General features: G+C 35.4%; 1 protein-coding gene across 1 annotated transcript; it reads left to right on the forward strand.

Annotated features, from left to right (window-relative positions):
* Window positions 1–3,673: 3,673 nt before the first annotated feature.
* LOC142975577 (uncharacterized) lies at window positions 3,674–113,130 on the forward strand. Its single transcript, XM_076118512.1, has 6 exons — window positions 3,674–3,978; window positions 36,613–36,760; window positions 102,988–103,202; window positions 105,282–105,417; window positions 107,592–107,851; window positions 108,609–113,130. The coding sequence occupies exons 2-6, from the start codon at window positions 36,700–36,702 to the stop codon at window positions 108,834–108,836; spliced, it is 900 nt and encodes a 299-aa protein (XP_075974627.1). The 5' UTR covers window positions 3,674–3,978; window positions 36,613–36,699; the 3' UTR covers window positions 108,837–113,130.
* Window positions 113,131–123,129: the final 9,999 nt, after the last annotated feature.

The raw sequence follows: 123,129 nt of genomic DNA on the forward strand, positions 1-123,129 counted from the left end.
GTGTTCTCTGACATATACAAAGGTTATAGATGAGCGTATAAATAATGTATATTTAAGGATAATTTGGTTATGTAAATACCATAACAAATATCAATTTTTCGCTTGGCTAGGCTCAGATAATGTCGGGGGCGTCGCACGTGACGACTTGACGATCGGCCGCGGACTGATATTGCCACAGATTGCCACTAAACTTTAAGGGTGCGACCATACATACTCCGAATATGTACGTGCTTCGGTAGAAACCAGACCTCGGACACTATATCAAAGACGTCCCGAATACTTATATACATACTTGAAGACGTGTGTCATGAATATTGATGTAATTCGTTTTGTATGATACTGAGATACGTTCTTTCTGATTTAAACTTGTCTCATGAAGGACTCATGCCTAAGTTAAAGGGCAATTGCTGTGTTTAATATTTTTGCATAGGACCAAAATGTTTCAAATAAACTTGACATAAATTGAATATTTATTCCTAAATGTAGGCTTTAAATTGAGTACATGTTTAATTTTATAATTAATTACGTGTATTGGTCTCTTGTTGCTTTTGTCATTACACGTTTTTGAACCCTCTGTCACAAAAGAGCACCTGTATCCTCATCAGAAACCTTACAAAATTGACCAACTGGCCTAACCTTAAACGATTTACGTTTCCAATTTTCGGTGGTCAGACAGCAGTCACTCTTTTTAAATTATAGACAGCCACATCTGTTTAGATTGGAAGTCGACCCAACATACTGGGAAAAAGTTCACGGCCACGGACACCGCGGTTCCCAAAACAAGAGGGGAGCGAATCAAAAAGTAAAAAAGTGACGTTACACACAATATTGTTAAGCAAAATAGATAGTAAAATGGTTCTGGGTGTTACAAGGGCGATGTATTAGTTATCCCGAGAGGCATGAGCTAGACTTATTCGCAAATGTACAACATAAAATCCAAACGGTGCGCCTTGAACTGATCTTGCAAAATAGATTGAAAGTTTTCAAAGTACGTACTTATCAAGAATTAATATTGCATAAAAGATAATGTGACGCTGATGCCTTATAAGTAATATCTAAGTAATAATATACTTCAATATGTGTTTTAAGTAAATATACTTTTTAGAGAAAATTACAAACTTTCGCAATAGGCACATTTTTTATTTGACTTTCTTTGCTTATTTCAAAATAGTTAGAATTCAAAGTAATATAAATCGAAGTTTATTTTTTGAACCGTATGGCTTGTTATTTGAGTTAGATCTTTTCATAAAAGAGGTTTGACGTAATTGTTTGTATCGTGATGTTGTTTGCATTGAGCTGAGACAGAGGTATGTGGTCGATGTTGTCCATCCCTCGGATCATCCATTAGGAGTCTTATACTACACCCACGGGAAAGAATGGGACCGTTCTATTCTTAGTACAGACCACGGCTTAACGGATCCAACGATACATTTTATGGAGGCAATTTACAGAGTGCCTGGAAAGAAGGGCCCGCTAAACAACTTGCGTGTTACATTCGTGGAAAACAGAGCCTTTTAAATTCTGATGATCAGAGTTCTTTTATATTAATGGTATTATTATTCAACCGTAAAAATATATGCATGAATAAAAATGTACCGATTTGAGTATGAAACTTGAAGCTGAAGCGTTTACTGATCTGTGAAGTCATCATTTTTAAAAGTCGTTCTATGAATAGTCTCGGAGCAAGTAGAATGGCACTTCACACTGCTCCAGATACCCTTAATAGATGGCAGCCGTCTTGCCACGTTAGATATGTTCGGAGCTAACTTCTGTGACGTCACCAGCCACGGAACACTTACATGTACATGTTTAATCGCACGCTAATGCACGACTAAGATATAATTAACGACAATGTTCTCAAAACTTTTGAAAGTAAATCCGATACATTATCACGAAGGTCACAAACATATTCAAATATTAACACTAAATGCGAAATAATCCGTAAACTCGTTAGTATTTGAGCGTAACCTGCATTATAAATACAAATAAGCTTTCAATAAAGTTTTCGTCCCCCGTAGTGAAACTGTCAGTCGACCCCGACGACCTGAAAGCTTTGACTGCGAACAATGTTAATAGTTATGTTAACATCGCGACGACGTGGGGTTACGAGTACCTGTCTTTTGTCAACTTCATTTAACGGACTATTATTTCCTTCGTCATCTAAAATTGATGGATTACACGTGTGCATAATACATCGCGGTATACGTTACGTTGGAAATATACGGTTATTAAACGCACGCTGCGATGATCCCTCTCGAAATGCTCAAAACCACTAAAACGCATCGGGCTCGGAATACACACATAAGTAGTGGCAGTTAGCGAGCGTATAGCAATATTCACTTCTATCAATTGACTTTAAGTATTTATAGTATGATTCATAAAGATTAAATATAAATGTAATCTTGTTTTTACAGCTGTTTACAGTAATGGGATGGCAAAGTTTAACAGTAAATATCGCGGCCAGGCGCGGGAGGATGGTTGTTTATATATTACGTAACCGGTTAAAGTCCTCTAAGGAGTGATTAGTAATTAGAGAGAGCTAATTAGTGTCTGGAGTGAAATTGAAAACGTGGAGCGCCCCAACAGACAGCCACCATATTTAAGAGATAAGTGCCAAAATATGTGGCGCTCCACGCATTATTACAACATTATTTGGTTCGTTGTTGTACACTTGAATTATTTATTAGGGAATAATTGCAAATACAATGGATCTGCGTAGCATGTAATGTAATCGTTTGTCGCATTTATCATAGTTGTTTCGTTCTGTTAGACAGTATACGAAAAATATAAAAATCGCTTCCAGTAAGAAGTGCTGTTTTATTTTGGTATTAATTTCCATTACTTGCAGTTACAGTTGGAGTTCTCTATTTACCGACTCTTGAGCTATTAAAAACGGCTTTGGTTTAGTCACCAAATGCCAATTTTAGGCGGTTTAACATGTAAATATAATTTTGAAGGTAGCACAACACGAGTAACATTCATGAAACCAAGCGATGTTGATGGTGTTAAAATTGTTGAAATGTTTCACGAGAGATGGATGGAATTCAGCCGCACAGTGAGCGAACGCCGTCAGCCCGCAGCCGATATACGTATACACAACACATCAACGACAGTTGGTGGCTCTTGATTCGGCACGAAGCCAATTATGTCTGACTAATATTTCAAACTTCACTGAGTATAACTGAAGGGCAAAAAATGCAATATTCCCTGCACAAGTTTGTTCAAATTACTCTCACATTGTACGGCGTACACTCAAGATTCTCCGCTAGCTCCACGTCTGAATGCTATCTCATCTACATAACCATGCATAAAATCTTATTTCGTGAACAATAATAATTTGTTACAGTACCGCGTTTAAGTCCGACTTCATGCAGATTCTACGAGTGCTACAATAATGATATTAACCTGTCTGCGCAACGAGACTTGTTATCTGAAAATTCTGAGCGAAGTATAAAATGTACGGATGCGTTAATTACGAAAAATATTAAACAAGTGGATTGTCGGATATTTTTTAATAACAGATCATTGAATTCAGTAGTGAGTACGCGAGTGAAATATGAACAAGCTGGTAGAGGCAACAGGAGGGTGGAACTGAGGCGTATGGGCGGTAACGGATGAGCGAGCGGTGGCTAGTGAGTAGAGCTGGCGCGCGGCGGCTCTACGCTCTCCGCTCTACGCTCGGCGCTCGGCGCTCGGCTCACTCGCGCGCTGTCGGCCGCTGCCTCCGCACGGTGTCACCCGCTCACGCTCTACTACTTACGTCTACGACTCTACGTAAACTTTGCCGAACTTACGAACTGTGAGGAAAAGTGCGCAGTGCTCCGGACCAAATTGGATGCAATTTGTGCAATTTATTTCATACAGTGTGCTGTGACGTAGAATAATCTTGTGATTTTTAAAAGTTTAAGGAAACTGTTCAATTCTATATTGGATATTCACTGTTCATAAAGTAATGGATGACTTTTAAATGATTAATGGGTAAGTAAAAAAGGAAAATTTTACTTTAGAAATTTAGTTAAATAAGCAGAAAAAAGCATATTAAATTTTTTATACTAGAAAATATATTATTACAAAAATATCTGCATGCAGGTGCATTAAATAATAAAATTATGCATAAGGCTAGCTCAGAATTCTATTTGAGGCGGCACTATGTTTTGAATAAAACTATAATACTTGGTTAATTATAAAACGTAGGTCAAACGTAAAACAAAATTATGCACCATGCATGCATGCACATGCATTATATTTTAGTGATGAATGTATTGTTATTATATTTTATTACCTTGCTTTGTTATATAAAATATTAACGGTGCCTTTTTTAATTATTCTGAATAATAAATTGATATGCAGTGGACACGGAACGACGATTTTGAATACAATTATTATATTTATATTTAGTGTCACCTCATTCACAATGAGGTGACAGCAGAAAGTATAATAGTCAAGACATATAACACTTGCGCGCCAGATATACGGGCGCATGACTAAGACTTCTCTGCATTTTTATGAACTAACGCTCCATGTCAAAATTGTTGGAATAGTCCTCAATCATGCGTGAACTCTACATACCAACATTTACTCTAAGAACCTAGGGCGAAAGCGTAAGTAGCTGGATAGGGAGTATACATAAAGACATTTAAAAAAAAACAGAAATTCGGAATTTTAGCTTTTTTTAAAAATGTCTATTATTGCTGAACTAAGCGATATGGATTTCTTTTTCCCAGAACTGGTATAACTTGGCCTTTCATCCAGTCTCAGATTATCGTTGAGTTTTGGGACACCCTGTATATAATAATAATGTTTTGTGTCTATAACTTAAATATTTTTTATTGAGAACCCCCGAATCCCCTTTGAGGTGCTATTATAAAACGATATCCTAAAAAAGCACAGGCATGGGGCAAAATTTTATAGGTCGTAAATTTTTTCCGTGCTTTGGGAATCCAACCCACGAATGCGCGAACACAAATTACTCGCCCTTTCGTTCATCAAAGTTCCATGTGCTCTTGTTTTAGACTTGCGACCGCCTGGACACTGTCAACTATCAAATGGTTGTTTTCGCAATAGCCAGAAGACGATCTGTAGGCTACTATAATTGAACGAAATCGAAACTTCATACGAAATCTCCGATATTTCTTACGACAATTTCATTTATTGACGAGCTATTTTCGAATTTGTTTGGCATTTTAATAGTCTACGATTCGCTACTACCGCAAATTCAGGAATTTAAGGACATATAATTAATTGGGCCAAAAATAACGTTCAAACATAATAAGAAAATTAAAAAATAAAACAATCAATAATAAAAAGACATAAGTGTAATAGTTATCGAACATCGAAATTGCAATATTAGCCTTCTCCATTCTCTACGACTCGACCAATCCGACAACCAGGTAGCTATCGAGAAGTGTTGTACGGAAATCTGATCAGCGCCACTAGCGGGCGTCGTAGGAATTATTTTGGCAGTACATCTTAAATGTCAAACTTTCGATACTCGACAGTACCGACTGTATAACACGCTACTGAATTCGTGTGACTACAGTACTTCTTAAAGTCATGCGCATTGTTAAATTACAGTTGACTGAGTTTGCAAATTATTTATAGGTATCGGTCAATCAAGCGTATTGATAAAAATACTTCAAGTAGATTTTACATTAGGTTTTTAAGTAGTTTGTTATATTGTCCAGTTGATGGAATTATTTATTTATGTTACTTCATATACAAAAGTCGTATAAAGAAAATGTGGGGTAAGCAAACTTCTAACATTAATCATAGTTGTATTGTATCATACATTAAAACGTATGCAGTTATGCAAGTAAATTTTATTATAATAGTAGGTAACAGGGCGTGATTTTATGTATGCTCGTAACAATATATGAAATCACTTATTTATTATTTTGTTATATGTTCGCTTGTTTTGTTGCAAATAAACTCTCTTTAGTCATCGGTCATCACACGTCAACGGACCATCTGCACTTTTAGCCATCTACTGAATTGAAAAAGTAAAGCAGTTATAGAGAATACATTTATGTACTTAGATTAGTTATTATTAGCAACAATTTATAAAGTTAGAAGTATAACTTTTATCATAAATTTTAGAAGAAGAAATAATGTCCCTCCTCTTCGAATTTACCGAGTAAAGTGAGTTCAATTCCCAGTCCACGCAAAATAGTTGTGTGCTACAAAATATAGATAAACATTTCCGAACATTTCATGACTGCAAACGTTGAGCAGTTTTTGATTAAAAATATCTAACCATTTTATTGACATACAGTTACGAAAATAAAATGCAACATAAATAAAAAAATGACTATATTTCAAATTGTCTATCGGTTGCTGGTCCGCATCGATATTTGATTTCTAGTTTTAATTATTGTTTTTGTTCTTCATCGATACAAAATCTGTCGGCAGCGCGATTCTCTGCAGTCAGTAGCAAATTTTTGACTTTCAATACTCAATATTACATCGAGTATTGAAAGTCAAAAATTTAAAATGTACTGCATAAATAGTTTTAACAGCGCCCGCTAGAGACGCTGATCAGTACCGCGATTCTCTATCACTACCGACAACCGGCTAGCTATCGAAAAAAATTGTACGACTATTGGTACAGCGCCTCTAGCGGGCGTCGTAGAAACTATTTTTGCAGTACATTTTAAATGTCAAGCTTTCGATACTCAAAAGTATTGACTATTCAGAATCGCGCTGCAGATATTCATACATTTTTTTTGGATAGCTAGCTGGTTGTCGATAGTAGTACAGAATCGGGTTACATTTCACCACTTTAGCGGTAAAAACGAATCAGGGAAATAGAATAACTATTTTTTATTAATTTATACACGCAAAAATTTTGTTTTCACTATATTATTGTTGTGTAAATCTCATAACAAGATACGTGACAGTCAATTTGGCTTAAAAAAGATTGATAAACATATTTTTATATCAATTTATATTTAAAAAATAACACATAGATTTTTTTTCCAGCACAAATTGTATTGGTAACGATACTAAATTATGTTCACTATCTTTGTGGGATGAACAGCATTAGCTCTCACGATAATCCGGTTAACTCTTCCAGCTAAGCTTAAAAGCGTGACTATGTTAGGTATGGACTCATGACAGTAGTTCACTACCTCGTATTTCGGACTACCTTCATTGTTTCGTTTAAATTAACAAAGATATAATAATGCCTTCCTAGCCGATTTTCGGCTACGGCGGCCGGTTTCATTGAAATCAACCAACTGTGCTGGACTTTGTTTATAGTGTCCAAGTGTGTGCACAATACACAGTCACACTGTCACTACTCTCATAGCCCGGTGGGACGGTTAAACGGACACGACCAGTGAGAGGTCAGGCGCAGAACCGTCGGCTATACGTACTCTCCTAGACATCTACGACCTCAACTTAACACCGGGCAATTTCCGGGAAATTCTTAATAAAAAACTCATACAATACTTTTTCACTTGACCCGGGATTCGAACTCGAGAGCATTTACGCGGCAGTACACGGCATATACTACCGACCGCAGAGGCAGTGACAAAGATATATAAATATAAAGGACTCACCGTGCACCTCAGTTTTACTTGCAATTCATTCACAATTTATAGTGCTACCTCCGCCTTTGTTGGCCGTAGCGTGATTTAGATTATCCTGCCCCATGAATGTGGCTATCGTAAACAAAAATATTCTTTAAATCCTACTGGTAGTTTCAGAAATAGCGGGTTCAAATAAAACTTTAGAACTTATTAGTATAGATAAAGGCAAATAAGTCCAAACTTACCATGTTCTCTCATAATCAGTGCCTAACGTCGTAAGCAAAGTACAGCGCTGCGATAATTCCACGCCGACGTATGATGAAGTTGTTCCTCAAGTTTAGCTGACTGAGTTGTAGTGATGCTCCAACATATAACAAATGTAATCAGTCCCTTGTGTCTTACATCACTACACACGCACAATTTCCCCAAAAGAACGGCTCAAGTAAACAAACCTTAAGTTAAGGATCTAATGAAACCGTATGTTCCTTGTAAGACAGCCTTTTCTTTGTCCACCCACTTCACCTAAGCTCCTTAATTAATTTAGGTGCTCATATATTTTTCCAATCGCTAAGTCTTTTGGTAGTGCAGGGAATCGATTAACGATTTGTTATCTAGTTTTCTTGGTATTATGTTTCTACGTTTATATTTTATTAAATAAATTGAATATTGATTTAATTGAAGGCAATTAATAAAACCGATATAGAGTTTCCGTGCCCAGAAATATAATAGAACCTCAATCGAATCGAATTGTGATTAAGAACGAATATAGGACAAAGGCAACCGCTATAAATAAATTGGGAAACCCACGCGGGTGACACCGTGCACTGTTACTAGTGCTTTATTATGAAACGCGAGGTTCATTGTATGAATCAGAAGAATTCAGAACCCCAAAATAATGCAAAGAAATTTAAGCGATGCGGTTTTATGCAGTCGTAAGGTGATTAATAAAAAATCAGGGTCGTATGCTAGTATTTTAACCATTATAATTATGAAGAGTGGAGACAAGAAATATTTAATAATGGACTTAATAGGAAAAGGGGACGGTAAAAAACATATCACGGAACTGGCATCACTTTATAGACCACAAAAATTATAACCACATTTCCTCAATCACCGTTTTCATGAATCTTACGCGACTTTAGCAACATCTATGATTCTGACAATATTAAATTATTACACCGTTAAACTATCCGCAGCACTTAAAGTCAAAATTAAGTGCTAAGCCGGACTGTCAGATGCACATTCCAGCTTGAATATCGTCTAATTCATCGAGCACTAATTCTATTCTCGAAATGACGCAGTTTCGGTGCCAATCGCGACATGTGTGCAGTCAGATTACACGCCTGCTAGCTAATATTTACCGTTGTATTAAATGAGCCTCTATTTGTCGTAAAGTGGTCGTTGATTAACTGTCTTCCAATAATACACTGAGTGCTATATTTAGGCCTCTTTAGGAATTAATAAATTAAACATTGATGCTTGATTTATTAACACTGTGAGATGTATTGCCTGGTTGAGCTTTGGAATGTTAATTGAGATTTATACGTACATTAATGTATCTCGATTCTTTACAACTATCGAAAATCGTCAACTATCGAAAAAAAAAATATGACAATCGCGTCAGTGCCTCTAGCGGGCATCGTAAAAACTATTTTGCCAGTACATTTTATTTTATTTCAAACTCTCGATAATCGATGCTTCCAATTGTAGAGAGTCGAACTATATTGACAACGGAGTCTTTATAGTTTTCTCAAAACTAGCAAGTTTGGATAGAGTTCTAGAAATTTCGGAAGTGTTGATTTTATTCCTTACTATCAATATTGTAGGAGAATTCCTTGGAATATACTTAAACTGGTAGCTTAAGTCTGATAGTCTTAGTAGAAATGGAAGTTATACTTTCTGCTATTATATTGTGTAGATCTGTTACAAATGAAGGAATTTGTGGGGTTCAACCAAAAGTAGAAACCGTTTAAGTATAAGAGATCAAAGCTCTCGGGATTATCTTGACATCGATTTAAGGAAATTTTCATGAAGCTAGATGCTCACAAATTGTCAGTGATAGTAATCTATGAAATAACGATGACCACACAAAAGTGTTAAACATCTACTTTGCCTTCTGAGAAAAACTACAATTTTCCCGCAACTTTACGCATAAAAATCTTACAGCTTCTCGAGATATAGTTGCCTATATTCATTAAAGATACACATTTTAGAAACGCGGGGAGAATGTCTAGGATTGTGTTTGCAAATAGATCAACAGACTTAGTTTAAATATCAAGCGGTCACCCATCTGTTGACCAACCGTGACCGCGCGCTAATCGTTCACGGAAACAAGGAAGTGACTGAATATCTTTATATATATAATTCTTCTGTAAGTGTGTATGTCACTGAACTTCTCTTAAACGATTGGACCGATTTTGATGAAATTTTTTGTGTGTGTTCAAGGATCTGAGAATGGTTTAGATTATTAAAAAAAGTTAAAAATTTTCAAATTAAATACGTGTGGACAGGACAACGTCTGTCGGGTCCGCTAGTTAAGTATATAAACACAAAGAATAGGAAATGTAGTGGTTTTATCTTTAATGTTCTCCATTGAAATGTGTGAGAACATACATTTGTACGCATTTACAACATAAATGAGCTTTAGGTACGCTACGTATTTTTTCTGGTACTCGCTTAGAACAGAAACAATGTGTTTTTAGGTCTGCTCTTGTATTACGTAATTTGTACGTAACAGTCATTTTGTAAGCCTTTAATACCATTACGGCTTACAATAAGAATTTAGTAACATTCATTTGACTTGGCATGTTATAACAAATTAGCGATTAGAAATAGGAAAGCAAATTTTACACGTTACAATTTCGCTCGGTTTCCCTTTTCCCTAATGACAGATGAATCATAATAAAAATGATGACAGAAAAAAAGATGCAGACAGAAAACAAAATGTCGTTTATTTATCTATTTGTCATTATTAAGAACCAGTATTCCGTCTTTTCTAAACTATTTTTAAAATCGAGTGATTTATCAAGTCTTTTAGTAAAAGACTTAAAAAACGTCTTATAAATAAATTGTCCCTCTCAAACTATGGCGTTCGGTATTCTTAGACAAGTTGAATTGAATTGGAATTCGTTTGGACTTTACTTAATTAGAAGGGTTGGCGAGAAAGTACATTGCCACTTTGCCGAATAGCTGAATGGGCTTGCAGTTTGTAACTTTCAATGTAAAAACGCTTATGCAGACATTTTAAACGACAATTGAAACTAGTTTGCCAAAAATTGTCATACGTTTGACTGAGCTTGGTTACAGTAGACGCATTTTAAAGCTTTCAAGTTCGTAATTAATAGAGCTCTCTTTGTTAATGTTGACCGCAGAGATTATAATAATTTAAACCAGAATGAGTAAAACAGAATGAAGATGGTTTAGATTTGGGATATCGAAAGTTTTTTTTTAATTTGAATACAAAATGTATGAGTGAAAATATTTTACTACTTAATAATACTGGAAAGTTTGTATTCCTGCGATAAAAATAAACTTAATAAAATCATGTTTTAGATCGAATTATTATGTAATGCATAGATGGTTATTTTATTAGCTTAGTTATTATAGATATGTATTATTTGATTTCATAATTCACAAACGTAAATACAGTTTCAATAAAGTAATGGAATTTTGATGTTGTCAGTGCTTTAATTTTTAATTAACATCTAGTCGTAGTCTAGAATTTTATTTCTGATATCACAAAAACTAATAACATTATGCCTTTAATTATGTGTCATCGAATGACTTTTCAATGTTTCAACAACTTTTATTATATTACGAATAATTAGGATTCAAATAATAAACATGAATAATATTTTGTCAAATATTCGTGAAAACAGGTTTAAAATATGCATAAAGTTGAATTAATAAAATGTATAAAACTAAATATTATAGCGAAAGCTTTTCGACTAAACTCTATCTAAATTTAAATTCAAAAACCGTAGTAAGTTATGTAGACTTTCGAGTTCTGTGGTATTATTTTACGTGGTTAGAAGCGAATAAACTTTTCATTCTGTAAATGCGGTTTATTTGATTTAAACAGCTCTGGGTTCAAGAGAGGAGTACGTACGGACTCACCTAATTGAAATCAGTACGCAACTAAAATGTTGAGTGAAATTGCGGCATATCGACTCCCGGCTTATTTGGTTTTGTGCATTCAGCCACTAAGCATGATAATTTGTAGTGAATTTAGGCTCTAGAGGTAATAGTTAATCAATTTGATGATTGAAGCGTGGTTATGTTATGGTAATTGCAGGTAATAGCTGAAAGTTGCCACACGTTTTAATCACATATTATTATCTTAATCGGGTTTATAAGTAAATCATTCAAATTTTATATAAATATGTCATCAATAAGTAGACACTACTAAAGTACACAATAAATATAGAAAATAAATAAGTATTATTTAATTAAAACCGATTCAATAAATCCAATGATAAGGCTTAACTTTCCACGCGGGTTAGTATTTAATTACTCGTGCTGTACAAGCCGAGGTAAGGTTTTAAAGAAGTGTTTCAATAATAATTTTATCCCGTTCATTCATTTGGAATGGACAACTTAAAGTCATTCTTCGTTGGCTGCGAAGACTAAATTATAAGACTCGCTCCTATTATAATAAGTCCAAGTCTCGCGTTGCCGTCTGTCCTAGTAGACTAGTGCTGGGAAAGTTTCGTTGTTTGCGCCACCTGCATTTCTCTTCCTACCCTAACCAACAGACACTAATAACCTACTTTAGCATTATTACTTCTAAGAACCGCTCCAGTGTCTGTCACAAGAGAACCTTTTGTATTAAAATTAGTGCGATCCTATTAAAAAAGCAAATGTTTTAATGAACAACGTCGCTCTAAATGCTTGATAAAATATTTCTAGACGAATATCTATCTCATAAAAAGCGCAGTAAAGCGTTTTTTCATTGAAATTACTTTAACGTTATTCTGCACGATTGTTGACTGAATTCTGAATCTGGCTTGTGAATAAACACTAAGTAGTAAATGGTTTTTATTCTTCGAAACCCCGACATCGGATGGCAATTGGTTCGTGGAAAAACTGATATTCATCCGTTCCTATTTATAAGAGCCGGCAATCCATTTACTTGTGAATGATAAGGCATTTAAGTTTAAGTTCACAGGTACAAAACAAAACGAAACCCACGCAGGCAAACCTACGCGGCTCACTTATCTAATTATAATAGAACATCAATTTACACTATGTAATTGGAGTCATATTATAATTATAAGCTTATAGAAGATTAGCGTCGGCAGGTAGATTCGGTTTCGTATAACTAACAACAAGTGTAAGTAAACGTTAATTAATAGCACCCTTACGAGGTGTAATGAACTCGATCAACAGTCCCGGCACGAGGAACTATTACTACACGACACAATGTATTCGTTGCTGCGAGCTGACGAGTTACGTGCTGTTTAAACATTCAATTGTGACCAAATTTACGAACGACCTTTGTAGATTTTCAGCAATTTTTTATAGTAACTGGATCTCATATAGGTACACCTATTAAACTGTAATTTTGCTTGTAACCGCAACCTTAATACTGCTGCTATTAGCTGTGAATAAAATAAAATAATATTTACATGCAAAGAAAACCGAATAATTCACTTATCGTTTCCGTAAAAAATAAATGAAATGTTGCCAGCTGTTGCTCTGAATATTAGTGACATTTCGTTAGCGTGAAATAATTGGTTGTTCGTTCATCACTATTGACGACAATTAAAGTAATTTCATGTACCATTTCTTAGAGGATGTACTGTTAGTATCTTGGATTAACAAAGACTCCAGAAATAGTTGAATCAATTGATGAGAGAATGTGTCGGAGCTTGATATCGATCTGGTAAACATCGGCGAGCAACCATTATAAATAGTGTCGGCGACGGTTTAATTGTAACATACGGGTGCAAGTAAATTGCATACGAAACGACTTTGTACGCAGCCTTTTCTTAACGATTAAAGGGGAGACATGCACGCACTCTTCTCATTAAAACTATTTTTTTTTCGGAAAGTGAAGCGTTCGATTTTTGGCATTCTTATAAAAAAAATGTGTTAATTTACACAACCACTGACTTACCCCCGGTTTCTGAGGTACATTAGTACGTAGTTTATCTATTTAAAAGCGTATTTTTATATGAGTTTAAACGCTATTGAAAAGATAAACTACCGCTAAATGTACTCAGAAACCGGGCATAACTGATTAAAATATAATTGTATTCCATTTGTAGAAAAAATACTATACAGGTTAAGAAGAAGTTTTTTCCCACGCGGACGAAGTCTCGAGGAAAAGCTAGTTAATGAACCAATTCTGAAAACATTGGTATATGGATATGTGGTATTATATGGTTTAGAATTTCCAAATGCATGGCTTTGTTTTCTATTTAGTTTGATTTCCGTCATATGAGAGATATTTAAGCTTTATTATATTATATGTGGTGTGGTATCAAAAACTATTCAGAGGCTTCATTGTTACATTCGTATGTTTCGGTATTCATAATTCTGGGAATTTTGCCAGCAGTTTGATATTAAAATAATGCCTTTGGTAATCGTATTACCTTTTTGCAATTGTGTTTTGATACGCAATTGTGATCTCGTGTCGGAATCTAAACCTTTGCTTTTTAAATTGTATTTTGTCTATTTTCGGATAGTGTCGTTTTTTTAATACACGTTGCATGTAAGATATGTATAATTTTAGTTTTAAATAACTATTTTTATTTATTTACTAGCTGACCCGTGCAACTTCGCTTGCGTAACATAGTAGAGAATGTGTCAAAATGTTCCCCGTTTTTTTAACCTTTTTTACTGGTACTCTGCTCCTATTGGTCGAATCGTGATGATATATAGCCTATAACCTTCCTCGATAAATAAGCTATTAAACACTGAATTTTTTTCAAATCGGACCATTAGTTCCTGAGATTAGCGCGTTCAAACAAACAAACAAACAAATAAACTCTTCAGCTTTATAATATTAGTATAGAAGTATAGATAATCACGAAGATTAAATTTAACTACCTCCAAAACAACCGTCGTTGATTTACACAAGAACTAGTATTTAGAAGTCCGATTACAATTTAAGACACCCGTCAAGCGCTAGCATGTAAAGCATCTTAAAGCAATGCACTACACTACCTCCAAGAACATACAAGCAGTGAAATCTAACTAGCGTATTCTATACAAAGCGGTAACGTATTCTCTTTCGTAGCGACTGTAATTTTGCTCTCATAATACCCCTTCCGTAAGGCTTTGTTATTCAAGGAAATTCATCGACTGATACCGTTATGGTAGTTATAACATGTTTCAAGTTGTTCTAACAAACTTTTTATCTCCTTGTTACGTGTTGATGAGCGAGTTCGTGAAATAGCTTATTTTGTTTTATACTTTTACAACATTATTATAGAAACCGTCGGGTAAGAATAGAACGGGCTGTTAACATTTATCGGTCTTATGCGGAAGAGCTTTTTTAAATTCGCCGATACGATATCGTCACGATCAAAAAAGGGAAGACGGTAAACATTAATTTATTATAATGAAGAAGATGAAAAAATAAGTGAGAAAACTTTTAATACGGCTTGTTTAGAAATAAGTCATAATTACCAAGTACACTAAAATTAACAACTAACCATCTATCAACTGAACAAAAGAAAAACTAGCTAACGGTATTCTTGAGTTTTTTAGAGCTTAATCAAATGCTACAATTTGCTAACCTATTGTGACACAAACACCTTAAGCCGTACCTAATTCATACTAAAGTCGGCCATTGTAAAAAGAACATTAAACCGTAATGTACTCCGCATGATTAATATGTTAATGTTATAAAGCTTTAACTCCAACTTGGCCACTGCCTTCATAGACTACTTCTATTCTATTTTTGGCCTTTGACTCGGCATAAAGGGATTAGCAACCGCACCACTCGATTCTAAATACGTTCATAGCGAATCAATACGATACTAATACAGTACAAACATCGCAAGCATTCCTCAAACAACAATTTTCACACAATAGAAATTACTATTCCAAATGTTAGCCTTCACAGTTGTTCTACGAGAATCAATTGAACGCTAAGGTAAAATATTAGCTGTAGCACTAACTAGTTTTACTGTATGGATTACTAGACTAGACTTGGATAATTAATGAAAGTTTCGCCCAAGTTCAGCCAACCGTTGGCCAGTGAAAGCTTGGAACAACAGAAATGCAATCAGGAGCGAAGCAAATATTTTGAATAGCACGCTTTACTCATAGACTGACGCCTTTTATTTTACTTTTCAACTTTATTACTTACAGTATTGGCTTAATTAATTATTGTATGCACAGTGGTTATGTACTTTTTCTAGAGATCTTTGTCTAGAGTGCTTCAGGTTTTTAAGAGTGCTCCTCAAAAGTCACTTAGGGTCGCTCCCAAATATTTTTTTCGTAATTGGTGTTTATTAATGGCACTTCTTGAGTTTGTTTGCGGTCCAAATTTTTTATAGGTTTTTAAGTATTTAAGCGTAACGTAGCATCAGTTGAGTTAATAATTTTAAAGTTGATTTTCAGTCGCATTCGATTTACTGCATACACACAGGTATAAAACAAACAAAAATTTTTGGATAGCTCACTCACAATAGGGATCCTTTATATCCGTTTTATTAGTTTTTCTTTATATAATCACATAGGTGGCTATCAGTAGTAGGCGTCTAGGTATATACACGTACAGACAACAATGGCTTGTGTATTCTTAGCCACAAGACAGATAGCGAGATTCTGAGGTGGACGTTGACTGAGGGTTGATTGATTTGTACCTACACCACACAGGAACCACACACTTAGTCCTCCCACATTTCCCCACCACTCATTATGTACTCCGGACATTGCTAATGAGGAAGTTGATTGACGGATAGCTGAATTATCTATCGCAAAGAAAACTCAAGAAAAAGAAAACACACGTGTACTCATCGCTCGAGTTGATAGAAGCAATCCAAGGGCGACCATTTACTATTCCGACTAGTCAAAAATTCCTTTGTACAAATTGTATTAGAATTTAATAGCAGTGGGTGGATGTCAACGGATAGGTTAATAAAAGCGTCGTTTAACCAGTGGATTTATTGAGCCGAGCAGTTTACTAATAACCGAGTAGCGTCCCCAGGGCGGGAGTGCGTTTCTCAAGCGGTCAATTGATTAAACGAAGCAATTAAGCAATCAGGCCTCAATGGCAGCGGCGATTGTCGCAAATGAGTGCGGGTTCGACATCTGCGCGCTTCACTACCGTCGTTATCGTCCGCCGCACCGCCACCGACACACGATAAACATTCTATTTATACACACGTACTACACAATTTATATCTAAGCCACTGAAAAATATTGGAGCACACCAACTTTTTGTCGCTAATTAATGATACAGTCAAAGTTAAATTTAACGATCCAAATAATTGGTGTAGGCATCCATTGGATTCCTCGAATTTCTACTACGTTTAATTGAATTTGACGTTGTATTCGTACTGTACACTTTTTATTCGGATATTCGATGCTTAAATTCTTTCTAGATTAAAACTCTACATTATTACGTCTTCAAAGTGGTTTTTATTTTGTTTGTTTCTACGTTACGTATAATATTGTTTATTACAGGGATACGTCGTTCCTCGTTTATAAATACAAAATATTTACCTTCTGTTGTATAAAGAAATTATCAAACTAGGATCGTTATTGCTCGGTATCACGTTATGACATAGTTTCGCGTAGTTCCTCGATGTATAACGTCTCATTTTATTCAGGAGCCCTTTTCCGGGCGTGTGACACGTTACATTTGTTTTGCAATAAACAAGTCGAGGGATAACTTTATAGCGCTATGAATCGTGGGTCCCGTGGAGCGAATTATTCTAAAATTAAGCTGTATTTATTGGTGGAGTGTTTGGCGAAACAGTTGGAAACGACTGTGACATCCGGGCCGATCAAAGTGATCGAGAACGTGCGTCGGTGGACGTTTTATTGCGCGCACCCGACGCGCCGCGGCGTATGGCAGCCATGCTGTATAATTGACTCGCCCAGCCATCCATATGAATGGTAATGCCAAATTTAGGTGCAATCCTCTCGATCGCGTGCCGTTCTACGTAAATTGAACACACAAAGTTGACTGCCGTAATATAAATTAGAAGTTTATGCAAGAAACTTGCACAGTTTCAAATGTAGAAGTATTATAACTGGCTATAAGCAATGACGGGTGGGCTGTTTAGCATCGTTACGCTACTAATTGACAAGGTATGCACATAGCGGCTCTATCTGTTAAAGTTTATACATAGTTTCACGTCCCGATAAACCACGAACAATTCTATATTAGCGGTGTTTTGTATATTAATATAAATTCACTATGACAATACGCCTAACGATATGTTATCTCATTTATCTTCACAATATAAATGGAGACACTAAATAGTAATTTAGTAAACAAATAAGCGTTCCTTTTTTTTAATTTACGACTGAATTCATGAAATTAATTCCTTATAAATATTTAAAAATTCAAATTGGGGCGAAACTCCTTAAGGGATTTTATGTCGGAAAGTTTTTTGTTAGTTAATTATAATGATCATAAATTAGAATTGTTGTGTCTGATGTCAGCGGAATGACGAGCATGTCTGCGATGATGTGTGTGTGCGTGAATGTGTGTGTATCAATTACAGTGGTCACGTGACGTCGCTACAAGTTTTCCATATGTTGGGGCTGGACTGATGTTATAACAGTTAATCCCTCGGCCCTGCCGCCGCCCCGCTCGCCGCCACATGTCGGCGGCCCATTAAACAGAATACCCTAACAAAAAATAATTACTTCACCAAATACAACTCCACGGTCACAACTCGTTCAATTTGTGTTTAATCTGCTTAAAGCGCGACGGATGTAATGAAATTAAAAAGTCATGAATTAACTAAACAACCCCTATGTAGCGATGGGTCAGTTTATTTATTGTGGGTACTAGATGTGAGATAACAACAATGTTTTTTGTGCAATCATGCGTGAGAGTACGACAATTACAATAATGTTCCCGGGGACCGGTTGAAGAAATGTTTCTGTATTATTCTTCTCCAAGTACAAAGCTTTGATAAACGTACAACCTTTACCGTTTTACTTTGCCTACATACATTTGTGTATTAAACATGAAATTTGCGTGGATGTACGTTAATAACGGGGAGGCTTATACGTAAATTAAAGCGTTCGCGGGTGGCAGGAATGCAATTAACAAATTAAATATTAAAGCAAGGTTGACGCGACTATGCATTTGGACATGTTTACTTCTATGTTAGCAAATAGTTTATGACTGGAGTAGTACGTAGTTCATTGTTGCGTGAGTGGTTGTCAACTAAAGGAAACGGCCGATCTATCTAGAATTCCGGTTACCGTTTGCCGAATTGAGGCAATGAATTGTGCCTACGTTACAGATTGCTAAATTACCTAACAAACTATAAGTCTGGTTAGTCAATACGTGCGAGTTGGACGGTATGTGTCCAGCGTTAGTGAAGTACCTATCCGAAATCGCATCCATACCGTCTAACCGAGACCAGTCAGGTATTTGTCACGTTCACGAATTTCGACTGATCAGTTCGAAGTTCGTAAAACACGGTCGTATTCGGATTAGTCGGTATAAATAAATGTTGGTCTCAGAAAGAGTTAGTTTTGTACAAAAATTGTTGATAGAGACAAGTAGTTCGTGACCACCCCTCTGTATGTTCTGTTATAGATGCACTTAATTTGCTGCTTTTTTTTGCAAGACAACTCTTGCCCTAATAATTGCTCTTGTGTCGCGGAGGTTTTTACAAACATACCAACAACAGACACAAAGCACAACCAGACCCGAAACAATTACTTTTAGATCGCACAAATAATTGTTCCGTGTGGGAATCGAACCACGACCTCCCGACACAATGATATCGGCGTGGCAACCTAAGCCATCTCCCCATACTACTTTTGTTTCGTTGTCCTTATATACCTGACGGTCCCGTGTACTATTTGTATGTAAGGTATGTAGTAAAATTTCAGACTACTTAAAATGCACGACGTAGAGTGCTCCTAGCCTTATGCTCTTTAGAAATGAACCGAGACCAAATGTGGAATATCAAATGAAGATAACATTTTAGTTTTCTAATTTCCTTCCCGAAACTTTTGTTGTTCGTCTTCACTCGCAGTTCTGAATGTATGTATTTTCTGGTAACAATACGCTTTGTTGGAAATAAGGTACACTTGCTGCTTCTACTAAAGTTAACAATGTTATTTTAATCTTGGCGAATTTATCAACAGTTCAAATAAGGTAGAGCTTATAAATAGGTCTTGTTGAACTACTAAAAAGACCTGGTAAGGAACGTTACACAAATAAGTTCTTATTGCTGTTTTCATGGTGTATAGTTAGCAGGTAGGTCCCGATGTTATCGATGAATATAACTGCTGTTAGTTCTTGTGAAAGGCCTGGATAACTTAGATAATAGGTCTACCAAAAAGTGCCCACATAGAACGAATGAGGTAGGCTCATATGACAATAGTTCATATCCTGTTTGATTTTTATATTTTCATACTTATAGCGCTTCCGCACATCTTCGTTAAAATACCCAAAAGAAGCACCAGTTATTAAGGATCTCAACTTATACGTAGAGCAAAAAATGCGATATACGTATCTACAATGAGTATCATAGTTTGTAAGTGTATAGAAAAAGTATTAGGTTTTATTAGAACGTTAGCGCTGAACGTAGTGCCAGTGACGCTAGCCAGAAAGGCTTAACGATCTCTTAGCATGTGTAAGGAGGCCGAGTATCACCCGTATCACATGTTAACGGCTACTCATCCTGTAATTGGTTGTTGCGAGTGTGTAAGTGCGATATTACCAACACTAACATGATTTTTGTATGGATCAATTTAAGCTCCATCTTTTATAAAGACGAATCGTAAGGCTTATATCCTCTATTTAGGACTAGCTGACCAGCGCAACTTCGCTTGCGTCACATATGCGAGATTGGGTCAAAATATTCCCCGTTTTTTAAACATTTTTCGTTGCTATTCCGCTCCTAATATTTGTAGCGTGATGTTATATAGCTTATAGCTTTCCTCAATAAACAGACTATCCAATAGCAAAATATTTTTTCAATTCGCACCAGCAGTTCCTGAGATTAGCGCGTTCTAACAAACAAACAAACACAATTTTATAATATTAGTATAGATGAGATACATAATGTATACTCTTGCCCAACAGTGTGACAGTAAAGAGTTAAAGTAATACCTCAAAAAGAAACCAGTCTTTTGTTTGAGGGACTTTAAAAATAAACCAACATCGGACATAAAAATTAAAATGAAATTACTATCCAGAAATAATATGAATTATTTGTTCCATGTAGCGATTAATTTTACATCGTCGTTTTTGATTCATGTTCATTAAATATAATATATAATAAAATATAAATATTAAAACATGAGTGAAATTAAATTTGTAACAGTAAACTATTATGCCACCAAAAACATTCTGTAAAAACCTCAAGTCTCGCCGTAAAAAGTTGTGAGATCAATATAATACCAAGTCGATTAATCTATTTAGTCTCTACTTAAAGGACCTTCTGTCTTAAGTTATTACGTATGTTATTATCATGCCAATTTAAAAAAAAATACCTCTAAAACAAATAGACCGACCTGGTCATCGCATGATTTGATTAGTTAATGCTTCTGAAATGTTATTGGCGAATTTGTGTTTTCTCGCGATGACCAAGTCGATCTATTTGTTTTATAGATATTTTTTTTTTAATTGGCATGATAATAACATACGTAATAACTTAAGACAGAAGGTCCTTTAAGTAGAGACTAAATAGATTAATCGACTTGGTATTATATTGATCTCACAACTTTTTACGGCGAGACTTGAGGTTTTTACAGAATGTTTTTGGTGGCATCTCACTTCTTTTTGTAGAGCGAACATAAGTCCAATTTGTATGGAAAGACGTTATTTTTTCATAATTCAACATATTTTCCTATGGGAATGTTGTTCAGTTTCATGGGCTAAACACCCTTACCCACCCTATACCCCCTCCCGTTATGCCTCATATAGTAGGTACCTATTTACACCTATTTATTTTATTTTCTACAGTAATAATAATTCATTCATTCATCAGCACTTGACCTAAATGAATAAATGATTTGATTTTGATTTTGATTTCATTAACTGCAAATGTAACCTTGTAATCTTTTACATTTATATGGGATTACAAAGTTATTGTTGCAGTTGGTGTATTTAGAAAACTGGACCGAAATTAGAAAATATAGAATTTTTCCCATGATTAAAACACTAAACCCTATTTGTATTCTAAATTTTAAGCTTCTAAGTCTGCTAGAAGTACCTTAGACTTTTGATGATCGGTGAGTCAGTGAGTCAGTGAATCAGTGAGTGACAAAATTCAAAATTTTAACAAGTTGTCATTCTTAAACTACTGGTTCAAATTGACTGAAATTTTAAATATACCGTGTTTATACAATGACTGATTATTTGCTGAAAATCCAGGCTTCTTGTTTTATCCACAACGAAATTATAGGGGTGTCAAAAATAGCCCGAATTGCTTCGAGAAAAGGATGTTACGGCCGTGCCACTTTTTTTTTGCTCGACTTGCGGGGGCACTTCCGTGCCCCCAGATAATTGTTTTTATTTTGTACTGTACATCAATTTTAGTGATACATGTCTATCTGAATGCAATTAAGTACAGTAATTTCGTAAAAAGTGATTTTTAATGCTTGTTACAGTAGCTCAATTCTCTACTACTATCGACTATCGAAAATCAGTTAGCTGTCGAAAAATGTTGTATGACAATTGGTTCAGTGCCTCTAGCGGACGTCGTAGAAACTATTTTTGCAGTACATTTTAAATGTATTTACGGTACTCGAAAGTACCGACTGTACTGAATCGTGCAACAGATAAATATCGGCTTCCTGATTAGATGGAAGTTCAACAGTTGTTTTTATACATATGCTGTCACTTTATCTTACAGATAGTTTAAAACTGACTCTTAGTCTTCTGAAATGTATACATTTGTATAAAGTGTGGTGCGAATCTTAAAAATTAGAAAAGATTTCCTGCACAAAAAGACGTTTAAATTGGAGCAAGATGGATATTTTTATCACGATAAAATATATTATTATATTATGTGCTACAAAATGTTAGAGGCAAAGGCAAATTCCGAAATAAACACAATAGCGTTAAACATAACTGCATACTTAGATATAGTTTAGTAAGGATCAGGTATCCTGTTGCAAGATCTTAGACACATGATAGACACTCCATTACTGTACTAGTTGTGAGACCGTTGGGTCTCTCACGCAAATAGCATGCAATGCGAACCGAGCCTTAGACTGTACAGCGATATCTAAGTATATAGTTGCTTAAATTCCTTATTAATTTAACGTTTTTGTGTTTTTTTTGTACACACACATACCCGATAGTGTAGGCAAAGGCGTATGAAATATGTATACGTACATTTCGTCATTAACCATAGGGGCGAGTTTATTGCCTTTTTTTTTATTCGTATTGTTCAAATTAACTTTGTGATGACAATAATTTTGCGTGTATTCGACATTTTATACACCCTACAGAATTTTATTCTATGGCTTGGTGTCTCCACTTCTAAATATCTAGCAGTTAGCTCATAAAATGGAATTTTAAGGGTTATATTCACACATAGGGTTGTTTGTCTCTACATTGACCCTTCGTTTAATCGAATTTTTGACAGCTTTTTAAATTGTAGTAGATTTTTTATCTGTTTTACAAAACTGGCTCTAGGTTTCCTTGCAAGGATAAGTGTTGATAAACGTCAACTAATTGATTTGCTTTTGCAATTTCATTTCTAAGCGTAATCTTATCCATTTTCTACAGCAATATTTCTAAATATAACGCGTATTTCGTCATAGCACAATGATTAAAACATACGCTTCTGTGAACGTATTAAGTGAAAACTGAACAGCAGATACGATCGCTCGTACCTATTGTCGATTATACCCACATCCCTCTTGGGGAACGTTATGAAAGTTTAATAGACTCAGCATTGAGTTTATGTCCTTTGCACAACTCGTCTTTATACCTATGTTAGCTTACAGAACTCGATCACGTGACGCTTAGTTCATATTTCAAGACAATCGCGCATCAAATAAGTAACAACATAGATATGTACCTCGATTCTGTACCACTTTCGACTACCGACAACCGGCTAGCTATCGAAATTTTGACATTTAGAATGTACTGCCAAAAGTTTTCCTACGACACCCGCCAGAGGCGCTGATCAGATTTTCATACAAAATTTCTCGATGACAGGTCGGTTGTCGGTAGTCGATAGTAGTAGAGAATCGAGGCAATGATCAATATCTATGTTATATTACCCCACATGATATCTCATGTGGGTAATCCAGCATGCATGGAGCGTGGCCGCAAGGAGTATTCCTTCAGCACTATTGGTTAAGCACCTTATTTCCTAGCTGAAGGTGTTAAAACTGCAAGTGCTGAAGGAGAAATACTTCGTAACCAAGATGCCCCATTTCGAAAATGTATACAGTGTTTAATTTCTGCGACACAGTGTTTTGCAGTATTAGTCAGAAAATATAAATAATTGTAAAAGAAATGGAAGTTTTCATGATGTTTTTTTAGTCTTTATGTATAAATTCTCTTTAATATTCCTTGATAATGGACCACATTTTCTGTATCATCAAGAGAAAGTTCTTTAGAGATAAAGATATAAAAAGTGTAGTTTATTCGAATTCGCGTAATTGTGAGGGGTGCAAATGTCCTTAAGATTCGACATTCAGAACTTTGAGGTGAAACCTGGGAAAAAGAATAAGGCCTATGTACGTATAAAGTCGTATTCAAATACGTACCTAAGTAGAATAGGTAAATAATATTGGCCCTTGTTGTTACGTAACGCATTTGTTTTTAATGTTTTGCTAAGGTCAAGAATTCCCGAGCCATTGATTATGTCTTTGTTGTAATTTAATAGTGAGTAGCTAAACTACTGAACCGCTTTGAGTAAAATTTATGCGTGTTGTGTGAAATTGTGAGAAAAAGTAAGTTCTGATAACCGTAATATCCTTTATATTTTCCACGAGGCATCATTCAAGGAATAATTATAAATAACTATTTTGTATTAAACTAGTAGTTGTAGTTGCGCTATGTTATGGAAGGAGGATTATTAATAATATCATAACATCTGGCCAGTGGTTCTCGGTAGTTGAGGCGGCCGCGCGCCGGCAGGGTAGTTGAATATCAAGTAAGCAAGGTAAACACACCTATACTCGGTACCGTTATTAACACGTAGTTTATAAATAAAATTATTAGTCTCTTTTTATACCAAGAAATATCTAAATATGAAGCCTCATATAGGCCTTTATTAGTGTGTAAAAATAGGTTGTCGTTGTCGATAAAAATACTAACCCGATAGATTCCTCTATACATGTGATAGTAGCCTATTTTTCCTATGACTGTACAAGACTGACTTTACTACTTTTTTTAATCCGTAACTGTCCCATTACTGGGCAAGGGTTTTCTCCCAAACGGGGGGACTGTAGTATGGGAAAATTAAAGTTTATCAAAAAAAATATATGTTATATTTTTTAAAGCATAGCCACATTTATATCATTAGTTAACTATCTTAACTGGAGTATATATAGCCAAATACAAGTTATTTTATTTACTTGCTAAGAAAAATGTATTTTCTCCTACTCGTATTGCTAGCAATTGTATCAGTATGTTGGAAGGTGTTCGTGATTTGAACATTGATACGAAGACTATAATATCGAAATAAGAATACGAAAGAACTTATCTAAGATGTGCGATTGTTCAGGCATTTCCTTGGGGTTTAATAAAATTAACATTTTTAAATCGAAACTTACTGTCGAGATTTAAACAACAGCTTCGAATACAAGATTTTAAATTTCGTTTCATTCACTTTTGGATTTAATGAGAGATATTTAAAAAATCTTTTGAAATTGCAAATACTTAATTTTGCTAAATATTCCACAGAAACATAAAGGAAGATAAGTTACTAGTTGAACTGTTGAAGCTAAGCTGATGTCAACTTGTTATTTCTCCACTTAGAGCACAAAATTAAAAATCACAATGTGTAACACGAAGTTATTCTTGCCATTAAGTTACCAGTTATTCTAAACTAAGTATAAGTCGTTCGTCTTTTTAAGACAAATAACCGTCATTTGTTGGGTCAGCTTTGCCTCTGTCTTTGTATCAGTGTACATTGATACCAGTCGTTCTTTGAGTGTTTATAATTAGTGCGGAGTGCGCTGGGGGTGGCGCCGGTACACAGGGTACAGGGTTATTCCGGTTGCAGCCGTGGTGGCGCGGTGGTGCGGTGGCGAGCAGCGCCGCGCCAACTGTCGCCACCGCCGCGCCGCGCCGCTGCGGTCGCCCTGCGCCTGCCCGCCTTGAATTCCTAACTCGGGGGAACGAACAAAAATAACATAACGAGTCGAGCTTGTAATAACATTTGTCCTAATATATTACTATTGTGACGGCTCACAGCGTGCCGGATTTATATACTACCGTGCGAACCGTCACCTTATTATTTATTAATATTAATGCCGGCTGTCTGCACCCAAATTATTTTTCATTAGATATGCGCGCTCCGGGACTTTCTTCCCCCGTGTTTAACACGTTAATATTGTGTGTAAGCAAATCTTTTGATGCGCGGATTTTTCTTCGTTAATTTTGTTGATGTTGTGTGTCCTGATTTGTGTAGAGTTTTCCCCGTTGCGACGCACCGCATACGTATTAATATAAGAAAACAAAAATGTACGCAAACAACGTTATTGTTGAAGTATACAAGTGTGTAAGATTAAGTGGTTAATAAAAAGGACAATTTTATGGCAATGTTTACCTGAGCGTTCGGTCCACAAATTACGTAATTTAGTTATCGTGTCATGTGTGGATGTAGAGGATTGTTAGTAGAGAAGCTAGGCGTGTTGTTCGGTTGAAATATGCGCCGGGATTACTCGCGACGTATTAGCTGGTTTATTATGCGAACACTCCGAGTAACAAGAATTTCAAGAGAATATACTATTGCTTGAGCTAAGAAATAATTTCATGCTACAATGGATAGAATCTCACATTTAGATACGATATTACCTACATGAGAAGTAAATGATGTTTATTTGCTGTAACTAACTGGAAGTACTTGTACTGTTATGTTCTTGTAGGGCACTTACAGTCTTGCTAACTAGTACTCTATTAGATTAAATTACAATTTTACTATCGTCGTAGGCCTTTTATTAGATTTATTATAGTCAGAACCCCGTGGGATTAAATGCTGGCCATTATGTCATGTAGTCATTACAGTCTTTAATTAAGAATAATTTAATGTTTTTGAGGACTTGCTGGAACTGACTTTACTTATGAACAAACATAATATGTACCGTTGTTTATTCAATCTCCGGGGATCATGTTTTTAAAATATTTTACTTAAAAATACTGCTAAAAACTTATCTACGAACATTTCCAGTCCCAGCGGGCAGGCTGAAGCAGCGTATATCAGAACTAAAACAATCAGAAGGAACCAAGTATAGGACAAATATTAGCTACACACATATAATATTGCAATCTGCATTTATCAAAGGATTATACAAGTGAACTCCCGTCTTATAGCGGTTTAAATCACAAAGCTAATGAGTTACCGAGAAATTGAAATCGTATGTCTATCTGACTACTTAATTCAATGAAATGAATACGATGTTTGCATAGCTATTAAAGCAAGGGAAAAAGATAGTAACCGCAAAATACTGAGAAGTAAATTAAGTAGTTCATCAGCTAGCTTAATAAAACAATAGTTAGTAAAAGATGGGTATGAAATTATTGCAATAAATATTTTGTTTTATTGGTTATCGTTCCTCTTAACATTTGTGTGCAAATTGTATGCTGATCAGAGTTCATTGACATCGCCATTTGATAAAAATGTTAAATTTACTTATCGCGAGACTTCATGAAGATAATAACTTGTTGAGGTCAAAAATCTTTTTATATTATTAAAAATAACAATTGTCTTTTGAATCTCATGAAACATGCTTAATCTCTCAGATTGTATTTTCCATTTTATACCTCTGGTTATATTACACGTGGTCGTTCACAAGATCTGTGAGAGTAAAAAATAATATCTTCCAAAACAAAAAGATATAAAAGGCACAGTTTAATTAAATACCAGAGTACATTTAACAACGTGACACGTTTCTTTACGCACAATAAATATGAGCGCGAGGTTAATCTAGGTTTAACATTTTGCGGTTACGGCTGGCAGATTCATTCGCTACTTTACCTACGTAATGTGTACAGTAACGTTTAATAGGTAGTATCGGCGACAAAATGAATGATCACTTTGAAATTTCCGGGAGCTATAATTAACAGGCTGTTTTATCTGATGTTGTTAACCTGAGGGGCTGTTCCTGTAATGAAAAACGTAAACAATACCATTGTGATTTAGTGCCGATCTCGTATTTATATAAAATATATCAATAAAATGACAAAAATGCATATTATAAATGTTGTGTTTAAGTGAAATATTATGAGCGACCTCCGACCATCGAAATATTTAGTATGAAAATCTAACCGGCGCCCCTAGCGGGCTCCATAGAAACTATTTTCGCAGTACATTTCAAATGTCCATCTCTCGATAGTCGATAGCACCGGCTAAACAGAATCACGATACTGTTTGAAAGGGTCAGAGCCCATTCGTCCCCTAAGATTCGCACCCTGTGCCCACTCGTCCCCTGGAACTTTTGAGGGGCCCATTCGTCCCCTGAAGAACATTTATTTTTATTCATTCTTCTAATATAAGTACATGTATATGTGTATACTGCAGCTTGGTAGTCCTGGTACAGTCGCGCAGAAAAGGCTATGATAAAAAATATAGTATTTCGGTAGATATCATGTTTATTTCAAATAAGATTAACACATACAAAATCACAATATCCTAGAAACTAACAAAATACAACTCTTTTACAAAAATCAGTCTTGATTGACCATCATATAAATCAACATTAAATATAAAAAATATGCAGAAAAAAATAGAACACATATCAACAGTAAATAATTACTTCTTATTTTTTTGTATATTTACCAACTACATACATGCAAAATCATAATAGCTTAAATTTAAAAAAATATAACAGTACAAAAAAAAAAACTAAAATCACAGTAATTATTGAAGACAAGATAAATCAACATATATTATTTTTGTATATTTACCAACTACGTGCAAAATCATAATAACTTAAATCTAACAAACTATAACTACAATAACAAAAAAATTACTAAAATCACAGTAATTATTGAAGATTAAACAAATCAACATTATTTTAGTACAAAACTAATATTATATTTGTTTTTTCATTTTAAATTAATAATATATGCTTTTCCATGCAGTGGCCTAGTGAAATGATTTTCAAAAAATTGGCTAATTACGCGATTTATTCTCGCTTCATTTTCAATCGATTCAGGAGTCCGATTATTTGTTTGGACACCCCTTTGCACCTGATCCATTTTATTTTTTGATAAATTCGCTTCTTTATGTAGAGTGTCTTAACATAGCAAAATATTTGGTTTATGTCTACCATTAATTTTACGAATTAAATTAATTCCGTTAAAAAACTGTTCACAAGTGTATTATGTTAACCGTTTCTTATGTAAAATATAGCTAATTTTATCTCAGGGGACCAATAGGCAGCAATATATATTGTATATATATTAGAGGGGACGAATGGGTACCTTAAAAATAATATTTTTTATTAAAATATTAATTGGTCCCCTACCAGGAGACCAATGGGCACCTATGTAGGGGCCGAATCTACAACTTTTATACTAGGGGACGAATTTTAGGGGACGAATGGGCTCTGACCCGTTTGAAAGAATATCATAACATTATTAACGTTATAATACGTTAACTGACGTGTGACTGAGTGAATTTGTAACTACTTTAATGGGTCAAGTTTAATTCGGCAAGTTACCTAATTCTGAACTTTTAAATGTAGATAAAGTTATTTTATAAGTGCGGACTCAGCCTGCACTAGGTCAGCTAGGTCTGTATAGTGCACTTCTTATAGTAGTCGGAGTACCGTGTGATGTGTAAATATTTTATCCAGTATGATTTTTTTGTATAATTTAAAAACATACATAAATTAAAACGAAGTTACTCAACAATTTGTGCACAATTTTTGCGGAACCTTTAAATAAATTTGTAATTACCTGGCAATTTAAAAATTCTCTTTCACAGTGAAGTGAACGATATTATGGAGTGAGTAAATGAATCAATGTGGAAATACAGGGGCACGAAAATACATTTTTGGCTCATACATGGTATGGTAGGTAGCTTTTATTTACGAACTTGGCTGTCATACGGTAGTGAAGTTTTTATCATAGATCGATGCTAGTTTAACTTTATTACAAATTCAAAGTGAGGTGTTTTTCCACCAGGTCAAGTCAGTTTGACCTGTGCTTGTAACGATTTAACTCCAAATAAGTATCGAGTTCGTCGCAATTTAATTGGTTCAATTTATTTGCAACAGTTATTTATCATCACAACATAATTTAACCTAAAACCTTCACAATAATGTTATTATTTATCTATTATTGACCACAAAACAATGATTGTCGAATATCATTAATTATGCTGTCACTGTAACAGCTGTTTTGTTATAGATGAATATTTCGATAGCAAATTTTGATAAATTCGATTTGTAGCGTCCGTAAATAAAAGGCTTATTTGCATAAAATCTGGGGCGGCGATGCTTTAAAAATGTAAAACATTGAACGAATGAATGAACAATCAACGTTAGCGCCGCGCATAATAATAGCGGTTTTTCGTCAACACGGATAGTCGTGTAAATATCAGTATTCAGAGTGGTGTTTGGAACTGTATTGTATCGGGATATTTTATCGGTGTTCATTTCAGGAAATGATCGAATTGAATTTGCTTCCAGTGCTTTATTCTCGTAGTTCTTTAAAAACTACAAATTTTATTGTTCGACACGAAGGCTTTTTAAACCAACTGATTGCACCTAAAACTCATCACGAAAATAGACTAGAACCCTAGCATATTTCATCCACTTCCATATTTTTCAAACATCTCGAAACCGCGAGACAGATTGATGATAAATTTAAGGTCTCTGAACGATGAATAATGGTCTTTGTTGAATATCATTTTGTATTGTCGTTACGTATTTGAGCAGTGTACTAATTTTGACAAGGAGTACCGCCATTTACAAGATTGCCGTCAATTAATTAATAATTAATGCGATCTTCACTGTGTTACATGTTGTATAATAAGCTTTATTGCGGTGAGATATATTTCCCACAGTTATGTAAGGTTGTATATGACTAATAATGACTGCCTTTGTGGCGAATTCGATAGTGTTTACGACTGCTGTGCAGTGTTTTCAGGTTCGAATCCTAAGTCGTGCCAAAAATGCCTGACCTCTCATTGGTCGAGTCCGTGTAGCCGTTCCACAGGGTTAAAAGACTAGGGACACTACAAACAAAATCCTGCACAGTTGGCTGGTTTCAATGAAACCGGCCGCCCTAGCCGAATATCGGCCAGGAGGACATTATCTAATATTGTTGTTACAATAAAATAATAATTATATACAGTACGATTATCAAACAATGATGTTGGCTAATAAAGCCTTTTATGGAAAGTGTTCTATGAAATCTTTTATGGTCGGGCATCTTTTATATTATTAAGCGGAAGAACGAATACGAATTAAATAGTCTATAATACTTATTTTCTTACTACAATAGGTTTACAGGAACGTCTGGCGTAAGAAGAATTTATTACTTGTATACAAATAAACGATTATATTAACTATTTATACTTTGATTTATTTTAACAGGAATTATTGTATAGCGGGTGTTTCAGTTTACAAACTTGCATTACAACGTACTTCAAAATAATGGTTAGAATGTCGTATCAGGATATCGCGCTTTTACTAAATCAAAGATCTGTAATGTGAAGCGCGATTACATGGCAGTAGGCGAGGAAGCGAACGATCTAAGGGAAGGTTCATATCTAAGAAAACATGCGTCGCGTATTATCGGTCGCGTAACGCGTATAGAAAAACACTTGACCGTTCACACTCAACCGATGATGCGTAGCCGTCGTCGTTGTGAATTCCATACTATTTAGGCTAAGCCCGACGCATCTTCCGTCAGATGTGAACCGTCCCTAAGGAAGTGAGAAGTATTCGGTCAGCGCGACACTTGTAACACAAATAGGTTGTTGTATCTGATATGGTAGGAAGTCGCGCGGAAGTCATGTTTACCGTGGCGACCGCAGCGCGCTCGTTACAGCACGCGCCATGCACACACGGTTATTACTTATTTATACTCGTACATACGTCTGCCCACGCGCAGTTTTTAGACCACCCGAAAGTTTTCAGAATTATTGTTTCATTTTGATAATGAGATCTGTGTTTCATTGGTATTTTTTTGGCTTTTTGTATGTCTGTGTACCAGGGTGTACCAGGGTGCTATGCTTCCAGGAGGTTAAGTCAATGAATCAATTTGGATTAAGTAACGTATGGCGATGCAGTAGTCCATTTCTGATTCCAGGATCTCAACATATCCTAGAAACAAAATGGACTACTTTTTTAAAAAGTATACCCCGTTAAAATGGCGATGAAAGTTTGTACGTAAGCAGAGCTGCGTGAATCTGCTAGCAATTCTTATTACTAATGGTTTCTACAAGTGAAATCGAAACATTTCAAAATATTAACATTACAAATATCAAAGATGAAAGTCACAGTTTTTATGTTCTACACAAGCCACGAGGTAATTAACCTAATTTTTTGAGTTTTGTACAGACCTGCGGTTGTTTTGGCACTGATGTAACTAGCTAGATGCTCTTGGCAATATTGCAGTTAACTTTGTCTATCTATTTGGAGGTATCTAAATTATGTTTGAGGAGATATTTAACTTCCGTTGCTGATAAACGTGATTTTTGAATCAAACATTAATATAGATAATTTACAGGGGTTCTTATTATAAAAGCAACGGACAAAAAGTACAAAACATAAACAACTTCCTGAGAATTTTAAAAAATAATTCGTCCCAGGAACTACACTTTGGGCGAACCTATATGTAGCGCAATTCTTTACAATCGGAACCATCGAGTATCGAGAGTTTGACATTAAAAATGTATTGCAAAACTAATTTCTGCAACGTCCGCTAGAGGCGCTGCAGCTGATCAGATTTTCATACATTTTTTTTCGATAGGTTGTCGATACTTGATAGTAGTATATAATCGGGCTATTGTTCTTTTTCGTTAAGTTTCGAATTTACAGGAACAGTGACAGCTTTAACCAATGCGTTATCGACGTCATTGTGAATACAAAACTTCAACAATCGATCATATCACGATCTATTTAATGATTTTCTCGTCTTGAGCTTTATTTCACAAAACACCTGTTTCCTTATACTTAACGAGTGACAATAAATTGGGGTGGCATTTATAAATCTCTTATATATTGTGTTTTTTTCCTTGAATTGATTCTGCTTACCCGTTCCTCAAGTACCTTACAATGGGATTGTGAGAGAAAAAAATAAGAAAATAAAGATTTTCTCCACAATAATTGGTGGTGGTGTTAACGGTTACTTAATGGTTTCTGTGACAATACTAGGACTTATGTGCCTGCTTATTACTTCGTAGTATTTATACGTCTTCCCGCCGGTTCTAACATTCCTATGTACCTATTACTTAACTAGTTAGATGTTGCTTCTAATTTGATTAAGTGCTCAACTAGATTCAGTTGACTTCCAAAGCTATCTTTATAAAAATAATTTTCAAATGAACTAAGTAAATAAAAATCTTTTTACGGATCATGAACTAGTTACTAGTTGTTAATCTTCCCTTTAAAGAGTAAGCATAATATAAAATTAAGAAATAAATCTAGCGCATTTTAAAACTTTTTCAGGTCAATCCAATTCACTTTTTCTTTACTAATATCAAAGCGATAATAACTTGTTCTCTGTCATCATAAAACAAAGTCGTAAAACAGAAGAGGCTGTTAATTAGACCACTACTAATGTCATATTCCAAGTTGAAGTAACGACGTACTTAATACAACATTATGAGGCACAGAGTGACAGCATATTCACTAACAAAGCTAAACATCTTCAAAAATGCCTCCATAAAAAAAGATTCAAAGTAAAATACTTTCTGGCACATTGACTCAACAGTAATTAAATAGAGAACAAGCAAGTCGTGCTGTAGATTGAAAAACTGAGGAAAAATTTTGTCACTTTGAAAGATTGTTCGTTCGCATTGAGTTGGTAAAAGTTCAGCGATAGAGCACCGTGAACTTTTTTGTCGACTCAGTATGGACTTTCTTGAACACTCTTGAATAACTTCAATAAGAGAGATATTATCGGCCAAACTATTAATATTACCTACGTACAGATATAATACCTAATGCGACTGAAAGTATCAAAAGAAAGTAGTGATGTAACACTTTTTCGCTTCTTTATCGATGTGTTTTTTGCGTGGGTTGTGAAAAGAATTCACCGGCGTCCTGACTTGAGCGCTATCTTTAGATTGTATTATCATTTATTAATATGTTTTATAAGGTTAAAATAAATGAAAGAACAACAATAGGCGCAAACAGTGCTAAAATGTCACATCGTTACGTTGAACTCTCAAAGTGATTTCTGAATCGGAAACGTCACAAATAAAGTCCACAAATATACTTTCTGAGAAAAACATAAGTAATTTGTGATTTATGAAGAAGGTAAGTAGTAAGTCGGCAAGTTTGAAGGTGGGCAAATCCTGGTGTGATGAATGCAACCCGTGGCGCGACCCGACGGCGGCCCGTCATCCGTCACGCGGCTATCGCCCGTCTCGGCCGACATAAAAATTCTCCCCCCGACGTAACACTTGATTAATGTTTGAAAAAAGCCCAATTAAGCGCACACCCGAACATTTCATTTAACTTTACCCGTATAGTAACAGCTGCTTAGACGAGGGATCCTTTCGATTTTTACCCCATTATCGCAGGTTAAGCCCATTATTGAAGTCTTCGTTATTGCGTGTTGCTTCACTCACATTATGATATTTTTAAAGGTTATGAACATCTGTTATTTAGTACCAAAAACTAAAAATAAAGTGGTTATGCAGAAGAATCTTTTTCTAAACCTTTTCATAACAATGTCTGAAGCGAAATTTGTTTTCAAATGTTACCTACATTTGGACAAACACCAGTTCAAATAGACGTCTGAACCAAATCGCCTCGGAATCAATACATATTTGACGATCAGCATTTGACCTGTAACTTGTGTACAATGTACATAATACGTATTATATTAGTATTTATTACTATTATATTTCTTACCGCATTACAATTCCTCACATTTTCTTTTAATTGCGTCAATAAAAGCGTCCAGATGTTTTTATGATCACCAGAACTAAAATTTTCGAGGAAATTGTGAAATTCTCGCAAAATAATTAAACCACGAGGTCGAGAGGTTGATTAAGCATCTAAGTCTCATTAAACTGAAGCACTCGGAAAATCAAACGTGAGTATTTTATTGTCGGAATAAGTTTCAGCCGTACCGAAACGAATATAATTTTGGTATAAAATATTTAGTATCTCGTACACAAATTTGTTAAAACTGTTACAACGCAAATGAGATTATTTAGAGGCTTAAGGTTAGGGTAAAATGGATATCCATCTAATCACGGTAAGCGTAACTAAACACGGTGGGATTTTTTGATCCTCCGCCGAGAATATTGTACAAGATAAAGCCTTGTTTCGGAGTATTAAATTAACTTCATCACCATACATCAGCCGAGCGACGATTTTGTTAATTTATTAACTTGATTAATTTACAAAATAAACATGAACAGAAAAAAATACACTGATTAGTCTGAGAACTTGGTTGCTTTCATAAAAGCTAATGAATACAGACTTGATACTTATTGTACGCGTAATAACCTAACAATTGTAACCATTCAAGGTGAAAGTCACTGCTATCACGACCTTTGCTTAGACTACTAGTTTCTAAGAAATTGTGTACATACGGTGGAAATAACTTACATCGCCGTAGACAAGTAAGGAAATTGCAGCAAATGATATGAATGAGAACGTCGGCCCCAATGATGGAGAAATCTTAGTTTCGAATAAGTCTAGACTTTACGAGATCAAATGAATTGAGAAAATGTTGAACATAACTGCACATAACGGAAATCGATGGTTTCAGCTCGTTACACAAACCAAGAATAAGTTTATGAGAACACAAAATGTTACTTTATCACCAAGAAAAATGGTAGTTTATGAAAGATTGTAAAGGGAATATTCATTGAAATAAGCTAAATGTCCACGGAAGCATAGCAGTTATAAATATATCATGATAACTTTTAAATTTTTTCATAATAACACATCCAAAAAAGATCCATCGATAAAAAAACTATTATTTTAGTATGCCTTTGTAGCTGCAGACACCTTTAAACTTGCAACCAATTTATCAAATGCAAAATAGGAGTGCCACATTGTTAAGTATTCTACAGGGCAATTAAATTAACCACGTAGGGTCGACAGACAGTCGGTATTGCCAGTAGCTTGTCAATACACTACACTTTGTCAACGGGTGTTAAACCTTCGCATATTTTATCCTAGTGGGACGCAAGCGGCTTAAATGGAGTCACTTTAAAATGATATGATGTGAAGTTACTATGTTCTAAAGTATATATTATTTGAAATTTGAAATTAGTCGCTTTTAACACTTAAAGTAAAGATGGGATTTTAAGAGGTGTCTTTATAGTATCCATAGTACAACAAGTTTGTTCTACTACTGCTACCGCAGTGTACCACAGCTGTATTGTATACATAATCAGATTGTTTATTATTACAGCTAGCTTAAAGGTTTAAAAAAAAGTTTTTTGTCTTTTATGTTAGTGACCTGTGTACATTTTTACCTTTTTTTTTAACCCATTACTGTCCCACTGCTAGTTTCCTCCCGAATGAGGGAGGGATTTGGCCTTTTTATCTTAGTGTACTGTATTCTTATCATCTTATTTTTTGTTAACAGGGTTTGTATGATGCGTGTGAGGGGGCGGGGTGGGTCGGGGTGCGCTCGCTCGTGTTCGCTGCAGTGAGTGACGTCACGGGCCGCAGCATGGCGCCGGCGCTCGCGCACGCTCGACTGCTCATCACTGTCGCTATGCTTCTCACTAGAGGTGAGTATCAGTGTGAATTATCGCATTTTTCTTCCAAAAAACATTTATCACGTTATATACAAAGCTGTAACTACAGGTAAATATGAATAAGTCCTTACTATTTGTGAAACAAGTTACCTATTTGCAGTTGTATTATAAAACACGTTCGTTGAAAGCTAAAAAGGGTGCCACCGCACTAATATTCAACATCTTTTTATCATATTACTTCAGCGAAAATAATATAAAACATTATTCTAGCTGGAAATAGAGTCACATTAAAATTCGAGTGGTAGTGGAAAAGTTTCTGCATGTTAAAAATCTGACATAACCGCGGATGATAGGCAGGCGGACATTTGTAATCTCTTTGAATATTCATACAGCAAGTTGAGTTTTAGTTCAGGATCTGCACTACTTAATTAAATAGGTATTCAGTAGTATGCACGTACAAGGAAACAGAAGTCACGCTACCGAGTAACAGTATGTAAATATAAACAAATTACCTTACCTAATAGCGCGCACTGATCGCTTTCTACCAGCTACCAGCGCGGTGCGGCGCGGCGCCCCGTCCGACTAGCTTCAGCTAATTTTCTAAGTAAGTTTCTTGGAAAACTCGATTCAAACAAATACAAACGGATGCACTTGTAATACACAGTACGATTTTCTTAAAGAGAATTACATGTAACAACATTGAAAAAGCTTCACAGTAAACGCCACACTTTCATCGTTCGTAAATCGATCACGTAAATAATAAAAATGGACGTTTAAAGTAGAGTTATTTTGACACATTTTAATTTGGGAATTGGCAATCGGTTCAGGTAAATTTGCTTGGTTTAATTAAGGACTATTTCCGTAATAACGCTGGTTGGCTGCTATTGATCGTTCATAATGTAATTAACGCGACAGGAAGGACGACACAGAAGTGCACTTTACGCCGTAACTTCCACAACAAAATAAGAAATCACGCCGCTATATTTTTTCTCATTTTTTCCGTCCCACAGACAAAATATCTACTGACTTTGCTTTTATTGAAATTACCCTCTTCGTCGCGGGAAGAACGAATTAAAATCGCATTAGGAAATCCCGTTTCCGCCTAACTTTTCCAGTCTGTGCACAGAGTCCCGGTGTATCGGAATAAATGGCCCAAACTTCGTTTATTTATATAGTCTTGCTGAATATTTATGTTTTCGTTCCTAATTTTGCATTCCCGTCACTTCAAATACAAGTTTACGAAGCCGAGAAAAACTCAGCTTTGTAATTCCACAAAAATATACTAAGTTTATTTGAATTTTGTTTGTGTTCGCATAAATTGACTTTATGACAAGATGAAACTTTTAAACATTTTAAAATGGGTAAACACCGACAAAACGTTTATTGAATGTTTATTTATCTGCGTCATTAGACCACGGCGATCAATGCTTTGAGAAGATCGCACACTCAAGGATATTTATACGTTAGGGTTATTTTACAGGTTCCAGGCCGTGATGCGCAAAAGGTTGTGTTTTAGTGGCAATAGCAGTGGATAAGAATCCCACATAATCCAGCCGCGCTCATAAGGAAGACGCTATCCATTGGATTTTTGTCAGTAAAAAATAAGTTTCTTTTTATATTCACTCAGCAGTCAAACAAATAATATGCTCACTGCTCATAAAACACGTACGCAAGGTGATCAATAAATGCCAAATACCAACATGAACCGTCGTCGTTCGTCGCAAGTTCTGCCTCGTAAAAACTGTTTACGCTCCAAGTCTCGTTAAATTACTAGTAAACCTACTTGTAAGAACAAGAATTTAGTGCGAGCCTAATGTGTCCCAAGTTGGTTAATATGAAAAATGCGAGCGGAGTCACGCCTGTTCGCTGTTGCGCCCAAATAGGATAATCGCGTAGTTATTGCCCATGTCGGAATAGACACTAGCCACGCCAACCGCTCGTTTATTTACATGCCATAATCCATGGCATAATTCTGTTATGTGGAAATGTCTTACTGCGACGCGGCGCCAGAGCGCGGTGATCGATGCCCGCGGCTATATTCAATGATGCCATTTCATAAACGACAGCCAACGACATTATTTACCTTTACTCGGTGAAGCCACCGACGAATTTATGTGATTTACATTTAATTTTGGTCGATATTATTTCTAGCAACGGTTTATTATTTAATATACAGTCTTCGAAAGGTCAAAGCGGGGTGGCTAATGTTCGTCGCTGGCTGTACGTTGTTACGGAATACTCGACGGTATTATTCAAATAAACGTAGAGCTTGTTGTTCTAAACATAGCCATTACCACAGATGTATGATAACAGCTGCAATCACGGCGACCTACAAGTTATTACGAGCCATACAACCGTACGGAACACCTAAATCTTGTTTTTCGTTTAGCCGCCAGTGGGAGCTTCGGGCCTTTTTCTGACATTATTGTGTTATTTACATTTTATATTTTATAAAATCTAATAGCGTTGCTCGTAAAAGGCGACATTTGAGCCAGGAGCAGCAGATGGTGTCAAGGTCTAATATTTCACGGTGAATGCCGCGTTATGTTAACTCACTGCCGGCTGGCAATGATGCCGACTCAGCGAAAGCGTAAATAACATGATCTAAATATAAATATTCGATGTAAAATCACGCGTGACAGTGTTCAATAACTCTTAGTTGTGAAGTAATGGCAAGTTGAGGCGCAGCACTTGGTGCAGCTGTGAGTGACTGACATGATAACTTCCGCAATGAAGTTTTAACAACTTTAAACTGCGCCACTTTTGCCATATTTCAACTAAAGTTATTAGATAGTTTAAGGTGTCCTTTCCATAAACGCATCTTACTTTGATACGCTGCAGTATTTAACCCAGTCGCACACGATTACAAATATACGATACATACCCAAAATTAAGTTTTAGAAATCAACAATATATTCTTGTGTTTTTTCCAAAAACACTCGTGACAGACATAAAAAATAGGAAGGAATATTAATAATCAGCCAATAATTAAGAAACTTTCACTTTAGACGAACTATTTATGTATGTCCCGAACTTGCCTTACTAACTCACTTATCAACTATTAGTTCAACAACTTATATTTTCAAAGGCGGGAAAGCAGTTACAAATCTTCCACATAGATCATCTAAACATGTATATCACACGGTACATCTATCTATCTCCGAGGCAGGCAAATTTCATTCCATGTCTTGATCTAACTACATATTGGAGATTGCTGAGCAAATTAATCAATATAAATGCATGAACTATAACTGAATAGAATACTGTGTTTAGAAACTTTTTATAATATCTGCTATTTGTTATCTACTATCAAACAATTATTGAATTAGTGACAAGTTTTATGGCGGAACTTTCCTGACTAAAGGTATATAGGAGAATTTCTCGAGGGCCTTCATGGCGCAGTGGTTAAGGTGGTCGGTTCAATTACCACACGAAGCTAATATTTGCGCAATTGTACAAGTAGTTTTTCGGGTTTGGTTATACTTTGTGTCCTTTGTTAAAATGTTTGTTAAAGTCCCCGCGACAAACGAGCAATTCTTAGTGCGGGAATGATCTATATGTTTAAAAAAAATAAACTTCCCCTATATAACAAAATGTAACAGACAATTACCTGTTTCTAGGAGAAAAATAAATTCTAATCAAATAAAGAAACTTGTTTTTCATGTGAGTAATGAGAGAAATCAAGTTAGACTACCTAATGTGCTTCCTTCCCGGTTCTTAGTAATCTTATTTTTAGAATACCTTGTTAATGATGTTAATTAATCGGAGCTGTGGTAAAGCTTGAAGTGAGTAACAATAAAATGACTTTTACTAAGTAAATAAGAGAGAATATGCTACATAACAGCTTAACAAAGTATATTCACCAATATAAAAAGTCTAAATTATCATATCATAACTTATTAACTCATTAAACACCGAAGAAAACAACGTAAACCTTCCTTTGTGATACAATTTATATATTGAATAAACTGTACATAATTTCATCGAAGAAATGAAACGAAAGCTCATCCATACATTTTATTTACATTCATAAAATAAATAACAATTAAGAGCTAATACCATTGTTGTATTTATATTTCTCGCTCATTAAGTTGTAGATAATTATTATGGATATAAAGTGTGGCTAATTTATTGTGTTCATTGTTCAACGGAGTGGCGTATCGGAAATACTCGTAAGTCGGCGACGACACCGCTCTGTTTCATTTGCTCGCCTCTTTAACTAAATCACTTTGCTTTGTAACGATACTCGCTATTGTTTTGTCGTTCAACAGATTGGTCTATATTACACTTTGTTCTACTAGATATTTCTAGACCCTATCAGCTGGTTACCAGACTTGTTTTATTTATAACTTCCAATTTTCCATACCTTATTATTGTTTGAGCTAACATTTTCGTAGTAACAGGGTTAGGTTAGTATTTTTATCCTTCATCGAATTTTAAGCCCAATTGATTTGTTTGCATTTTCAGTAAAATTGGTTATTTGTATTTGGTAAATCATTGTAATTTTACCAGAACTGATAATGAAATGTTAGTTTAATTAATTTAGAACTCATTAGTATGTTTAGTTATTTCGACATACAAATAGTGGGAAAATTATGTGAAATACATTATTTATTACTAAAATTATTTTTTGGACTATTCGGAATTTACGTTTACACAACAACGTTACACACAGTTAAATATTAGTTTTAGTATAATCATGTGTAATCTTGAAAGAAAAACTTATTCGTAGAGGAGTAATTGCCGCTATATCTTTTAATGAATACTTGAGTGTCAGAATCGCAATAAAATACATTGAATACGGCAAATATTTTAGGCGAAGCGGCACACACTACGTAGATTACACGGTGGCGCACTCGGTACTAAGAACAAATAACTGAAGTCGTTACCATAAAAATATACAACGATATTTTAGAAGAGCGTGTATTCCGCATTGGAGCGGTATCTCCATACTTTTCACATTACTTATGCATAGACTACAGATTGAAACGAGTCGCGTAGTTGCGCCGTCATCGGTATTCAAAGCCAACCTCGTCCGGCTTAACCGCAACCTGTCTTCTACCCTGATTGTCTACAAACAAAGAATAACAAAAATATATTGTGTGACGTCCGTGTTAAAACATAGTTTTAATAAATTGCGTTTGCCCGACCGCTGAATTGTTTGCACCGTTCAAAACATTCAATATAGGGTTTGTCATTCGTTGGAAAATTGCTGTTTTCATTAGCGTAAATAGAAAATGACAATCGTGAAATTGACGCAATAGTATTAGTAAAAATATATAGCTAGAATTAAACGCTGCTGTCGCTGTTGATTTGCATTTACATGTGATATGTAAATAGTAAATTATAATAATGTTGTAGCGTCGACTCGAGGGAACATATTTACAGTGCCGACGTATTATTCGCTGTATTTTCTGTATCAGATGAAGGTTTATCTGCGACGTTTGGTTCCCGGGACGTGGGCGTCGACACGAATCCTCTTTTCTTGATCGTACTGTGAAAAACGATTTATTATTTCGTGATCCCTAAAGCAAATGGCTGTTAGATTATCTACATTATATTTTGAGTCAAATTCATTGCTGCCAGTGAATGGAATTCGTTGCATATTTTAGGTTTGAATAACTTAAACGTCGTGGATTTTGGTATTAATCTGTGCAGTTAAGAAATATTTTCATGAACCTTCGCCATGTAGATTTACATTTTATTAACGAGATATAGTGATTTTCTTTTGTCTTTCAACGTTGTTCAGGGAAAATGTAATGTTTTTTAATAAATTCTTGAAATTGAGTTAAATTCTCCAAGAGATTTTTAAGCTTTTTTGGAATGTATATTTATAATTAATTATGTTTAACTTTTTTATCGTATCTTTATTACGGAATGTAAGTACCAAATAGCGTGGGTATTAAATGTTGGAAAATAAAATATAACGAAAAACTTTTTAAAAGGTCTCAAGTAACATTTTCTTTATCACAAGTAGGTATCCTATAGTTTTAAAAGTAACCAAGAAATAGTCTACTTTTATTCAGGTTCAGACTATTCGCAGAAACTCTAAGACCTAACTCTAGGTATAAGACAAGCGGTGAGATGGTAATGTAAATATATACTGTACAGATGTAGAAAACGAATACATATATTATTATTTACAAAGGTTCTTATAATACACTCAATAATCTACGTTATTTATAGAGGTTTATAAAGAAAATCTTTGTATAAAGACGAAATTGGTTTATTTGTATACAATTTGATTATAAAGGAGCTCTTGTGTAAAATCTCGCCTCGGACGTGACTGCTTTATGCTTAAGTTCAGTTTATACGAGGAAGGATTATGTGTAACACAGGTATGCGAGACGAAATTCATTTTATATTTTCGAAAACTTTCTTCTTTCTAACTGATTTCTTTAAAGAATGCCTTGAAACTATTTTTTGTTCTGTTCATGCGACTGTGTCTTTAGACTTTACGATTTCATTATTATTGTATATACACTTAGAAAATACTACCTCTAAATTCAGTAAAATAAAAAGTTTAAATTAGTAAAGTTGTAGGTAAAGCGCAGAGCACACTGAAGCAATACACTGCAGCCAAACATTCCACTGCATTCTGTCAGTGTTCGTGTCGAATGAAAATAACAGCAATTTAACGTTTTTGATTTGCAGTCAATTTTAAGTTGGAAACGAACGATAATATAGTGGATGTTGGAACTAATAACCCAAGTTATAAATAGATATAGTCGGTGAACCCCCGACAGTCGCAAGTGCGAGCCCCTTGTTATCTCGCCCTTGTTGCCGGGGTAATCGCTGCCTCAAATAATTTATGAAATATGACATAATAACCTTTGTAATAAAGGCTAGAGTGGTGCCTCCATGCGGATAAAACACTTGACGTTTATATTGTTATCGATGAAAATCTTAAATACGACGCCAATCGGGTCTACGTTTCGCCCAATGATTTTACGAAGAGCGGCCGGTTCAAAGGCATAAAGGGTCCTCTTATTAATTAGTATAATACATATTTTCAAGGTGTTCTACTGTTGTTAAACATTATCGTAATTAGATGTTATCTTACAATCGTAATTACAAGGGTTAGGCGCTCAGAATTAGATTCTAGCGGATAAATATCTACATGTCCCTTTGTACTTATGGACATTGGATTAACCTAGAATAAAAACGTAGCTATTATTTTTTTCAAATGACTAAGTTTTATTCAGGCTAAAAACGGCACGTGAACACTCTACATAAACTCAGTACATTTCATGTACTTAGCTACTTTGTAATTAGTACGACATGTTAATGGCATTAGGACTCGTAATAGATTAATTATTAAATAGGTTTGTTGCGTACTTACCTGTATGTCTGTACAGCGAGTGTAATGCGAGGGCGGCGTCGAGCTAAATTAACTGTAAGCCGTTAGATCAGAGGTTGATTTTTAAATTGAAGAAGCAATTGAATATCGCTCGGTGCGGGTGTTGCGGCGTGGTGTGGTGTAGAGTCGTGTGGAGCCGTGTGGTGCGGGTGCGTACAGATGTATGTGTCGGAGTGTGGCGCGCTCGTGATAATCATTGTCGCTCGTTACCAGCAGGTAATGCGGCCCAAATTCCTAATGCTCGGCAATAATTCGATATTTTTGCTCGAGTGCGCCCGGCAGCCACCCGGCAGCCGCCCGGCCTACCTGGCTCCGAGCGCCACCGCCGCGCGCTCGCTACGAGCTCTCGCACCCGCCGAATATGTGAAACAATTTTCTCCTTATGAATAAAATTTTAAGGTGCGTATGCAAATTTCCATTACGGAGGGCTGTCTCCTGTAATGGTGTCATATGGGATGTTATTTTCTTTTCATATAGAGTACGTAAAAGCGACGTTTAATACGGCAACTTCGTAACTCTTGTTTTCCATCTTCTGTAATCGTGACTTTCTTAAGTGTATCGTTCTCTTGATGGCTTGCATTTCATATCGAACGAGATATTTATAGCAACTCTTTTTCGTATTTACGAACAAAATGTACCTCTTCTTAGAAGTTCTGCCACTCTACCTGAGAATTCTTAGTACTCATTAATTAATAATTTATCCTTAAAGAGTACTTTCACAGCAAGTTGTTTTAAGAAATCAGATCTTGTAAAGAAATCTTATTCTGTAGTTGCGGGCGCTGAACTCTCATATATTTACCAACTAAATATGTAATAGAAAGAGTTGTGATGTCACTCGTATATGAATACAAAATGGTAGCCAATAGTTGTCCCAAGTCGTAACTTATTTGTCAATATCAAACAGTACATTGGCAAGGTTGGCCGATATATTTCAATAACTCCCACATTACACGGAAACATTTCCAACCCTATGGAAATGTACATAATATAAATAGTAATAAAATATCAAGTTTTCCCTTCCATATAACAGATTCAGTGTTCAGCCTACACGGTAACTTTTAGTCAGATTTTCCAAATATATTTATTGTGGGGATCTACAGTTTGGTTCGTACGATGTTTTGATTTCCGTAGAATACGTGCCGTGGAGCTTTGGTTTTGGTGTGAAACGTGTTTCTAAATAAACAATGGAACGTCGAACAATATGAATGGATGGATAGGGAATGGTTTGATATTTTGCCCTCTGACCGATTCAATTTTCTAATTTCTATTTTTTGCAACATTTTCAAATGAACCTTTGATTTTTTTACATTTGATAACTTTATAGATATTTGTCATAAATAAAGTTAAATAGTAAGCTTGTTCTTTATTGTACAGTTAAAAAGATATTACTTTAAAATTTTACACATTTTCAGTATTCTTGAATTGCTGACATATGATTGATATGAATCGGAACGGTAGAAGGTAATATAGTTAATAATAAAGTAGTCAATATTGCAGGAAATTCTCTCGATTCTAGGCATATGATAATTAAACCAAAATTCAGTACATATTGTAGGAATCGGAAAGAACAATAAGCGAAAAGCGAAATTTTTTATTTCATATTTTATGCTGTCATTGAAATAACCAGTATTTTTAATTCTCCGAATTCGGTCAAAAGCTTTGCCGGCTGGATGCAGGCTTACTATGCATTCGCACAGAACAAACAAATTATTTCTCCTTTTTAACTCCAGCGAAACCTTTCGGAGGCCTCGCAATTACGAGCTGAAATGTTCATACAATATTATCTTAGGACCATATTAATTAAACTTTTAAATGGGTTAACCACCTAATAGAGCTAAGTGCTTACATGTCTACAACTGTTTTTATTAATACACTAAAACTTTTTAATTAACATATGAAATTTTAATTGTCCGTAGTAATTGCTGTTTCAATTAAAACGTTGTAAACAAATCACTATTATTATATTAACAAAACTTTGTTTTTTAAAAGGTTTTTTTGTATTAATATAAGGAACATTAATCTTAACGTCTTCGTTTGTTTTGCTAAAGCAACAAGTAGTTCAGTAAGAACGATTCTACATTAATTTTTATACTATACGAAAAAGATTCGGGAATCTTCGTGTATACCTACGTACATATATGTATATCGCCGGCTATAAATGTCTACCGTCTGCTCCGGCTTATCATAAACTTTGCCGACCACATCAAAGTTACTGTAATTGTGCCGAAGAAAAACAGTGGAGGCAAACGATTTCTTTTATGTGTTCAAGGTAACTAAAATTATTTATAAAATACCTCGTTACTTGAGCACTCCGTTTGTGAGGTCCTGAGGACAAAAAACTTGTAATTGAGAAATCATTTGTGTTGTTAGGGCTAAAATGTCTGCCTTACAATTATTAAGATTGCACAATGTGGTGTATTTAGGAAGCAGTCGTCATATACGGTGTTTGAGTATCGTTCAAGACACGATTCTTTGATGAGCAAATTAAGTCATAGTAAATAGGGTTCAATTAAAGATAAGTTTAATTAAATCATTTGTATCTCCATGTCAAAGGCCTTCGGACGGCTTGAACAACTTTGACACTAGGTTGACCACTAACCATACGATAACAAGAAGATCTCCTATAAAATATATATTGTATTCGGTCGGATGCGCTTTTTGCACAAATATAGTTAAAACAAATAGTGTTTTGCTAACTGAATTAGTTTCAACTAACATATTGGAAGAATAAATTTTACGTGCACATTGTACAAAGCGACGCAGTACTTTATCTCTCAATACATCAAACGTATCAAGTAAAACACCTTCACTGTTTTGCTGTGAACATAGCATAATTGGAAGGAATTGTGTGAGAGCACGGCTGGTACAGGCGCCAATTGCTCGAGGGATTACCGCCAAGTGGCTTGATGGTTCACGGCCACACTTGTGACTGCCAATAACGATGCTCATACTTGTTAATATGACTGCTGAGACCGACGGGTTAATGCGCTTTAGATATACTATAGACAAGTTACAGTTAACTCGTATAATGTTTCTATCTGCATACTTAGAAAGTAGCTAAGGAATCGACCTTATGTACTTTATTTTTAATGCCAGCTTGGAGTTCAATTATATTTCTTTAAAGGAGTAATTTTTTTATTGATAGTACCTACATCTTCTGTGATTTAGAGACGGGATTATAAATTTCTTTACGGTGATTCTTGTTTCAAGGATTCTACGGCAGCAATAATGATTAAATAAAATGTTGATTCTGTAATAATTTCGGTTTTAATCGCTTATATTCCTTGATGTTATTTACAAAAAATCTGTTCCATACATGTTACATAAACAGTTTTTGCATTTCATACGTTTAGTGTAAACTGTTTTCCATTATAACTCTTCAAATATTTTCACAAAATATCCATCGTATGCAAGTTATTACTTTTGCAATAATAAAGCTATACATTCTGTTCGATCTGATATTGAGCTCACGATGTTAACGTTTATTGACGTTTTGTTAACATTATTCTCAACAGTTTATTTCGTTCGATGTTCGGAAAGTATCCTATTATCTTTATTTGTCGGTGTCTCCTCGTTGAAACAAAACGGGAGGCATTCGCGCTAATTGATACTGTCACAGCATTAAATGACGACGAATAAAAACGTCGCCGATTTAACTCAATGGCACTTTGTTGTGAAAATATCGTTTTTAATCGAATATATCTTTTAATGGACTTCGATTACGAGAATGAAGTAGCCAATTAAGTATGGCGCGATTGTTTTGATTATTTTAAATGATGTGACGATTTTCAGATCCTTAATGTTTGAAATTGTACACTCAAGGTTTAATTTAAGTAGAAATGTTTTATTTTGAGTAAGTCAAGTAGTAACATCGTAAAATTATTGAGAGCGAAAAAGTGACCGACCGATATTTCCTTTCTCTGGCCATAAATGTCAGGTATTTCAGAAATACAGCCTGGGGATAACTCTAAAACAAAAAGTATTCTATACCAACGCTAGACCGAAACCGTTTCAAAAAGAACTTCGTATGAAATATAGAATAATTGTAGCAAAAATGCTTCCAGTAGAATTTTAGAAACTTCTCTCTTACAAAGACGTATACAAAAACTGCTTATCTGTTCGTAAGAAACTTTTAGCTATACCATGTACAGATTGTTTGTAACATACTCAACAAAGAATTCTCTGAGGACTTTAAGTAGGTTATATAATTTCCAAGCAGTCTGTTCGGGGGTTTAAATACTGGTACCTAATACACGCTACACGCTTACAGAATGTCAGGATATCGGCCCCCCAGAGACATTACTTAAGGGGTTAATAAACTAAGTTACGGACTGTACCAAACTATATCATTTGCCGCAAATATTACCATTACAAATAGATTATTTGCGTTCTGTTCTCATATTACAAGTCTAACTTACTTTAGACTGGATTTTCATTAGACTATTCAGTTACCTAAATAACTACTATTTTCGCAATCAGCTTATTATTTGCTTTTTATCTAAGTCAATATTCACCGCAGTCAGTTATTTTAGTAGCAAAATATACTTGCCCTTTTATTTGATATACGTCTTCCTATGACCTGATATCTTACGCTTAATAACTTTGATCTTAGCTAGCTTACAACTTAGAACAAACGTGAGCTAAAGGCCTTTATTCACTACATCTTGCAGTCGCAGAGTGTTGCACACTGAATGACGTCACTGTCAGATTTCATTACTGCAGCCGGAACAAAAGCACGATGCACACAGATAACAACATTTCATGCATACAATATTCAACGTACTTGCTACAAACTTTATTAGTATATGCACATACTGATATTCCCATTCAATATTTTGTTTGCTACAATATTTTCATCTAAAAATCTGGTTAAATTGCCTTGTCAGTAGCAATGTGTTTCTGTGTATTCCTTTAGCGAAATCGAAATGGATTCATGTAATGGACTCGTGATTCGAATGCATTCGGCACCTTCGCCTGACGTTTTGATTACAAGTTTAGATTAAACATTTTGTAACTACCATTTAGTTCTTTTGTTTGATGTATTATTGTTCCAGTTGGTACTTTGTGCTTCTTGTAGGAATAAACATATTTATATTGTAGTAGTCTCATGGTATCTTAACATCTTCAAAATAATTAATTTACTTTAGAAGTCTGAAACTCTGCTACCTACCTGGAAAATATAGATTTTTGAAGTATGCAGCCCGCTTCGCTTTTCCTTTATAATTCTTTTGTACTAGGTACATACTTAGAGGCTGGGTATAAATGATGTAGGTGGTTCCACGTTCCACTGTTACTCCGTAGCCATCGGTTAGCAGAACGGGTGAGCAGGCCACGACGTAATAAATGTACCCACGCTTATTAATATTTCAACGTCCAATTTACGTTTTAAGAATATTCCACGTCGTTTCTTAGAACTCAACTATATTGTGTTGACTTATGTGTGTCGTTAGTTTGTGTACTCAACAATACATTCGTTCGGCAATAGGTTCTGTGAACGACGTTTGATGTTAATATTTATCGTTCACTTGACTCTAGACTCCATATTTTCTTCATTACTTATGCATAGAACACAGATTGGCTAGAGTGAAGCACTGTCATCAATATTCAGTCAGCGAGTGCAACTAGGCCGCTGTTACATCAACCTTTTGATATCTTTATAATTGCTTCGCCAACTTTGTGGGCTGTGAATTGCAAATTGCGATTGCCCTTTGTACCATATGAAACATCTACGAGAAAGTTAATTTGTTCTCTTTGTCGGGAAACAGCTCCGCATCGTGTTCTAAGCATACATGATCCTACAGGATCTCACTTAATTTTGCAACACTATCCTGAATTTGTTTGGTAAAATAGATATAGGAACAAATGCTTCGGAAAGCATATGAAATTCTACATCTAAATACTCTTTTGTTGATTTGATTATACTATTGCGCATATTTGCCGCAGCAAACTTTTGTTAAAAGTATCAAGTAATCTGTGAAAAAATTGTACCAAAATAAAATTGTGTTTTCTCTCTTATCCAATGTGAAATCGGGGCCCGTATATACTGCCGCTTCCCATTTTATGTACTCGTTCAATATTCATAACTATAACAAACCTTTTAGAGAAACTTTTTATAATCATATGTTCCGCGTACAATGGCGTAATATTAAAGGAAAAAATCCATGTTACTTTGTTAGAGTTTGTAGTATGATGGCGCACGACGCACCACAGGACGTACCCGGTAATATCTGTAATACAATCGCATCTAATAAGATCTCTTGATGTGGGTTCGATGTCTATCGAGTGCCTGCTCTTATTAACATAATAATTTGCATCCGATGATACGAGTCGATAACACAAATACGTTTTAAAATAAGAGGAAGAATTTTTAATAAAAGTTTATTGTTACCGAAATAGAGAATGTTGCTGTCGAATAACTAATTTTAATTTAAATTGTTTCAGGTATTCAAACCGCTTTATGAATTAGTTAGGAGACCGAAATCAATGTCCTAAAAGCGTTGCTTTTACACGGGACCGTTAGCTTTGGTGAGATCGACGTAGCGGCTCTACGTCGTGTCGTCCGCACAAAACGCCGCCCGCTCAAATACCTTTCCAAATATAAAACATACCTATCTATTTGACAGGTTATAAATTGAGTACCGATTCTTCGGACTGAATTCTACAACAATTTTTCGGAGTATAATGCAAACAATATGAAACATCAATAGCAGATGAAAAAATAGATGGCTATGTATTTTAAGATTCATTTTATTTTGACGTTAACATCTGGCATCGACTTTATACTAAATTTAAGGACGGATTCAACTTTAAAAAACAGTATGTAAGTACCACGAGTAGTAAGCAATTATTGTGTCGCTAACCACTAGTTACTTGGTTAGCATAACTAACTCAATATTTGTTTTAAACATTGTTCCTCTATAAAATGTAGACAATGTCAGGCATATTCACGTCCATTGTGACAAAAATAACGCAATTTCATACTTGATGAAAAAATATTATCCACATTCCATGTGAATTACCACACCGTTCATTTAAGTAAATATTCACATTGATTAATATTTATTTCGGTATAAATGCGCTAGTGAGCTCATTACGTAAACTCAAACAGAAATCTGACTTCACAGAAATTCTATAATTTTATTTCGTCGAGAGCCCGGGTGCTCGCAGTTCGGAGCATTGATTGATAGAGTAAGAACCTCTGAAGCAAAGTTTACACGAGCGTTTCTGGCACCCTCCCCCTCTCCCCGCCTAAATAGTGGGTTAGATAAGCAACGCGAACAACCTTCCAACCACCACTTTAAAATATATTCTTGTACTAAAAATTCCTTTATTTTTGTACAAAACAAAAACGCTGACGTCGCCATTATTTACGAGGTACCTTCAGTTTTTTGTCTGTATCTACGGAGTAATTAGACGCTCCCATATGCCACTTAAAGATTTATTACTAGTAGAAACCAAATAAATGGTTTGTTTAGGCTATAAATGGAAATTCATCGTCCTATCCAAATGTATACTATGTAACAATCTAACTACCAAGATAACTTTTAATTAATTTAATTAAAACTTCCCATCGCTGTTGTTACGAACAAAAATGATTACAAGAAAAATATTTTTCATTTGCTGTATTGTTTCTTGTAATATAATTATCCATTTTCATATTGTTCCGCCGTCGGACGCAATGAGAACATTTATGTGAGTGATTATTACGAGTAAATCATTCCAATTTGTATTCGTATTGATGTGATTTAACATTTATCTTTACTTAGAATTTTATGAAATAGGAAGATACGGGTATCTATTAAGCTGCTCGGCTGTTTCACATCAAAATTAAATTTCTTGTAGAATCATCTCGATGTCTGTTTGTTTGTCCTCCCCAATCTCGCAACCCTTTTTCTCAAATATTTACACAGGGAGCTAAATTTCAGTATTGTGAAAATGTACTTTGGAAATTAAAACGAAGTTTATATACCACAGAATTGAATATTTGATTGCATAATAAGAATGTTGATAATTAAAACATGAATACAAAATAAACTATGACGTAACGTTTACAAACTAGTCTATTATTATAGTAGTCTTTCAAATAACATAAAGTAGTAGTTAAAGTTCAAATAATAATATAATTATACAATTAGTTGGTATTGTTTAGTGGGTGGATTTAGTTTATCATTAATTTGCCCTATTTATATTATCTTTCGTGAAGAATCAGAATAACCTTTGCAGGAACAATATTTTTGTAATAAAAATGAGAAAATTGATTATCTTCTTTATTAGTATCTTATTTATTGGTTTAACTTAAAGATACACATTTGGTATTTAGGCGTAAAATTAATATTTCTGGCGAATATTGTACAAGAAAATCTTTTCGTTATTTCATAATGTTTTGAAACTATTAAACGACTATTGCTTCTTTTTTAAATTTACAGCTTAATGTTTCAAATTGTTTTTGCTTTAATTGGTACTTTACTGGCTACCAAAGGTTATTTATGTTGACATAATAATTATATGCACCAACCTGTATTCAACATTACACCGCAAATACGAGTATAACGACTTAATGCTCAGAAATAGGTTTATGATCTCGTTAAAATAGTAATAAGATCTAATATAGCTTTTACGTGAACTAGCCAGATTTATTAAAACTCGAAAATAATTAAGTTATTAGGGAAATAATTAGATTTTAAATCATTCGTTTCATTGATCAAATAAAAGACAAAAGATAGGAAAGTCAACTGTTAAGGGTGATTTTAAGGACAAGCATTTCGGTATTAAACATTAAGTGTTGGGCAAAAACTGTTATTTGCACGATGCATATTCGTTTCCAGTACACACACGTATAGTAGAGTCACAAACACAGCGGTAGTCTCACATCTACCTGACGTATATGTGTACATTGTTGTATCTGTTCGTTAAGACGGAGGTAGTTTAAGTGCAAAAAGTTAGCAATATGCGGCCTGTAAACGTTCATTGTTGGTCGTATTTCCGCGGAGGTCGGGAGCTTTCATAACTCGCGAGGTGGGACCTCCACGTATAATCTTGTTTACAAACCTGCCTGCGAAGATACGTATGTACAGCATCTACATAGGCCATAATATGTTAATTTGGCCCACGACTGCTGCGCCAAACCGACCCTATATTGAATATTTTGCTTTTACTGTATAATTTAACATAATGAAACTTCTACGAAATTTAAATTATTATATTGTTATTAGTGGCAGAAAAATCATTCGCCTTTCCTAATTGTAACCGTTGTGAACCGCACTCGTAGAGGCTTAGATCGATCGTTTTAGAGTATAGGATTACGTACATATTGATGTAATTTAATATCAATTAAATTCAATAGATGGCGGCTTAATGAGCACAATTGTGCATAGCAGTGACGGATTACTAACACATCGCCTGTAGCTATCGGCAGATCCCATTTCCATATGTTGATGTTTCAGCTTACTTCCTAATGCTTTGTATGATAAATAGGTAACGTGTTGGCTAATATCTCGTGCACATTTATAACAATTCTGACCTCACATTAATTAATTGTAAATATTCCGTTTTACGCGAATGTTATAGGCAATGAAACATTAATTTGCGCTATAACCATCACGTTACGACCGACATAACCGTATCATCGTTAACACTTCGGTCAGAGCCGCGTCTGTCCGACCGTACACACACCGACTGTAGGGCGCGTATTGTTCACTGTGGTCTAAATTATCACTTAACAAAAATAACATACTCGAAATTTAATTGCATCTACTACTAAAAATGACTCAAACTCCAAAAAGTTGAACACATACTGCAAAAAAACTGTACACCTACCGTATGGAGAATTCTAATCTGGAAACAATTGAATTCATTTTTTGTTCAGTTACAAAGGAAAACTAACCAACTATTCTGTAAAAAAGAAGCCAGGTGAAAACGTGTGAATGCCAGTGACTATTGCACGAGCTTCGAAAACTTTTCAGATCGAAAACTGTTGTTAAATAGTAAAACGACGGGTAAACATCAATGACCTAGCTCCTGCGACTTGCGTAGTGAGTTTGGTATACATCGACGGGAATGTTCTACAGTAATAACTCGTTTCGTATAAAAGAGCGTTGATTGATCAAACACGATGAAAACCTTCGTTAACTCGCTTGATAACCGATTGTGAATACTTTGGTGGTAAATCAGTGTTGGCTCAATCTGTTAGTTACCGTCGTCGTTACGCTGGGTGAGCAGTACGTTGTCAAAACTATAAGCGAGCTTACGTTAATGTTGAGCGAGTCAGAAAAGTTTGTATGAGAACGAATTTCCGGCCAAATTTTGTGCCTGAGTAAAGCAGTTTTTTGGATTAAATTGTAGAGGTATAATTGCCATGAATTACATAGAGGACTAGTAAACGCCAAATATTTTTTAATTTTTCTACAACAATTAATATGTATTTCTGATGTTTATGCGATTTTTAGGTTGAAGTAGGTTATCGACATAACTTTGTTTTTAAATTAATTTTGCTCCATGGTTGCCTACATGCATTGTTAAGACCAAAACTAATTTATTTTCTTTTTTTTCATGAGTCTAGATGTCTTTAGCAAATAAAATTTTCTAAACACTATCCAATTTTCAGCAGTGGTTTTGATTGTCAGGTCAACAGTAGTGTTGTTATCATAATGTCACGCGTTTTTCAGTGAGCACGCTAAGTAGTGTGTGCTTGGCTCTGTGCCCGGGAGATAGCTATAAGCTTCCCACTTATTACATAAGGCTAAACTAACTGTGAAACTGTCACTGTTTACAGGTATGAGTTATTGTATGCCACGCTACTGTGCTTCTGAAGCAAAGAGAAGATTTTGTTTAGCGCCAAACAAAGCCAAGTCTTGATTTGAAAAATGTAATTTTTTTTCTTAAAAATATTTAATGGCTTTGTTTTATAATAAGAATAAAACCATATGTTACTGGACTTGATAGTACACATTCAACGCAAGATACGTTGATGTAGCTGTGATATTTAAAAGTGAAGGGTTTTTTTCGGGGCTTGCCTATAAGTGTCTTATAGCATATCCGATAGAGCGGCATAAAATGTATGAAAAAAAACAAAACCATAAATAAACCGGGTATTAGTAATTGAACACACAATAAATTACAATGAGTGGCAAGGAAAAGTAGTCGTTTATCGCGTCGCTTAGCTTAGAAATATATTTTTTATTATTCCGATATACGAGTATAATATAATAAGTAAACATAATATAAGGAGGTAATTGAAAAAAAAGCATATGGAATTTACAGGAGTTTGTTTACTTCATCTTAGCGATGCGATGTGAAGAATTATTGTAGCATTCTAGCGGGCACTTAAATTAATATTTATTTTTGTATTAATCAAATAACATATTATTACTGGAAAAAGAACAAGAGATGTTGCTTATGATGTTAGCTATCTAGTCCTGGGAGGTCTTTAGTCTTATAATACAAATAAACCTATATACACATTACTAACGCGTATAAAGGTTTTGAGGTCAATGAACCGGTAACCTATATAATTATGCACAGAGGGGATCATTAAACGTAACACCTTGTTGCTCTGCGTTATCTCGAGATGCTATCGTTAAAGTAACTGCAACAGAGAACGGGACCTCTTTGCGCAACATTATTATATTAAAAGTAAAGAAAGGAAGCTCTTTTTACTTATAAAAATGCTTTACTAATTTCGCAGAAAAAGGGAAAAGTCATTTGGAATTTTATCATGATTAATTTAAGACATCGCGTAACAGTTAATGTCAAAGGGCACCTTTGTGATACAGATATTCAAGACATTTGTCATAGTTTTAAATAACTCTATTTATGTCTTGTAAAGGTCGTGGTCGTCATTTAATAGATGAGATTGTCGGTCCGCCTTTGCCATCATCGCCTCTAGTGGAACTATTTTTTACATGTCAAACTCTCGATACTCGATAGTACTAATGGTAGAGAATCGCGCTTTTACAGTCCTGTATCCAGTAATCAATTTCCACGCGCAGCACTGAGGATTGTATCGTTATATTTTTTCTCTATAGCAATATAATTTAAGCCGGCGATCCGTCAACAGGCTTATGGGCAATCGACATTCCATGGTTGCACAGTTACATAGACACGAATTTCAGGACCATTTTCATAGCTTACCTAAAGTTACAACGACTGTATAAAAACAGGTTTCAAAATTCTTCCTGATAATTTAACCGAAATTTATCCAGAAGTTTAAACGGAGAAGAGTTAAACGAGCGAATTATGTACCGTCAGCTCCAAAAGTCACTAAACATATTCAATCTTTCGAAACCCTATATTTGTAGTATTGCATATTATTCCATCGAGAAAACTTATTCTACCTGATTTTGTTCATGTATATATTAACATTTGTTAATAAAGAGGTTTTGAAAATATGAAGGTGCAAAGCGACTAATGGAGCTGACTGTACCTGTAGTGTTTTTTCAAAGTCTTTCTTTCACTGTCAGGTCTCATTCACCCGCCGCAAAAGAACATGTAATAATGGTTACCTACAGTTCGTAACTCAATAAATTATTCACACTAAAAAGTATCCCCCGTCCTTTCTGTGTACATGTCCATTAGCTAAGACTACGGTGATTCTACCAAACACGTTTTAACCACAATTTTGGTCGGAGAAAGTAGAAAATCGATGAACTCAATACTTATTTACATGAACAAAATGGTTTTCATGAAGATAAATATGTTTTTAGTTCTTTTAACTGACCGCCGCAACTTTTCCGCCGCACTTTAGGATTAATAATTTCAAAATTGGGATTAGTAGATCGTTCCCAAAAATAGAGCATATCTTAGAAGCTTATAGCATTGCTAGCTTATAGATTGGATTATTCATTAATTTTGATCTCTTAAACAAGTATTACGGAAAATAGACTGCTTATATGCACTATTCATTAGTAATCACTTACAAAACCATCCAATACTTAGTTTCGTGTCGCACATATGTCATGCCTCATTAAATAATCAAAACTAACGGTACCAAAAATATTTCACTTCGGAGGGTTGATTCCATCTAGTTCGTGAGAAAGTAACAATCGTAGAAACAGACATATTATTTATAATATTAGTGTAGATTACATTATAGTTGAACGTTCGCAGCTGTTATTATAATTAATGAATCTCTGCTTGGAACGTCTTTATTTACTCAGTGGAGCTTACCCGGTATTTACTAGATAATGTGTTAACGGTATTGTACATAATTTGTTATGTAAATTATAACACGGATAGACAAATGCGTTTAAATTAATGAATCGGACGATAATGTGTGCTCTCATTAATTATGATTTGTTTATCATCTATTATGTGACTTTTCAATTATTCATATTTGATTAATATTGTTGATTATTTTTGATGATCATAAATCACTGTACTTCTCAATAGTGAGACTTTCAAACTTTCCATTATATTTGAATATGCTAGACGTTATCTCTAACTTATTTTCATTAAACCGCTGCTGATTAGAAAGATACTAAATATGTATAATAGTAGCATTCTAAAATGTAATATTTCGGAATTATACTATTACTTACAAACAAGTGTTAAGTTGTACCAACAAAATAAGAATGAATATAAAAACAAATAGTTAACTAAAACGAATCTAAGTAGAAGTGATAAAACTAGCCGTTATTCTATTTAAAATAACAAGAAAACAAATACAGAATAAAATGAGTTCTACAGTAGAACATTAACAAAATTGGTAGAGCTAAATCTCCTGAAGTTTAAACAGTTCTGGAACTTGAAATGTCCTCAATTAAATAGGCAATTACAAGCACTTTCGAATTATCAGGACCTCCGACTAGATTGGAATATTAATTCTTAAAAAGAGACAAGAAACTTTGTTTAAATAATAAAAGCTTCTGTGAATTTTAGGTATTTATCGGCAAAAGATTTTATTTTATATTTCTGTTACTTTAAGTAAAATAATTACAGATTTAACACAGTCTATTTCATAATCGAATAACAATTTAGTTAAGCCTTGTTCGATCACAAGCTAGGATAATGTGCACTTCATTAAAATCAAAATATTCTGAGTAAATAATCATGTCAATGTATTTACAACTAGTTAAAACGAAAGACATAATTTAATTAAATACTATACCGGTCCCTCGTCGGTGCCACAAAGAGCATGTCGTAAACCCTTCGACATCGGTTCTTGTGCAAACATTCATTAAAAATTCTGACCTATTCCTACCGGTATCTTGAGGTTGGACGGCGCCGAGCAAATATTAGTCATAATACAGACAACCAGAACGACTTGAGCAAGGACAATAGTGCCAGAAGACATCTGAATTCTGACATCTTCCTTCCATACCTAGTAAATAAATAGTATCATGAGAAACTCCTTTATCTAACACGGGCCACATTAATAGGCTATTACATCCAGTCATTATTTATATAGGCACAGCCAGATCGTACGCGAGACGTTTCCATCTGACGCCTGAAATATGAGAACGATACATTCACTGAGTACTTCCCCGAACTTATATGATAACACATATATTATGGCTATGGTACAATATTAACCGCGAATGAAAAAGTACCACAATTATAGGCTACCATCAAACTATATTGAAGTTTATTTACTCTTTGAAAATGATCGCTCAACTTTACGTACCTACTGTGAAATGGAAATATAATATTATGAAGGTTGATCAATTATAGGAAGGTTTGTTAATTAAAGTATGATATTAAATTGTGGTTTGAATGTTGGTTTTCCTAGTCGATTGTTTTTGTTCGGTTGGTCGTATTTGTGTTAGCAGTTCATCGGAATAAGTGATCGAAATCATATATTACAAACCGCACATGACCGCTTTCTTGGTTATGTAAAAATAACTAACATATAAATTTCGTTTCTGTAAAGCGGTTAACTCGGGTAATAATGGTGATAAAGTGCTTAAACGATATTTTACAAGCGTCAAGTTTAACTTGGTTGTAGCGTAGCTATTATCGATATCGAATTTTCCTTTTTTCGTTACCGGAAAAAATCAGAGCGTTATATTACGATGTTTATTGCAGCTAAACCGTTTGTATGAAAAAGGGAGGGCAGATATGCACTATCATAAGCTCACAGTTTTCCGATAACGACATGGCGGCACTTGGTTGCAGGGGGACGAGGTTGTTGGCATTTAACGAACGCGTTTCATGCTATAATTGAAAATGTGTAGTGGAATCATATCCATTACACTTTAAACTTAGTGGCACCTACTCCAAAATGGTTTAGATAAAATGCCTAATCCCTCTTTTCAAGTGGTAAAAATCACAAAATACACATACATTTTTAATAGCTTTTAATTGTCAATTAGTTCATAAGATATATTTAAATGAGATATGAATTGTGTACCTACAATCGTAAGTGGTATGGTGTGGTAAGTGCTTTGAGACTGGAAATCACATCTGATATTGGATTTCCGGCAATATTATTGGGGGTTTCTGTTAGGGAATCCTCAGTTGCAACCTGAGATAGGTAAGATAACAATCGTACCCTATTATATGAAACTGATACTCATGTCAGGTTACTATATACTTGGGGGAAACAAGCTTGTCTGACTTTTGAAGTAAAATATATTAACGAAATAGTATAAAACAGCAGTAACAAAATAAACTTGCGTTCAACAATTTTTGAACGTTGAACTCAGAATATAATAGTAAATATGAGACTGTCGGAAAATGTTTCAAACGACAATACGTTTGAGTTCGACTCGAAAAATGATGTTAGGATTGTTGCCAGCACTCGTAAAACGCAACTACATAATGTGGTGCCAATATTTTAAGCATGGCGTGTTTATTTGGTCAACTATGGTGTTTGGAGAATTCGGAATACGGATTAATCCTGTCGGTTGCTCGTATTTCGGTGAATTTGCTCTTGTATTCGGTACAAGGCATGTTAGAGAATATAGTCGAGCAGAAAAGCTATTAATTAAGCTACATTCCTGGAAGTTCTTACGGAAAACAAATCTGAAAATAAACATACATTTGGTATATGGTTCGCGTTCATTCGGTTTCTTATTAGCCCTTAGCACCATTGTGTTTTACAATAATTTTATATTACCTCTATATACGCCGCAGCAGACACCTAAAAGGACTTGGCGCCAGGCAGGTCCTGAGCAGGCTAGGCTACAGTAGGAAACGAATTAGAAAAGTAGAAATAAAAGGGAGAGCCTTTTGCTCATCCATCGAATGTAGCAGGCTAACAGGAATATTGTGTACATGTTTGAAAATATAACCTGGATATATACAGATTACAATTTTGGTTAGATGATTCAAAGGCAGTGATTTAAATCGACATTCAGCGATGCGTCGATGAGTCGCACACGGTTGACTGACATATTGTGGTCATTGACGCTCCGCTGATTTATTTTGCTACGTACTAAGTACCCACTACATTACCCACGTAGTATGTATACTTTATCAGTTATGAGAATATATTTTAGATAGAATATATTACGATTAAACAAGGTAATTGGAATCGACATGATGGTAAAGACGCGATTCCACGCGTTGGTTTAATAGTATCAGAATTTTATATTTTCTACTTTTATTTGGATAGGTTTATACCATAAACAATAAGGATGTCTGAAACCTGTTGAAACCTTATCTTCGGAAAATTAGGTTAAATATTATGTACGAACAAAAATTATCTCAAGCTTTTCAAGGATATCGTGAACTTTATTTGTATGGAAACAAGTATGGTCAGTATATAAATAGAATAATGGAAAACTTTTTAGGGAACATGTAAATGAAACGTTTAATAGACGCGAAATACCATACTTCGAGTTTGTTCACATCCCACACACAATAAGTTGGAATTTTCCAATAATAATGTTAGTTGCCACAGCGGTTTCGCAAATTTGGAAATTTGCGTTATAGCGAGATTTCCTACGCTTGCTACTATCGAGTAATTGACGTTAAAAATTACTTGGAAAATAGTTATTGCGGAATACGCTATAGGCGCTGATCAGATTTCCAATAAAATTTGCCGATAGCTACTTGGTTCTCAAAAGTAAGATGGTCAAAAGCGGCGTGAAATCGCTTTTTTGAATGTGTAATATGTACTCTGACATGGAGCCTGAATAACATTAACATATTATTTTGTCTATCCAATGAAATTACTCACTGAATAGCAAATTCTTTTAAAAGTATCTGACCGCTGTTCACTACAGCTTTACAATCCTGATGGCGACATTCGTGCCGAAAAAAGAAACCACTTAGCCACTATAAAGAAATATAACGCAACGCAATGTATTGATTTTAATGGTGTTCCATAATCCCTGTCAACCCCTACGGGAACCGTCTCATATTATATATTTGTATGTAAAAAAGAGGAAAATATGGTTAAGAAATTCAGCCATATAAAATGAACTGTCATCAACATGTTTTCTTCGTCAGATTGTGTTAAGCTAATTTTCTTCGCGTTATTACATTCGTTTGTTTTATACATCGTGCTAGAATGATGACACACGCTGTCGCTTTAATATCTCATCAACATGCTGACAGCTATGAAAACAAATGTCCATTTACGAATCTCGAGTAATATTCTCGTTAAATGATTTTGCTTGGATTGATTATGAAATGTATCATTGATATAATTCTTGGCTATAATCTTAGTGATATTCATTCATAAAGGAACGAATAATAATATGTATGTACAAGATATAATTAGAATTCTATTTTCTCTTGAATAGCAACAGTATAATTGAATGTTTTCTTAAATAATTATGTTAAAATCCCATAAACATATAGGTAGATATTCTATTACAGTTGGATTTATTTTAAATTCAAACGCGTCATCTACTTATAAAACATACATTTCCATTTCGGAGTACAAGCATGGAATCCCATCAAACACCCTTCGTGGCGCGTTAGGAAAAATATATTGAAACTATTCAAAAGGGTTTTAACACAATTCAGATCCCGTAGACCGTTACATTACCCTAGCAGAGCAACCCTCTCCCGGGCGCGGCGTGCCAACTGATTGCTATTTATCTATCCACATACCGCAACATATTCTTTCAGGAAATAAAAGGAGGGCGAACATTAAACATACTTTTTACGTTTACACAATATTCATCACAATTTTTGCTTGTCTTTTTACTTACGTATGTCTCGGTTTAACTCGGCGAGTAAAGCTTGTTCAAAGATCAAACACACTTTCCGTACAAGTCAAATAGTATTTACCTTGAACGATTACGTACTAATACACGATCTAAACATTTAATTTTGGTAGGATAACGTAAACATTATGATATAACACGCCAAATATCACAGGCGTATTCATCAAGTATCACATAAATTCACCTCATATCAGCGTCAATTACAAATGCTACGCGATTGAGTACTTCTCAAACAGCGAACTAATACGAGCACATATTATAACTATCTAAGTGAGGCGTATTCCAAAGCTTTAGCAGTTAGAGCATATCGCAAGTCTCTATTACTCGACAGCTCTCATGCTCGCAATATCATGTCCTTACGGAACATGCTCTCGACATTGTTCCCGGGAAACGGCTCCTCCATCACACACGATGCTACTGTTTAAACAACAACCTAATAAAATTGTTGCTTTACGCAAAATCTTGTGAAAAACACGACAACTTATGATACAACACCGACTATCATCTTAAAATACCTCCCTCGGCTGAAATTCAGCTGCTCTGATCGTGACACTGTTGTTTTTCCGACAAAGAATCTCTTATAAAAGCCGAAGCCAAAACAAACAATGTCTTTAGAAAAACAAAGATTCTTAGTATTTATCGCATCAGAGAATTAAGGAGGGTTAATATTCTAAGAATTTCTCCGTCCGTTATCTAAGACAAGAGAAATACAAGCAATTTTTATAATTTACTTCGTTACTCCCTTGAGTTGACATTTTGTATTTACGCCCGTCTTCTGTTTATTGTATTCTAAATGCTAAATTGCTGTAAAAAATCCGTTTAACCTCTTTTATTTATTCACTGCGGTCTAATTTAGTCTAATCGGATTATATTTATCAATAACGGCCGTGATGTAACATTGAATCAGTCTGTATCGTTACGTATTAAAATATTAATAGAACGCATGAACCCTTCAATATCAATAATATGAAGAGCTAGCGATCGCCGTACAAATTTTATTATTTCCATAATCCTGGCTGCCTTTTATATCCCATCGCTTGTTAATGGGCGTCTGTTCTCCCTGTTTTTCGTGTCCTGATCCTGCTCTCCTGTTAGTTGGCGCAACGTTATGGCGTTATTAATTCATTGTTGTAAGATGTTTTTACCGGTCGTAACTTATGTTGAAGCGCGATATAAACAGTTTGGCAGTACGTACACTACCTACATAGTTAACAACCACGCCTAGCTATAGAAGTTCCGAACAGTAGGATTAATCATTTTGTGGGGGGGCCTCATCAGAGTCAGCGTGCTTCGATAAACATGCGGCGCCGCGCCAAACAATGCGTGCAGTAATTGAAATGTGTTCAGAGCGTGTCGACCGTCGCGTCGGTAGCTAAACAATCATCCCATAACAATTTTTATAATCCTGCGGAGACAATGCTCTTTACGATTATGACTCAGTTAGCGGCCAGTTACTTCTTTGTTTGGTGAGTTCATGTTTCATTTCAGATTACTGAAGTGGTTACTTTAAAATGTTTTCATTTTACTCTCTGTAGTAATACAAACGTTTCTAAAGTTCTCGAAATCTCCAGCATTGTTGCGTGTGCTGAACGGAAAATATAGAATACTATAGGTCTTTTTCATTATTTACCTTTTTAAAAAAGGTTGACATCGTGTGTAAATATGTATGTAGTGTCTGTCGTTAATGAACAAGAGTTAAGTTTATATTCAAATGCGACCCATTACAACCGACGCTTATTTAAAATGCAAACGTAGTTTTTCAAACGTACATACATATACATAAGTACTAATGTATTTATTTAGACATTCTGTAATCACTGCGGCCTCGTCCCATTTGCAGGGGACATGCTCACGCATGTTAATTATAATCAATGGTATTTGATATAAAAACAATGTAGGTATTTACAGATCTTAATTGAAATTTCAAGACTAAATTAGTCGTAGAACAAAATTAAGAATTCTCAACATCGCTTTATAAAGGGTATTACGAAACTTTAAAACTTGTCTTTAGACTATCTTTAAGTCCCTCACAACGGCCTCTCACTAAAAGCATTGATACAAAATTGTTCAAAGTTTAGGTCGGTTAAGCCTTAATTGGTAACATATATACGGTCGTTATTATAGCGCTCGTTTGGCTTGCCCGTAGTCAGGTAGCTATTTGTTTGTTAAAATGATTTAACAAGACCAGTCTCAGTGGTTGGAGAATCGTATTCAAAGAAAAAAATGGCTTTTCCGTTGCGTGCGCTTGTTCACAAATCAATTATAATTATTGTATGGTTGCTCCAAAGAACTTAGTTATAAATTATCTGTTCGTCTTCGCACCGATGTATGAGCAAGGACTAATTAGGTATTTAATTACTTCTGTATAAACGTAAGAAACACCAACCGTTTCTCCGAATCACAAATAACTACGTGTAGATATAACCTTGTAGAATGTTTGTGGGACCTGAAATTTTGTAGAGCCCAAAAATAGCTGCGTACCTACTGATAGAAAGTCAAGATATAGATCTAAGGCTGTCAGTGTCACCTGACGAAACGTTAGTATAGGTATAAGGGTGAAACGGTTAGTAAGTAGGCCGGTGGAAAAATGCTTGCGCACATACTAGCCGTGAAGAAAACATTTCGATCGTAATTTTATTTATCGAGTTGCCCTCACCATGTGGAGCTGATATCGACAGTATTTTTCTTTATTTAAAGGCCGTTTTCCAACTGAAGTGGTTAATAACCTTTTGGTGCTTTGGTTTCTCCCGTAGACTGTTTATTCGTATCACAGTATTTCATTCATTTCCTTGTCTCATCAGTTGGTATATTTTTCCACATTTCATCTTTTTTGTGGGACGTTCTTAGCTCGAACGGACTATCCATTAGTTCTCATTTTTCTAGCTCCGTTATTCGGTTTTCTTTCAAAGCTCGTTCGAAATACTGTGACTTATAACCGGCCAAGGATTTTAGCACTCACTCTAACCAAAGACTTTAGCTGTCCCATCGAATATTCGATCAATGATGTAGCAAATACTATAATTGTAGAATTTTATTTATTTATAGTCTCTTTCCAATTGTAACAGGCAGACACGCGACGAACTAAATATAGTTCACACATGATACGTCACGTAATAATCGTGGGTATCAACGTCTGATTCAGATTTAAACGTCGATGAATGTTCCAAAAATAAATTAATAAGTCATAACGCTTGTTCATTATGTTCAAGCCTATAAGTCTTAATCCGGTTCGTTTCAGAAGCGACGTACTCGTCGAGTCTCTGAATGGAAATACATATATTTTACTCACGCTACAGAATGTTGAGTCAAACCCTTTTGTTTAGAAGTATGTTAAAGCAATTACGTCTATATATGCTTTGTTTAGTTTACTCGTGCAGGTTTGCCAGGTTTACAAACGGCATAATACTGGCAAATTCTTATGTTTCACTTCTATATGAATGCCAAAGCAATCTATATGCAGGTTGATGATAAGAAACTGCTTCTATGCACAAATATCGACTCGATACTTGGTAATATGTGTGAAAAACTTATCACTTAGCATGAGATAGTGCGCAAACTGCGGTGCAAACTTGCTGTATCGCTCTCAAAATAAGGAGAACATTAATTCATGAGCAAGCTATAACAGCGATATGGAAAGTTTGCCAAACGACCAACTTCTAATAGGTACACGACTTGACTTTTAAACTGAAAGTTCATAAATATAGTTCGAAACATTTCGTTTACATTTAAAAATTATAAATAAAATGATAGCTTATTAAAAGTTTAGTGATACACGCGACAGAACTAAGCGAGATTTTATGAATCGTAAAATGAAGTAGATAAGTTTCATAGAGTAGGTTTGTAGAGTCAAACGTCTTTGTAAATAATTTATTATTATAGTTTTTTAATTAATATTAAGGGTTTTTAAACGTACTGGATCTATTTTGTAGAATTAATATTTGGTTTTATAGTTTAGTTTCGTCTTTAATGTATGATGGCATAATTAGTTGAAAAATTGAGTTAACTCACTCAGAAATTCATCGTTAGTTTTTAGGTGGTACAAAATATAAAATTAGAGTAATAGACTTGTAAAATTATGATTATCTCTCGGAAAAAATATGTATTCCCACACAAAATGTTAAATAAATAGAAGCCATCTACTGTAAAAAATTGTTGCCTAAAGCCTCCAGAAAGCGGTCGAGGTTCTATAGGTCTATAAATTATTTATTAGGTGTGTGGAACAAAACAAATATTGTTCCATTTCAACCCCATTTATATAACAATACATAATGAGACATGCGGTTAAAATAAGAATATGAAATTTGTGTTTAATTGCTTACTGTATTAGAATAACCTGATTTAGGTTTGACAAGCCTTTGAAAAGCCAATATAAAGTTCTCATGTGATTGGTGACCTAAACTTGTGAAGTAATTATCCTAAAGCAGGTTTCCTCGAATACTGGACACGAGACATGAATATTTACCTATCACCTTCTCGTAAAGACAAATCAAATCACCCCCCAATTTCACACTGTCAAAGCGTAGGACCGTTGTCCGTAGACCATAAACTTGGCACCAGTCCATAAAACTTGCAAAAAAACTAGCGAACAAATAAATGTCCGTCGTCTGTTTTGTCAAATCTGTGCAGTACGTGCGCTCTGTGCGCGGTGTGGAGAGCGGAGCGGCGCGAACTGATTTTATAGCGCCATAAAATCTCGTGAAACGCGCCCTTAAATCACAACGCTGCGTCGTATTTCATCGTTTTGGTTGTCAATGTTTATTTTATATCATATTTTACAGATCCCTCCTGTATAAATCACGCTCGGATTGATATACATTAAGGTCACGTACTTTTGGCAGAAACGCTTAGTTTGAAACGCGTCCCCACCCGCCGCGATGCGTTGACAAGTGGTCGCCGTCCGCCGAGCGCCTCGCACACCTCGCGCCTCGTCGCGTGATCTATCGTATATTGTTCCGATGTTTCGCCGATAAGTGGAAAATATTGCGCGCGATGCACTTTCAGAATAACCGATAAAGCGGGAAAAATATCGCAAAACATAATTTCTTCGAACTCTACCAATGTTCGGCAGTAAATAATAATCATTTCGCAATAAATAGACATCAAGTAGTGATCCTACACTCGTAAGAAATGGGGAGTGCTCCATAATATAATAGGGTTAAGTATCGGTCAATAGTGAGTACCTCATTTGAACGAGGGGATTGTGAAAAAAGCCCTTAATGTGACGTAATCTTGCCAGAGATTGGCCACTTTACTGCGAGCCGGGAAGCTATTCATTGAATTCCATCCCCATTCACGGGGCCGTCACTCGGAATCAGAACTAATCTCGGTAACATTTTTTAATTTGTCGTAACAAAGCCTTGTCTTTGGTACCGTTGATTTAATCAGTTCACATTGTTGGGTGCATTTTTCTTTATTGTAAGGTATACCGAGGATTTTGACGAGGTTAGCGTAACAGAAAATACAAGAAGACAATTGAAGCACCGTAAATCGATCCGATATAATTTAAAAGCTTTTGTATTATGAGGATCGTAACATTTATAACAATGACTATAAAAGTCAGGAATTTGTTATCTACATTTGTTGTTTACTCCGCAGTACAGGGCACAAGCTACACTTCTAGATTTATCAGTAATAACTATCTCCTTAATTTAAAACTTTGTTGACGGTGAAGCGGAACAACAATGGGAATAAATAAACTAAGCTCAGTATCCTCAAGTCGCCGTTGTTCTTTAGAGGCGTGGTTAATACCAGCTGTCGACGTCTCGAAAACAGAAGCAATTTTGAAATTTAATTTTGCTGCAAGACTACATAGCCGCGTACAAGTATTATGTATATAAATATACATAATTATAACAAACAAAATAAAGAACGGAGTGAAGTGAAATTACTTGAAACTTATGCAAGCATTAATTACTTATCTATGTAAATTAAATACAAATAGTCTTGCATTAACTGCTAATCCACTTTTGCGCTGTCATCAAAAGGCGTAACATAAACACAGCTCTCGTATTGAAAGCAAACACTGAATGAAGAGGCAGTCGTAATCATCGAAGACAAAACAAAGCGTTGAAAGGATCAGCGATTACCGAGCTGAGACGGAAACTATTGAATAAACAAGTGAGTGGCGATCCGTCACCGTGTCTGCTTTGCGACGCGTCACTGCGACGCTCCATAGATAAAATACAGCAGGTGAACATTGATTCGACATTGACAAATACTGTATTTTTTGTGAAATTGATATTTCCCCAATATACCAGCGCTAAGGATCATGCTAAACACTAATGAAATAATTATTTCAAGGTTGGAAGAATTCCAACCAAGCTTAATAAGTTTTCAAAATTGGATTGGCATCCGCGCAATGGAAGCCGTAGTGGGTTGCAACTCTTTAATAAGTGCGTACACATGGTATCGTTATGAACAACGAGTGAGCAAACGATATTGCGATCGACAAACTCGTTTTCATAGCGAAGCGACATTCATTTCATGTGGTTTCATATCGTTCGCGTTGGTTGGCTCCGCATAGCTGTGCCGCGTGTAAGCAATGGAGACAATTTATCCGAGTGATACAGTGCAGGATAAAATCATGGCGGAGACATTATATTCCGAAATTTAAACAGTGTCATGCGGTTAACACTATAATTCAGAAAGTATGTTATTATTCGGATCTAAGAATTGCATTGTTTTGTTATACGGAACTGGACTTCTGCGTGAGGCTTATATAGCGTCACGTCACTGCGGGCCACGAGTAATCCACTTAGGATTAGCCATAAACAAGAAGGGCCATTGTCGCGACACGAGCGATCTGTTAGCGTCTAAGTGTAACTGATAAAGGGCGTCGACGGTATTGTTCGCAGTGGCATTAGGCTTTAATCCGGTGTCGCGAGCGCGCCTCGTTAGCTTGATTGTTCGGTGTCGCCGGCAGATGGCCGCCGTAATCCGAGGCGGCACACGCTGCCCTCCGCGCCTCGCCGCGGCCCTCCTCCGCGAAAATATAGCCTCTTTGTGTTTGTTGCATCTGCAGGTAAATTGTGCACCAAAATTGTACCGTACGTTACACTACGTGCCCCGTTTTGAATGCAACCGGTATGAATTTTATTATTCTCTTGAAAACTTATTGTTATTAGAGCAGCTGAATGCATTGTTTATGTACGAGCATATGCATTGGGTCATTTTGTAAACATGAATGCAAAAGGATTCGTACAAATGTAGAGCTAACTGTATTACGTGAAGTTATATCAATGCATTTATTCATATGTTATTCTGTGCGTCTAATATACATTTTTGACAAAAAACTGATTTTTTTGTTTTACTGACGAGGGAACGCTAATACTGGCCCTTACAACACAAGCTTTTCAGTAGAGCCTAACTACTGCCTGTACGAAAATGCTTACGTACCACATGCTAAAGTTCCTTAACTTTTGACTTACCTCCCGCGCTGTAGTTGTTTTAGTTCTACTTTGTAAAGTTTATCCCTATCATATCTTACTAAAACGCTATTTGGTATTAAGCAGAAGGGGCAAATATTGTATAAAGTAGTAGCGTAAAATTAGTTGAAGATCGCAAAGGTTTTAACAGCATAAAAATCATTCGTCATAAAAACAAATAAAAACTTCGAATCATTCTCCACACCAATAAAACTCTCTATAAAGTACATATAAGACCATCATTGTGTACTAACCAACGGGAAAAGATAGTAATGTGTTATTTCCTTCCATAGAAAGTGTTTAAGCAATCACTAGTTGAAAACTATCGAACAAACGAACTACATGCATAGCAATGAATCTATGAGCGGCCATCACTAGTGTGTAAACATAAGTGCACTATTTAACTTGCTGTGTCAATAGAACGCGCTAGAAATATCTACACGTGTGAACATTGAATTGAATGTTATCGGAAATTAATTAAACTGCCTCGGTGGTGCTTGCAACAGTTAGACACTAGATTGTTGTTTAGTTTTTAATAGGTATCAAAGGGAATCCTGTTATCCTTCATGATCTATCTTATGGTTACTTTGACACTCCTTCCCACAGTCATGCAAGTAGCATGTTTCAATTTTTCCGACTAATTCCATCACCGCACTTAATATTTTCTGCGGCGCTGCGCTGTCATGCCGTCGTCGCAGGAGTCATGAATCGCCGCAGTATGATTTTTGTCTTCCATTCTTCGTATATGTATAATTTTTGCTGGTGTTTGTGTTTCTTCCACACTTATTTAAAATAGGAATTGTTGTCTATAATGCTCTTTATAGCCCGCTAACTAATGCTATCATGCATTTCAAATTATTTGTTTCTCTCGAAAGTGTTTTATCGTCTTACTAAAGTCCTCCAATTTAGTTGTAGTTAAATTCGTAGCGTACATCAAGACAGTTTAGCTGCCCTGAGTCGGCGAGTGTCTTGGCCGGTGCTTTCATGGGTCATTGCTGTTGATCCTGACTTACTGAAGCCATAACGCTGCGGGTGGGATTAGTCCCGTTTAATTGTGAAAGTGCTACTAATATATTTTGGCGTTACGTCTTTAATGGACGCTGTTGCTGTTACACATAACTGACGTCGCAGGTGGTGATTATAGTTTGTTCTAAGAGAGACTTGACGTGCAAATGCAAATAAGTATTCTTAATTATATTTAATTCGTTTATAGTCAAGGTGTAAAAATGTTGTTGTTTGATCATGCAGTTTGGTGTCTTGTATATATTTTGTTATAACTGAAAGTAAATGAGAACTTCCGAGTAAATCGCAGCTTAGTGATGCCTTGAGATTGGTGTAATACCACTGCTTTTGTTACTTATTTTGACGTATTTAACAAAATATTTCAAGAATGGTCAGGTAAATACTTAACAGTAGCCCAAATATCACAAAATTTGTTGGAAAGCAAGGAACCGCACCATGTATTTATATTTCTAATGGCACAGTGAGACGCCTCAAACTGTTTAGCAACAAGAAATTTTAATATGAGCGCTACAAAACCCCAATGACTCTTACGCTTCGTACAAATTGGTACGTTAATTTTTTTGGCAAACTAGCTTTGTGTGTATATTCTCTCTGGAGGATTACATACATGCAAACAGGACAGTTTTATACAATAACCGTTTACTCTAGGCCAGTGCTGTGCTAAATTACGAGGCGATACACTGTTGTAATGGGGAACTTCGATGCCGATAGCACCATTCTAATGAAATATTTCGATGCCCCCTACGTGCCTAATTGTAAAGTAATATAAGATAGATAGATATTTTTATATTAAGATCTGATAGTTTTACTTTTAAAACTTGATTGATAGCTTACAATCAAGTTTTAAAAGTAAAACTATCAGACTGTATATAACACTTTCGTAGCTGGAGTATCTTAAATCGATCTTCATAACTTAGGATGAATATAGTTAAAAACATATTAAAAATTGTATTTTTTCGAAACAAATTAGTTTTTCCAACTCACATGCGAACCACGCGCGTTAGTTAAATGTAATGGTAGGCTTTACACAATAAACAGTGCATCCCAACCGCGCAAATAAATACTGAATACGCATATTACAAATTAGCTAATTTAAGTTTGTTACAATGTGCAAATAACACGCATTTACGTATTCATTATATGATTGGAACACAATAGCGTCGAATTAATTTTGAATCAGAATATCTATTGCATAGCGAAGTGAACGAGATTCCAATAGAGACTTGATTCGGTCAAAGCTGCGTGCATATCGTAGTTATACGTAATATGGTCTGCTTAATGATAGTGCGTAACTAGTGACACATTGTTGGCACCACCCTATTTAGGTGAGTATGTTATTATAGTGTAGTATTCTGCTTAGGTCTGATTTTTTTTTGTGTAGGATAATTATTCTGCTGAGTTTGACAGATCTTTTCAAAGACGTCTACGGTGGTTTTCTAATTTAAGTATTGAGAGTTTTATTTAGTGATATTTTTTAAATTTTATTCCTCTTTTTCATGAAAGTATGCGTTGACTTTTACAAGGTGGAGACTGAAAACATTGAATAGCTTATGATAACTGCAAGGCTGATAAGCGTATTAAAAGTATTTTATTTTATTCCGTGTCAAATCATAACAACGCTAATCTAGGTAAGTAAACCGAATTTTGCAAGCGGATCTTTTCGCACACTAGTAGCTTATATTTTCTTCGCACGGGCTGTAGAACAAAATACACAAATCCAGAAGGATATTCGTACACACGTCAGTAAATGCCACGGTATTTAACTGGTTCCGTAGTTCAGAACATCGACAGCAAATGGAACGGATGAATCCATGAATGAAATCACGCCGTGTAGTGTTCTCTCCATACAGATTCAACGAGGAATTTAACCAGCTTTTGTGATGTATGATCGAATCATCTATGAAGTCTATTAATTTATAATTATTCTATCGGTCAGTTTCACAATCAGGGATCGACAATTTTGAATTTAGACAAATGTTTTTAACTTTATCTTTCAAATAGCACGTTTCTCTACGATCGATTCAAATCGAGAATTTGATATTTCAAAATGAACTGCCAAAATAGTTTCTGCGACGCCCGCTAGAGGCGCTGAACCGAGTGGTATAGCATCGCGGTACCGAAAATAGACATTAGTCATCAACTTACTTGACTCCCTTAGCGGGATAGTAGCAAATGAAACTTTTGCAAAACGCTTGTGAATACTGAGTGAGTCCATACCAAAATATGCTTGAGTTATTCTATAAAATACGCGCGAAGCTTACGCTCCTTGTGGACAGAACATTCGCGAAGACGAAATACGCGCGAAAGAATCGCGGCGAATCCTCCTCTTCTGGACTAGATCTTACTTATAATCAACATATCAAAATATCACCACTGCTTTGAATCACTAACAGGAAGAAGTTAATTCCACGTTCTTGTTCAAATAATTATTATTGGTTTGTGTGTGTAGGTTGGATTAAATTGTATCGTCCCACGTACAATGTCTACAACAGTGTAATGTCAACTACATTGAGTGTGTTTACATTGAAAGATATTCTAACATCACGGAAATAAAACATTTTACAGAAGAAAATTATTTAATATGACCTTTACAGTCCGTTTTTCGACTTATGGATAAATTAAATATGTATCAAGTAAATTGTATATACAACCCCCTTACCCACACGTTTAAGGAAATAAGCCATTGCAGCGGCACGTTGTGTAAATAGAGTGCAAATGTTTGAAAACAACTGTCAAGTTTCTATCTGATTAACTGTCCCATACTTATTAGTCGCGAATTGTTCCTAATTTGCAACGCGATTGTGAACTTCGAAAATCGCAACAACCTTCCACATAAAAAATGTTTTTTCAGCTAGTAAATAGTAGTCACTTTTCTACGCTTAACCAAAACATACCAAAAAATAAGTACTCTTATATAAAAAAAACGGCTAAATGTTAAGATATTATTTTTATTCAGTATCTCAGCACGATGGACGGTGTGAACAAGGTGTTAGCATTAGAATTCGTGACAAACAATTAGCGCGGCTTCCACAAGACAGACGGCTAGTTTCATCGTGAAAGCCAATGATAAATGTTATATGATGGTTCCTTGTTCTGAATATAATACAAGTATTATACATATAGGTATTATGAATGCGCTTGTAACTACATACATAGTTACAGTGTTCATATACCACTGATTATTAGAACTAAGTTTTATGTATTGCCTTTGTGATCAGAACGGTAGTGTATACGACTGTTAATCACGAGGTTTCAGATTCGATACCCGGGTCGGGGTTAGTGCTATGACCTATCTTACTAATATTTGACTGTTCTTCTCCGTGCTGCGGTCTATGTGGTGCGCTGCGGTGTAAGTGACTGCTTGTCATGAGGTCTCGGATTCAATTGCCGAGTCTGACAAAGTATTATTGATTTTTCTTATTTACCTATATTAGAATATTTTGAAGAGTAGCACAGAGTTTGTTGAAATTACCGGTATATAGTAATATTATTGCCTCAACATTCTAAACAGCGAAACGCGGATGTATTTCATGCAACTCAACCTAAACGTTTTTATGTGTGTTTATTTAAAAACACATTAAACAGAACCTTGCTAGCCTTTAAATGTCGTCTATGGGTTAACCTTGACCCCACAGTATTATATATATACGTATAATACTTTTGGGCCACGCATCTTGTACTCCAGTTTGCCGCCGGCATCATTAGAACATGTATATCAAACAAGTGGATCCTCTTTTCTCTGTAATAGAAACAGATATTCAAAGTAAAGAACAAAGCCGATTAAACTCTTTATGCTCCATTATTCGACTAACAACTTACGAATACTTATCTCGACTCGATTAATGAGATAACTCGACTTATTATTGAAAGTTGAAAGAATTGAGTAGAAGTTTTTAAATTAAATATTAGCGTATCATACTAGAAGTTTTAAATAAACTTATGATATTAAAGTACGGCTTCATAAGGATTCACCACCTTTGGGTGAGTATCCAAAATAGTGGAATTTTAACAGATTTGCAGTCATTTTAACTAGACTTATGGTCAAATCTCACCTGCAATCCCGAGTTGAAACACATCATCTACGAACAATTGACTGCTGACAAAAGAAAATATCTTGATAGACCGAAACACCCAACTTTTATCATAGTTGTTTTCTTTCAATGCGTATAACCATAACCCATTCTGTAAATTGCACTCATGAATAAATCCCATACTCTAACCTATTTTTAATAAATCGTGTCTCTACAATTTTGATAAATCGAACAAGTAATGAATCCATTGGTTCTGAAGCGGGAATAGTTTTACAAACTATGCAGCATGCAAACTATGTCAGCACATCAAATAATTTCGTGAGTTATTGCATGTCGGCTAACAAAGCGATGTTATTAATTTTTCTATCGAAAATCCGTGCCGGCGGGGAAAAAAGAAAATTCATGCAAAATTGTTACAGGATTCAGTTTTCAGCTTAGCGTAAAAAAATATTCGTACGAGTGACGTATAGGTTTTTGCACGTTCAATTCAATTAATTACCAATGTGATGTCGTTTTGAAACCTTTGTTACTACAACTTCGTGTTAGTCCAATATAGAAATGCCCGTATAGTTATTAGTTTAGATAACATACTACGCAAAAACTGTTCTTACAACTTGTGCTACAGACGAAACCTTTGAAAACACCTACATATTATCTTTCTCATAATAAACTAGAGGTAGGACTATCTTCAAAGAAATATTATTGACATAAACATGTATAAAAGTGGTAGGAATACAACTGTCAATATTTTTATTTATTAAAGTAGCTAAACAGATTTCCGGTGTCCTTGAGAGTCTTGGTAGCATTTATGATTTGTCACAGTTTACTTAGTAAATTCCGAATCAATAGCAGTGACAGTTTCAATAACAAATTCGTAATATATTATAACTTACGTATTCATAAATTAATATTCAAAGCGTTTAAACAAGATATTATAAAAAGGTACAAATAATAATATAGGTTCCCTTACATTCATATCTTTAACAGCATTAGTAGCTTATAACTAAATTACTTTAATGCAGTTTGTAAATTACAAATATAGGTTGCTTACTGCTGTTTTTTACTTTTACGACCTTTATTACTACTCAAATAAAAGTGCTGTTAGCTAATTATAAGTATTTATGGACCTTTCTTTGACTCCTACCGTTTCACTTGTACGCCTTTAATGATTCACTAACTAGTTATGAGTATTTATGATAATCAACATCCAATTGTGAATCACGCTCTTAATGAATTACACGGTATAAACGCGTGGGTACACATTAACATTGTATCAAGCTAACAAAGCGAATATAGATGAATCGCGGCGATGATACGTTGGCGTCAAATGCTTTGTGAATCCCCGCCGCTGCCGCAGAACATGTCACGAGCGGATACAGTTGCACTGATGAGAGGTGCCCTTTTAGTTCGTTCATTACACTGAAACGTGTAATGTGACGTCCCCACGCGATTTCCCCTTTACAAATCGGTAATGTAATTAATCGTGGAAAGCAGTAAGATTACTAGTTGGAAAACTTAAATTGACGTTGTTTGTGTTCCTACTACACAAAACATGTCTACATAAAATCACGCCTTCTTCGCATAGGGGGAGGTAGAGACCAGAGAACGACACTTGGTATGAACCTTACCAACATCCTTTGCTTCATTCACATGCATACATCTTGTATTTCAGGACCGCCGGTTACGAGTACTACGCAACTGAACTTTCTGCTAAACTGTACTTCAAGTACGAAAGTGTTTGTCTTATTATAGACGTACAAGGTTAAAGACAAGGATGTTTTTAGAGTCACCACAACATTTACTTTTGAACCGACGTGTTTTCATTTTCCATTATACCTTCGGTTTGACCGTGTTCTCACCTAGATTTTAAAATAATAATCGTGATATTACACAGATATAATAGAAGATTAAGATATAACTTCCTTCGGAACTCTCAGTGAATAGAGAAAACCGCAGCGAAGCATCGTCGTTCCGGTTTCTATAGCTTTGTGAACAGTCTGCGGCAGTCAGCTGTCGTGGACGGATTGAGTCGCCGGCCTGAGGTGACAAAATATAGGTCGTCCGAAATGCACCTAATTAAATAGGATGCTCGCGTAGTAGGTAGTCATTTGTTGTACTAAACTCTTAGCAAAAGATCTGCATCGTTTGAACCGATATTGAGTAACAATTATTTTGCGCCTATAATTAAGTAAGTTATATTCGATACTTTTCAGGGACGAAATTATTTATTAGCAGACAAACGTATTTCTTTGAATATCTTTAGATATTTAAAACTAAACTAAGCTAAGTTTGTAATTTTCTCACACTAAAGTTGAAATAACAAATAAACATTAAAAATGGTTAATCATAACCAGACAACATTAATAACAGCTCGAACTAATAATAGTGAGAAAAAAAACCTAATATTTTCTTGGTTTGAATCACCCAACATCAATAGCGGCGACGAAACTTTCAGAATCATTATGCCATACGTGAAGTCAAAGTTGAAAGGACTGCGACTAGCACATGCATCTCAATTAATACGCTTTCCATATCGTATGATTTATGTTAGTTTCTAACCAGAACTGTGGGGAACTGTGGCGTCATTACTATGACACGTGACGGTGTAATCTTACCTTCAATAGACAAGCGCGTTTGCGTTATAAACGGCAGTTAACACACGCCGGGGTGGAAGGCCACCGTTATGATGCCTCAGCTACTTCTCCTGCACACATGATGACAATGCAAAGCTTGCTTATGACTCATCAGTTTTAATAGCACGCCATGTTCTTTCTGTTTTCATAACCAACACCATATTAACAAACACATTCTACAGATTAAGTATACACGTATCCTACATCTGAAGTGTAAACATTCGCGAAATTATCCATCTTCACCAACGCAACCCACATCAACACGTTAACCTCCACATAACGATCTCAAGAGGCTCTAAAATCTAAATAAACACATTGAAATAAACATGAGGTAATTCGTTAGCAGATGGATCACCTCTCACAGTGTCGAAGTATCACGGATAAACAATCTGTTCTTTGAATAACTCCTAACAAATACCTCTTATATTGTGAACAGAGCCAACTTCACAGAGATCTTACAAAAATCCTAGTGTTCTTTGTTTATTGGTTTTAAAAACAAAAGTATTCCTAGAGTTCTACGAAGAAATATATTTTCAGTTTTGTTGAATTTGTATTACAATTAACAAATAATTAGCCTTTATTTGTCTGATTGCAAGAAGAGTAAGTTAGGTTTGAGCAACCTGTTGAAAAAGTGACTTATAATTAAACAATTCGTAAAGAAATATATCCGTGTATTTTCTTCAGATCTATTTCTCCAGTCTTAAGCTTATTGTGTCGCTTGTCATTGAGCTGAATGTTCAAGTGGAACGTGCCTAATCTGCAGGGGAATCATTTTTATTCTGATTCACAAAAGACGGCTTCAGATTTTCATCCAGTCTTTTGTACGTTAAAAACAACTCTCCCTCGGTATTTAACTAAGTCATTACACAGACTTAGGGCACTGCTTGCTCCCTGTAAGACCATGAAGGGTGTATGATTATACTTTGTACAATTTTTGAGGATTGTTTTTTGTAAAGATTCCGCACTAAGAATTAATCTTGTGTAGTGAACTTATACAAAAGCTTAAACAATGAACGTACAAGGATTAGAATGTAACCTACTACTTATAATGTAACCAAAGCTGCAATGTAGCTATAATTTATACACTTTCTATCAATTTCAGATAAAAAAAATACACATGAACGAAACATAAGTCGACATGCCAAACAACCTATTTTTGTAAACACACTTTCTCATTACCAATAATATTTCTAGAACTAAAATTTTAACTGTCTAGACGTAAAAAAACTTCATGAACCACACTTGGTTTACTTAGAACCTTGAAAAGAGGTAATTAATTAACAAGCCTCGGTTGTCTGCTTGTTAAATCGAATGTTAGAACTTCGGTAATATCGATGTTAGCTAATTAGTGCTGAAGCGCGTTCATTAGTGAAGTGAAAGTTATACCCGTAATCCTATTAAATAATACAGGTGCCCTATATTTGTTGAAAGCCGGCGACATATTTCACTTTCAACCTTTTATGTATGTGTTACTTAAACGATCTCTATCGTTTACTGTTTACAAAACCGTATTTAGTAATTCGACCATTCTTTTTACATATTATATTTATACACAAAATTGTTTTCAATAGCAACTAGCAGAATTCAACAATTTTAGATTTTACAAGTATTTTTGACTAGAATGTAGTGCTTACATTCTAAGCTAGCAGACAGCCAACTTTAGTTGTATATTACGTCTTGTACATAGTTAAACATAGTGCACCGACTCAAATTATACAACTCACGGCAGCAATGTTTGCGGCATTCGGCCACTGCATTTACCAGTAAAGAGCATTGTTTATTCAGAAAGCTTATGCAAGCCGTGTCTTGGCAAACCACTCGATGCCGACGCTCCGATGACCGAACGAGTGTGATGAAAACGGGCTTCAATGATCCAGTTAGGGGAACTAGCGCACTCATTACCATCTCATTACCATACACAAACATTAGTCACACATCGGAAAGGCTTAGAGAGCCCGCTGTGCCAACAAGGCACGGCTCTCCCGGCCACTTCATGCACAATTATTGTACTTAGCTATTGTCTGCACAAACATGCCGTGTTTGTGGAACAAACGTAACGGACTACGGAACCAGATTAGCCCTTGTTTATAGACTTACTTACAACTTTCTGACTCACACGCCTTTGTTCCGCAAATAAGAAACGTAGCCTTTATGAAAGCAAATAAATATGTTTAATTATAGTGGAGAATGTTTTGTAAATACACATAATTCTTCAACTTTATTTGAGTTGGCGACATTGTATGTTGTAATAGTATATTACTCTTTATAAATAATGTCCTCATTCAACTTTCTGAATATTTGTCTAACAATAACTCATTTTTATTCGGTTTGCGTTGAAAAAATGATTTATCGTTACAAAAATACAGTTGGAGGAGTAGTATACGTGGCATGTGGGTTAATGTGGGCGTGGATGAAGGGATGTAATACTGACTGCTTGATGTCCGTGTTTGCTTTACGGCATTCCATTTTCATTCATTCTGCTGGCCGTATGTGGGTTGTAGTGTTAAATTATGAATATTCATTTGAATCGAGTTCACTCTTAAACCGTTTTAAACATTTATTACTACTCTGTAGGCACCGTATTTATATGTTAATGGTGTGAGCTCTGATATTCCTTGAAGTATAAAATGAATATAAGCACCAATTTGATGGGACGTGTAATCTGCCAAATCCCTCGTAAATTCGCTTTAGCCCGAGGGCCAGAAATCCTAATTTGGATGTCAATCGATTTTCACGTACAAAAATCTATTTCTCTCAAAATTCCAATTTGGTAAGATTCAAGGCTCGAGTGCGAAGGTGGATACAATATAATCGACGTCGAGCTAATTATAATATGTCGGCGTATTGGCTTCATGACTGTGATTGTTTGCGACTCGATCGCGAATAGCTTTCGAGTTGTCTACAAACCAAAATGATACCTCAATCAAAGTCAACACAAAGTTTAGAGTTTGCGTTTTGATATTCAAAGTGTACACGCGAACTATCAGGGAGCACCCTGAATAATTTGAGAGATCAAACAATTTTATAGATCACGGCATTTCAGGGCCATAAAATTAATGGATTCAGCATAACGTACAGATGGTGCGAGGCCGAGCAACATTGTTAAACACAACAAATTCGTGTTGTTATTAACGGCGCGGCGTAAATAATTCATGATATTATTGAAGTTAGAAAGTACACAATACGAATTTTGGTTATAATTGAAAACGGACCGAGTTCGGCTTATTCTTTGTGAATTTATCACTAGGGCCGAGGTGGCAGAGCAACGACGACGCGTTGTTCAGATAAAGTTTATTTTATGACTTAAGCGAGAACATTAATATTCATTACTGGCGCGAAATGAACTAACTTTATTATATAATAAAGATCAAAGAATGAATGCTGCTGCACGGGTGTATCCGGGCATTTATTCTTATTTTTAACCTCAATAATGCATCTCGATTTGAGCGACCCTCGTAATCTGAGAGAGCCACTATTACGTATGTACATATGATATATATTTTATTCAATCCTTTGACTCCCCCGCGACTCTGCCGCGGTCCGTATGTAGCGACTACATTGTACCACATTTAATAAAATTGCCAATGTAGCCCAATACAGTAGCAGTTTTAAATTCATGCCGTGTCACTTTTTAAATCACGACGAAATTTCAAAATCAATTTATAAAACTCAAACTCGATTTAATAGCTGCGATAAAGTCACCTGAAATTAACTTCACAAAAGTTTTTCTGTAATTACACTTAAAGTTCGCGGAATTAATAATTTATAACACTTTATAGAACGCAATTATAAAGCTACACTTTGTCAATATACATTTATAAAACTTATACATTTATTCAATGGAGCGTTTATCCTTTTACGGTAAACCAACTGAAGGAGTGTATAAATGTGGAAACATTCGGAGAATTGAGAGACCTAGAGTTGAGTAGACAGGAGAGAAAATATCTACAGTGAGTGGGGCGATGCTCTTATGTATGGATAATTTAAGTGCAGGTGTGTTTTACTGACAGGTACTTAAGTAAGTTTCGAGTCGTGTTCATAGCACTAAAATTTAAATTATGAGGTCTAGTAGAGATTGTTATACTCGCCGTTTCATATTCGAATGAACCTCGTTTATTAGTTCTCTTATTATTGCGTTCGCGGATTATTGATTTTATCGTCATTAAATACATATTAATTCATTTTATAATGCCCGAGAAAGAATGGCTATAAAAACGAATCTCATAATTTTTAGAGCGACGTATCGCGAATGATCTTAAGCTAAGTCAACGAAATATTTAGGTAAAATAAACACAAAGAGATGTTTTGTTCCTTAGTTATTTGCAATTCGTAACAAACCGGAACATTTGTGAAATGGTCTCGTCTTATCTTGGCGGTCTGTGAAGCCGGCGTAACACCGGCAGTCGACAATATTTCTAAGGAGTAGCTAATGAGTTTCTTACTAAATGACAACAAGTTACTAACTCAAGTTAATTATAAATGCAAGAAGGCTGCTTCTTAGTTAATACTGCTTTCCGAAGCGACGCGACTGACATTGTAAACCATTTTTCGCTTATTTGTCTTTTACAGGATAAACGACTTTCGTACTAGACGTTAATTCTTGTACAGACAAAGTACTTCTATTAGTATGACGTTTAAGAAACAGTAAGTATTATTTGTCACGAACAAGGATCGTTATAACTAATTGTATTTAGTATTGATTCTGTCTATTGCAGTTTTATTATTGAGTACATAAAAGTTATTAAAATAGATAAACATATCGTTAAAACAGACAGACTTTTCAACTGACTGAAAAATTGTTACATTAACGTAAGATGTTAATCAGAAGACGCAGACAATGCATGAATAACTATAATAAAATAGACTTAATTCTTTAATGTAAATGCGTACCGTTTTACAAGCTAACTTCTCACAATGCTAAATCTGTTCAGAATGTACGATAATACGTACTTTGCCTAGACTTTGAAAATACGACAACTCTTCCAGTGAACGTTTTACATAGGACTGTTTTTTCTATAAAAGTTAAAGAAGAAAGGCAAATGGTATTGCGAGCAAATGGTCTAAAGATTCAAATGGAAGCTGCTAACGAGGAGTTTAATCTTTTTAATTCACAATATAACTTTGTAGCGTCGGTAACATTCACTAGAAATGTACTGGGACTTTGATTTTAAAAGACTTAATACTGACTATTTATTACCGTGCGTATGTTAGAATGTAATTTTTACATGGATTTAGATAATGGGTTACTATCAAACTGTCAAAATGTTTAGAAGTTTGAAGTAAACCACGATTTTTGTTTAAAAATATTTTTAGTGAGTGCTGTCTTACATACATAAAATAACGCCTTTTTCTGATAGAGGTAGGCAGAGACCAAAGAACGCTACTTGGTACAATCCTTACAAACCTTTTTTTGAATGCTATTTTAAGGTTTTATATAATAGACCTGCAATTTTTTATTGAAGACAATAGATTATATTTTTATTCAATTAATGAGGAATTATGCTAAACTAAACAATGACTAATTAACAAAAAAGAATATATTTACAACCATACAAAATGTATAGAAAAAAAAACAATAAATGAAACAAAAGGATAATAAATAAAACCTGCAATTAGTTACAAATATTTGGATGTTAGTTTTTAATTCTGTATACGTTCTGTTATTGTACAATTGTATTAATTTATCTGCGCTTGTCTGTTTTAGTGTACATTTTATTTTTGATAACAAATGCAACGATATTTATTGTTCGTAATAATCGTAATAGAACTCTAAACTGTTTCTGTGCCAGTATAAAAACAATTAGATTTAATTATTGTTTTAGTAGATATTCATATAATCGCACGCTCAATAATAATCTGACCAATTACGGTTAGGTCCAAAATGAGTTAAGATAGATTGCGTTTCAACGCCATCTATCTATCTATCTCAGATTTTTTTCGATATCTCGTTCGTAGACCGAATGACTAAATTCTGTCTCTTTCACTCTCATGCGTTTTCACAATGATTACTATGATTTCAAAAACTTTTTTTCGGTTTCCTACAAATCTAATTTTTTGAGATAGGCCAGTCTCTTATTAAGCGTGCAATATTATCATTAATATCCTCAATTTGATTATTTTAAACTGGAACTTAAAAAATAATCTACAATTTTCAGTGCGACACTTTCGCGAGCACCTACTTTTTTCTAACAACTGTTTTTAACAACTTAATTTAGTGGTATATACCTATATAGATAGTTATTCGATCATTGCATAATGTAGTCGGTATCTTTCATGTACCTAGTATATAGTGTCAATATATAGGTACTCGTCACGGATTATAGAGCATTATCATTAGGGCTGATGATATGCCTATAATGCGAGCACAATGTACGTCCGAACGTAATTGTTGAACAAATAGCACGTGTGTATATTAGTGTACTGACTATTATGTACTAATGACTATTGCTAATAATTAATATGGGAGGGACGAACAATAGGCAGGCTTTTTAGTATTCTACTTGTTGACTATCAGTCAAGACTTTCGAAAGGGTCTAAGTAGACCTTTGACCACAGTGGAACGTAAAAGAGGCCTGAAAAACTCCTCCCAAATAACGTACGTATTACCAATTGACGCAATATTATTAATTTAATTTTATATACTGGGTTATAAAATTGTATGTCGTTTCTCCTAATTTTTATAGTTATGTTATTAAATTTTCATATTACTGAAACCGTGACAGTCTTAATTTAAATAAAAATATTATATACAGCTGTCAAAATGTATAAAAATATTCGTACCCAAGTTAGAATATCTCCGTGACTTCCCGTTAAGTCTTCGTGTCGTTTCTAGATCTGCAATTCTTCATGCGCCATATCTAAACGAGCATCGTAACGACACGCTGGTAATCTCACAATGTTATGGCAACGCCAGACTTCTCCGCAAACGAAACTAAACTCTATCATAACAACGTTTGAGACGCGTTTCCAACACCACTACTCCATAGAAGCATGAAATGAATTATACCCTTTGAATAATAACTGCATTTAAAAGTTTAAAATCATTTTTTCACGGTTTCAACTTTTGGAGACGAGATTGCAAACGTACAGAAATTAAATTCCGTTGTTGTAATGTAACGTGAGTCACTGTATTGTTATGTCCGATTGATGAGATTAGATTACTTTGATCATAGCACAATAAAATTCCAAAAAATATGCATAAATTATAAAATACAAATACTGTTTAAACATGAGTTCTCAGAATCATCTAAATTACACGTCATTATAATGATATGTGTTCATAAAAAAATGAATATCCATTAAGTTGAAGTAGTAGCATCATCACGTATCACAAGTAATGCGAGGCGAGCCGCGCACGTTGTCTGTGAGATGGTGTGAATTATGCTCACTTAGTTACTGTTCTGCGCTTAATTTCACATAATCCATCTGCTGAGTGTCGCGTATCCCACATAATTGCGGTGTGGAATTTTGCTATGCGTCGGTCGGATTTGTGGCGGAGCGGAGCGCGGCGGGCGCGGCGGTAGGCGCCCGTGATCCCGCATCAAGTTGCGAATAATTGAGTGGCACCCTCGCCCGCCACCACTCTAAGTGTAACACTTAATTAGACCACGTGAGAAGTGCTTAATGCCACTCACTGAAGCTTTGTACACATTGTTGCATTAAGCGTAAACAATCAACGGTAATTACATTATGTTTGTTACACGTAATACGTAGTTTGTCGCTACATCACACTCGTTATTATTCATCCTCGGCTACACGTTCATAAATGGCTGTTCGCTCGCTTTCATTGAGCAATTGAATAAGAATTGTGGAGCCACTCGTATTATCCTAACGACGCTATTAAATTAACATTGATGCGGTTGTTAACTGAAAAGGTGACCAATTACGTGGTCCCTCGGTTTATTGTTGAAGTGATTACACACTTGTGTGATGAGAGCTGAGCCGCTCCTGACGACTGGTGGTCTGGCCTCGCGCTAGGGCTCGCACTAGACCTCTATTATTTTTGTACTTGTTGATAAGAGGTAAAGGTAAGGATGTTCTAATTCTATAGAAGCTGAAAGTAGATAACATTGTAATAAAACGACGTAGTTCAATAAAGGAAACAAAATTGTTAGTTTATAAACTTTAATTACGATCTCACAACCTAGAATTCTGTGTAATACATATTTGAGTATAAGTATTTGGGGCACATTAATGATAAAGGATGTTTTAAACTTTATCGTTATACTATAAAGTAACAATAAAAACGGAAAGATGACTATTGTTCAGAAAGCTGTAATTTTGTCGTCCGTTTTTCGTAACACAACCCTGAATCGTGTCGTTTAAAATGTTAATTTTCGCCGTGTATACGGCTGGGCACTTATTGAAGTGTATTTCGATCCCGATGTAATTCTATCGGCAGGAAGACCCACGTGGCCGGCCGGCGACGACGGCTTCACTTTCAGGATTAAGGAATTTGTTCCTTAATATATGTACGTAGAGGCACCTCGGCGCACCTCGCTCCCGCGCCCCGGGGCCTTCACATCCCAACTTCAACGAGACAGTTTACGTCGTACGACATTTTTATGAGATATTATGGGAACAATAGGAGCGTATATCCTAGTATATTAGAAACTTTAGCAATTGTACGTGAACCCCTTATGTTTCGCTGAAGCTATTTCAACACAAAGTTTCGACTTTTACGATAATGTCAGCCATTGCCATTCAAACGCGCTAAAACTTTATCAATGTGTGCGAAAGGATAAGCGTTTGGCTCGTATCTTATACACACGTACGTATAGCATATAATATTATATCAGATGCTCAGGACAGCTTCATATGGTTGTACATTTTGGTTAGGTACTTGATACAGTTGGTCGCAGTGGGCGTTTAGTTTGTGCTCGAGTGTCCTAGTCTTAGTATTCCGTTGTTGTAAATGTTACGACGCAAGTCGATAATGCAACCATTCTGATTTCCCGCGAGAACAATAAGTTTGGTAGAGATCCTGCAGTAGTATACCTTCCTGGATGAATATTGTGTATTGTTTGTGAAGAGTCAAAAATAAACAAACAGCGATCATTAAATTAAAGGCAAACATTTTCGGCATTGTTCCGGGTACCGTACATGTTACAAGAAAATTATTTACTGCCCATCTTTTTTATACGTTCACAATAATGGAATTTAACTAGGTACATGTCCTTTTTTAGATTAAGCTTGCTTGTTGGGTTAATATGAAATATTTACGCAAATGTTTTTGATTCTTTCAAAAGGTAATTCCAACAAAAAAATATCAGATTAATAATGTTATGCAAAGACCAGTAGCGCTCTTCTGTACAATCTGTACCATCGAGTACGGAGATTTAAACATTTGAAATGTACTGCAGACATAATTCCAACGCCCGCCGTCCGCTAGTGGCGCTGATCAGATTTTCATACAAAATATCTCGACAGTTAGACGGTTGTCGATAGTGGTAGAGAATCGCGCTACTGAAATAAAGTTTAAATCCTAAGTGCTTGTTCACGTTGGAACTCGCGGGCGCGGTGGCGGTCGCGAGCGCGGGGACGTGGCGATTTGTGTTCACGTTGGCCGCCAGGCGGGCGTTTGGCTCAAACTGGTTGATCTTACTTGACATCGCGAGTGAATCGCGCCCGCCACCGCTAGTTCGACGTGAACACACACGAACATCTTCACTTGTTTGATATTGGCGCGAGCGCGCCACGCGGGCCGCGCGCGGCACCGCTAGCTCGCCCGCGACTTAGACCGCGCGAACGGTTTGTACGTGAACACTTCGGTACATCGCCATAATGTTTGATATTTCGCGACCGCGCCCGCCACCGCGCCCGCGAGTCAACGTGAATGAGCACTGAGATAACATGAAAGTGGAAAGACAAATGAAATATTACTTCCGCAATAGTCAGCCATATCATATTATAAAAGAAAAACTATATGCTATTTTATTTCTCAACTGATGTACTAGAAAAAAATACGATTCTGAATTAACGTTATAACAAAACAAATATCAAATCACACTGGATACAAAATGATTTCGATAGTCTTTTTTCATCTTAAACCGTAACTCGATTCTCTGCCTCTATCGACTACCGACAACCGGCTAGGTATCGAGAAATGTTGCACGAAAATCTGATAAGCGCCTCTATCGGGCTCCGTAAAAACTATGTTTTCCGTAGAAACATTGTAAAATGTCAAACTCTCGATACTCGATAGTACCTAACGACTGTATAAAATTGCGCTACCGTTGACATTATTTAGCATTCGATACAAAGGCGGTGAGACGACTACCTAAACTAAAATTAAAGTCCCACAAATGTAATGTAGCACGTAAAGTCAACACTTACTTTAAACTAATGACGTCATATGTAGTACCGTTGTCAAGGTCCTTAAGGACGGTAATTATCACTAGTCATAACAAAAACTGAACTAGCGTAAATCCCTTTTATACATACACCGTTCCGTATTAGAGCAAAATGATCACTGTGTTAATTAAATATTTGATTTCAATGATTTGTTTGTCAAAAGCATAGTTCAAAGGTTCGTAAGCTTTGTGTTTTTTAATCGAAAGATTTTTTTTGGCTGTAAATTCAAGTCTGAAATCGTGCACCACCGACCTGTTCTAAATAGATGAGGTTATATAGATGCTAATATTTTGTAAAAAATACACTTATTATATTGCAGTGGTTATCTGGTCATATATTATAAAGGTTACAAACATTTACTTTCTCTCTGACTTTCCAGACAGAACTCAGACAGACGGACAGACAGTGTTCGTAACAAACTAACAGGGGTCTGTTGACACCCTCTGGGCACGGAACCCTAAAATGTTTAAGCTAACTGCCCGTAACTAGTTTGTAACTCAAACGGGACTAGATACAGTCGTTTTCACAATTAATACGGTCTATAGAGATTTCATGCGGACTTCTTGCGCTAGTCGCACGTTTAATATTTTTAAAACTACTTTATTGTTACTTCTTATTCTTTAGTTTTATGGCGCGATAAAAAGAAGAGTAATGTAATTAATTTATAAGTTAACTAACCATTTGCCACTGTTCTGCTCATGTATTAAATACATTTTCAGCGGTTACATTTTTAAGTTTCTATTTTATGAAAGCTATGGGGGAGGCCTTTGCCCAGCAGTGGGACGATATAGGCTCATAATAATTAGGCCCGTAACATTAGTTTATCCGGCAGAACACAGAGAAAAATAAAATCAAATATAAATAAGTAATAATATTTTATGAGAACTTGCAATGCTCCCGGAATCCCTCAGTCTAGGATTATAGCTTCATGGAATACAAAACATCTTAGGCCTAGATTATTTAGGCTATGCAGAGGTCATTGAACAATCCGATCAGTCGGTCAGTGAGCTTTCCTTCAAACCTCATTCACAGAAATTCAAGACTTCGATTGAGATGTCTATCGGCATTTCAGTAAGGTTTCTTAGAACGACATAAGCCTCCAAAAGGTCAATTTGTAGGGCAGAAATTCGATCTATTAGTCACTTCTAAATTCAGTTATTATGTGTGTGATTTAATTAAAACAGTTATTCGTAAAACACCCAAAACCTGTCAGTGACCTGTAGCTCGATTCTCTACTACTATCGACTACCGACAACCGAACTTTCATCGAGAAATTTTGTATGAAAATTTGATCAGCGCCTCTGACGGGTGTCGTAGGAAACATTTTGGCAGTACATTCTAAATGTCAAATGTCGATAGCTAGCCGGTTGTCGGTAGTCGATAGTGGTAGAGAATCGAGGTACAGTTCTAGATAGTTAAAATTATAAGCAACAACTGTTTTTTACGAGTTTTGACATAACTCAATAGATCACCAAAAGTAGTTTTTATTAATTTCATATTTTTCTTATCCAGAAGTGGCGAATACAATTTCAATTGTTTGATAGCGGCTTGAGATCATCTACAATATCGTAAATAAGCTATTGAACGATAATATCAAAGATGTTAAATAAAGCAACTGCAGGGCGGAAATCCGAGGCATTTTCATTAACATAAATCGAGCTTTTCCAAAACAGTCAAATATTAAAATCTAAATATTCCATTTCTAAAGCAGACTCAGTAGTATAAAGCGTTATATTTCAGTCTCCACTCTGTTATAAATACCATTGTGGAGTGCCCTTACGAACGTACTTAATAATTCACACTTCACAGGCGCAGGCACAGGACAAAATCTAGCCATATGAATGTGCCTGGGTATTATATAACTCTATTTAGCCTCGCCTACGAATATTTCATGTCATAATTTTGAGCAAAGTACTATAGTAAAAGTAAAAGAAAAATAAAAGCAATATGATATGAAAGTAGTATGTAGATTGTAGGTATTGTAATAAATAGAGTTAGGTAGTTTCTTTAACGTTTCACTTGGAAAATGTTTTTTGATACAAAAATAGTTACTCTTTTTGCTGTACTAATAGTGCTGTCAATCTTCAAAAAATCTAGGTCCGCGGTAAACAGATTTAGAGTCCTAACAGTTTTGTCACAATAGGTTTACGTTTCAACGTCTAAAAAGCAGTTTTGAGGTCAAAGTAAGCTTTATGGTCAAAAAATAAAATTACAACACTGATATAAACATAATATTTTCTATATTATTATGTAATTATTAAAGTCAGTGATGTAACATTTAATAATTCGACTCATTGTAAATACTAAGAATAATCAAATTAGTAAACGTAGGTAGCTGAAACAAAGCGATGGAGACACACATTGTTGGTTAAAGTCGCTAATAAGTTTCTTTAGGTAGTGCGATGGCAATACATTAAATAGAATAGCTATCCTGCTATTCCCATTTTTTAAATCCTTCAATATTTTATTTTTATCAAATATTATTAATTTATGCTCTGACAAAATACATTAACAAATACTACATTTTAACTTAAATAGAAGTGAATCTGATGAGACACTTGTACATACCTTTACATAAGTATACAATTAATCAAACCACTCTCCTACATTTTACATTATAGTCGGAATTATATGATAAAAATATATGTATTTAAGTAAGTTTTCAGTAAAACTAAAATAACTCTTCTCATTAAATATTTATATGTGTTCTACGTTACGTTACGGCTTCTGTTATTTTTCTACGATTCCTTGAAATCAGGGTTTGTTGTTATAATTCTGTTACAATTATTTACTTAGGTCGCCGCTAAAAAGTCTATGTATCTATATATGCGAATAACCTTTTATTTGCACTGTTTCTTTTTATCGTAGTTATTTTCTTGAGAAAATAGGTTTGTTAGTTTTTATTGTTTGACACTTATTTTATAAGTTATTTTTTTACCTATATAATTTTGCTGATTTACTTCAATAATTTCGTTGTAAAATATTAACTCATATTTGCATACTTAAACTACTAATAGTTTACCTTGTTCATCATTGTCTGAAATAGTTTAAACTCTGTGTATCATAATAATAATTCAGTGTTCAAGTTCTCTAAAAAAATAACAAAATATGGCCAAAAGTGTTGCTAAGCGCATATAGCTTCATATATAATAATAAATTTATATAAATTTAACCCATTAATGTCCCACTGCTGGGCAAGGGTCTCCTCCCGTAATAAGGGAGGGGTTAGGCCTTGAGTCCACCACGCTGGCCAAGTGCGGGTTGGGGACTTTGCATGCCCTCAATAAATGTATTAAACAAATTTTAGGCATGCAAGGTTTCCTCACGATGTTTTCCTTCACCGTTGGAGCATGTGATAATTATTTCTAATACACACATAACTTCGAAAAGTCATTGGTGTGTTGCCTCGGGTTCGAACCTGCGACCACTTGCGTGGGAAGTGTCAACTTATACCACTCGGCTATCACTGCTCATATATAATAATACAACTTATTCGACTTACTGTTTTTGTAAAATTTTCTTTAGGACAAGGGAAGGGTTTTTGTCCTAACAATTTTTTTAAGGTAATTCTTGGATTATACAGATCAACAACAAAAATAACATGTCAGAGCAAATACCTTACGGAAGGAAGAATCACAAAGTGATATAAAACAAAAAAACACGTTTAAAAAATGATTATGAAAACTCTATTTCAAAATTAATTACTATTTAATATTAACTTATAATACAGACTTCCCACAATAATGTAACATCACAACAGGTATTGAATATCAAAGTCAGAATTATAACAAGCGCACAATAACGTTAATAGAAGCTTGTTAGTATAAACGAACGGATTGAAGCCTGTACAATATGTATGGATTGTTGCGAAGACCCGACAATTGTACAATGTACGTGCTACGTGTGTTCTACTGTACGAATATTTGGTTACCATTGGTCACTAGGCCCGCACGCTTCATGCCTCCGCTAACTTAGGGTTGCCATCCGTCCGGGTTTCCCTGGATTTGTCCTAGTTTCGAGGGCATCCGGGGAGCGTCCGGGGATGGTTTCATTTGTAGACCGGGTATTAAAAAATTAATACAAAAAAAAATTTGGGCCGCCTGCGAGTCACGCGCCTATGCTCGCACACCACGATCAACCGACGAACCAAGTATATTCACCGTTGCCCCACTCCTCCCGTCGCGGTTGCTCTTCTTGTTGACATGTCCGGCTTTCGGACTCTAAAATCCGGGGTTTTCACGCGTCTTATCCAGTTTTCCAAATTTTAAAGATGGCAACTCTACGCTAACAAAACAAAGCAGACAGATATTGGATCTTAATTTTATTTACGGGAAAATAAACACATACGTCATATCATCGTCACGCCTGTTACACCCGAAGGTGTAGGCAGAGGTGTATGAAATACACCCGCGTTACGTTAGTTAGAGGGTATCGAGTCTATTGTCATATATCGGGCACGCCAACTATCTCCAGGCCATTATTGAAAACTAGCTAACCCGTGCAACTTCGCTTGCGTCACATAAGAGTCAAAATTTTTCCCGTTTTTGTAACATTTTTGACTGGTATTTTGCTCCTATTAGTCGTTGCGTGATGATATCCTTGATAAATGGGCTATCTAACAGTGAAAAAAATTTTCGAATCGGACCAGTACTACTTGAGGTAGCGCGTTCAAACAAACTCTTCAGCTTATAATATTAATACAGATAAATTTGTAAATAATAGCTGCATTCATTACCGCCTAGAACATAGACGCAGTAAAAGAAATATAACATAACAATATCTAGAATTGTATGAACAAAAAGTGATTGATATAGCCCTCATACTCTCTTGTAGGGCTCATAACAAGTGTTTGCTTTAAAAATTGATCTGAATAACATATTACATATCTTTTAAATATATCACAAACACAATTTATTGTCCATATTACATTTTTAACGCTCTTTGATCACAATCTCAAAAAAATGTTTCAGTCGTGACGCGGATATCGTATGGTCTACCATAAAGTAAACCAATGTTTCATCAAACAAAAACTCTAAAAGAATCCTTTATCAAAACAAAATATTGTTCGCGAAAATATTTTCAAAAATGATCCATTTAGTTGATGTGCGTTTCCATTTAGCGATGTGACATCACAGAGCTTTGGGCAAGCACTGACCTGTAAGCTGCTTATTGAAATATGTGACTTTATATAGCTGTGTCACTGCCAACAGCACTCGCCGCGCCGCGGTAGTATTCGTTTCACTCAAATTAAACTTTTCTAAAAATTCAATGTCTCTGCTCAATTGCTTATAGTATCGTCAAAGTAATTGACTATCTTAAGTTCCAATACAAGTACCTCTTTAAAAGAGTTTACGTTAGTCTTACGGTCAAACGTAAAGCCGGTGTTAAAAGTACTTGAGACTATAAACTTTATACTCATTCTTTGTGCAACGGGTAAGTGTGCCCCTAGTTTAGTCCTTGAAATAGTAAATGTTTTCGTTGAAATGTATAAAACTCTATTTAAAGTAAAGCATTTATAAGAGACATCAACTAATTCCACCAACCCACGTTCAACTGAAAATAAATTAAATTCTGTGGTGAAACGTTACAAATAAACACATAAGATAAAATATTCGAGATAAATAGCGCCACAGAGAGAAGAATGGAGAATTTGAAAATTCAAACAAGTGCTTAAAATTTTCATCACGTACACATTCTCTCGGTACCCCTTCAAAAGCCTAAGATTGTTTGAAAAATAAAGTGCGTTTGTTGAGAATTAAGTACAGAATTTTGGTTTAAAGTGTAGAATTTTACTTTAGTCTTACTGCAGGTAACTGCTAATCGTAAATTTTATATGAATATTCCGCGCTACTACTAACATCTGCGCTTTAGACAAACGTGGCAACCAAAATTACATTTTTGTAGTAGCCTGCAGACAGCAATAACGAGAGCGCCATTACAGTAGGTACATTTATTAAGTTAACATTTTTTGTTCAGCAATTACGCTTAAACGGCAACTGTTTATGGGTGTTAGTACACTAAGGACTGCCAAACTGGCAAATGATTATCGTGTGACATGCCGTAACGGGCACGGCACTCGACCATCGTTGGGAACAAGGTCGCCAGACACGGCCTGAACTCGGAGGCGGTCGTAGGTAAACAAATGTTGTCGCTGTTCCCAGGGGCGCTCCGACCTCGTTTAATTACACATAAAATGCACAACTGCTTGTTTACTACGCCGCGACATTTATCGAGCACTGAACGGGATCTTTATTGACACATTCACTTGGTCGCCAGGGCTGCCCGGAGTAAAGTAAAAAGATATAAAAACGAATGGCAATAATTTTATCTGTAAGTCGCCTGGGAATCACCCAAGATTTTATTCCTTTCGTAATAATGAGCGACATTTGAGAACATTGATTTTAATCCACTTTTGAATGATGGATGGTTAAAAGGTGAATGCCTATTTTCTGCTGTTTTTATACCGCAAATGAAAGTTGAAAAGGTTACTAGCTCGTGCAGGGTGCACGGAAATCTATTACTAGTATGAAGTAGCAGCGTTTATCCTAGTTGGATAATTTTGTGCCATAAAGCCGTCGATTCCGTGTGTCATAAACATCCATGACAGTTTATGTGGGAAGGTAGGACAGTTAATCTAACTTAAGTTTATCGCTCTACTACTTGCTACTGAATTACGGTGAACAGAATTATGGCGATTGCTCCTTGTGAATATACACAGGTACGAAAGTACGTAGATAAATAAACGACCACGATTTTTGAAAATAATACAATGCTATAGAGCAAAATAATAACGCAACCCTTCTTCACGGATGATTGATATCATTAATGTCTACCATTTATAAAATAAAATCTCAAAATAACAGAATATAAAACTTTCAGTTAAAGCTTTTACAAAACTAAAATAAATAGTACCTGTACTTCAAGCTGTTTTAAGAGCATTAACATAACCGTCGCGTATGCTCACAAATATGCAACAACAGTTCCTAACTAGTTGGCGAGCATGCCCAAAACTTTTAACGGCAAATGAAATCGAATGGCAGCCCTACCGATACGTGATTTCACAACAACTCGGAACTGTAGTGTTTGTATAGAACTGTAGAACTGTAGAACGTTAGAAAGTACATGTACGTAGCAAGTAGTAATTACTCAGAGATCGTTGCTTCTGACGTACAATTTACATTATGTGTGAACCTTATATCGGGTTACCGGCGATTGAATCAAGTTCCCAGTATAACGAACTCTGTCGCAGCTATGAATGTTAATATATTACTGTAGTGTATTGCAATCTAGAGTAACTCGAATGTACTTGAGAGCTTGTGTGCCAGACATCAGTGAGATAGACAAATAACTTAAGAGGATGTGGGCTCAGACATAATTTCTTCGTGTAATACAATACTAAGTGACATGTGTCGTTTATATTGCGACGCTTGTTTGAAAGTGAAAAATCACCCAGTTACTTTGTCTCAAAGTTTACTTTTATGACATCAAAATGGTTACACTGTTACGAGTGAAGGTGTAAGCAGAATGTAAAAACATTAACCCCATAATATTGGTTGTCCTAGGTGATAGTGTAAGAATGTATTGCAACAGCATTCTGGCAAATTGTTCTGTACATTTTGCCGGTAATCATCTCAAAGATAAAGTCTTATGTTCTATCTGAAACCACTAAATTAATGACCAAAAACATTCCAAGTCTTTCAATAGTATTTTAAACAGGTGGGCGTACAATACAAACGTCGGTAGTTAAGCACATAAACAATATAATGCTGAATAATAAATGGTACAGCCATATTATGAATAACGCTCCCGTTGTTTATACAGTCAGCAACGCTGAAACATATTCAATTTCTTTCATCACGAAATTTGTTTGCACACGATATAACCGAACGATTATAATATCATAGCATATAATGACGTTGGGAATGAAAATAGGCTTTATAATTTTTTACTTAAAAGCATCTTAATTTTACAGTAAATTTTACTATTCGACACAACTGCTTAAGGTATTTTATAATAAGCCTCTTTAACATAGATGTATTTCACGATATCATAACATCACTACGATCGTATCTGCACTCATTGCATCGTTGGGTGCTCTGCCAAGGAATTAATGCATGTACGGCAATTGAAATAACACAGATATGCTAATGTGTATACCGACGCTTTCATGTAAGAGCTCAACGTCTTCACGTTTTAACACAGGTAATATATTTACAAAATTAGACGGAGTTTGCGGTTTATGTAGCTATATGTATAATCATTGGTAACCTATTCTAAATAGGCTTTTTTCCACTATCTCTTCCTATTAAATCTCCACACTAAATTTAGTTTACGAGGAGTGCAGAACCCCATTAGCAGCATAAGTAAGTACGTCGTCGGCGCTCAGTCACGTGCCGCAATAAATGTTGGATCAACATCGCAGTGCGAACAACGCTCGGCTCCCGCCGGTCGAGCGCTGTGATTATGGCAATATTTCCCCCAACTTGTCCACTACAGCCTGCCTGAAGCCCATGATGAACTGTGCAAAGTTAAACGTCCCGCAAAATAGACAACGCAGACAACCAATAAATTGCTTATATTCGTGACTACGATACGCACTTATCGAATCGATACATCAACCGATGAAACATCACATAAGTTTTCCGTCGAACGCAACTGGCCCGAGATAATAAAACATGAACTTGAAACAAACAAGTGGGCACCGAGAGGGCTTGTTTTTTCTTTATTATATTATTTAGAAGACCCCTTAATTATTTTATCGTTAGAGACGAGAGCTTTTTAATAGAATCTATTTTGGTCGGAGGTAATTTACCAAGTACAATAAAATTAGTCGGGAAAAATAACAAACGTTCGGAACAACTATATCGTTATGGGGCAGCTTTTACAAGAAAGAATTTTAAAACGAAGCTTAAGAACCCTCGCCGATCGTATAGTTGCCACTTAACGTTTTTCGTACTAGGTAAGTGGTTTAATTAAAATGTTTAAACGTTCGTAAAACAGTACAGAACCTTATGAAAGACCCGCGCTAAAACGATTAAAAAACAAGAAGTTTCTCAAATATTTTGTTTGGATTTATTTCGTATATGATGCAAGCGCGGTGCAACTTACTGCTAAATGCTGCATTTTAAGTATGGTTATTGTTTTGTGGGTTTGTAAAGTAGCTTAATTTTGTAACATGAATAGTTTTTTTTTATTCCTTGTGCTATGAGGTACACTATAAAATTTAAAGAATGAAATAATTGAAATGTATTGAATAATTTTACTTTCAGAATACCGATGCTTTTTATGCTCTTTTAAGCGAAACTAATGAAATGTGTCTGCGGTTGCGAAGCTAACAGATGAACACAAAAATGAATAATTCCTAAATTGACCTGGATGTAGGCGCGCTATTTTCGATTACAATTCCACTTAACATATCGTAGTTCTAAACACTGAGCTGAAAGCGTATTTATTTGGTGTACACCTTACCCAATCGTAATCAATGTAAGTGGGTCGCGATTAAAAGGCACTCAATTCGATGCCCATGTGCGAAGTGTATCGACGCCGATGCGACTGGCACTCGTTTCCGACACAAACCAGATGGCCCACACTACGTCCAATGCAACTTTTTGTACAATTTGTTTAAGAAACTCGTGGCTTTAATTTACAATATTCGCCGGCCCCTACTACGTGTTCGCACTGTTTATATGACCAGTGTTATTTTGAGGAACAGCTGCATGTATTGAAACGTCGCTTAGCGGTTCAAAGATATTATCTGACTTGAATAGTTTATCATTACAGTTCACCACAACAATTACAAAACCATTAACTTACTACGAGAGAACTAAAAAAATATCAAGAAAAATCACAACAATACGTATTCGTATATCGTTGACTAAAAAGATTGGCAGGCTAAGTAGGTACAAGTAAGTACGTTATTAAATTGTCGTCCATTTAATTTATCTTTCAATCAAAGCAAAGCAAATCACTCGAAGTTCTAAACTACAAATACAACTGCCAAGTTTCTGGGAGAGTGATTGACACTCGATTAAATAACTGCTTAGAAAACTGATCGAGATGAATAACCCTAAGAGAGGAATTTAAAATATCAAATTGCATTTCTTTTGAATAAATTATAAGATAGAGAGAGGTATTGATATGTGTATGGTGAAGGCAGATATCAACAACTTTTCTAAGAGACTGTTTGTCAGATACACTCACTGATCTACCAACAAAATTAAACGGTTTTGGTGCATTCACTTTGACAATCGATGACCGTTTACTTGAACGTTCTTTATTTTAATACTAGCTGATGCGCGCTATTCTGCTGTACAGCCTTAAAAGTGATGAATAATAAATAGCCCACGTTTGATTTCGAGATTTTAAATGTCTCCATGAAAAATTTTATCGAAATTAATAACGATTGAGCGATGAAAAAAACGTAGTAATATGCGGTTAATCACAAACGGAATATGAAACTGCAACTTCTCAATCATATTATATTTACAGTCCAATTCTTTAAACACATAATACGATGTTCTCTTAGAGTTACGTTGTAAAATTACCGAACTGTTGCAAAATGGCAGCCAACAGGCAACAATTAAACATATTATCAATAGAAAGTAAAGTGAATATAACCTCGGTTCGTTGCATCGTCACCATCATGGTGCCTTCCTAGAAGTAAGCTTTAAATTTAGCGCAAACTATGTGAATGGTATCCGTCAACCGCAACGGCCACGTGCTGCAGTAAATCGCATGAATAATTTCGTCTAAAACTAGGGCAACTCCTTCTCCTCTGACTAATTGTTTTGCTTGTCAAGTTTTTGTAGGGTTAGTCATAATCACTCCTTCTTGTAGCCAGTAAGACATAGTAGGTATGTAGGTATATCCTGTTGGACTGTTTAAGTATTGGCAGATTTAAAAACATTTTTTTTTTGTTTGATGTTTATCTCAAATATGTCCGTCACAAAACCCCTAAAAATATTGTACATGGCTCATATTCATGGAGACCATGTTTTTAACAGCAGCAAAATAACCAATAAATATTTTTTATCATACTAACGCCATCTCGCGAAGATCGCTCAAAGAAATCTGCGAACAATAGTTTGTTTGCACCCTCGAATCAGCAAGCCTGCTTATTATTTCTAGGAGCAACAAATTCTTAGAAATACACGTTGTATCGCGTATCGTATGTAGCATTGTAACGTGGATTGTGTCCGTAATTTCAGTGACAGCTGTCAATTCATTAGAACAGGATTATCGCGTGACTCGTGCCTGACGCGTCATGCCCGGGAACGGTAAAGGTTTCCAAGTACGAAACAACTGTACGTCTACTTTCATAAATGTCAGAGGTATAGTAGTAATGTTCGTAAATGATGATCTGTTAATTTTCTATCAGTTTCGGGACTTAGTTTTCATTGAATAGTAGTCAAGTCATTTTAGCGTTTGACTGTAAAGGCAATAATGAACATGATTTATTTATTATAAATTTTTGTCTAAAATTTACGAAGAAAATAATTCGAGAATATCACCTTCTTATTAAATTATAATTTCTTTACTACATAGCACATGCATAAAAGTGGAAGCAAAAATATTTTAGAAAAAAAAAATCTAAAAATAACGTAAAGTTTCTGTTCGGAGCTGGATGCTTGGAATATTCACTCCCGAGCGAGGCATTCTTTGTTAGAAGGGCTTGTGCTGCCTTTCATTCTGTTCGAGTTGTTCTTGAACGAACAGAAAAATTTTTTAGTAGAAAATCAGAATTATATTTAATGTTTATTTAGAATCATATTTTTATCATTACAAAAATTATATTATAGACATTAAGACACGTATTTTAAATTCTATTATTTTTGCCTAATACATAATGACAAAAAAACAGGCTAATTACAGGAAAAACAAATAAAATACCACAAACATTTTAGTTTAAAAACTATTTGTAAAACTGAGGTGTTTTCACAAAAATAAAAAAGTATCACCTCGATACGGAGCGTCGTATAATAAAAGATGCAAACCGGCGACGTTTGCGAGCCGTTTTTTTGATAACACATATTGAAACCATACATTACTTCGAGTTCTGGTATTACCGCTACACCTGATACCAAGATTGCTTGTTAGTATTCAGGGTATCGCATTCTTTCTTTTTACTATCGCACGTTTTAGAGATGATTAAAAACAAACGGCGCTTTACTCGATGGATATTTCCTTCCGTACACAACGCCATAAATAACAATATAGTGTTTCTATAAAAATGCTGAAAGGATGCAAATTAAAATTACATTGTTCGCGTAATTGGTTTGCGGTCGTTCTAATTAAACAAACAAATAAGTAATGACTTGTTTGCATGAGTTGTTCACGCTATTACAATATTGCATTTAATTTTGTAAACGTTCTAAGTTGGTATACTTTTAATAAGGACATTATGTTTTTATAAGAATACGGAATATGAATTTATTACAAAACGTTGAATAAACCATCTTCAAAATTGTGCGCCGTACTCGTAAACAATAAGTTATACTTTTGACGCTTACGTATCTCTCGTACAATATTTTATAAGGTGAGTGAGCGGAGTTTTCAATGATTTAAATTCTTAATTAACTAGATATCGGCCTCTAGTTTAAACAGTCTAAAAATAGAATCAAAACTTTGTTCAACTTTTTAAATTGTTCAATATTCTAGTCGCCGTCAACTGCTCAGTGTCTCGATATTAAACTCACTTTATATTTCCACGAAACAAAATATTAGAAGAAAATATTTCTCAAAACTTCGTTGTAAATAAAGCAATTTGGTAGTTGTATCATATTGTATCTGTTGTGCCGAGTAATTAAAGTTGTTCCATTTATTTTTCAGTAAGATCTAATTAAAGTGTTGTAAATGGGACGGTTGATACACAGATAAAATTAAGACTACTAATTGAAAAGTAATTGGTTGCGGAAACTTAGTACCTTTGTTAAGTATTTTAAAATAAATGTCTGTTAGTTACTTCAATGTAGAGTTGACATTGGTTGACGTGAAGAATTTAACAGTTGTAAAATATATCCTTCATTGATTACATAAATAACGGTTCAAGTATGGACTAAAATAACAATAATGTGCTAATGATGACCATCCAATGATATTTTTGATTTAGAGCGAAACGATGTCTTCCGGAAACATGTTAAATTTAAATGTATAAAATGTTATTAAAAAATAATTTAACAAAATTATATAGCTCAATCTAGTGCTAATATTTTTAAGAATGGCCCAGGTATAAATAAATTCGTAAAAAAAATGTTCTCAGCCACTGATACCTACGGGTACTAAGAATTGGCAATAATCGTCGGGAATCACGTATCAATTCCAGTCTGTGTACAATGAGCACACGTGTTCGAAACCTTTCAACCGCACGACATGAATGGACAAATAACCTCTGTACCTCGAAATAATATTTTAAAATCAGAAATCGGTAGTCGCAAGCTGTGTAGTTTTAAAACAATGAAGTTGGAATGAAAACCACGTTGACTTTTCTCCTCGACTCGTACATTCCGTTGACAATAATAACGAGCGCAATTATTCAAAGTCACTCGAAGGATTCCATCGATACTTATTCAATTGGATACTTGCAAGCAACTAGGTGAGGCATCGTTAGATTTATCGAGGCGTACTATTGCCTCCCAATTGTTCTGAATAACGTGGATAGCGGTCGAGACGTGGTTGTCCTATGACTACTTGAAATAATGTACACCCAGCCCCACTGTTGCGAAGGGCTTATCTGAAATGAAAATCTGTAGTGATGAACACGACGAATTTTCCCGCGCTATCGTTTTGGTGTATAGATTAATATATCACGTAAGTTGACACACGATGTTTGAGCTTGAACTGATCGAAAATGTATGAAGTGGTTTTAAAAAATTGTATCTACACAGAAAATAATATGAAACATATTTGATCTGAACCAAGATACGGCGTGAAATACTTTTCTGGTTTTCTTTATCAAGGCTCTTTTCTAACCTTCACGCAACAGTACTATAGTAACTTCAAGTGTTCATAAACAGTTTATTTCTAACACAAAATTTTAAAATAGCCACAACTATAATTTTAATTTTTTACATAACTTTTAGTCAACTATGAGCAAGTATACGCAAACTTAGTTTAAGTAGTTGAACGGGCTGGGTTTGTGTTATACTCCAAGGACACAAAGTGCAACACAGTTCGTGCACTATCGCTCGCCGCCGGGCGCCGCCTGCTGACACCTCACTTACCACCATTTCCGCCTTCACACAAGTGCACTAGTCCAATGGCCCCTTCCAATGCGTACCTCCCATAAACTAAATGTCACGGACAGTATAATACAGCGTATATAGGATTTAAATTGCTTAGGGAGTATGTTTAGTGGTTGTTCTTTTTATACCGTATAAAATAATTAAGTAGTTTTTAAAACACTGTATTTAACTCTAATATACCCCTATCTAGTGTACCTACAAAACAGACTTACGACAGAGTAGAGGCCAGCTCCAGATTTTTGTAGTTTCAACAAAAGCAATAAAAAAATGTTCCAAATGATCGGCATATTTTGTATATTACTTCAGCTAAATGGAACAAAGTTATTTTCCGTTACAGAGATAAATTGTTCGTCCGGTTGTAACTTGTTACGTAAGTTTTTTGTTATTAATGTTTAACAATAAAATACGTCCTAAACGTAGACGGCTTTCATTTAGGATTTCGTGACTCTTAGGAAGCTTTTTTATGTCACAACTAAATGATTGTTAATGAGCGTGAGACATAAATAATGTCATAGTTGAGAGCGGTTATTAGCCGCAACCTTTGAGCCGGCTGCTTGTATTGTTTCTCGTAAATTGTAGTGCTAATATTGGCATGTGCCGTTCACCGTTACTGTTTGCGCTCTCGTTGTCTTTATTCACCAATTTACTTACATTTGAGCTCCGCCCCGCGGGTCGTAAAGTAATATTATCCACCGCTGGGCGAGGGCAATAGTGCCTCTTTTACGGGCCGCGAGCGAGCGTCACATGGGAAATTATTTGACGTGGCGTTTAATGGATTTTTGCCTTCATAACACGCTACCTACAGCCAAATAAAAATACTTATACCTATACATATTTACTTATACCACTACCTGCATATGTAGAGCAGCTATTGTTAGGAAAAGCTTTGTACTTCAGATGCAGCTTGCATATATGCAAACTAGATACTAAATGCTACAATATTGTAGCTGATATTCAGTTGACTGTATTGCAATACACGTAAATCTGATTTTAATATATAACCATATAACATTAGGTAGGTATACTCTGACTTTTTATGGTGTGAACTTCAGAATGAATTAGGTTTGTTTTGTCACACAGAGTATGGAGTGACAAGCCTGGAGTTGTTGGAGCTGCGCGTGCCGGCGCACGTGGCGCTGGGCGCGCGCGCGCAGCTGTCGTGCCGCTGGGCGCTGAGCGCGGCCGACGTGCTGTACTCCGTCAAGTGGTACAAGGACGGCAAGGAGTTCTTCCGCCACGTGCCGCGCGACTCCGAGCCGCGCAGGAAGTTCCCGCTGCCCGGCGTCGACGTCGAGGTACATTCCCTCACACGTTTACTTCGACCTAAAGTGAAAACTGAACCACATTTAAACAAAAAATTAATAAAGATACGACGATACTGCGGTGAGACGCCCGGCCGCATAAGAAGTTCCGCTTTGGAATCGATATTCATGTCACACTTTTAATATCTTCCCGCGTTACGTTGGTAACTGCGAGTTTCAAGAGGTTCACGGAAGAGGCACTTTGTTGGGTGCCCCCTCACTTCCATCGAAGGTTGTGTTGTTTCTGAACAATTGTGTAAATGCCGCGGCCGAGTAGATAATGCGGATGAACTTTTAGAGTAGATACGTATAATTGGATTAATCCGGTCGTGAGTCGAGTTTGCTTAGGTCTCCCCGAGAGGAAACAATATAAAACTGGACCGGATATTACGCGGTGAAGAGGCGCAGGTGTAAACACACTCGCTCTCGTGTGGGACTCATTTATACTTTCTTTCATTTAGCTGCCGCCGCTTATCATCTACAACCCATTTACAAATTTTTATTGCTTTTTATATTTATCGAGCAAACAAAACGTAATGAAAACAATATCTCCAAATAAATGTTGCACTCCCGAGTTTTTATGTCAGTAGGTATCCGCTGGTACGAGTACATTATACAGTTGTTTTATGTGTTACGGAACTCGATAACTCACACAGAAAGGGAACAACTTGCAAGGAATTATTACACTAATAAATAAATATCTACTTACACAGACAAAGAAATTTTGATTTATATTTTTATTGAACTATTATCTTCGCGAGTTTGATTTAAGTAAGCCAATTCTTGTAATGGTAATATCCGTTATAAGAACTTAGAAAATGTTGATATGACGTGCTGCGAAGCATTGAAGATGATCTGAGTAAATTTTGAAACAAGTTGTGTTAAGATAAATATTTTTACACGGAAACATAGCCTGAGGCTCTTAAAACTTTGTTCGTAATTTAAATCAGAAGTTAATTTAATAATTCAGGCTCAAAAAAGTCAGTATACACGTCTGACGCCGGCGGCGGCGGTAGCGGCGCGGGAGGGCGCGGGCCGGCGCGGCACAGCTAATGACAACATAACAATTAACCGACGTACTTACAAACATTGTTTTACTAACTTACTGCGTGTAACTTTCCTTCCTCAAGTCCTTCAGCAGATTGGAAGAAATGTTCACAACACCAACCTATTTTTATTTTACTTCAACAAGTCAATTTAGGAACAAGTCAAATATATCGATCGGGTAAAATTTCGCCTAAGTTAACTTATTAATCGTCGCTTTACGGCACAAAAAAGGGTGACTAGTCAGGAATAAGACGAGGAGCTGAAATTTTTTATTAGTTTAGGAACTGAGTTGGAAGCAAACGACAAAATATTTAAGTTACTCTCAAGGAAACCTTTAGGTTCAACAGGAAATTGAATTACTTTTAAAGAACAAAAGACTTGAGTTACTCAGCAAACTAAAGAATATTTACTTTTACTAGGACGAAAAAATATTCTATGAACTGTATAAGGATCAAGTTGACAATAATATAAATAATCAACACAGTAACATACCAGTATGTTTGCTTCTGATATGACGGAAGCCAGTCCATTCCGCGTTAAAGAATAATTGGAAACTCTTTTATTAAATTCTTAAAACAGAAGCTTGTTTTAATGAAATACGAAGTCCTTATTGGCTTTTTGAATTCAAAGAACAGACTCGTTAGAAACGACGTAAACTTCGCAGAATAGTTTTGCTTTCGAACGCTTGAAAATTTCAAGCATACTCGAAATGTTAATATGAATAAATAAATACTAACTTCATTCTTTAATCCGATGAGGCTACTAGCTCTTAACAAGAAAGTAGAAATAAAATAACTAAATATTTATACAAATTTTACAAGTAGATGATATCCCTTATGGACCATGTCAAATCCAGAAAAATTTCAAAGAATAAAACCCCTAAATAATAAACATCAACATAAGTAAAACTTAAAACTTAACCTTCAGCGCTTGAAATCTTAGCCTAATTTAGTTTTTTGTTGAATGATACTTACTTCTAAACAGATCTTTTCAACACTTGAATTTACAAATATGTTTGTTTGTCAGAAATCGAGTCCAAACGGAGCCAACGTGACGCTGTACCCCGCAGTACTGGAGACGGGGGGCAGGTATCGCTGCGAAGTGTCCGGGGAGCGGCCGCTCTTCCCCACCGTGTCCGACCACGCAGATATGGTCATCGTTGGTAAGCAACTACCATATTTCCCACGAGACCGTGACAGCTCTTAATAGACCACAGCTTTGTAATGCAAAGACTTATAAAGTTATACAAGTTAAAGCGAACCACGTAGAAACAAAGGTTAAATAAAATATGGAGAATAGTTTCTCTCAATCTTCGTCTAAGAATAATCCAGCAGAAATATTACATTTGATATAAAAAGATAGCTTCAATTTATCCGGATTGAGGAACCTGAAATCTGTAGTTCAAAGAAACGATTATTCTTTTCCTTTTCTCAACCCACAGTTCTGTAATACTTTTTATGTTGTTAGTTATTTACGTGTTAAGTAAAACACGTGTTTACATTTTCAATTAGAACAGCAAACAATATTGTTCTAGTAATCCAAATTGTAGCGAGTTCACGTGGATATAAACCATGACGTTTACTCCAAATGTGAATTTCAATTTGTAGATGGAAGAAGCATTAGTTTATTGCTTCGGTACTTGGTGGAATTGCAACACAATTAAGTAATCGCATCCGCTACAACATTTTTGTACGGTCAGCTAAACAAGTTACTTGTTAGACCACTCGACTGCTACCATCTAATTATGTTTGGCCGTAATTTTATTTCGTCGTTGTGTGGCTTTAAATCAATACAAGGTCCCACAGTTTATTTTGTGGTGAAGTTAATTAAATACTGCATGTTTTCTAAATTATCTTAAAAAAAACATATAAAATAATGTGTTTCTTAAGGATAATAAAAAAGAGGCGTAATGGTTATGAATCCTTGGTATACTTTTAACCTCTCAAGCGCCCGGCCACCGTGTCACGGTTGAATGTTCTACCCCCGTCAAGCGTCCCGCCACCGTGGTACGGCAAAACGATCTTACATTTAAAAAACGTAGAAACGAAATGCTAAGACTATGTTTATCCCTTTCAAACATATTTGAAATTGAAGCTGATGAAACGAGACGACGATCTAATGCACACACTTGAATAAGTGGTTGATATAGGCCAGAGAACACCTTAAACAAAATCTGACCCAACGACATGTTCCTTTATGACCAATATTGTAAATCCTTTTTTTAACTAATTTTAAAGATTTGAGTATATTTTACAGTTGGATTTTAATGTCATTATTCATTAACTACACGATAAGACCTTTCGTCATATTGTTTTTTTTGCCTAAAAATATTTTTTAGACTTTCTTCAAACACATGCCTAAAGCACAAAATATTCAGATTAAACCGACTATTGTACTGCCACTATCAAATATTATTTGTGGTTTATTTTTTTAATCTATAGCAAATTTAATGTAGATTTCAAATATATAAGGTATGACTAGGGTGTTAGTATTAAAATATGACGAAATCGGCGCTTAAACGCCAACCGCCAATTCAATTCCGCGCGCCATTTTTGGCCTGGACGCTTAACGGTATATTTGAATTTTGACGTTGGGGCGCTCGAGAGGTTAATAAAACATAAAGAATCGGTTGGTAATTCTTTATCAAAACTCCAGTAAGACCAGCCTCAATTCGCAATAATATTACATTCAATTTGAAAGATTTATGTAGCCTCAGGCAGAAAATGGGTCATCGTATCCACAATTATTTTCAATTAAACGCTTCGATCTAAAAAACATTCTTGATTTCTATGATCAAAGGAAAATACATCGCAAAGAAACGGGAAAACGGTTGAACCTTGCCAAAATGTCTATCTACGGGTATTTTTAAGTAAAAATGTATTATAGAATGAACTGGAATGATAAGTGGCTCTACTTTATTTGTATTCTGTTCGTGACTACAAATAGGTGAGCCATCTTTCCCCGCGGGTGTAGTTAGCCGCGACTCGGAAATACATCAAAAACGTGGACAGTTGTGTTCACTTGTGCACTAGTAATATCTTACTGAGAGCCTCCATCCGTATGCAAAAGCGCACAATTTATCTTAGCAAATACTTTTAGAACGTTGCTTTGTTCAATTGTAAACAATGCCAAATGTTATATTTAGCATCGAATTGCATTTCTCTTCTACTACGTCGTATTTGGAAAAGCAAAAGATAGATGGAAACTTTTCATTTATGAAACTAGTTACCAACTCAGCAGACTACTGGTAGATTTATAGAATGTTGCAAAAACAAAGATGATTTAAGGAAAATGTGAGTAGGTCCACTCAATGTAAAAATCTTTTCCTTCACACAGCGCTACCGGACCACGGTCCTACCATAACGGGCTCGCGACTGAGATACCAGATCGGTGACAGAGTGCAGGTGAACTGCACATCGGGCCGGTCCAGGCCCGCCACGCGCCTAGCGTGGTACATCAACGGTGAGCCGGCGCCATCCCTCGCACTACTCCCTCAAACACACGAGGTCCACGAAGACGGCTTGGAGACCACGAGCCTCGCCCTCGACTTCAAAGTCAAACCAAAACATTTTAGGAAAGGAGACTTAAAACTTAAGGTAAGCTCTCTTCCTATAACTGTTGAAGTAATCTGCTACTAATGTTTGTTCAGTTTTGATGATTTAATTTTCACCGGTTCAATAAAAACTGTTTAATTAATATTCCATTTACATAATAATTGCAAGTTAATGCTAGAAGTTAAATCTAACATTAACAAAAATATTGTTTCAATATTTATTTCACTGCATAATCATTTAAAACTTTAAATTAAGGGTATTTTCATTGCGAAATTTAATAAATGCTGCATGCTTTAGTTTAGTTACAAGTGGCTCGATGAGTTAGTATCTCCTAGACATTCCATGTTAAATAGGCAACACGTAGAGCTCATTCATTCCCACAATCGTTCTCGTAAGTAAGATATTTTATGAGCGTGTACAAGAGGACGAGTACCATCAATATTCAGGCGAACACATTGTTCCTTGTCAAACAATTCTTGGAAGCTAATAAAGTGCGTCTCCAATCAAGTGTGAGTAAACTTACTGATGTCACTCACATAACCGTTTGTTAAGCAGCCGACGGGAAAATATCGCTACAAAAAGACTGTCTGTCGGGTTATTCTTCAAGAAAAAAATCTTTGATGTAGACATAACAACGAATTACGTGAATCATATCAAAATCAATTTCTTACGGTCCTAAAAGATACTTCATATATTTTATATGGAGCCATTTATGTACGTACCCGTGTCGGGTCAAAAGGGTTCGCTTTAAAAGTTTCGGCCTGTAATAAAGAATGTAGTATTTATGATGTTGTTACAGTGTCTCGCGACGATAGCGACGGTATATTGGCGGAGTAATGAGGAGAGCGTGCAGGGGGAGCGGCTGAAGGGCTACTCGAGGTCGAGGGAGCTGACGGAAGGCTCGCGCGCGGACCGCGTGCAGTCGGCGGGCAAGCCGGGCTCGGCCGCCGCCCCGCACGCGCTCGCGCCGCTGTTGCTGATCACTAGTGTCTTACTACACGCGGCATACGACATTTTTTACTCGTAAGAGGACGCACCATTCTTAAATTGTTGCCGAAAAACTGTACCAGTGACGAGTTTGATGGCTAAAGTGGAACGTGCTAGAACTTTTGAATAAAACGCTTTGTTCATTACTACTACGAGTATAGGCTTAAACGAATGTATTGAATTGTATGTCTGACTAAAGATGTAAGTGAAGTTGTAAAGGACTATTATGTTTTGTGATGAAACGTGTGCCATCTACCAGAGTAAATTATTTACTACGGACAGTATTTTTTAGTTTGAACCTCATGTTGTACCCAAAGATAGTTTCGGTAACCAAAGGTAGAGCATTTATCTCTGTGCTACAGTTCTCTATATTAATGTATATTTTAGATAGTATCGTGAGCGCAAGTATTTATTCATATATTGTCATTCCAATGTAAGGTGATGAACCTTCTGTTACTTGTACATATATTATAGGTATGTCTTTTCAAATAAGTCTAACATATCACGATCATAACTAACTATATTTTTTAACAAAATAGTTAATAAATCGTTTTGTATATCGATGCATTTATCGTGGGAACGCTTAACATATAATATTGTAGATGTATGAAAGGTAACAACACGAAGACTTTTGATTTCTTTATATACGTTCAAGTCAGAAAATGCTAGCAAATTATATTTCAACATTACTCTGTATCATCAAACAGAAAAAAAACTATTTTTAGGTTTTAAAACGATGGGGCGTCGACGATAACACTTTTCTAAATTGTGACCAAGCTAATACGTTTTAATTAAATTAATAGAGTAAAATGCTTTATATAATTGAACTATCATTGTATCCATGCGCTAGTGAGTAGCTCAATAATGAGCAAATGTGAGTAATTAACGAGATCGACAAACGCCAGCCTTATTTATTTACTGAATGTATATGTAGTATAATTTATTTATCATTAGCATTTCAACGTGACATTAATCCTGATTAGCTAGTGCTGTTTATTGTTGAAAATACTTGGAAATTGTGAATTACGCATACCATTGGAAATGCTGTCCGAGTCCTAGAATTTGAGAAGGAAACGGGAATCGTAAGTCCCGCCTTACATCGTTTTGTATCGGGTTACTGTTCAACGTCTAAATTTGATGCAGTGCTCTGTTTAGTGCACCTCTATCCTCCAATTCTTCAAATAAATGATATATGTGTTCAAAATCAGTTGAATCAGAAGATTAACAAATAAAGGTTCCTACTTAATTGTTGATGTCAGTTGCTTAATTTTATAAGATAGCGAACAACTTCGTTTACTTACTTATAAAACGGATATTTGGGCTGTCCCGAGTTCAACGTTTCAAATCGGCAAGAGTAAAGTTATTTTCAAAGTGAAAACGTGCACTATTCTCTCTCCACAGTCTGCCAAAGACGATATTCCCGTGAGATACAGACGAGCCTATTACCGGACATAATTTCAAACTCTCAACTGATACTGAAAACTTTCCAACATTTTAGCAACTTGGGAATCGAATCCAGGACCTACACTCGGAAGCCGCGCTTGGATAAATGAGGCAATTTGATAAATGTTTACTGTAGAAACACAGCTTTAGAGAAACGAATGCTTTAGAAAACTAATTAAGCTTGCTTGCGCTTATTGCTCGTCCACAACATCCATAGTGCGGGCCAATTATACAACAATGTCAAAGCGAAATTACATTTTAATCAACCAACAAATTGGACAAATATAATTATTTATTACAGTCAAACATTAATTAATTATTCTGGCTCCCCGCATGTTTGCGCCAAATATTCAAACAAATTGGTTAAACAGAAGGGAAAAATGCACAACGGACGTTTATGATGCGGGACTACATTTAGAAACATTAGAAATTCAGTCTGATTCATATGCGATCGGTTTTTGCTTTATTCCGGTGTACATTCTGTTTGTTAGTCTCGACACCACAACTTTATGTTTACTATCCCGGAAACGACTTTATATTGAACACTAACCGACACATTCCATAAAATTCATGATACAGTAAAAACGGCTTTTGTGAATAGAAAATTTCACCCTCCGAGTTTGTCGCTCTACATTTTATTCAGTCATAACACGATAAGGTTCAAATATATTCGTTTTTTATTGGAATTGTTACTCGATCATTGATGTGTAGAATACAAGATCTATAAAGACTGTGTAAGACGGAAGTGGTGGGAAAACTGATCGAGAATAATGCGCGGTGGAGCTGCCAGTTTTATTCTGACAGGTTTCCTACAAATTCCGAAAATATACCGCCTCCGCAACGCCTCCGGAAAGCTTCTGCATGACGTGGCCTTTATTGATACAATTTACCGAACCATCATGTCCATTCTAATCAAACTTATTTTTATACCATTCATGTTATACTCGTATATGTAGGTAGTCAATTATTTTGCTGAAACGCTTGAAACGAACCTTTAGCGCAGTCTTACCCTTTTATTCATGAAAATCTTATTGATCTATTCCATATTGAGTGAACATAAATAAATTTTCTATAAGGTATTTATGAGTAAAACGGCGTAGAATATGATTGCAATTTATGAAATTTTATAGGTCAATTGCGTATCTTAAAAAAGCGGTGCTTATAGACAAAGGCCTAACAAATGAGTACTGCAACAAAAAAAAACAGTGACATTTTCCATTGTACGGTGCCCATTGGTCACTATTTTAGATTACAGTTAATAGTGAGTATACCAATATTTTGATTTAAAAATACATTGTAAATTGTAAGAAGTGTACTGACTCAGTTCTATGACGCACCGACATTGATGCTAATTAGTTAAAGTATTGATTAAGAAGACTATTGAAAACGTCTTTTTAATACGATTTTGTGAGAGAAAATCTTTTCCTTCCTTAGCTTCCCTGTTGCTTTGTATTTGTGTAAGAGTATATTTAAGCAATATCATGACATTGTATATATTTTGTAAAATATAGTATATATTATAATAAGGTAAAGACTGGTGTGTGTAAGTTGATGCGTCGGCGACATATTTTCTACTGTATCTGTGTGTAATATTAGGTGGTGTTTGTGGTGCTTCGCGGGTTAACTTGTAACTGAATCAGTGGTTTGACGCATTAATTTACTCGTCCCAGGATAATTGTATTTTACCTAGTCACCGTATATACAACTTATTTAGATGTTGCTCGAGTGACAACGTTGTTTTTATGTAAGAAACGGTTTGATCTGTAGTCTTCGTACAACTGCCGCGTTGTTGCTGAATAAAGCTAGGCGTTATATGTATTCTTATAATATAAATCTATCACTAAACTGTACAGGGATAAGTATATAACAAAATAGTTGAGAAATTTACAAAATTTTAGCGAAGTATCGAAGAATGTTGTAATTAATATTATATAGCAACAATAAAGGTACGGAGTGAACTTTGTGTAATATTTACGACGAAGATGATTTTACAAAGTTGAACAGAACGTTTCATGAATTTCCTTGTTCCTTTCATTCAATTTAGAAATGAAATATTTTAATACACGTTGTTTTTAAATTCATCGCATGGAAATGTATTTTATTTATCAAAACGAAATATTTTTCCAGTCTTTAAAATATTTAATCGAAATTACTTAAGAAATTCAACGCTATATCACTTTATGTAAATATAATGGAGATAAATGGATGCAGGCAAAATGGCTGACTTCAACACAGCCTGCGAAAACCCATTTCGCCACATTTTACCCGTTTTTACCTGCTTAAACTCAGAATTTTGAGAGCTTTCATTCATCCGACTCATTTTCACTTATTTCCCGTGGTTGTACAAAAAGTAAACCGCCTCGATGTTTACAGAACTAAAAATATAGAGTATATTTTGAGTAATTTAGTGCTGTTGAACTTTATGAACAGGTGCAACATATAACATTGCGCTGTTATAAATATAGGATTTCAATTCATGCGGTTGTCGGTCGCCAAAATATTGTAATAACAGTGGAATTTAATATGATCGTTACAATACATTAACGATAGCTGAATGTGTCATAATATTACGTGTATTTTTGTCAAGCCACACGATTTATTTGCTTGTACGTCGGATACCGAAGAACAAATATTCGTGTTCGTATATTTATGTGTGACGCTTACGGTCGCGCCGATCTTCGATACATTACCCAATCGGGACATTGACTGTGACTATATCTATAGATATTCATGTAATATAATTATGTGTATAATTTGGTGGGAGTCTACGCAGTATGCAGTTATTGTTGCTTATTGTTACTAAATATTTATAGCGTATAAATACGATTTGTACATAATGGATATATCTTGTAGCTCAAAATAATTGAATATAAATAAATCATGTGACCTAATTTGTGTGTATTTTCATTTCAATCCAAATAAAAACTTTTTACAGAGTTTAACATTTTACTTATATCACTCACGATATTATCGTGTAATATCAAACCGCATATAAACTCACGCCATTGCAATTATGTATGTAGTTTTTTGGACCCTACAATAGCTATACAATTTCAATGCAACGGCAAGAAGTGTAAAGTGTAAGTGTCTTCCCAGAGCTTGCTAAATGATTACTGAGATAACGATAATAAAATAAAGTGTATACTTTGATGACGGCTTACATTACTAGTCGAATGCCAAATAGGAAGATCTAAAGATCGGTCACGTACAATTTACACTTATTGACACGACACCTTTTCGATCCCGTCCTAATCCAGTTACGTTTTACAATCTGCTACGAAATCTCTTCACCTAATACTAAATAAATCAACTAGTTAACATCAAGCTGCTCTATTTATAAATTTGACCCTTTTCATTCTTTTCGATCTCAACAACTTTGAATAACTGCTTAAAATACATTTTATTCATAATGTAATAGCCTTTGTCCGCGACTGCATGAAGTTTAAAAGATTCATTTATCGCACGAGTACAGCTTTTATGCTGTCGAAGTCATTTAAATATTATTATACATAAAATGTAAAGTTAATTTTAAAAATAACAAGTTTCTTACTTACGTCGTTTTTTTATTTTAAGCGTTCCTGTCGAATGTATAGAATTGCATTTCCAGAAAATATTAAAATGGAGGGAAACCGAATAAATGGATTATCTACGTACATTCGTGTATAATTGGGCATAAGAATGTTTTCATGATTGGAGTGTGTTGAAACGCACCATTTGCCCGTGCCCTTACATCGTAATAATGAATTCTTTATGTAATTTAATATTGTGGGACGAAACTAAGACTAACTAAAAGCAATACGTGCCCGGACCTTAACATCGGGGATTAAATCTGTTCCCGTACTTTTACCTATCTCACAAAAGTTGTTAATAACTTGAAATTATAAAACATTTGTTGGGACACCATGTAAATTATGTTTTGGAAATAATTCTTTGTTTCGAAATTCATTAGGTGCACGAGGAGTAATTTATTCATCGAAAACTCAAACTTATACTTACGTAAATTAATTAAAAATAATTTAACATTATGTTATCAGCGCACTGAAATAATAGAAGTATATGCATACCACACAAACAATAAAATTATATAACGGAAGAAAACGAAAATACTTAAATTTCAATATTATTTAGTTGCCATATCAAGTCCAAAGTAGTTTAATTTGTGCAAATGATATTAGATTGCACACAACAAATGTTTTGTTTAATTGCATCAATTGTACCGTTCCCTTTGTGTAGCGAAATAAACTTTATCCTATTTGAATAAATTGGGTATCCCGTGTGTCAATTTTATGTCGAGAACGGGCTTAAGGATTCTGATAGAACGACCCAAATCCCACGGTCTTTGCCGGAGGTAAACAATCCTTAGCTTCGTTTTAGTTATTTTTTCTTGACGTATTGAGTAACACTCGTGTTATCGATGAAACGATACGAACATATATTATCCTAACTATAAAAATACCTAACTCGTTTATTCAAAACAAAAATTCTAGCTTACTTAAATTCCGTGAAAGTCTTATTCCTAGCATTCGTATAATGTTTATATCTGATACGATTTGGTTTGCGGAAATTTATCCAATTTATTTTAGTGAATGAACAAGGGTAATTTGCGTACTGCCATTGTGATTTCCGGACCAATACATCAGTATTGGTCTTTGTATATGACCCTCCGATTTTCCCCTTGAGTACTTTGCCTCATTGTTATCATAATAGAGCACCTACATGTGAATTACTACTTCCGAAAGCTGTTCGTAAGTATGTACAAGAGGCTATGTATTAGTACCTAGACGTACTTGGAGCATAATCGATTGTATGCCTTTGTCTTGCTTTACTCAACAATATATTAAGACAAAATCAAGCAGTATTCTTTGCAGACCCTAACGCAAGACTATCAATCAGATTTTAAATTCGTTGTTACAAAATTATCAGTTTATTTATCGGTTTTATTTTCAGTTCCGAATTCAATACAAAACGAATGAACAAATTATCCGTCAAAATCTGCGTGAATTGATTCAAATGAGCCGGTTGGTGGGCCGAGTGAAATAATGTATGAGTTGATGATATATACTGAAAGTTTTCTACCACCCAGGTCGCTTATCATCGAGAACAAACTTCGTGAACTCTAAAATGTTTAATAAATGTGGTTCTACTTTATTTATTATGTACGAGAATTTCTTCAAACATTTCTAAATTGAATTATTTATCTTAAATGGCGGTACAAAATATACGCCCACGTGTACAAAGCTTCAATTAAAGTAGTAAGGCTCGTGGACTCAAACAAAGCGATGGACCCAATTTATAAGTATTTAATGTGATGTGGCTTAAATTCTATAAACGATCGTGTCTACTTTGTGGTGAGTCCGAAATTAACAAGGGACGCCATATTGTATTCATTAATAAAGTGTGCAAAAAATGTGTGAATCAGCGTGCATCGCGTGTACCGGGGCCGTTAGTGTGAGCGCGCATAATGCGCCGCGTCGATGCAGCGCCGCGCGCACTCCGCGCCGCGCCGAGCCGAGCCGCGCGACCTCACAGCAACCACGCACCGCCCCAATCACATTATCGCAAATAGGGCAAACATATTCATTATTCTTAATTGTTTGTCATGCAGTTTACAAAACAGTTAAACACTTGATAATAATATTTTATGATGAATCACGACAATGGCGCCATTTAATTATCTATCGTTCATCAGTGTGCACCTTATTATACGTGAAACAATAAATAATCAATGTTCAGTTGCAAATGAAAATTAATAGGTCAGGTTGTGAGGGCGCGCTTACCTTTGCACCGACCTTGGGTGAAAAGTTCGCGCCCAAATAACCCGCTTGTAGGTAAGTAGTACACTCTGTCCATCAGATAATGTTCCACTTGTATAAGCAAACTAATGGTAATTTTATTACGAGCCTAATTCTGTTTGACTTACCTACTTTCTTGCCAACTAGTTGGAAAACTAGTGATTCATATAATGGGTGTTTCTAGTAAAATGAGGTAGGTATAAATTATACCAATATGAATCCGGCTTTCAGAATATAAATCGTTGAATAAAGTAAATCGCAGCTCCAATCAAGAATTTAATCATTAATTTTATAGCGGCCAGATTGTACAGGCATGTTTGTTAAAAACACCGGCAACACAAACACAAAGTGGAATAATTCTGGGACGAAAATTCAATACATTTTCCGCGTGGTCCTCATATAATTCACGACATGGGCAACAAAGGAACGCCATGACAGAACAAGATGGCATATCTTCGTTTGTGTGATATATCTAACCAATTTAAATATCACCGACAGGCTGGATTCGGAAACGACGTCACAGGTGAAATTTCCGGAAATAGCAAACCAGCGTTTCAAGCTTTTTATGTTAAGATAGAAAAATATATAAACCTATACTTAATATCCGTTGTCTTGTACTGTAATTATATAAAGCCGAAAATTATATTTCAGTTTGTTGACTATCAACAAATAATTTTCATTAGCACATTTAATATTTTGTAATGTCACTTATATGTATTTACTAGCTTGTTCTAATAAACTACAATAATGTCTAAAATTTCAACTTTCAACGAATATTAAAGGAAAAATTTCGATTCTTGGGTTTGCGTCTCACAAAATTCAAAATGTTTCTAGGAAGCAACATCTCATAAGGGAACGAAAAAAGATATTGCAATCTCTTCAGGATGAATATCGGAACCGTCCGGTTATAGGAGTGCATCAAAGAAAATACGTAGCAGCTGATATTTGAACCAACAGAGCAGTAACTTTGTCCTAACTACATCTGCGAGCATAAACATCCATCCGACTGATGAACGGCCTCAGCGAAACTCGCAACATGTAACGCTATCTTTTAATTAACCAAATTACACATTGTGCTGAATATCAAACAGTTACTCCCGTACATTTTTGATACAATATATTGAAGCTTATTTCATGTTCGTTTGGTTAATTTTGCAACAACAAACTGATTATGTTTAATGTACATCATTACTTGACTTTCATTATTGCGAATACTTTCCATGCAGTACATTTTGTACAATCGGAAATCAAATTCTATTTATTCGGTACATTTTATTTGAAATAAAAGTTGTATTAAAAGTACTTACAGCCTTCATTTTCAGACGGCTACGGCAGTTCGTCCTTATTTTATTGGCGCAAATACGTGGAAATGGAAAGCGGAAAGGCATTGAAAAGCTCGAGCGCACTCCTAAAAGCTAAATAATAAAAGCAACATGCTTACCCCTTGTACCTGCAACGTCATTCTGTCGTTACTAATAATGGTATCCAAAATCACAATATTCGTCAACGTCGGTGAGACCGTTAATCTAATAACGACGATTTGTAGAGAAAATGCGGAAACAGGAGCTCCTACCGCGGGGCGCCACCGTCTGCCTCGACCCTGCCTCGCCGCCTCGCCGCCTCGACTCAACGCGATAAAGTTACGACATTACATTAAAATAAAGTGTAAAGAGCGTGTCATGTCACACACTCTTTTTGTGGGCTACGTTTCATGTAGGTATTATATCAGTGAGAATTAAATGTTAGGCACGAGGAGGTTTAACGGTTCTACAATTACCTATGTTCTCAAATATTATATGCTGATAAAATTATATTTCTCTTCACTCATAAATCGACCAAAAAACTAAATAATCTACTTGCACGACCTTTACAAATAATGCCAATGTATAAACATCAGAAACCAAACACTAGATATCTAGGTATGTCATCCGTTTATAATAATACAGAGACTATGAATCATGGTTGTTATATCCAGGTCAAGCAAATACGGCTCAGCCTTCAGGAATCCTTGGGTCAATAACTTACAACATTGAAGTCAGTCGCCCATTCAGAGCGGGAGTGCGGCTACGATGCTTAACCAGGTGATCGATCAATCTGCATTTGCAACGAGCCCTAGGATTTAATCGAGTGCCCCTCAATGCTGCTGTATTTGCAGGTAATAAAGCCACCTGGATTATTGGACTAACTACCTTGTTAGTCGGCTCACAAGCGGGTTAGTTAGGACTAGCAATATAATAAAGCTACGCCCGAGGACAGCCTCACTATTGTGTTGTTACTAAAATAAGAATGTATAAACTCGCGTTTGAATGCGCTCTAGTTCGTATTTTACATTTAATATGACTTTAAGTCGTCGTATCACTTCAAAACAATCTTCACGGATATATTATAATCTACCAAATTAATAAAAAAATCGACTCGAGTTTAGCATAAACGGGCAATATATCGTGGTTCTTAGTAGAGGGTATCTGTCGGTAGTGCTGTGAGTCATCAAACAATCCCCTCATGTAATGCACCCCGTGTCTCTTCCACGTCGGCGGTACCCTCCCGTCGATAAGGAAACCGAGGGAACAAATTTAAATGGGAAATGCCTGGAAATGGCTCACGCTATTGTTGTACGATACCCAAAGGGGAGATATCGGGCCCAATATCTTTCAACTATTAGCATTGATATTTATTTTGTGTGAGAATTCAAAACAAACTAGCTCCGTACCCCCGCCCTTCTCGGGCCCCGCTGAGATCTGAGCAGCTGATTGATTAAAATAAACAATATTCACCGCGACCGATAGATATTATCGGACATGCATGCACTGGGATTAACAACCATGTCTCCCTAACGACACTAACGGTTTAAGTAAAAATAACAAGATACGAAAAAAACAATATAACAGTCTGTTGCAGCGGCCAGCGACGTGTGCACATTGTTTTGTTCAAATGATAATTTAGTTAGTCTTCCCAGCAGTTCAGCTTTTTGGTTGTAGCGACGATGGCGTTAATTTTAAAAGAACGTAACAACATATATAATAATTACCATTGAAATATTGTTCTCTTAGTTTGTATGAGAAGTTGCCTTTGTTCAGTAGCTAACTCCCGCGGCGCACTGTGAATGCACGTTAAAGTTTTATTAAAACGGTGCGAACAAGTGCCAAGTTTTACTTATTACCGTGACGTTTTACATTAGAATTACGTACGATTATAATAGTTATAGATGTATGAAGCAATTGAGGAGAAAGACTAAGACGCGCAGTCAATTGCCAAACTGTGAAAACAACAGCTTTTGTTCTAGGTTTGTTCGTAGCGTGCACAAAGTTAAGACGTAAGTTTACAAGCGAAGTTGACCAGGTTCAGTAACGAGATTAATGAATATCTATGACTGTTGTTTGTGCTACTTGGCCAACTCCAATATTGTTCGTCCGACTTTGAATCGGAAGTTTTGCTAAATACAGTGCACTTTGTGACTTTCGACACAGTGTTGAATGCAACTGCTTGTTGAATAAATAGTTTTGATTTGTCCAATGAAACTTATCTGTTACGTTTAGTACCCATTGTGTTTAGTTATTTCATGATCGTGCTTTAATGTATAAGCGATACAAGTGCAGCATTTGTGTTACACAATGGTAAAATCTACAATATTGAAAACAAATGGTACAATTTAGTCGTTCGTAAATAATACTTTTGCTAATCTTTATAAAATGTATCACTATTATGTTTGCAAAGAAGCAGCAATTTAATGGATATTATATTACCTCGCACATTTAACACATTCATGAAACTGATTGCGAATGAATAAATTACATATTATTATTGAACCTAGAACAAATTGATAACAAGCGATTAACAACGATAATTGTGTTGTGCGAATAAATTGTTTATGACACAATTATATCTCTCCAAATGTAATATTTGTCGGTAGATTTATTTTTCAAATGTAGTATATAAAAAACATTTTACAAACTTCATTTAATAGTTTATACTGAATTGTTTTTACGTACTTTCAGTTTCAGTCGTTGGTAATTAAGTTCTTTTCACACGCGCCGTGAATGCGAGTTCGGAACTACTAGCGTGAAACTTTGCAACATCAGCTTTCAGATGTTGTGTCTTGTTGTCAACAGCGATTCATCTCAATTGAACTCGATGTTGCACTTATATTAAGTTAAAGATCGAAAGACTGTTACATAAGAATGATCGTAAATTCTAATTCCGTATAACTCATCAGTGTTGATTTCATCAAAAAAATTGATTTGTTAGTTAGATACCACAAAAAGACGCTGGAATTCTGATACTGTAGTAAGTTATACACGATTTCACCCTCTTCTTATAATGGCCTGTGACCGAACTTATACATTAATTTTATGACCCCATACGACACCCATGGGATGTAGCGCGGCGGAGTATTCTCGGAAGAGGCCGCACAACACGCCACTGTATTCTGACCGAGAATACAATTGAATCTCAAGCTTTTATGAAAAATATATTTTGAAATTACAACACTCTTATTACCAACTCGTTTAACTTTACTGTAGGATTATTAAAGGTACAATAATCCAGTAAGTAGCGACTAGCTAGCCATTCAAAGTTATTAATTCGTAGAGCTTAACTAAGCCAAATCAAAAGGCCGGAGAGCCGACACAACCAGGCTAGCTAGACACCCTCCCCGCCAGGTGATTACCATTCATAACTAGTGCTAGCATCGGTTCATTTCATACAGGACTTTGAAGGAGCCGCCCCTTGATTGATGTAATCACAAAGACCTAAATAAGTTAATTACCAAAGTCTCACTATGTTCCACAAAGGTTTACGAACTTAAGAATAGTTAAATACGCAATCAAATTAAACTCCAATAAACTATTGTAAGAATTGTGTAAAGTGAAAATCACATGATAAAAAACAATTAGTTATGCACATAAACAATTTAGTTTATTTTATCTATGCATCAATTTGTCACGTTGCGTGTCTCAACAAACAAGAATTGATAGTATCGATCAAACTTATTAAATATAATAGGGGGAAGTATCCGTCACAAGCGACACGAGAATAATATTATACAATGTCTAATCCTTAGAGATACATTGCATCAAAAATCCGCCGTAATAGGTGGGTGTATCGTCGTGGGCCGTTTTAATATCGTGTTGGCATGTAGCAATAAACAATATTACCTTCGCATAAAGAAGATAATGGCGTGCAATTCTGATATATTACAATGTGCAAAATGTGGGGAGTGTTGGTATTCCTAGTACGAATATTACATGCTGTTAATTTGTGTAATGGCGTTGTCCGGGCCGCCCTACACACCAATTAAGTGGATAATTTCTTCACATTTACATAAAATGTTATCTTTGCTAAACTGTTTAGTGAGTCATTCATTTGTCTGAAGTAGTAACACATTAATATTATGTTTCTTTGTTTGATAGCAGAGACTTCTAATTTAAATCCTTTAGCCTTATATATCAATGAGCTTAACTTGGTCGACGAATATTTTATTTTTAAGTTTGTGGAATGTTGAGAATTGTTCTACTGCGTATAGTTTTAAGTAATTGTAATAACAACTTTAATCATTTAAATGTTAAGTGATACTCATTGACAAAGACAGTCTCATAAAAACGAGACATATTTTAATAATACATTATTTTCTTTGAATTCATGAATCATGAAAAAGAAACACTGTTATATTTTAATTATCTTTAGACATGTTAATTCACAAGAAAAAGATGATGCCTACCTCTGAGAACTAATATCTAAGTAGGTACTCGTGTTGCGAATAATTTATTTTCTTTTTAATGTAAAGTTATAATTACAAGAATAACTTTGCACTAGGAAGATTTATAGTCTGTTCACTCTTACAAGAATATTACAAGCGTCGGATTTCAAAAGAATTAATTTTACTGAAACTACGTAGACTAGAAGCTTACGGCTTCATAATGATAAGCTAATTTAATTAATTTCGGTCCAAAGTTAGAGCCACATGTAGTTTCCTAGAATAAGTGGCCAATTAACCTATGTAAATTGAATAATTTTAAAATATTCCCGGTTCGGGCCACGTCAAGGGATAGTCGAGGTGAAAATTCTAACTAGTTTGACCCGCCAGCCACCTCGCCGCTATTCTGATTAACAAAACTTTGCGGCCACCGCCCAGTTGACAGTTTCATAAATGTCCTGCATTTAAAGTTTTCAACTTAATAATATACTATTAAGTTTCCGGATGTAGCTCCGCACCTCCGTGACGTCTGCGAGTGTCCGCCAACTCCGCGTCAAGTTCAACTAGTTTATTACTTAAGGTGACGTCACCACTAACTACCCGCACTACCTGCTGCCTCCTGCTGTCTCCCGTCTGCTAGTGTGTACTCTCACCTCCGCCCATCGAACACTTTACACAACTCAAACAAAAACCGGAAAGTAATTAAAATTACCTTGTTCAACAGTAAAACAGACTTTTGATCGCTAAATCCGGTTGAATTCCTAAGTATTATAATTTGGAAATGGCTCTTGGTCCTTAGCCGTAGCAACGGTTTAATGTTCAAACGAACACTAACTTCCTCTCAGAAGAACATTTAGATAGGTATTGATCGACAGAAAGCTATAACTTTAGACAGTATCTGTGTAATTGCTAAATTATGCAAAATTGTATAGGTAGAAAAGCTCTCCTGAAGAAAATTTTCCATTCAGAGCTCTACATCGCAAGTTCCTTTATGGTACAATTAGGTTTGCTATATAATAGGTATCTGCGGTGCCGGTTGCTACTAATTTAAATTAGGAACCATCCAGCGTATGAATATTGCGATAGAGGTCGCTTAGTTGTCGAGATTACTTGTGCGTACACGCCCATAGGTCTTAGTTAATTTTAATGGCGCCTAAATGAAATACAGCGCGAGTTGCGTGGCGAACAACGCACAAGTAACTCAGCCATTACTCGTCCGTCTCGTTTGTATCAAGCTGAATCTTTTATAAAGACGAGGCGTGTCCCAGAGCCGCGGCGCCGCCTCTAATGATGATTTACTCGCGCGAGTTCCCACGGGCGGTGTAATTTTCCCTTAGTAAGGCTAGACTACACACTACACACACACCACCATCGTGTTGTCCGAACTAAAGTGAAAACAAATGAAG

This window comes from Anticarsia gemmatalis, chromosome 9 (assembly GCF_050436995.1).
Source record: "Anticarsia gemmatalis isolate Benzon Research Colony breed Stoneville strain chromosome 9, ilAntGemm2 primary, whole genome shotgun sequence".
Lineage (NCBI taxonomy): Eukaryota > Metazoa > Arthropoda > Insecta > Lepidoptera > Erebidae > Anticarsia > Anticarsia gemmatalis.

What these genes read in the sequence shown, in the direction of transcription:
- LOC142975577 (XM_076118512.1), top strand. Translation starts at nt 36,700, where the DNA reads ATGGCGCCGGCGCTCGCGCACGCTCGACTGCTCATCACTGTCGCTATG. An exon ending in CGCTATGCTTCTCACTAGAG is followed by an intron (nt 36,761 to 102,987) that starts GTGAGTATCAGT and finishes TTTGTCACACAG; the next exon opens with AGTATGGAGTGACAAGCCTG. An exon ending in TGCCCGGCGTCGACGTCGAG is followed by an intron (nt 103,203 to 105,281) that starts GTACATTCCCTC and finishes TTTGTTTGTCAG; the next exon opens with AAATCGAGTCCAAACGGAGC.